Below are 144,179 nucleotides of genomic sequence, written 5' to 3'. Positions count from 1 at the left end.
CTTCCTGGAGTTCGTAAAGAAGAACGAAAACGGCTTTCCGTACCGCAGCATCATGATGGCAGGTTCCAACCAAAACTGCTCTCACCACCTTGAAGTTTCACGACAGCGCAAGACATCATCTTGCAGTAGGGCGAAAAAAAATTATTTCTTATGTAGAAATGTGGCCCCGATCATTGAAAAATTAGAAAAATCGGCTGAAAAAGAAGCAAACGACCAAATAAAAGGTACCCCCGAACAGGGCGAAGGCGTTGACTATACTTCGTCAATTTGCATTTTAGCTATAGTCTTCTTCGGACTACTTATTGTGAGTTTTTTTTATTTGTGTTTACTAGTTTTCGGTTACTTTTCGACAATTTTATTTTTCAATTTAGCTAACAGTTACATGGAACAAAAAAAGACAAACATCTAATTTTGAGAAGTACATAACTGAAAAGAAACTAGGCCAGGTTTTTTGGTATTTTTATCTAACTAACTTATACCCGTAAAGTTATAAAAATACACAATTTGTTGTCACATAAGTTCAGTCAAAATTTCATTTAAAAAACAACCGCAGCTTTAACAGCTTGCATATTATTCAAATCAGATGTCGGCATCGCGGCCCGCCAAGTAACAATTTCTGGCGTGCGACGTGTTTTAACTAAAAAAGCAAACAATGCAAATTTAAAATATTTTTCAAAAAAAAAATTACGTTTAATTTAGTCTTTTGAGTAAACTGTGCTGTCTAACATATGTTTCATTAAATACACGTTTGTTCTTAATTATTATTCAATTATTTTCAAGAAAAGTTTTTTTTTTGAATTACGTGGCTTCCAAAGGATTGTTAAATTTTAACGTGGTCCGCTAAGAACTTATTGTGTAAATATGGCCCTGTTTTATTAAGTACTTTCGATCTCTGATTTGAATAAGCCAAACCATACACTAACAATTAAGTACTTTCTTGTTAACAACTAGCTTTGTAAAACTTTATTTTTGAAATTTGAACACATACTTAAACGTTTAACTAGGTTTACAATTATGTATTTAAGAATTAAGTTTTAAAAATCTTACGTATATACTTTGTTGTACGGAATATTCTTTATAGTTTCTGTCTTTAAAAAACTTGCACATTTTTTATTTAAATATATTTGATTAATTTAATATGAAGTTTGTTTCAGTTTTATATCTGGGCAAACATCACAGCTTAATATAAGTTTTAAGAACAAATTACCATAGCAATATGTATTTTTTAAATTTAGTAATAAACCTTCTAAAAATCAAGTTACTACATTAAAATCTAAACTAGCTTAAAAACAAATTCTAATTAACTAACTAAAACCGTTAAATAACACTGGTTCGAAAGTGGCGCCGTTCATATCTAACACGTGCCTTTCCGCAGGGCCAGTTTGGACTGGTCCTTCTGGTCAAAAACAAGTTCACCGGTAAACAACACGCTGCGAAATTGATACTTCCCAGGCAAGGGTAAGTAAAACTATCTAATGAGTGGAATACTCTATATTCTAGAACAAGAAAAAAACATTAATGAACTTATTTTTAAGAAAAATAAATGATTTTGTACCACTAGCTTCGAGTTTTACACAAAAAAGAAGAAAATTAAAAGCTGATTTGTTTTTAAAATAGTTAGTTTTATATTATTATACAGTTTTTTTGTTTGACTAATAACAAAGAAAAATCGGTGTTTAATTTTTTATTTCTTAGTACCAAAGATATTATTGTAAACTAAACTTCATTCTTTATAATTAAATTAGTGCTTACTGCTTACTATACTTTTTGTAAAACAAGTGTTCATAGAATAGTGAATTTTTTTCAGAAACTACGTTTATATTTTTTTATAATTGAATGTTGTATGTAGAAACTATAGTACTGTATTTGTCGTCTATCATATTAACTATTTAATTATAAGGTTTGTTGATTATGTAGTTGCTACTAGACTATAATTTATGCATAAGTAATTTTCTTTCTGAAGTAAAGTATTGTTGTTAATAAAATATCATATTTTACATTAGATGTTGTTAAATAAACTTACAATAGATAATACTTTTATTTAAATTTAGCTAAAGTTTAAGAAACCTTTTACAGTTTATGTTTTATTTAAAAACAAGAGAAAGTGAATTCATACAAACTTATTGTTAATAATAGTTTAAATTGTCGATTTAGACATTTTTTCCATTTCTTCTTTGGCGTTTTGTAAGCGTCTACGATAGTTAAACGCAAATAACGCAGCAACAACTGTCATGCAAAACATGCCGAACACTGCCCCATACATACTTTTTTCATGTCTAAAGCTTCTTTCTTCAACAAGAGCTTCAGCCGACCAACAACTTGGTTTCTTCGGTTTAAAGCAAATAAAGTTTGCGTAAAGTCCCCGGCAGTTCCAAGAGTAAAGCCAAATGCAAGCTTCAGTTCTATTCTCTGCGTAAAGCATAGCAGAATGACACAAGTCCCAGTCGTTCTCGATATGGTCTCTATAAAAGACACTGTGCTTCTCGTAGTCGTATGCGACCCCATTGGGAAAAATACGACTCGAGTTGTCTCTTGTAATATCGAGAGCTACATGGTAAGCTTTCCAGCGTCTTTCGTCTTCGTGGTCTTGCAGCAAAACGTCCTGTATTGCGTCATAGTCGCTCTTCTCCGTAATCGACGCTAAAACAGCGCCGTAGCTGGCGCATTTGCGAGTCGCGTCACTTTTCGTCATTTCGTCGTTTTCGTTCACGTTAACCAGATATTCTCCAGTAGGCCTTTTTATGCTTATAAGATCATGGGCTACCATCGTGAATTTTATTTGTATCTGTCAAAATTTATGCGTTAAAACCACATAGACATAACTGTGAAAGTTTTAAAATGGATCTCTAGTTAAACTAACACTAAGTTTGTAACTTAGTTTCTCTTTTTAGCATTGAAAGAATAATTAGTCTTTAAAAAAAAAGTAATCAAGTTTTTATTTGAAAAAAAAATTACAGACACACGCTAAAAAGGCAAATTGAAGAGGCGCAAATGCTGATGTCGTTGAGTAATGATTTCATCACCTCGTATTGTGATTGCGACACAGTGAAGCTTAACTACGCGCTGAGGTTTGTTTCAGCAGTAAAGTAAGACTAATTTACGCATTTAACTAAATTTTACGCAGGAGACAAATTAGAGTTTATAATGAGAGCAAATCAATTAACGCTTCGGAAATAGACATGAAGAAAATTGATGACGGTACACGACTTGTCAGCGGTAACTATTTAAATACATTTGAAAACTCTGAGTTCTTATTTTTATTGAAAAGTTTCACAAGTTACTACAATTAACAACACACTAATTAACTAATTTACTAAAGATTCTTTTTCTAAAACGTCTAGTTTACTGAAATAATTAAACAATTTATCAAAATTGATCCAAGGGAATTGTTTTGTATAGTAAGTATTTAGGTTACAATTTTTGTAAATACATGCTTTTTTTTGTGATACATTTTTGTTTAAACAAAAGTAAGGTTTGAATTTTTTTTTCATTAGCAAGTTATCGTTTTTGATAAATATAAAAGTTAGGAACGCTGAAAAACGTAATTTTATTCACCTATTAATTACATTTAGAAAATTAGCTTGAATTTTTGTTGAAGCTAGCAAAATTTTCTTTAGTATGTTGTTTAATTTTATTAAATTTGCATAACATTATTTTTTTTTGATTTGATTAAATACTAAAACATTTAGAGTTAAAATATTTTAGTAAGTAGGTCTAAATAAAATTGCTATATACAGAGATATTCTTTTTCACAATGGAGTATTGTCCTAAAGGGAGTTTGGAAAATTTCTCCAAAAAGTTGTTTCCATATAAACTTAAGCTGACCTTTATGCACCAAGTATGTTTAAAACTTTAGTTTTTTTTTAACAAAGTAATCTGTTTAAAACATCTATTACAATTTTTTTTTTAACACTAACAAATCAGTCATTAGTAGAATACTAAACACAAGTTTGTGCAAAAATTTTCAAAGAACTGATAATTTGCATTTAAACTTTACTATTTTAATACTATTTATTACTTTATTTTACATTAAATTTTGTACAATGATGTTTATCTGACAATAGATTATGCTATTATAGTCCTATTAAAAAAGTTTAACGAGTAAAACTACTTATTTAATTCAAATAAAATATTTAAAAACTAATTATTAACAATATTTAGTTACTGATAAGGGTTTTTAAAACTTTTTTTTCAATAAGCTTCACTTGAAAAACCCTCCAAAAATAAAAAAATATATTAATAAATAAAAAAGCTATTGCCCCTCCAAAAATATTTCTTAAAACACTAACCTTAAATAAGCCTAAGAGCTTTTTATAACTTTTGCTCTTTCTCATCAACTTAATAATATTTAGTAGTGGCGTTAAAATATGACCTAATGGCTCCTAAGGGACCATGTTACTTTAAAACCTTGATGTATATTGTTTCACATCTGACTTTATTTGCTTTACTATATACCAGTGGCGTAGCGTGGTATTTTGGTCAGGGGGTGCGCAAATTTTTTTCTCAAAAAATCCTCTAAATTAAACTTTTGTAATTAGCTCTAAAAAAACTTTTTATAAGTAATATAATTGAAATAAATTTATTAAGTAAAATAAGTTCGTTAACTGTTTTAAAAAATATTTATATAACACAAAATTAAACAATTAAATAAAAGTATAAATTTCATTAGAATTACGTATACTTGCAAAAATGTAAACTTACTAAACAAAAATTGTTTTTATTACTTACAGTAAACTTTATATCTTTAAAAATTAATATATTCCATAAAACGAATGTATCTGTTTTATTTACGAAAAAATATCATCTCTTCAATATACAATACAACAGTGATAACAACACCTCATTGCACATAATTTTAATAAAGTTACACAGAAGTTAAAATAGACCAACTTTATAACTGTTATTACAGTTTATTAAAACTTTGTAAAATAGTTAAAAGTATACTTTTTAAATTTAATTCATTTCATTGTATTTGTTTAAAATAAAAATCACAAAAAAAGTTTATTTCTCATAGGCCGACACGCTTTTTCTTGTATGTTTACAAAAATAAAGTTCAGAAAACTAGCAGTAGTTTTAACAATATAGCATAAAAAAAAATTGTAAAATTGTTTAATTTTTCTTTAAGCGTGACGTATTTTTGTAAACTTTTTTAGAAAAATAATCTGCCATAAGGTTATACTACAGCGGTGCGCTATATTAATTGCGTGCTTTTTGAGTATAAATTCTTATGAAGTTAATGAACTTATAAAATTTTCCCTTATGGAGTTTTTCATCAACATCGGTGCGCATTTGCAATTACGCACCGAATCAGTATATTAAGTAATAACATATACTTTCCTAACTTGTCACTAATTGGTTTTCAAAATTTCGTATAACTTTTTGAATACTGGATAAACATGTTTGAAAAAAGGCAAATTAAGCAGAAAAAATAAACTATAAAGGATAAAGATATTACATTCTTTTTTTTACATTTTTTGGGTGGCACGCATGCGCCAGTGTCCCTACCCACGCTACGCCCCTGCTATATACTACTATTTCGTTAAATGTTTTATCACTATCATTATCTTGATAGTTTTATATATTAAGTTTAGTTATTCTTAATCTTTCATAAATTTGTTCATCACAAAGCTTATGACTAATTTAATTTATTACTGATCACGAGCTTAAAAACTTCATAAAACTTTTTGAAAACTTATAACTTAATAAACACTTACATTTATATACCTAAGGGTGAATTTGATTAACATTTCGTTTCTAAATAATTTAAAACTTTGGTTTAGAAAATTTTGTTATTCAGTATATTGCATAAAACCAATTTATAAACAAAATGAAATAAAAAACAAAACAAAACAAAATTATGTTTTAACAAAACGTTGGCAAAAAAAATCTAAGCACAAAACAAGCCTGACCAAAACTAAATCCAGCAACTTCTAGATGTGTCGAGCCGCGCAGTACCTCGACGAAAATGACGTCATCCACCGTGACGTCAAACCCGCCAACGTCCTGGTCGACGTCGTCAACGGTTTAATGGTTGCCAAACTGGCCGATTTCGGTCTCGCCGTTTCGACCAGGACCGAGGCCAGGTGTCGCGGTGAGGGCGGAAAGAAAGGGCTTGCGTTGAAGGACGCCGAAGCAAACACGAGAACGTTCGGGAAAATCGGCACGCCCCTGTACAGAGCGCCCGAGCTGGTCGGTAAATTTTGCTTAGTTGTTTCATATTTTCAAACTTTTAGGCTTTAAGGTTTTATTTCAGCCAGGGTGCAGGTACTCTACCAAGTCGGACTGGTTCTCGTGCGGCCTCACATTTTTGATAATGTTCGCGTCGAGCGAGCTCGAGTCCGACGAGGAACGGCGCGATTTCGTCATTGACGGGAGAAACGGAAATTTTGAAGAAAATGTCGTACGCCACTATGGCAGCGACGTTTTCGTGAGTCAACTTGATTTTTTTTCCCAAAAGGTAGTTTTTGTTTTAGTTTAAAAATTCGAAACTATTCAGGCCGCCATCACCGAGCTTCTCAGAATAGAACCGGATGATCGCCCGCACCCGAGAATCATTGCTCGAATGCTAGAACAGAAAATAAGGAACACTGGAGAAGGTCTAAATGTACCAGCAGCTCAATTTGCAGCGCAAGTCCAACCTGCAGCTGAAAACCAGCCTGCAGCACAAGTACAACCTATTTTATTCACAATGATGCTTTACATAGGTTATTGTTTTATCAACACTGTTTTGGTAGCTTAGTGAAACAATAAATAATAACTGGAGGCTTAAAAATTATTTAATCAATCAGTGCATTTACATTATTTTTTAATCTAGAATGGTTAAAATTCTTATTGTTCATTTTACATAACTATAATTTCTATTGTACCCAACAGCTACAAAATTTGTTTTAAAGTTTTAATGATTTTAAAGCTCTTTATACCCATAAAAAACAATTTAAAAGTTGTTTGAGTTTATTTATTGTTCTACTTTTGTCTAGAATTAGTTCTATAGTCTATATAAAAGTTACTTTCTTAAATCTTTAAATATAACTTCATTTGTTATGCTTATCTACTTTTAAATAGTTAATAATGAAATATCATTATAATACTTTAATTTTACTATTACTATTTTAACAAAAATCAATTGGTTTGAAAATTGTACTTACTAGTTTTTATATATTTTTCTTTTAATTGCTTATTTTACTGAAAATTTTAATTAAGGTTCAACCAACTTTTATCTAAATTAAAAAAAAAAAGTACTTAAATTATTTTTTAAGAGTTCTTCTTACTTTTGCTTTATTCGTTTGTATTTTTACATATATTATTCACATTGATCAGTTTCTGCTAAATCTATTGCACTTAGTTTTAAATTGTCACACTTTTATTGATAAAAGAGCTTATATAAATGACATTTTTAGCTTGAAAATTCTTTTAGTAAGAAAAAAAAAAGTACTTTTTTAAACATATTTACTAAAAATTTAAGGAAATAAATGTATATATATGGTAAAATGCTAAAGTCTTCATGAGTTTACACAAAAACAATTTCAAAAAGTATAGATTCTGTGTTTAGTAAATATATTTTATTTGCAAAAAACTATAAATTAAAGCTTCATTTGTTTGTTTGTTTGTTAAATAAATATATTTAAGTAAAAAAAATATTTACAGTTTACTTTATTAGCTATACAACAAAGTTAACTTAAGTAGTTAAAATTTCCTAAGTATAAGAGATATTTATTACAATAATTACAGTTATTATAATTAAGTGTTAGGTAAGAGTGTAAATGAATTTTTGTTTTTGTTTGTATCTATATTGTTTATTAAAAGACAAAAACGTTTGGTCAAAGGAGCTGCTGCACGGAAATACTTTTCAGTTATCGAGTCGCACACAACTAAGTAATATACATTTCACATGATGATATCAGCATAAGAAACTATAATCATACTTTTCTGAGATTGCACGAAAAATAGCTTTTCAACCAAACGTATTTTTTATTTTAAAACATAATACTCTCTTAAACCTAATACAACTAAAAATAATTTGTTTTGCAATTCTGACAATAGCAATTATAACTAAATTTTAAGTTCAAGAAATCAGAATTACAGAAACATAAAATTTAGCGCTATTTGTAATAGTTTAAGCAATTCTGTATTTCAGTTGCCTTTGTTTTGAGTTTTAAGTTCATTTGTAATACAATTAATTTTTCACTTAAAAACATTATTACATTAGAGCTGTTTCAAAGTTAAAATTTAAACAGTGTAGTTTGATACATAAGCAAGATACGATATATAAAAAGACTATTAAAAACGCATACGGATTGTCAACAAAACAAGTTTACAAAAATTTTTCAGGCATGCCATTTTTAGTCGACCTCGGATTAACTTCTATTTACATTAAAACCAATTTTAGGCAAAATACTACGTTATTACTTCTAAAATTTCGACTATTTTAATATTTTTCTTATATTGGAGTTATATTTATTCTTTCAAGACTTTATTGTGCAAACTAAATTTTGATCAAAGACCTCGTTAATACTTATATAAAAAATATAAAAAGATATGTAACAATAGGCTTTTTTTTCTTCTGGTTAGTTTTCAAGAAAAACATTGCTTAAATAAAAGTGTAGTTAATAATAGTAAAAGAGCTATAAGTTAAGATACATTTTAAGTAGCTAATTTATATTAAGACGTAAAATACTGCAAATACTTTGTTGGTTTTTGGCTTTGTTAATATTGTGGATTATTTTCCAGTTTATTTCATAATCAATGTTGTTATTTTTTATTTTCTAGTATTTTAATACAGTGCTTCCTCGCTAATCCGGCCAAGTTGGGCAAGATTTTTTTGAAAATACGGCCGGATTTGCCTTTGGCCGGATAAAAACAAAATATCGCTTTTTTTACAAATTATCTACCTTAGTTATATTATGAATGTATATAACAAAACGTACAATAAAATTTTTGTTAATTTAATTATTTTACTTTATTCAAAGAAAAAAGAATTAAAACAGACAAAACTAAACGAAACAAAATTTTATAAGTTTGAAATTAATGGAAAAAAACTACACTGTTAACACTTTAACTAAATTAAGATTTTTTTTGAAAAAAGAAAGAATGGAAGATTGTTTTACAGTGCTTTCTCGTTTCTTAGCAGAAAACTCACGAAATTGGATGAGTTTTGACACATCTTCAGGTGTGGCTCTGGTTGGCAACGATAGTAAACTATTTAATCGTCCATTTTCCGCATGGCTTCAGCATGAGAAAATGGACACTTAGAAGGCTGGGAAACACCAATTTCATCTTCAACAACTTCAACAGCTTCTTTTTCGTTATCCCCAGTAACCAGTTCAACAATTCCTTGCTCGTCCATATGCTCATATCCAGGACCATCGCAACTCATCCATCTTTGAATATCATCTTTTGTAAATGTTATATTTAATCTCGCAAATTGCTGTACAAACTCGTTGTCTTGAGTTTTTCTGAAGGGTCTATGTTTTGCATGGAAGAGCTTTGCTGTAATGGCATTAATTTCTTCCATGAGTTTCTAATGGAAGAAGGCTTTACCATACCCCAAGCAGATGAAACGGTGTCGACAACTTTTGTCATGTCGATTCTTTTAAAAAATCTTCAATTGTGAAAGTTGATTGCGATATAAGATCTCTAAGAATCGACTTTCTATAAATCATTTTTATGGACTCGAGTACACCTTGATCCATTGGTTGTACGAGTGAAGTAACGTTTGGAGGCAGAAACTTTGCAGTGATTTTTCCATCAGCTGATACAAGTTCGTACCACTAGGATGAGCAGAACAATTGTCAAGGAACAAAATTGCCTTCTTTTCTTGCCCAAGTTCACTTAGTCTTTGTTTTTTTTTTCGGGAACAAAACAGTTAAAAAACCAATCGCGAAAAATGTCACGATCGACCCAAGCATTTTTTTGACTACAATAGAAAACTGGCAGCGCTTCCTTGTTGAGGTTACGGAAACAACGCGGGTTTTTAGCCTTTCCAATAAACAATAAAGGTAGCTTTATTGTGCCACTGGCATTAGCACATGCGTTTATTGTTACCCTGTCCTTTGCTTTCTTCGTTCCATCTGTCCGGTCGTTAACTGAAGCTAATGTATGACCAGGCAACATTCTGAAGTATAACCTAGTTTCATCGCAGTTAAAAATTTAGTGTTCAGAATAGCCCTCAGTTGTAACAGAAAACTCATTTATGAATTTATTAGCAGCTGAATTATCTGCACTTAATTTTTTGCTACATATTTTAAGATTACGCAAGCCAAATCTCCTGCAAAACCTCCATTGAAACCCCGTACTTGCTGAAAAGGGCCTTGAGTGTTCACCGTAAATTAAACGATGGAAGTCGGAGGCTTTTTCTAATAGTATTGGGCCAGTTATTGGACAACCCTTTTCACGTTCCTGACGAAACCAAATTTAAAGGGCGCTGTCTAGTTTGTCAAAGACGCCTCCCTCTACTTTTTAGCAGCTCCAATTAGTCCCAGCTCCTCCTTTTCGGCTTTAAACTTTTTGAACTTTTCTTCGCCTCTCAAAATGTCATGTTAAGTTGACTTACCAATGTTAAACTGGTTCATTATAACAGCTTTAGGCACATTATTGTTTGCCATTTCGCAAACTTTTAACTTGTTTTCAATTGTTAGTTGAACGCGTTTTCGTTTCTTTGCTGTCTTATCCATTTTTTAACCAGATATGTTGATTGTAGTATATTAAAGTGTAACTTGCTTAGCAAAGACAGAAAAATTGCAAATGAATAATAAACAAGTTTGTTACAACTGAGCGGGAAAAGTATGAAAAAAAACTTAAGATTATACAAATGATACTTTATAATGACGTAACTATATATCGCTTGCATACTTATAAAACGTAAATTGAATACTTTTTCGAAGTAAAATGAAATTAAACGCTAAAGTAAATTAGTCGACTTCTCGACTAAAACCGGCCGGATTAGCGAGGAACCGGATTAGCGAGGACCGGATTAGCGAGGAAGCACTGTACTTATATACCGTTTTCTTTGTAGTTTTTAAAATTACTGATATGGTTGTTTGAACCATGTTTTTTTTGAAAGTCCCACCCGTTGAACCCTAAATAGTTTTTGTTCTGATTGTTGCTCTATATAGAACATTTTCAACTAAGCATTTGTTATTGAGAGGACACTAAATTTTTTTCGACAGTTGAAAAGTGTTTCGTTTTCTTCTCGTTTTTTGTTTTTAAGCATATCAATCGGCAATGATAACTTGATTGAAACTATACACTCTGATTCAAAAAAGATCATATTTGAAAGCAATACAAAAAAAAAAGAAAAATAAAAAATAAGAAAATACTTAAAATACACTAAGCCGATGCGTTTGTCACCACAAAAGATCACAAACCCGAATTCCCGTTTGAAACTGAATGCATAAAATTAAACCCTGAAAAAAAACAACTTGGACTGCTAAGCAAAGTAATGCCAGAAAGAATTAGACATTAATTCGGACTTAACCCAATAGAAGAACTCATATGAAGTCTTAGAATGGTACAACAATATTGACAATATAAATAATAAATGTTTTGTAAATTTCAATATTATTAATTTTAATCCTAGCATCAGTAATGAACATTTTTATAAAGCTATAGAACTTGCAAAAAACTACACAGAAGTAAAAAAAACGAAGATATTAAGTTAATAGAGCATACATTTAAAACAGTTGTCAGTTATGATAAAAGGACCTCGGTAAAAAAGATAGAAACAAGCAATTTGATGTAACGATAGGTTCGTGCTTCGGCGCGGAACTTTTCGACCTGATAGGTCTGTATGCCTTAAGCAAACTCAGGCACTAATATAGCTATAAAGATATCGGACTTTATAGGTATGACGGCATCGCAGTAGTAAGCAGAAAAGTAAACAAGAGTTAGAATGATCAAAAAAAAAAAAAAAACTTTTAATAAACTCGATATTAAAACAACGATTGATATAGGCGCGACTTAATGTAATTTCAAAAATATATCCCTAGATACCGCTGACAATACATTCAAACCATACGAAAATGAAAACTTCAGCATCAATCAATTATATTAACAATTATTTAAACTATCAATCCATTACTAAAAACAATCTCTCAAAAATGAACGAAAAAAGACTCAACGGACTATCAAAATCCGAAAAAAACTTTCAAAGAAACAATAACCGGATACCAGAATGCTTTAACTAACTTCAATTTCAAACACTAAGTTTGATACTCAAATCTCCTAAGCAATCAAAACAAAAAGAAACCAACATGAACAAGAAAAACAATCTACTTCAACATACCCTACTGCCAGTGAGTAAAAGCCAATATAGGTATAGCCTTTCTGCAACTAATAGATAAACATTTTAAAGAAGATTACAAGTTAAACAAAACGATGAATATAAATAACTGTAAAATTTCATATAGCTGTATGAGCAATGTTAAGCAACTAATTCAAAAAAAAAATCGAAAAAATTTAAAAACGAAAACGATAAAGAAAACTAAACACTTTGCATCTGTCGAACAAAATTAAATGTCTCCTCAATAACAAATGCTTATTTGAAAATTTCATATATAAAGCAAAAATAAGATCAGAAAACGAACAAAAACTATTTGGGATCAACGGGTGGGACTTTCAAAAAAAATGGTACAAACATATCAGTGATTTTAAAAATTACAAAGAAAACGACACAGAAGTAAAAAATATAAAAAATCGAAATACATCTAGAAAATTAAAAATAACAACATTGATTAAAAAATAGACTGGGAAATAATCCACCATATTGGCAAAGCCAAAAACCAACAAAGCATTTGCAGAACTTGCTTACTAGAAAAGGTCGGGATTGCCAAAGCCGACAGAAGGGATAATTTAAATAAACGGTACGAACTCTTCTATACCTGCCCCCACTTCAAAAAGCTACACTCAAAAAGTTAACTCTTAAGTTGTTCGTAAAATTGGTTTAATGCATGGTCATAAAAACTTTTGTGTAGCTACTATTTTCGGGAAACTAAAAGTTTTTATGAAAAGCATTCAATCAAAGTTCAAAATTTTCATAGTTATTACAAGCATGTATTTTTTTTATTTTCGATAGTTACGTCACTTTTAAAATTAGCTACATTTATATGTAACTTAATTTAAAGCTCTTTTACTACTATAAACTACATTTTCATTTAAGCAATGTTTGTTTTGAAAACTCAATAGAAGAAAAAAAGTCTACAATTGCATATTTTTTTAGATTTAAACTCAAAACCTTTAGGTCACTTTTGAAAAAAAAAGATTGATGTTAAAAATATGACGACTTTTTTTCCAAATAGCTAAGGATTTTAGTATTTTTAAGTTTGGTAAGCAAGCTTTATGCTACATTATGCGCTTGTTCAACATGGTTTATAAAACAGAAAATTTTTACAACTGAATTTAAGTCTAGTTCTAAAAATGATTTGAAGCTCAGAATTCAACATTGATTCAGAAGAAAAAGTGTTGACCGAAGTTGAGCGTTGGGTAGGCCATGACTACGAAAAAAGAAAAAAGTACGCCAAAAATATTTTATCATCAGTTCTTCTTACTTTGTTACCAGGTCAGTGCTTAAACAGTATTGTAAGTCAAAGAACATGTTTCAGCAAAAATCAAGAGTTTGTCAACTTGTTGAAGGAAGTTAAACAACAAAGAAAAAATTGTTCACTTAAAGAAACCTAAAGTGGTTGTTTTGGTACAGACACTGCCTTCATAAAATGTTTTATAATGACCGGGGTAGCAAGACGAGCAGGCTTTATTTTTAAGCAAAAGTTATAATAATGTTTATAAATTAATGGTAACAACTTTAAAGAGGAAGAGTTTTAGCCCCGATGAAAATAAATAGACACTTGCACAATACAGTTTACTGTAAAGGTGAAACTTACTCTTTCGCAGGTTAAAACAAAACAAAAAAAAGTTTATTGATTGAGACAAATATTCCGTTGCCCCTAACAAATGAGAAACAATAACCGAGCTTCGCGAAAACTGATACGGGTTTTGTGCTTTTGTAGATCAAATTTACATACTGAGTATTTGTTATTTGTGTTTTAATACAAAAAGTAACAATTGAAATGAAGTATCTAAAGCTAATGTCTTCAGGCAAAATGCAGCCTGTGCTGTTTTTGAAGGGAAACATGTAATTTCAGGCGGCTACGGTCATAGAAAATTTAATTCAGTTGAGACTTATGACAGTGTTTCTGGTAAGTGGTCAGATAAGCTTTACATGATATGAGTGATATGAGTGATCACAGTTTAGTTGCAGTGAAAAAAACGTTTGTGTGTAAAGCTAATATAGTACTTGAAGTTTTACAGCGAAATATTTACTTTTTTAAATCTTAGATATTCAAGGGCATATAATTGTCGTTCCGCAAACTATTTTTTTCTCGATAGGAGCTAAAATTCAGACGTTTTGTGAATACAGCTTTATTTTATGATGTAGAAAAGAATAAATTTTCTTAAAAACCAGTCAAGATAAAAAATAAATACTTTTTTTTCCTGCACGATAGTACCCCAAGTTGAGTTCTTTGACAAAAGTTATAACAGTCATTTTAGGCTTTATTCTAAGTTTGTTTTAAATGCTTATAAAGGAGCTTAAAAATGCTTAATTATTAAAATAAATATTTGTTATACTTTTATTTTAATACTAAACTGTAGACAAATAAAAGTGAAAAAAAAATGTTTAAACGCTGACTTTTTTTGTCGCAGTAAATTTTTTATAGGTATCGTTTTGGTTTTAGCAAGTATGATTAAACTTTTATTGCATTTCCGAATATATATCTTTTAATCAATATTAAAACAAATGTTAGTACTAGTTTTTAGCTTGATTCTAAAACTTAAGGTAGTTAGTATAATTATTAGATAATAAATATTTTCTTAAATAATTTTACTTTTCAAGTTGTACTGTATATTTTAAGTATTAAAACGTTACATCTTAATACTTTTTTTCACTAGAAATTGAAATTTGTTTCAACTGTAGCAGTTTTTAATGCCGTTAGTAAATTTATAACTTTTGAGTAAATGTAGTTTTATTAATGAATTCGAATTTGAGTTTTATTAAATTTTATAAAAGCTATTTTAGTTATAAAACATACACTTTATTTGAAAATTAAATAAATAAATATTCAATAAAACAATTACAAAAGTATTCAATTTTTAAAAAGTGAAATAGAAAGAATAAACAATAGCTAATACTTTACTAACAAACTATTTTTTAACATTAAAAACATATTTTAAGAGTTGTGCAGAAAAATATTGAATTTAAATGGAAGTTTCAAATGCGAAAACTTTATAACCGTGCTATAAAATAAAGTTTAAGCTATTGTTTTTATTAATTTTTTAGTTTAAATGACAGCTAACATTTATAGTAAACTATTGAGTAAGTTAGATTGTGCAAAGTTTGGAGTGGAAAAATATTGAAACGATATTTTTAAAACAATTAGTGTTGCTTAAAAAGTTGAATAACTAAACTAATCAATAATTTTAAAGTGATTCAAAAAACTTTGTTAAAAATGTTAGGTTTATACAATGTTATCATTTTAAAATCAAACGTAGAAAATTGAAAGTAATTATAAATTTTACTGTACGATATACTAGGTAGAATAGTATAGGAAATCGTCCATAACATATAAGCTGATTTTAGTTGTGCTAATTCAGGAGGTTGTTTACAAAAATTAATAGAATAATAAACTGAACAAAATATTTCGTTAACTATTTTAATAAGCGGATTTATAAGAACATTCGTAAAACTTATCAAAGGATTATTTAAGCTGAGATCACTGTGATAAATTTTAAGACAAGTAAAATTTTTTAAGCTTTGCTGTTTAAAAAAATCAAAAAACCTTTAAAAATCTGAAGTTAGAAGAGGATTTTAAAAAATTATATAATTTCTTTACACTAACATTTTTCTAAATGTAAGTTTTAAAACCAAAAATTTTAAATTAAGTTGTTTATTTGAACTGCTTTTTTTTAATTTATAGTTCGTAGTTTTATTTTTAATAAAGGCTGTTTTTGTGGTTTAACAAAATTGTTTTAAAAATCGATGAAGTTTTATCCTTGAAGTAAAATTTAAATTGAATTATTTGTTAATTATTAATGCAATTTATAGGCCCAGTTAAAGTTTTAAACAAATATAAATCATAAAGTTTAAATGATGAAGTCTTTGTAGCTAAAAACAAGAAAAACGCATATGGTCAAACTGTCTGTAAAGTACGTAACTAAAACTTTAATCTAATAAACGTATATTACTTCAAAAGTTTAAATGAAATAATACCATTTTTATAAGTCTAAATCATTGATTTTATGTGTAAAATAACTTTAATTTTCTGTTTAAAGAATAATTTTTTTTAATAAACTTATTTTTATACTTTGAATTTAATTAAAAGAGAGCTGTGAAACTCAGAAGTTACATTATCTTATAACTTTTATATGTAAAAAAATGTTTGTTTGTAGTAATAAATTTAAGACTAATATAGAACGGTTTTACACAAAACTGTTAGATATAAAGTTTAAAGAGTCTAGTTATAGTAAAATATGCAACAACTATTTTATATACTAACATTGAAAACGAAAACTGTTAAAATTTGTACCACAAACGTGTGTTTTAATTGTACTTTGAAAATTATTAACTAGACATTTTATTATGTTGAATTTTTTATTTGGTATTATAGAGAAAAGTAAAATATATAAATTTCGTTATTAAGTGTTAAATAATAAAAATGAGTTTAAAAAAAAAACGAAAACGACTGATAAAACGATTAATAAATAGTTTCTATATTTAATTAGTTATTAAACAATATTAAAACAAATATTAGTACTAGTTTTCAGTTTGATTCTAAAACTTAAGGTAGGTAGTAGAATCATTAGGTAAAAAATATTTTCTTAAAAACTTTTACTTTTCAAGTTGTACCGTATATTTTAAATATTAGAACGTTACATCTTAACAATTTTTTTCACTAGAATTTTAAATTTGTTTTTAACTGTAGCAGTTTTTAATGCCGTTAGTAAATTTATAATTTTGGAGTAAATGTAGTTTTGTTAACGAATTAGAATATAAGTTTTATTTAGTTTTTTTTTTAATAAGTTTAGTGATAAAAAACATACTTTACTTAAATATTCAATAAAACAATTACAAAAGTATTCAATTTTTAAAAAGTGAAATAGAAAGAATAAACAATAGCTAATACTTTACTAACAAACTATTTTTTAACATTAAAAACATATTTTAAGAGTTGTGCAGAAAAATATTGAATTTAAATGGAAGTTTCAAATGCGAAAACTTTATAACCGTGCTATATAATAAAGTTTAAGCTATTGTTTTTATTAATTTTTTAGTTTAAATGACAGCTAACATTTATAGTAAACTATTGAGTAAGCTAGATTGGTGCAAAATTTTGAGTGGAAAAAAATTGAAACGATGTTTTTAAAACAATTAGTATTTATTAAAAAGTTGAAAAGCTTAAATGAATCCATAATTTTAAAGTAATTTAAAAAATTTTTATAAAAATGTTAAGTTTATACAATGTTATCATTTTAAAATCAAACGTAGAAAATTGAAAGTAATTATAAATTTTACTGTACAATAAACTAGGTAGAATAGTATAGGAAATCGTCCATAACATATAAGCTGATTATAGTTGTGCTAATTCAAGAGGTTGTTTACAAAAAGAATAAATTAATAAATTTGCAAAAAACATTTGTCAAAGTGTTTAAAGAAGCGGCTTTATAAAAATATTTGCAAGACAATCAAAGAATTTTTAAACTGAGATCACGGTGATAAACTTTAAAAAAAGTAAATTTATTGAGGCTTTGATTTTTAACAAAAATTAAAAAAAACTTTAAAAATCTGAAGTTAGCAGAGGATTTCAAGAAATTACATCTAATTTTTTACTTTAAAATATTTCTTAAAGTAAGTTTTAAAACCAAAAATCTAAATTAGCTGTTTATTTTAACTGCTTTTTTTAATTAATAGTCCGTGGTTTTATTTTCAATAAAGGCTGTTTTAGTTGTTCATTAAAAATGGTTTTTAAAATCGATGAAGTTTGATCCCTTAAACACAATTGAAAATAAATTATTTGTTAATTATTAATGCAATTTATAAGCCCAGTTAAAGTTTTAAACAAATATAAATCATAAAGTTTAAATGATGAAGTCTTTGTAGCTAAAAACAAGAAAAACGCATATGGTCAAACTGTCTGTAAAGTACGTAAGTAAAACTTTAATCTACTAGAAAAGTATATTACTTCGAATAGTTGAAATGAAATAATATCAGTTTTATAAGTCTAAATCATTGATTTTATGTGTAAATTAAATATATTTTTCTGTTTATTAAATAAACACTTTTAATAAACTTATTTTTAAACTTAAAATTTGATTAAAAGAGAAATGTGAAACTCAAAACTCACATTATCTTATAACTTTTATATAAAAAATCCAAAAAAAAGTTTTTGTTTATAACTATAAATTTAAGACTAAAATACATTAGTTTTACACAAAATTGTAAGTTTAAAGAATTTAGTTATGATAAAACGTGCCACAATAATCTTATAATTTTAATATTGAAAACGAAAACTGTTAAAATGTGTATGTATTATATTAAAAACTTTACGTAGAGGTATACTAATTTTTTTCACAAAATGCGTTTAAATTATATTTTGAAAATTATTAACTAGATATCTTATTATGTTGAATTTTTTTTATTGGTATTATAGAGAAAAGTAAAATATATAAATTTTGTTATTATATGTTTGATAATAAAAATGAGTTAAAAACAAAAAACGGAAGCGACTGATAAAAACGAGTATTAAATAATTTCTATATCTAATTAATTATTGTCCTGGACAAGACGTTAAAAGGTGTCCGTGGTGTACGAATAGATAACAAAAGGTTATTCATATAACAAGTCCAAGTATTTTTAGCGCTTTTTTGTCGTTCAATTAGTATAATAATAATAGTTGTGAAGAATAAATAATGGAGCATGAGTGATCAGTAATTATACAATAAGATATAAAAGACACACAACTTCATTAAAATTAGATGTATTTCGAGCAATTCTCATCAGTAGAGTACAGAGCTAACAAGTAATAAAACTTTACAAACTTGTATAGTAACCAAGTAATCAAATAATCATAAAGTAATCAAGAGATTAATAAAAGACAAAAGCAATTTTATACACAGAAAAATGAGTCGAGAGCCTGATATTTCTGCTAGGCGGACCAGTTGTTACTGTAGCTTACAGACCCCTGCTCTAAACTATGTTTAATGCAAAGACTGCGATAGTGGAACAATGGTATTAGAAGATAAAAACAGAAAAAGCTTTGTTCAAATAAAGTTCTCAAAACGATGTTATTCTAGTCTGAAAAATAAATATATAGTTTCTTTAGTTTTGTTATAAAGTTATTTAATATAAAAAACAAATTTTAACCCGATTTAAGATCTAACTTAAAAAAAACAAATAAAAATTACACTACGTTTTATTACACGGTTATAGTTCTTATTATTATTTAAAAATAAGTTTTTGAAAATAGTATGCATTTTTATTTATTTTAATTTTTTAAATTGTTTTCTAATAAACCTGTTTATCTTATCTGCAGAGCAACAACATAAATAAAAAAGCATTTTACCTTCATAATATTTAAGCAAGAATCTTTATCAAAAAAATTGATATCAGTTTCAAAGTTTTAAGTCTATGCAGCAATATCATATACGTTATCAAAACAGTTTTCAGTGTTTAGAAAAGTTTTTTACGTTATAAAGAGTATTTTTAAAACTTTGTTAGTTAATAATATGTTTGTTAAGAGCAATTAGTAAAACAATTAGCAGTGCTTATATTTATATAATTTATATTGCTAAAATATTTTTTTTTAATTTTGTGAAAGATATCGTAATAGTTGTAGGTGTATAAATATTTTAAATATCTTGTGAATTAAAGTTTCACTAAATACCTCAGTATTCTGAAACAAGCGGCGTGAAAATATTGTACGTATTGACAAAACTGACAAAAGTTTGTAACAACTCATAAGATGCTCGAGTGATTTTCACACTTCCCTAGTATTACCGTCGAAATCGCAACAATACTTCAGTTTTTACCAGGCCAGCTTGAAAATTTGAGCAACAAAAATCATCAGCTTCCCTTCGGCGCGTTCTGTTGATAAGCGAACTCTCGGCGCGAATATCGATTCGAACGCAATGAACACAAACATCATGCTGCACGCGAATCTTTAGCAGCAGAACAGTTGGGTTTGTGCAAAAAATGCATAACATGCCTTGGAGAGAGAATATGAGAGTTTCACAATGTTATTTGATTTCACTCATTTGGAAAGCTGAATAATCTAATCACTTTTTGTTATGCAATCTATAAAACATAAGGAAAAAACAGTTAAAATATAAAAAAGTCTAAATTTTTGAAATTGTGTCTTGTATTTTTTTTGTTTTCTTACCTAAGCGTGGAATATTTCAAAGGACAATTTCAAACTCATAATCGATAAGAGGACAAAATGATCTTTTTGTTTGTCGGTCAGATCTGCTGGCATATGGCAGCACTGACCGAACTGTGCGTAAATTTCATTTGTATTCACGGCGCTCTCCTGCCTCCTTTGTTTATAAGATGAACAGAGGTACATAATCTTTAAATCTTATGCAATAACCTGTTTGTTTTTAAAGGAATTTTCCGTCACAGAGCTTTAAGAGCGTTAAGAATCGCGGTGTTTGAGTTTTAGTAAAAGCTTCGATAGAAGATTATGTGAGTCTTTCAGAAATCTTCTTTTATTTATCTCATTAATAAAAAATATATTTTTTCTGTTTAGTTTTATTATTGTTTTAAAGTCGCTAAACTAATAATAAAACAAAATAGAAAAAAGCTTTACTATGTTTCAAAATAATCCTTTTTTAAGACGTAGTTGCAAATTTAAAGAATGGACTTTCATATAATAAATTGCTTACTAAAAAAAGTTAAGCCATAAGAATAAAAAATATTGAAGATTAAAGTAGTTTAAGTGTATATGTAAACAAAGCAAAAAAACATTTATAATAATAGTTAAATTTAAAACGTAATAGTATTTAAGAAAATATTTAACAATTATGCTTGTTTTAGTTTTGTATGCTTTAATAAAGTTACTTATTAAAAACTAAGCATAAGTTATTTTATGTGACATAAAAAAAAATCAGAATAATATTTAAAAAGATTCATATATTCTAATTTACTTTTGTTCCGTTTAGAAGTGCTTTATAATAATTAACAGAAGAAACGAAATAACTCCACAATTGTCAAAATTATATTTAACTTTGTAAGTTTTAAAAGTAAATTAAATAAATAACAACTCATGTTTACTTTTTACAACTTAAACAAGAAGTTTTACAAGGTAAAAACCAAACAAAATTTCTAACAGTTTCAAGAATTAAGGTTATTGTGGAGAAAAAAAATCTTGAAAGCGTTGAGTACTAACAACTTAAAAATAAAAAAGAAGCTAGAGTTAGCAAATACTTTTTCACAAAATTATATCAAAAGTTATACCTGCACCCGTGCATTAATTACTAAAAAGAAACACTGCGATCACACAGTCTAAAACTTTAATTTCAAACTTTGCATAACAGACCACTAAAGGTTGTTTTATTAAGCGCATTAAGAGTAAGAAGTATTGATTTTGGTTTGGCGGGAGTGGAAAAATTATGTGTTATTTTTACTCGTGATTGAAACTGAAATGAATAATGTTCATTTCACATTTTATCAATTTATTGATTTAAATTCATTATTTAACCCCTTCATTACTTTTTCCAGCTATGTGTGTGATTTGGAAAAAATAAAACTGGATTAATTTAAAAACATGCTAGTACGCAACTTTTATTTGAAATTTCTTGGAATTTGTAGTTATTTGTAGGTTTTAGGCAAGAAACTAACAAATCTTAATTAAAGAATATTTACATCTGATTTTTTTTCAAATAGTAAAATATTTTAACAACAAAAATAGTTTAAGTTGTTTACAACTTTTTGTAAATTCATCGGTTTTAAATTATATTGATAGCCAAAAATAACCTGTCATCAATAGTTACACTTATCATTTAAACCAAAAATGATAGCATTCTATATAACTTGATAAAATATAAATTTTATTAGCTTTAGTTTAATCTTTTATTATTATGAGTTTTAGATAACTTTTCATTCTTTTTATTTTTGGTAAAACTGTGTTACGTGTTTATACTTTAAATTTAAAGTTTGATATTATATCAACTACTAAACTTTAAAGTAGCCTGCAAACTTTTTTTTTTTGCTTTAAAAGAACAAAAGTATGCTCGTTTTGTAGACAATTTGCATACACACTTACAACTGAAGATAATCATCCACTCTCAAATCGATATACAAAAAGTGTTTCATTCAGGATAAAACAAAAATAAAGTAAGCACGATTTTTCAGTCTACTTTCCGTACGATCATTCCTTTTTTTTTTGAGTTTCACAAGAAAACAATCGTCTGTCAAAAACCTTCTGGCGCGAGTGTCTACACTTAAAATATTAGTTTTTCTTCGAATCAATTATTGTGCTTATCAATAAACATTAGTGCTTCAAGCAAGGGCTAATTTGTTCTTAACAGTTGTTTTTTTTTAATATCTTTAATCACCAGTTAACTTTAAACTGAAAAGTAGTTTTTTCAAGGTTGTTTTCAAAATTTAATTATTTTAGTTTGTTTGAATATTCTGTTCTAAATGAACTAACAAAATGACGTATTATTGTAAAGACATATGTTAATTAAAATATGCTTTTATTGTAAACGTTTTAAAGACTTAGAATTCAAAGTAGATTCTCAATGAAAATTAAAATCTTTCAAGTCTCTATTTCTAAAGTTTAAGCGTCCTAAAAATATATTGCAACTATTTATTATTTACATTAAAAAAATACTATATTTTTAAATTATACACTTTGTTAAATTAATAAAAATATAGTGAACATGTAATTAATTTTTTAGTTATACAAACTTTACTAACAATGTAACTCTGTATTCAAAACAGAAAGTAAAACTTCTTATGTAATACATTTTGGTTAGTTTGTAGTAAACTCCTTGTGTTTTCTGTGGTCATGTCAAACCACGCAGTAGAGCAGTGAAGTTTTATTGCGAGGTGACAGCAGAGTTTGTCATCCGAAACTTTGTTTATAAATTTGCACTGGAATTTTTTATGATATTAAAAGTGTCTTTGATATAATATAATTCTTGAAAGTAATGTCCGTGTGTAACACGTATTTCTGAATTTTATAAGAATAATTTTCCTCGTATACTGCAGAAGTTCGCAAAATATTCTGAACTAAATCGGTTTAGAAATAAAATAAATTAGAAAAAAACAATGTTTCGTATTAAAACTTTATCAAGAAACTTGTAAACTTGATTAAGCTGGGTTTGAATCGAAGAGGTGCTTTGAAAAAACTTTTTTTCAGTAAGTTTTGCGACCTCATGCAGCTTATATTGAAAGTTCTCAGCATCAAGTGTAAGTTTGTTTACACTACCCATATCAAAATAAACCTTCAAAAGTTGATTTCGGTGCAACATCAAAACAACCTTCGATCGTTTTCGTTTTATTGAACACAACTTTTCAGAGTACAATTTTTGTTTATTCACAAAATAAAATTACTAAAAGATTTGTATGTTGAAGTAAAGATAACACCTGAATATTTCTAACTTATTTTTCCTTATACTTTAAAAACATTTAAATTAAAACTTCGAGTTAAGTTTTTTGATCAAAAGCATTTACTAGAATGAACCTAGATCTAAAAAAGTAATAATTGACTAAAAATTAAGTTTAAACCTTTAAAAGTACGATTAAAGCTTAAATATAGCATTTTTAGATATTTCGTGTTTTATTTTTATATTTAGAACTCCCTTTAAAATCTTTAAAGTAATTAAATGAGTAGTTTAAAGTAAAAGTTATCTTTAAGTTTAATATACAAAATTTTTGTTTTAAATTCATATCTAAAGTATTAAAAATTAAACTTAATTATACTTAATATAACGACTATGAAGACATATCCTCTATCTACTTTAAAAAGCAGTAAACTCTATAATCCTTTGTTGAACAGTAATCTTACGTTTGTAAATGGGTAATAGTATTTGCTTTAGCTAGTTTTAATAGTTAGTCACCAATATAAGTAATTCTTAATCTTTTATTTTCATGAAATAGTTCAGCCCTTTTTATTTTCTTGTAGAGTTAAGCTAAATTTTACATAAAAACTTGTGACAATAAAAACATAGCAACTTTAGTTTACAAAAAGTATTTTTGAATTACTGTTTGGAAATACAAGCAGAGGTGAACACCTAAAGTTGTCGATATTTATCGCTTTCACTACAACTTTTTGAATAGTATATTTTTTTAAGAAAGTTAATTTTAACTTACTTTACGAATTTTTTAAAATAAAATGAAAAATAATACATTTTTAGATTATGTACACAAACAAAATTTGTTGAAACTCGTTTTATTTTTTGATCAAAAAAGTACATGTATAATTGCTCATTTAAACACTTTAAAGTAAAAAAAAACACATAATCTCAAACACAAAACTTAGCACGTACACATCGAAACTTTACAAAAATGATACACTTTGCTAACGGTTGTACGTGTAAGCATAAAAAAAAAGGTGTAGAATTAATATAAAAAACAACTGGTTATTATACAAAACGCGCTTTTTTAATTTTTTTAATAACATAAAACACTTTAAAGTGAGTTTAAACAAATTAAAAAAGTCAACATATTTCGTAATTACTTTCAAAGGTTAAAGATCCTATAAGTAAAACAACACTATACAAAAAACAATAAACATAGTTATTTACTTATTGTTTTCCATCGCAATTCTAATAACCACCGCCGCTGGGCCTCACCATCATGATGGCGGCCCTCAAAGTTACGGAGTCCAACACGGGGTCCCCCCCGTTCCACCTCACCCCCAGGCAGTCCCTGTCGGGTGCTTCCCCCTCCTTGCACTTCTGCCACTGCTCCCTGCTGAGGTACCTCCCGTTGAGGTTGGCGTCGGCGCACGCGTTGAACCACCACCCGCTCGACATGAGCCGCGAGCAGCTGTCGAAATCTGTTGTTGGTTGGGGGAATTTTTAGACTAGGAGATTTTGTCGAGCTAAGCTGCATATTAATATTTTCTTTTTGTTTTTACATAGTTTTTTTAAATAACGAATACTTAAGCATATAAACAAAACTAAGCCTTTTTGAAAAAAACTTTCTTGAGCATTTTCTTGTTTGTTTTAAATTAACAACCAAGGTCAAAAAACTGTTGCTGTAAAAGTTTGAGCAAGAACTTAAGATTTGCACACAGCTGTCATAAAACTAATAAACAACTTTAAAACAAAATATCGAATACATAATAATCAAATAGAAAAACTGACACTGCTCGTCAAACACGCAAGGCTGGCACCTGTCGTTGTCGTACTCCCTGGCGCTGAACTGAGCGTATATCAGGTTCTTCCCCGGATCTTGGGACGCCACCCCGCGCAACGCGTCACCCGCCGTTCCCCTGTACATTCCGAACCTTTTTGATTTTAAAAACGATTATCCAGTGTTTGTGATTATATTATGATGTTTTAACTGATAACTCTACCAAATAGAGTTACATAATTTAGTTATGTTAATTAAGAAATTTCAAATGATATGGCTTTCTTTTACTTAAATTGACATGCGTCTAGTTAAATACGTGTGCAAATGAAGTGCAGAACGGTATGAAATTTGGTATTGCTAGATTTGAGGAAGCTTCATTCGAACACAAAGTTTAATCGGCCACAAAGTTGGTACAAAAATGGCAACTGTACCAACCTGAATAAATCAAAGAAATCAAAAAACCTCATCATGTACGAGTTCCTGGGAGTGTCCACGAAGAAGTCGTCGTACTCCGCGTACTTCCGGTCGTTGTTCCAGTCCTGCATGGCGACGTGCATGGTGTGGGGTCCCTGGGACAGCAGGTGGTGGAGCTTGTCCAGCCCCAGCCAGTACTCCCCGATGACGTCGCCGAACCCTGTGAAAGTTCAACGTTGAGTTGAAAAACTCCTGTGAAAGTTCAACGTTTTACGCTCGAATTGAAAAACATAACGCGCTTGAAATGTTCGTGTTTCTTCTAAATTTTGGAGTTCGTGTAAGAATGCATTGGAGTAAAACAAGCTTTTTTTACACTTTTGTTTACTTAAACTTAGTTTTTATTGATAATATTTCTAAAAATGTTTTTGCATGTTAAAATTGTTTTATTAAATTTACTGATAATTCAAAAAGCTTCGTATAAACAGTATTTAATCTTCTATATTTTGGAGCCCATAAAAGTATAAACTTGAGTTCAACTCGTGTTTGCCTCATTTTTATCTAAACTTAGCTTAACTAATGGTAATTTTAAAATGTATATTTTCAAATTAAAAGCATGCTGTTAAAGTTCTTCATAATTGAAAAAGGTTTGTGGCTAAAAAGTAAAATAATTTTTTCTTGTTGGTTTAAGTATTTAATGTAAGTATATTTAAAATTTTAAGAAACTCCAAAAACTTGTTAGTTAAGTAAAACATAATGTATTTAAGTTTATGAAATTTAAATCGTCAAGTAAATAGTAAACAATCCTAAAGACCTTTGTACCTTGTAGCTGCAAACTAGAATGCACCAGCTTTTCGCTTTATTAACCTAAAAAAAAGGAAGAACGCATGATTTATTAGCAAGTGCGTCAGCAGTAAATTAGCAGCCAATAATTCAATCAACCCCCGTAAAAAATGTTTTTGTTTGACAAATTTATTTCAATAAAGGTATAAAATGGTAATTAGGCTCGAGCAACAGTTGTTTAAAATTTTATGCGGTTAACAACAAATATTAAAGCTACTTATTTTGAAAAATTACTCCAATTAATAAAAATTACCTTAACGCAACTTGCCAGACAAACTTAAAATACATGAAAAACTCCAAGCCTGAATTTAGAAAAAAAAAACTTTTTTGAAAACAATCGTGAAATTTGAAGCTAAAGTTAAAATAAAAAACACGTATTTCATCTAATAAAAATGTTTTTTTAATATTAACAAAAAAAGAAATATATATAGTTCACCCGTTGCATTCTCATGTGGCTCCTACCCAAACTGATAACTATCGAAAAACATTTCTGAAAAAAAAAAATTATAGTATTAACATTATATTTTTTTAATCCAAAGTCTAAGCCTGAGCCTAACAAATTTTAATCTGAATAAAAAAAATTCTTCAGTTGAAAGAAAATTAAAACACAACAAATATTTCACCGCTGGCGTACTCCTCGTAGCTCCTGTCGAAGCCGACGCTCCCGTCCCTCCTCCTCTGAAACACCGTCCACCCCCCGCCGTTGTACCGCTGCTCGCAGAACACCTCGAAGGGGACGGGCGAGGCGTCCGGCTGGATCTTGTACCTGCCGCTGTCCCGGAAGCCCATGTGGAAGATCTCGAAGCAGTCTGGTGAGAGAAAGTGTTTACGTGTACGTCATGAAAGAAGCTTTTAACAAGTGTAACCTCTGCTTTTAGCTTTCTAATAGTTTGGTTTTTCTTCTGGTTTTAACTAAAAATTTTAAATAAATAAAGAATAATCTTGCTAAAAACTGAAAATAATATAATGTAAATGTAGTAAACTGATGGTGCGCTAGATGAAATTAATTGATAAACCTTTTTTAAATGAGTGACTTATGTTTAAGTTTTTTATTTAAAATGTAATCTTGTTAGACGGTTTTAAACTTTAATATTCTCATTTAAGCTTTATTTTTGTGACAATAATCAAAAGCACAAATGTTTTCGGTTCGCAAGAAAAGTGTTTCAACATTTTGCATTTCATTGCATAAAGCAAACTGAAATCAATTTTCGAACCGCAGTGTGATAATAAGTAGTTGAGGTATTTTTTATAGTCTGTTTAATAATTCATGTTTGCACATGTTTGCTCCAACTAACAAAAGCAAACAAAATTAAAGTTTAGAAAGCAGTGTTCGCTTGGCTTTGCTACATTTAATCATATTTTGTTTAAAATCTTTGAAGCTCTAGCCACACAGTATTAAATAGTTGAGCATTTCAATTAAATTGACTAAAATATTAGCTTAAAAAATAAAACAGCTTACAAAAAAGTTTTTAGTTTTAAACTAGTAATAAGAAAAAACAACTATAGCCTGTCAAACAAAAAGTTACACAATTTGAAAACGTACAAAATTAAGCATTTTACTTTTTGCGAATAATACTTTACAAAATTTGTTTCGACTGGCTAATAGAACACTTCGAAAAAACGCCTACAAATTCAATACTAGTTAATTTATAATACATGGGATAATAATTTAATCTGTATAGTAAAATACATAAAATTAGAGTAAATAAAAAAAATACATAAAATACATATTTAACTTGGTTTAAGAACTAACAATAACAACCATTTCAATTAAGAAAATAGTTTTAATTTACTAAACTCGATGAAAACATTTAAAATTTTACTTTCTTAAAATGTTGTTTTATTTTTGCTTAAAATTATCAAATAACATTCATTTTGTTAAAATACTTAGCTTTATTTTTTATCATTGCAACAATTGTTGCATATTTTAGACACAAGCCATTTAAACGAAATTTTCAATAAATAAATCCAGCTTTACAAAATGTTGGTAATACCTCTTTTTATATACTTGTATGATAATTTTCACCAGTTTTACTTTAAGTATCCCAAAATAATTATATCAAAAGAAGTTTTTGTTTATATCCAAATTAATATTTTTCTCATTAAAACTGTTAATAACTATTTATAGAAAAATTTCAAAAAAGTATCAATAATTAAAAACAGTATTTAGCTTATTATTTTGTTTACAAAAGTTCGAAAACAGTTAAAGATGAAAATTGCTACTTACAACTTCATTGTTGTTCAAAAGGTAAACTAGATATCTACCTCTGTAAAAAATCATATAAAAACTGAATAAAAAACTATAATTCTTACACTTAAATTTTTATATACTTATTTATTGTTTAATTTAAATTACGACACAAAACACATTTAAAAACTGTATATGCTTATAAATTTATACTTATAAACAGTGTACTTATATTTTTTATAGCTTATAATACTGCATTGTTAACAGTAAATGACGGAATAAAATTAGATATAGAGATAAACAATAAACTATCTAAAAAGTTTTATTAACTGTTAAGATTAAAAAAGTGAGCTTCTAATATGGAGCAAACTGCCGTGGAAACATATCAACATTGTTATACATTTTATTTTTCTGACCGTTTCTCTGTGCAGTTGACTGTCTACAAAAAATAAAGTCCGCTTTGGTTTTAGTGGAGTTTTCAAACTTTATCAAACGAAAACACGACACTGGAAAATTTACTTACAGCAAGTCCCCAACTCTGTATCGAACAGTTCAGTTTTAGCGAATTCCCATTTCGAACTGCAGCGTGATTGACAAACGGCGTAAACGTTTTCCAATACGCAACTGACAAGTGCAGTCTAGCCTGTGCCAGAGATTCTACTATTGCGCTTTTGCGTTGATTGAACCAGGCTAATTTGAATTCAAGTTCAATACCAAAAGTTTTTAGATAACCTCAACTTTTACTGCTCGAGCTTCGTTGTTCAGCAATGCAGTTTATTTTTTGGCAGCAGTTTTTTTTCTCTCTCGTCGGCATCGAGGTTGTATTGTTTATAAAAAGATATTTTTTAACACAAAAATATGCTGTTAACAGAAATATATTACATAAAACAGCTGAAATTAGTATTTTTAAACGTAATATTGTTTGTGTAGATGGAAATTCAAATAAAAACATATAGAAAATACAGCATGACTGAATTAATTTACATCAAAACTATCAGTAATGTTTTTTTTTTCTAGTAAAATTCTAGTAAAACAGGAAATTGAGAAGAGTTATCGGAAAAATAAGTACTATTAAGAGCTGTTAGGTTTCATATTTTTTTTTATCATATACAGCTGCAATAATAAATTATATGTAGATTAGAGTAGTAAAAAGACATCTAATAAATACTACATTAAAAAAAAATTATGAATTATAAAATTAAAACAATATGCGTTTTTTAGCTATTGCAAAAAGTACTTATCTGAGCGATGTATCAACGTTAACTTATAATTAATATGAGATTAGAAACAACCCAAGTGAATAAAAGTTTACCAAATACTACTTTAATTAAATGTTTGTTACAGGCATCGTGTTGCTTAAAGTAACCCTAAGCTATAAGTATTCATTAGAAAACAGTGAACATCGATAAATGTCGCAAGAACTTTTGTTTTATCCAAAACTTTCAAGAAACCATCGAAGCAGTAATACTTGAAAAAAAAAAAAACAATTTTAGTATAGCATTTCATTGAGAGTTTATTAATAAGGGCAGAAAATAAAAGTTATCGATTTGAACGCGAAGAAGGTGCAAAAAACATTAGCTAATATGCGACGACTTCAAACAATAGCGCTGCTACATCAGAAAGAAGGAAAAACGCGAAAAGGGAAAAAGAAAACGTTGCTGGGAGTTTTAAGCCCCTCTGATGTTTTGTTTTTCTTCACTTTGTCCGGGTGAAGTCACGTTGGATTTTTAAGATTGCAACCTTTGTTTTAAAGCCATAACTTGTTAAGTGATGCAGCATAGCAATGTAAGGTCAGCAACGTTCGCTGTAAAAGTTAATTTATTCATTTTTTGGTATCACCTTAAGGTAGTGTAGAGTATTTTTTGTCATATTGAGACTGGTAAGAACGTTTTTGTTTAATTCTTTTAATTAATTGTATAAATAACTGTCACGGTATTATAATCACATGTAAAGTACAGTGTACGCTTGGAATTGATAATATATAGTTTACAATTAAAAATTGTTTTTCTTTGAGTAACTTCAGTAAATTGATAACTAGGGATTTAAGATACTTCAAGTAAGTACAATGAAGTTTGCTGAATTTGACGGTTAAGAAAATAACTTTAAAAAGTAAGAAAAATAAACTTATCAAGCTTGTTTGTTTGAATAAAAGATACTGAAGTCTAAGAATACAAAGAAAAATGTTATAAAACATTAAGTTAGCATCTATGCAGAATTAGAAGTTGTATTTAGCTTTTTAGTTTTACTCGTTTAATTGAATTTTGTTAAGTTTATTTAATAACTAGTAAGAAATAAAGCTGATATATATTTTTCTATGTTATATTCTCTAGAATACTTTTAAGTTAGGCTATTCATACTGAACATATACTGCAATACTTTGAGAACCGTAAAATTTTAGATTTTATTACGTTTTAATCAAAGTCAAAAACTAAAGTTACAAAATACAATTAGGCAGCAAAATATTACCAAACTTTTAAGTTTTTCAATCGAAATTTTAACAGCGGCGTTAGGTAGCTTTTTACTAAACTCGAATTTTTGTCGAATAATTTCGATTTGAACTTTGTAAAACCTAAAAGCTTTTACCGATTCGACTTGGCAAGATAATGTACAACAAATTTTCAGCTTTTTACTTTGTAAAAAGTGTGTTTTAAGCTTATTTTTTTATACTATCTTTTTCAACCTAAGGTATATTGCAGACAAATTAATACATTTTCTATACATAGGGTTGTATAACTTTTTGATAGCAATTAATTTCGAGACAAAATGAATTTATATAGCAAAATATATTTGTAAAATTATTATTAAGAGTACTTGAATAATAAAAGTTTCATTTACACTCCTTTTGTTATTTTATTTTGTTAATGCCTTGCAAAACATTCTGTTTGTAAGTTATCAACAAAATTTTCATGTTTATAGATTTTAATCATAAATTAATTTGTTTTTAATTTTCAGATGGTTTTAATGTTAAAAGTAATTATTTTCGGTAAAGTTACTTTACTACTTTGTAAATGCTTTGTTGTCATATAAAACATTTAATAATTAATAAAATCTCTAAATTTTATTCCTATTAAACTTGTTAGTAGTTTCAAGAAATTAAAAAAGTACTTTAGATTATTTACTTTGTTTAAAAAAACAACTTCTTTGTTTAAATTGTGTAAAAGTTTCGTTGGTGTTTCCTACTGATTATTTACAAATTAAAACTTACTGAGAATGATAAAAGTTGGCACATTTTAGCACAAATATACATTAAATGATAATTTATAAATTGTTTTTAATCTTACTTTATTTGAAAAGTAAATTCTTATAAGGCAAAGTTAAAAGATTCTTACGTAACTCTAACTTTTAAAATGTTTTTTAAGTTTTCCTACAAACCTCTTGAAGTAGCGTCAGTTTTATTGAAAATTGGACAAATTCTATAATACTTGTTTGCTTATTTATAACAATATGATCTCCACTGTTAAAATATTCGTCGTCTACAAACAATATTTAGTTTAACTAATATTTTTTCGAATACGCATCATGTCAATATCGAAGTACATCAAGATACCTCGAAAGTCTCTTATGACGTCATAGGCAAAGGGATCTATCAGTTTAATCATGTTACTGTGACAGATGCAAGAAAATTGATTTTAATTTTGTGCGCAGCGAAAATAATTTAATCAGGCGATCATCACTTGCATTTTATAAAAGGAGGCTGAAGAGTAATGTTTTGTTTTTGAGTAAATGTTTTTTGAGATATTTTATAAATTACAAACCTTTTGTAAACTAGTTTTACTTTTAAAAAGGTTTGCAAAACTTAAATTTAAAAACAAAAAGTTTTATTAAACATCAAAATTAAGTTTTTTCTTCATCTTATTTTGGTATACTATACTTTTGATTCAAAAACATTTACAGTGATGACTCATCATAGTACCCGCAATAAAACTAACTTATTTGAGCAAAAATTGTTAAATTATATATGTAGTTTGAATTAAAAATTTTCATTAAAAAATCTAGTAAAAGTTAAAGATTTTTAATTATAAATTTTAGTTAATAAACAAAAATATTCTAAGTAAATGTTTACTTTCTATGAAACTTGCTCAAACTTTTGAAACTGTTATGTAATGTGCACTTTATTTAAGACAAAAAACAAGTTTCAAAAATTTTAGTTATGTTTTTGTTTAACAAATACAGTAATTAATGCTAGGCGTTTGTGAGCTACACCTTATTTTAATACTGATTAAGGTAAAATAAGTTATAAGTTTTACAAAAGTAATTAAGTTTCAAATTATAGTGAATACATTACGATGGCGCGATAGGTGTTCTACGATTCTACGAATTTTCAAAGAAAAAACACATTTATTCATGCTCGGCCGCCAAGCTCACTAAAGTTTTATCCAAACTTCGAGCAACTGGCGCGCAATATGCCTAAACAAATAACAGCAACCGGCACGAATTCATCTTACGTTCGCTTCGCGTATTACGAAAACACACACAAACACGTTTTCCATACACTGCTGTTTTGCATTTGGAACTTTGCGGCGAGCCAAAATCGATTTATTTTCGGCAATCCATTGGCGTTTCGCGTTGAAGTAAATAGGCAAACATACTAAAGTCCCATATTTTGCTGTGTATGTGCTACACTAAGGGAAAGTAGAAATTCGCAGAGTGAGATCGATAGAATATTTACGCGTTATTATGCTTTGTTATTGTGGGTTACGTAGACGACAAAACTTTATTCAATGCGTTCTTTAATACGCCAAAGCATAATCTGAAATCAGTGGTCTTGTTGAAAAGTTCCTTGTTTTTGATTACAGTTGGCATGATTAAATTCAATTTACTTTGTTGCATATTTCAGAGGTTTGATGTAGTGTTTTTAGATTATAAAGAGGTAACTAAAATAACTAAAAATTTTACACAGATACTTTAATAACCATTGCCGAAAATCTTACAGTAAAAATGGACAGCAACCAACTGAACTCGTCAGCAAACGAGACGCTGGTGCCCTTCTGCCCTCCCTTTCTCCTCAACACATCCAACAACGCCACCCTGTGGTTGCAAATTCCCACCAGGTGCCGCTGCAGCCTGCACGTTTTCACCTTGTTCCTGGCCCTCCTCTGCCTGCTCACCACCGCCTCCAACCTCGCCGTCCTCGCCACCAGCCTGTCCAAGTCCACCCGCCGCGCCCGCCGCCGCAACCCCACCATGCTCAACTACTCCAACTACGTCATCTCCATGGCGACGGCCGACCTGCTGACGGGCGTCGTGGTGATTCCCCTGACCGTGACGTCGATGTTCGAGGGGAGGGACATCCGGGTGGTCGGGGTGGCGACACACGTGAGCATTTTCTCCTCCCTGTACACGATTGCCGCCGCCTCCATCGACAGGTTCATCACCTCATCGCACCCTTTCACCAGCGTCACCATTTCCAGGTTGCTTGTTTATTTTGTTTGTAAATTGCATCATCTTATTATCTTTGTATGCTTGTGTTAAATACACCAAGCATTTTTCTTACGCTTGACTTGAAAGTAAACAATCAACTTGTAAATTAGATACTTAAGAGCCTTAATTGGTTTTTCCTTGCTCATAAAATAACTGGGGTGATATTGCCCGTTCTGGTATATCGATAAACTTCTATAACAATAGTTGTTTTTTACCAACATTTTCGCAATATCTGCCTTAAACTTTTTACCACAGCTTTGGCAGCTTGAAACACAAAAAACACTTAGCTTTAATTTTTTAACCGAAAAACCTCCACAGAAGCTCCATCCGTCGATCGGTGTTGGGAGCGTCGTCGCGCCAAACGAGCGCGGACGAGCAGGGCTTCACCAGATCCCTGCTGACCATGTTCGTCATCTGGACGGTGAGCGTCGCCTTCTCCCTCATGCCCTGCTTTTACAGCAGCGTTTTCGAGTATCAGCGCAGGGGTAGCGTTTTCGTGGTGATGGTCGTCAGGGGGAGTCCGAGCATGGAGCTCATGATGTTTGTTTGTTTTTTAAATTTGAAATATTACTATTTTTGTTTTTTATTTTCAACTTAGTGTTGTGATTTCACGCCGCGCTAGTAAAAAAGTGGTGGGGTTTTTTTCATAAAGTCTGAGGCAAAAGCAATTTACTTATAGATGTTGAGTTTGTTTCCGGAATTAAATTGATTTGTGACTCACTTGCGAGCTATTATTAAAAAAATAGAATTAATGTTTTTAGCTAAAGAAATAATTCCGTCGTAAATTATTGTTACAATTGTGAGAAAGCGGGTTTTGTTGCAAATCTATTTTTAATTTTCTTTTTACGGTACAAAAGTTTTCAAAACATGTGCTATTTTTTGATTGAAAATAAAAAACAATTAAATTTGAAACATTTTATGAGACTATCTATAATTATAACAAAACAGCTTCCTCTAGTGTTTATATATCAAAATTAAACATAAAAACTTTCTCTTAAAAATAATAAGAATAATCAATATTTATTTCTATAAAAATACTTTTTACAGTGTGAACAGGGAAATATTAATTCTATCTATTTGTTTAAATATTTATTGTTTAAAAATTTAAAAACATCCTATTAAATAGTTATTTATAAAGTTTATGTTCTATTTTTAACTGTTCAAACTGTTTAAAAACTAAAAAAAAACTGCAATAGTTTTATTTTAACCTTGAAAATGCTTTTAAAAAGTAAGTTTAAACATAAAACAACTTTAACAGATATACAGTATTTCTCTCGCTGCCACTGTTAATCACGTGGACGTTCAGCGTTCTAGTGTGCATCAACTTGCACACTAGACGAGCAAAACTCAACTCCTCGCCCAACTCACTGAAAAGCTCCTTCAACGAGAACCAGTCGTTCAAGAACATCGTGAAAACGCCGAAACTGACGAAAAGCGCGCGAAAATTGAAAGTGCTGCAGAAGAGCGCGGTCAACTTCGAAAACTACCACAACGACAGCTTCAACAACAGCTGCTCCGACACCGTCGAAACGAAACTATCGCCCAAGGAAATTAACGGTTTCCAAAAAGTGAAGAGGGTCGCGGTCGAGATGGGCGAGGTAGGAAATCACCATGGCAACCGGCTCTCGCCCTCCTCGGCCTTCCACATCAAGCTGTGCGATGGTGACTCCGTTGCCAAACAGCTTGTCTACCGCCGCAGCTGGAGCGGCTACCCTTTTGACGACTTGAGCCTGGGCTACTTCGGGAAAAACAGCCTGGAAAAAAGGGGGAATCACCCCCCTTTAAAGCTGAGCCTGTCGTCGCCGGCCACCAGCACCCAGAGGAAGAACAGCTTCAGAAAAAATAGGGTTACAGAAGCAGCCATCCCGAAAAGCTTCACGGAGAACCACGTTAACTCGTTCATGTTCCAGCGGCGGCTGCCCAGCTTCAGGAGGATGCACAGAAACGGTAACCACGGCAACCAGTCAACCATTCGGCGCCGGGTCCTGCGAACCCGCACCATGGAGATGGGGATCGCCAAAACGCTGCTTACCGTGGTCCTGACAGTCACCATGACGACGTGCCCGTTCATAGCGATGACTGTTTATCGGATGAAGGGCGGCGATTGGGGCAACCAGGAGACGACGTGGCTGGTCGTTGCCATGACGATACTGATCAGCAACTCGTGGTGGAACTCGATCATCTACGGGGCGCGGATGCCGTACTTTCGCCAGATGATGAAGAGGACCTGGTGCCGCTACTTCGGCGACGTCCGGTGCTGCGGCAAGATGCTGAGGAGCAGCGTGAGGAGGAAAATTTCGAGCTGCGTCGAAGCGCAGAAGTAATAGGAAACTGAAAAAAAAACTTTTCAAAAGCTTTAAAAGCATAGTACATGACTTTTTTTTTTACTTTTCATGATTAAGTGGGACTGTTAATGGACTTTTGTCCGTTAAATGAACTAATTGGCTCGCACACACTTTTTGAAACATTACAATGCTTTAAACTTTATTTCTAGTTTCGACTGTTTTGAAAGCAAGTATAAATTGCAGGGCTAAGTTCAAATGGCTTGTTTTACATAACAAGAAAAGATAAAATCAATCCCATGTGAATTTGAAATCAGACAAAAATCTTATTATCTTGATTTAACAGTTTTTATATATAAAATCGGTATCTGTTAATTCTTAAATCAATAAATTTTTTGGACAATTCAAGTTTTCTTTTATACACAAACTTAGGTTATTCTTGGATAAGTATGAAAACTAACATACAAGTTTTGTTGCTGTTTTAAATTATAACACGTTTAAAGTTGGCAGTTTATGTCATAATATGCCTTAATGTTTGTAAAATGTATTCTTATATTTTTTAATCAGCTTTATCCATGTTTAAATTTCTACAAATATACTTTAACCATTTACTATCATTTTGTCGTTTTAAACTGTTTATACTGTCAACATACTTTTGATGTTTTATCTTCATTAAACTATGTATTTAAAACAACAGTATATATTTTTTTAAATAGATTAATAAGTTAAACGGTTTCATAACTTCATTTATCAGTGTTTTAATAGTAGTTAATAAAATTTCAAATCAAAATTTTAACTGCTTTCATTAGTATAAAAATAGATATTTCTTGGAATAATATTTTCTCTAAAACTATATTTGGCTGAACAAAACTTAAATTTACTGTAGGTTTTAATTAGCTTACAAATGCACAAAACCAATATAAAATATTTGGAAAATTTATAAGTAACTTATTTATAGAAAAAAAAGTAAACATTGCACGTTATTTAATTAACCGTTAAGATTTTAAGGTGCTAATAGATAACAGTGCCCATATCGGTCCTAAAAGTTATTTCGACAATAAATATTAAGTAAGTCTTGTGAACCTTTAGAATTTTAAAGGAAACACTATAAAACACTATAGAATAAATGTATAAAAGATGTAACAATAAGATGAATTAACTAACTTTATAATAATCAATACTAGATTTTACTTAGGCAAATACTTAAATATTTTTTTTTGCAACTGTTTCAGCAAATGTAAAACTAATCGCTTAAATTAACTGTATAAAAAAAAAGCTTAGCATTCGTAAATTTTACAGATAGAAGGATAAATATTTTTGTACGTGTTGTTACGACAAAGTTTGTTTATCTTTAAGTCAATCAAATTTTTTTCAAAACCTCCTAAGTCGCAGATAAGTAAACTTTAGGCCTTTTTCTATCAAAATATAATCTATATATAATGCGATACTTTTATTGATATTTTTGTTGTTTTGAAAGTATATTTACAGTTTAAATTTAAATATTGCAATCACATAGGTTTATGCTGATAAAATATTTTTGAATTCAAGAATACCAGTTGTAATTTGATTAAAATATTTTTTTTCTTTATTTTTTTTTATTTTATATGTGCTAATTTCTTTATTTCTGGCGTTTCTTTTTTAAAACAATTAATTTAAAACAAAGTGCAAAGTAAAAACGTCCAGTAATGAAGTAAACTTATAATAAGTCACCTAAACTTAGGTGCTAATATATTAAAAAAGCTTTAAAAATTAATGTTTTTAAGCTACCAACAGTGTTATTTAAATTGGTAGTGCGAGTATGTAGTGTTTAATTAATACAAGTACTTTTATCAAGCTTAAAATATTGTAAACTGTGTATAAATTAGTAGTTTAGATATCTTGATTTTTACTATGTACTTAGTTTGTACAAAAGTATCATAACTACATACAAAATACAAAAAAAATACTTTTTAGTATGTAATTTTTTACTACACTTGAGTAAATTAAATGTATATATATATAATAAAGTTAAGCACTTTTTAAAGTTACATCAAATTTGAAATTGTTGTTTTTTTCGATGCAATTTATTGACAGTTTATACAACCGCGGAAAGCGTTTTGTTCAATGATTTTTTTTATCAAACTTTTCATTGCCTTAAATACTTAACTTACTGATATAAAACCTTTTTTTTTCGCTTTTAACAAGCGCTGCATTTTTTAACTTTCTAACTTTCTCAACTGCAGGATTTGAAACTTAATAATTTTAAATTTTTTGCTAAAGTTAAACGCTTTGGGAGCTTTGACGTGATAATTCAAATAATTTACTGAAACAAGCTATTTAAGTAAGAACACCAAAAAAAGTACAAACCACTTAGAGCTTATTTTAGATACAAAACAATTTTTTTGTACCAAACAATTGGCTTTTCGCTTTTGTCAATTGCTGTATTTTCTACTTACTGTAATCTCTTAATTTAATATTTTAATCATAATTAGCAGCTCTTTAATAAATAATAAATAAAACAATAAAGAGCCTCTTGGAGCTTGTTCTAAAGCGTTTCTAGCAACAATTTAATTTATTTTTGAACAATAACTTAAAGTTTAATTATTTTAAAAGTTATACAAACTGCTTTTTAAATAAAACAGCTATTTTTTCGCTTTTGTCAAACGCTACATTTTTACTCTCAATAAATTCTTAACTCAACTTTTTAACCAATTAATTAAAACTAAATAAACAAAACAAAAACGAACCTCTCGGAGCTTGCTCGATGTTTCCCTGCAGCATCGGGTTGACGGGGGGTTCCAACGTGGGAAGCCAGGAAACCGATTCCACGCTGGTCTTCACCCAGTCCTCTATCTTCTCCAGCTTTAAGAAAGATAAAAAATGAACGACCGCGGTCAACAGAAAGAAATTAAAGCTACGGTAAATTAATTGGTGTGCGCTGTCGGTCATCGAGCGTCATACCACGCTTTATGTTAACAATTTTTCAGCAGTTTAATTGAAACAGTACAAAAAGGACATTTTAAAACCAATAAATAAAAAAATATATTTATTTAGTTAACAACCTTCAGCTCCTGCTCCCTCTGGTTCCGCTCCATGGTGGTGATCGACTGGGATCCGAGGATGAGTGGGGGCTCCATGGCAGCCGACAGCAATCCCACCTTTTTCAAAACGTTTAAGTTAGTTTTAATCAAAAAATATCTTTATGACATGAAGAAATACTTTACTATACGTTTTAATTACACACTTCGTTTTTAACTAATTTTTAAAAGTCTTAAAAAACGATCATTAAAGCCTGAAAAAAAAAAATTTTTTGTTTAAATAATTTTTTTTTATTTTTTTTTCCCACCTGAACGTAGTCGCACGTGCAGTTGTCGTTTGCGACGAAGTCCTCGAGCGTGGTCAGCCGGTTTTCCAAGTTGTTGACCTGAGCGTTTCATGAAGAGTTTTGGTTGAGAGAATTGTGTTTTTGAAAATAGATTAAGTTATTGTGATGAAGAAAAAAAGATGTTAAAATTTAAGCCTTTTTTAATAGTTGTTCGAAAAATTAGTAAAGTGCATTTTGCTAAAAGCTTTTATTAGCAGTGCTTTGAAAAGTTTCTAAAGTGATAACATGTGTATAACTTTGCAAACTTAAGTATTATAGAGAAAAAAAAAATTTACTTTCAAACTTTTATTAAAAAAAAAAGTCTTAAAAATGATAAATCATGTACACCATAATAATAAATTATTTAACAATAATATTTTATAAGTGTTGCTTTTATAAGTTATAAAGTAAAGAGAAAAAATATTTGTATTATGATTTGCATAAAAATATTTTAACAACATGGTTTTGTGTTATATTAATTTTTTTAATTTCAAACAAAAACTATAAATCTGTTCGTTTTTATTATTAGTTAAGCAACAGTCTAATTCACATTTGTAAATAAAAATAAGTTTTATCAAAACCCAACCTTTTCATTGTTAGTATCTAGTTTCATTTGTAAATCATTGTTACGAAGTTCAAGCGTTTCACTTTGATTTTTTAGAATTGAATTCATTTTTTGTAACTCCTAAATTTAAAGCTTTAATGTTAGAATATATCTGAATTTTATTATATTTGGTTTTTTTGTTCGTTACTAAAAGCTTTTACTAACTTTTAAGAGCGACCCTAATTTGCATATTTTTTGAACAAATACGTTGCTCTCAATATTTCACCAACAAAAAAGTTATAATAGAAAGTTAAAACTAATCAAATATATTTTAGTTGTAATGTAAACAGAAAAATTGTTTAAAAAGAAAACTTCTAATAAAAACTTTACTTAAATCATAAAACATAATCTGAAATTTGCAGTTTTGTAGATAGCTTTTAACATAAAAAAAAAAGTTGCTTTTTCAGAAAATTGAATTGAAATTTTTGAAATTTTTAATTTAACATCATTTAATAAATTTTTTTATTAATTTCATACCTCAAAATTGTTCAACAAAACAGTGTATTGTGAAGAGAGAACACCCACTAAATTGGCGGTATTTTGTTGAAATTGGTGTATGTTATTGATATCTTCAGTGATGTTATTAAAATTTTCTCGCAAATTTGTAACAGCTTCTTCGGCACAACAAGGTCTCGTTTTCTGTAAATTTTTATTTTGTTTGAATACGCGTAATACTTTGTATGAATTAAGAAAATGAAATTAGTCTTTAATAAACCTTTAAGAGAACGTTTAACAACAACTTTGTGCTCTTAACATAATCAATGCTTGTTTTCTGCTTTAAAAGAATTTATAAATCTAAAGTTTAAAAACTAGCATTAGTCATTAGTTACTAAATTTTTTGACACATCTTTAATCAATTGTATATTTTTTCATGTAAAATACCTTACTAGATCGCTACTCATATGAAAAATAACAAAACCAATTATTTTTAATCAAATGACTTCCTTATTTAATTGTTATGACGTTACCTAAGTTTTAAGTCTACAATTTCCGTACTTTAAATTAAAACTTACTCAACATGTGCAAAAATAATTCATATACGATTAATCGAAAGGTAGATATTAATAAAAAATATCTCATGTTTTTAAACAATATTTTTATTTTTTTTTGTTAAAAAAGTAGCATTTTAGAGAAAGTAAAAACTTCGCTTTACTTAATCTACAAAAAAATAATTTCTAGAATCGTTTAAATCGAATTTTGTCGTTTAAAGTTATGAAAGCTTCTAGTTTATCAAATTATAAACAAGTAACTGCATAAAAGCAAGTTAACGATAGTTTTGATTTTTTTCTACTGATGTGGCTATTTGGTATTTACCTCAGCTTAGTTTAAACGTATTGTAAAGCAGTTGTTTCTAAAGGGCTTGTGTAGTTCTTTTAAGGTTTAATTTTCCCTTACTGATACTTAAATAAACAAATTTAAGATTTTAGTTAATATTTGAACCTACAACTTAATTTTTTTGATTGGTTTTATTTAAATTAAGTTTTTACTTAACGTCAAGAAATTCCACCAAACTGTTAAAATTAGTTCTTATATCATACTACCTTTGAAAATTCTATTTTGTACAAAATTCTAAGTTTTACAAAGTTTTACGTGTAAAACTTTAAATAGGGTTAGTTTAGAGTTCTTAGAATAATAATCAAGTATAAATAATATACAAGTTTCATACAAACATCCTGTTTATACTGGCAAGTAAGAGAAACTATGAACATTTAGCTTTAGAAAATATAATAACAAATAAAATTAAAAGACTCTTAAATACTTAAAGAATTGAGCGAAAAAAAATTCTGTATTTAACGAAATTAGGGAATAAAAATTCCGAAAAAAGACGTTAAACTGATTATTTGTTTGCCAGTGTATGTTACTATCGATTTATAATTTCATCAATAATTCATTTTAGAGTTCATTAATAAATTGAATTACGTGCATAAGAAACCCTTCGCAACTATTTAGGATTTTGTTTGCATTTAAAAAATAAAACATCTTGTGTTTATATTTGTTACTTGTCATCTAAAAAAGTCTTGGTTTTAAAATAGTTTTATTGAACGTGCATATAAAAAAATTTCTGACAAAGTTTAATCTTAGAAATTCTTAAAACTATTAACAGCTCGTACCTTTAACATGGGAAGAAATTTATTTTTATAAAAATATTTCCCATTCCATCTTTTAAAACTTGGTTTACAACAATAATCAACCACAATAAACAATTATAGCGCCTAAAAGTTCTTTTCAATTAAAAACAAAACCTTTAAACGAACAAACGCAAGTAAAAGATTATATTTTTTATGTGCTTTTAGTTTGCTTATTATTTTGTAAACCACTCAGCCTTCACAACTTTAATGTGCTTTTTTTTGCGTATTTATAAATGAACAATTAGTTCGCTTCTTGTTAACCTCTCTGATATCGTTCAGCTTCTGGTTGTCTTCCACGTAGGTGAACATGCCCTCTATCGCGCGCTCCAGCCTCCTGCTCAGGTTGGTCTTGATCACGCCCAGCTCCTGCCACGTCACCAGGTTCTGGTCGTTCTCCCTCGCCTGCACCCTGCGCTGCAGCTTGTGCAGGGACGCTGTGAGAAAATAATCAAACTGTGTGTTGGGATAAGTGAACCTTGTTTGAAAGTTTTAAAGTTACATGAGTAAACTGTAAAATAAAAACAGTTTAAGTTGGCTTTCTTAGTTATAACTTTCAAAAATATTTGTTTTTTGCCGAACTGGTTCAACGATGAATATATTTTTGTTTAATTTAATTTAATTTACATTCTTTTAAAACTTTTACCACGTAAATCAGAATGATTTCAAGTATTGGATTAAACAAAACACAAAAACAAAAACTTTTCTTATTATATTTTGGGTTTAACCTAACAACTTATTTTTTAATAAATACAAGCTTTTTTTAAGTTAAATATATGTAAGTTAGAATTCTCTAACAAGTATTATCATTTACATAAATTTCCACTCCATCTAATAACTTATTTACTAAATCTAATTTTTATGACAACTTACTTATTATCACAGCACCTAGAACGTTGAAACTAGTGTTCTAGGTAAACGATTCAAAGAAAAAAAAATAACATAGAAGTGTTTAATGTACATAAAAAAATATATAAACACAAAAAAAAATATTTGACGTTAAAAATTGCTTTGCTAAAAAAAGTTTATACTCAAGAGTTTCAAAAAGTTATTTTAAAGCTTTATCAGTTGCATGAGTTTTCAGTGCACCCAGTAAAGTATTTAACAAACTCAATTTTCATCGCAACGCACTTACTCTCAAAGCACCTGTTGAACTTAAAGTTTAAAATTTTAAGGTAAACAGTTCAAAAAAGATCGAAATGTTACGTGTACGTATAAAATAAATAGCAAGACCATAGTTATCATTTGACGCTGAAAAATTTACTTTGTTTAAAAGAATTTTTACCTGGAAATTTTAATATCTTAGGTAAAGTATCGTGCAGCATAATTTGTTTTTTATTATCCGTTTTCATACGTTTATCGTAATGACTAAAACATCAGCCGTTTATTGATTAAATATTTTTGGTAAACAAATTTCTTGAAAATAGATTTTTGTTCGAGTTAAAAGGTATTTGCATATTTCATAGCCAAAAACATATGTCTTCCTACGCAGTCAACAAAATTTAAAACTATTAAAACATATAATAACATAAAATATTTAAAGGATTAAATAAAAGTTTTCAAAAAAAATCTTAAAACTTTTGAGCTTATAAAAATTTTAAAAGTACTAAATCCTATACCTATAACTCAATTAAAAAACAGCATAAAAAACAGTTAAAATGTTTAATACTGTTTTGCACTCAAGTTTTACATTAGAAAACTGAACATATACCATTTGTTTATAGTCTGTTTTTATGTTTTGAAATTAAAATCAAGCTATTACCATCTAAAACAACTATGTAGTTATATTAAAGCAGTTAAGATACTTTTGATACAGTACAACTGAAGTAAATCGTTTATTCTTAGGTATTTTAAAGTAGTTTTTAAGTTATACAAGTTTGATAAAAATAATCAAAGTTAAGTCCATTTTACAAGGAAAATTAAATAATTATTTTTTCATTCTATGAATTCATAAGAGTAGTAATATGGTTTTTTTCGTAATATAGTAAAACCTAAAAACTACTAAAATATTAACCAATCAAAATAACTTCTTTTTATGAAATTTATTTTTATAAAATACAATCCTTTAGAATTCTATGATAACTTCTTTCAATTATTATAATAACTAAAGTAACTAAACTTTTCAAACCTTTGTTGAATACGTAAAAGAAAAAAAATAAGGTATGATAGTAGAAAAGATAAGTTTAAATTAAAAGTGTTAAAATCTGCAACCATTTTAAAACTTTTTATTTTGTATTCTATTTAAAACATACAACAGTACACTCTATTAAAAATCTAAATTTTTTCCATATGTTGCTAAATTAGTTTTGAAATTTCAAAATATTTTGTAATTCTTCTTAATTTTTTTTTATTTACATTTTTTTGAATATAAAGTTTGCAAGAATTCTGTTAACCCATCTGACACCTTTTTTTTCGATAAAATATTATTCGAGTATAGTAAATTAATTTCTATTTGAAAAAAAAATATTAATTAATACTCAAGGTCTTTAACAGAGTGACGTGTTGTTTTCTATGAGAAATTAATTAATTTGGAATATTATTTACATCTATCTCTTTTAACCCAGTTATATTAAATCTAGTTGTTACACTTGGAACCAACAGTATTCAACATTTCTTTTGCTCAAATTAACATTCAGTAATAAGTTAGTAGACAGCTAATTTTTTAGACTGCATAACTTCAAACATACACTTTATTCTGATCAAACTAAAATACTACCTCTCATGATGTGCTTCAACAAGTTACAAGTTTTATTTAACCTGAAAATTTTTTGTTGTCATCTTCAATTTTCTTATTCAGCTCGCATTTACTTGGACAAGTAGATGAAGTCTGTATTTGAAATTATAATTTAGAAAAATACATTATGTTATATTCACATTTTAAAACATACCGATTGTTCAGTATCAATAAAGAATGAACACAACCGAAGTCCACAAAATTAAAGTTTGAGCGTAAGCAGTTTTACACACAAAACCGATAACGGATCGAACATTTGTAATAAAAAAAAAAGCTAAGTTTTATATTAAAAGTTACTTAAAAAGGATTGTTTTTTGTTTATAACTTTTTAACTTGTTAATTTATTAACAACAATTAAATCAATATAATACATTTTTCTCTTTTCTCCTCGCTCTTCTCGGATCGCGACTCAAAACACCATCATCTTCCGAAGCAGTGGTCAAGCTGACGAAAATAATCAAAACAAATGCGAAAGCAAGCTTCATGCTATGTGTTGTGAGCGTTGCATGAAAATGCATTGCTGGGATTTTCAACGGCTCTTGTGATCAAACTTGATTAATAACTAACCCGTTGTTTACCGCATACTAACCAGGTAGTAAATGTTTGCGTACTTTTTGTTTTAATACGATTTGTTTGCCCGCCGGGGTCACACATTGTTGGGTTTGATTAGCAAGCTTGTTTGTGGAGCATTTTGTTTATTGTAAATAAAAACGTCGTTTTTTGTTTGTTTAAAAGTTAAAACAAACAGCCACTGCTAGCAAACGTTAATTGAAAAACTAATTAAACTAAAAACTAATGAGGTTTACTACTCATTTTTTGTACAATACTATAACACTTATTTTTATAGTATTTATTTTTAAGTTTTTTTGTTAATATCGTTTAATAAAACTATAAATGCTTGTTAAAACACCAAAATATGCAATTTTGTACGAAATGACTCATACTTAAGTAAGGTATTTTGTAAAACTGTTTGTATCTATTTTAACGGTTATAATAAATTTCATTTATAGCGTTTAATTCCGTGCACTTTTAAGCAAACAAAAAACATTTAGCTTTAATTTTTTTAGCATATATCTGGAAAGCTTAGTGGTGAATTAAACTGAAATACTATAAATAATTCGACAAAAAAATTGTTTTTTCTATGCATTTTTATGCTATACAGGTAAAAAACTTTAGTACAAACAAGTAATGAGCTTTTATAAAAAAAGTTCCAACTTTTTACTTTTATTTAAGTAAATGTTTCTTACATTATTTTTACCTCACTTTGTTAATTTTAATATTTAGTAGATTTTGATATAAATTGATAAACTATCATCAAATATGCATACAAAGAAAGCTAATGAACGTTTTCCAATGAAATATTACTTCTCCCATTCAATAAAACTCAAAGCTATTTATTGCTAATTTTAATATAACTCAGGTAAAAATTAAGTTGAAACTACGTACTTTATGTTAAGTTTCTCTGTATCTATATGTTTTCGTATGTCTAATTATTTTTCATTAAAGCCAGTATTGACAGTTTTAACTACTCATATAAACATGTTTGTACAAAATTAAAAAAAATTAAAGTTTGAATTTTTAAATATTCAAGGCTTGTTTTTTTTGTTATACTTAATATACATTTTTTAACTTCTAAATTTATGGTTAGACTAGTATTAAGAACAATCAGAGTAGTATGTTTTATACTGTATGTAAACTAATTAACCATCTAATTTAATAAATTTTGTACGATAAAATTGATTAAGAGAGCTGTAACTCCATAGCATAAGAATCAATACTAAAATAAAGTTTATAAAGAAGAAAAACAAAATAAATCCTACTTTAGTACATAATAAAAAATTCGTTGTATTTTTATTTTAAAGATTTAAACCATTTCTATTTTATAAAAGCTTACAAACATTTTCAATATTGATGTTTAAAAACATTTATGCACTATTTAAAAGTAATTTAGTAGAAATTGAAGGGTTACGACAAAAAATGTTTTACAGTTTATTTTTCTAAACGTTTTAATAACTATAGTTAGTTAAACTTATTTTACATACAACGTTTAAAAGCTTCTTAATGACAATGATGTAAAATATATAACACATTTTTTATAATTTAAGTTGTGTATTTATTTCTTTATATTATGTTATTTAATGAGGTTCGAGCATGGTAAATTTTAAACAGGTAGTTTACATTTCTTTTAGAAGTACTAAGATCCATCTATGTGACAAAAATACATCTCTTTTAAAAGAAAATTGTAAACTAGTTTTGAAGCATTTAGAATTATAAAAAGCAGGGTTTATCTAAGTTTTTATCACAAAGTTAAATGTACAATTTATCAAACAAGAAATATACAAAAATTTTGACAGATATTTATTTTAATAGTAAATATACCAGCCGTGTACTTTGGTGGCTTTAATGTTTATACTTTTAGATGCTTTTGAGTTTATCTTGACTTAAGTTCTAAATTATGTTTATAATTTTTTTATATATCCTAGATTGCTTACTTACGAAAACTAAATATACACATAAAGGAATAGCATTTCTTCGTTAACTTTTATGTTAGTTCATAGTTATACTTTTTTTTAAATAGAACTTCGATATACTTAAGCAAAAAAAAATCTTAAACAATAAAATAACAAATTTAAGCTAATGAGATCTTCAAAGGTTCAATACTTTTTGAGAAAGTTTTTAAAAATTAATTTTATACCTACTATGTAATGCAAACCTTCGTTGGTGTCACCTTGACCCTCCGCAGTTAAGCTGTGATGTATATTAAAATATTAAAATTACTAAAGAATAAAGCTGACCAGTGAAAAAGTTGGTTGCATGTTCTTCACTAGTGGGTTGGTTAAAACGCAGTTGGTTGTGTGTCTGAAATTTAAACTGAAGCTGAGTTTGAATGTATCCTATTTATTCACAAAATCAATAAACTATCTTCTTTCAACACAGGTATTAGTGAATTGCGGCCCAAAGGTTAAATATGGCTTTCAAAGCAATTGTTTTTAGAAGTCCTTTTTCAGCTAAAAAACCACAAATGTAGTAGAAGCAAGGTCAACGATTTTAAAATAAAAGCTTATAAGGACGTAAAAAGGTATCCGTGGTGTGCAACTCGATAACCAAAAGGTTCTTCGTTCAGCAGGTCCTAGAACCAAATATTCTGAGCCTCTTTTTTTCGTTCAATAAACAATATTTTACAAACATTCTTGTAAGTAACTGTGCTGCTTTTATGTGTTTATTTTACTACATATTTCTTCTTATATTTGTTTTTCTAGTAAAAGTTTTCAAAAGTATTGTGGTGAATGACTTCTATTTTTTATGTGTCCCGCGAAGAGTTAAGTTAATTTAAATCATGTTTAAATAATAAAAAGTTTGATCTTTAAGTACGATATAAAAGTAGTTTGTTTATTACCTTTTTAAGATAAAGTTTTGTTTTAGGTTTGTAAGGTTTGTAAGCCAAAAAATCAGTTTATAAGCCTTTTATAAGACTGCAAATTTTTGTCAATCCTATTTTTTAATTAATTCATTAGCTTTTTTTCTTAAGAATTAAATATTCTACTAATGTTATTCCGTCGCATTATAATTTCAAACTAAGCAAGTGGTTTACGACTTTATGATCGAGAAATCTTTTCGTACACCAGATCCTTAGATCAAATATTTTTAGCAATTTCGTTTTTTAATATACATTTTGAGCATTCTTTAAGTTTGTAATACTTTAGGTTAAGGGTGTGTTTTGACTAGTTTCCTATGCGACCCCTGCGAAAAACTGAAACAATCGTATCAAAAAATCTATTGAGTACGGTTAAATTTTTAAGTAGTATAACAAAATATTATATTCAGCTGTTAATTTTTTGCTATGAAATAAAACTTAGTACATAGATATAATTTTGAAAAAAATAACGTACTTTTGTAAGTTTTTTTGTAAAAAAAAAGTATAAACCATGTTTTTCACTTTTTGAAAATTTAACTTTTAATTAAAAATTAACAAATCAAATTGTTTTAAAAAACTATTTTTGAATGAACTTACAGCTCAAAAAGTTTTCATTTTAGAATGTGAAACTTTCGTAAATATAGATTTTTTATATAATTTATACATTTTTGTTTGACTAAATACTTCGCTTACATATTATTTAACACTTTTTTCTTTTGTTAAGACAAGTTAATTACTAGTTTTAATTAGTACTTTGTTTTTAGTTTTTTATGTACAAGTTTTCGTTATACATACTAGCTTCACATTGTAAGAAAAAAAATTCATATAGTAGATAACAACATGACTTAGGTTTATATTTAAGTTAATCAACTTACAACTTTAGTCCTAGACAGTTTATTAAGATTTTGCATTCTGTTTTACTAGTGTATTCAAACTGATTTAAACACTTGTATCTACTTGAAAAAGTTTCAGGCAGCTGTGTAGTAGACAGTTACAAAGTTTCATAAAATGTGTTATTCAAAGGTACTACACAAAAAATACTATAGTATTTATTAAATAAAAAAATTGTGCTACCCTATTAAATGAAAGTCAAAACACGCCCCTGCTTTAGGTATATTTAATTTTTTAGTTATCAGTGTACTATTTTTATGTTAATTATATCAGATACTATTCTCAATACTTTGGTTACCGACATTTTGATTAATTGTGAACAACTACAAACAAAATCAAACTTAAATTAGTTATAATAACCTACAATGTGATTTTTTTCAAACTTTGAGCTCTGAATATCATTAAAATCAAAAGAAAGAACTTTCAACTTTATTAAGATCACATTTCTATTTTTACACTGAAGATTACAAAAGACAGGATGTATTTTGAGATGATATAGTTATAGAAAAATAGAAAAATACCCAAAAATAAAGCATAGTTAAGTTTTTGAAAAGTTTCACTATTCATTTGGTCGTACTAAAAAGTGTTAAGAGAGTTTATAATTGTTTTCTTTTGGTAAAGTATAAAGAAGTTTTATAAAACTTATAAATATCTTAAATTTAAAAAAGTAATTTAAAATAAATACAAACAAAATTTAAATTTTTTATTTTGGAAGAAAAATAAAAATAAATAACTTTAAGCACTATTTTAAATAAAAGAATACAATTTTTTAGCAAGTTCAAGTTATTATTTCAAGAATTGTTTAGAAAAATTGAATAAAAACTCTTAATACTTTAAGTTGGTACTGATTTTTAAATAGGAGAAGTGTTTTAATGTAAATTTTTTTTACAGTTAAGCTTAGTTGAACAGCCTTTCTTAACATATGTAAGAGATAAAATCGAACCTCATTATAAATATGATCAGTGACAACCTTTAGTACATCAAGCTACACAGCACTCGTTTGTTTTAAGTGTTTTGAGTTAGTATTTATTATTTCTTGTAGGCCTTTATGACTTGAGAAACATTTCTTTTACGAACTGCTTCAGCTAAAAGGCATCCACTGTAAGCTTTGCAACGTGCTTGGTCCTCTTAGACATGAACATGAGCTGCTTTGGGCTGGCTGGCTTGATACTGAAGAGCTTCTTTTTGGTATCTGGATAAACTGGGATGTGTCCGAACTTCTTGCAGTAAAAGGTACACCAAATTACTACCAGGAGTTTTTAAGATCCTGCTGAATTTAGATAAGACGTATTAAACTTATAAGAAAATAAATGTAGTTTTGAAAAAAAAAACGATATACTACTCAATAATAATTTCACATGAAAAAATGAGTGTGCTCAACAACCTGTTTAAAAAAATATACACAGGAATATTTATTTGTCATAAATTCTTTACAATAAAACTTGTTTTGATTTAACGTTAAAAAATTTTAAACTGTATAAATGTATATATATGATGAAGTATTTAATATTTAGCACAACAAGAGCTTCATTGAGCACAAAACATTTGTTTGATAGTTTTTTATTAAATTTAATAAATTTATCTCTAAAAATAGTGTAAAAATTCTTATCCCCATTTAACTTGGAATGGATAATTTTTATGTAAATTAATTTATCATCTTTGTTAATAGGTTTTGGGAACCTCACTTGAAAATTATTTCTTGAGGTAGTAACGTTTGCCAATACTTGTTATATAATTTCTTGACTTTTTAACATGATTGCTAAAAACTTATGCTACTCAGGATAACACAGGCTAGTTTGGATATTTTACCTGATACTCAGGGTAATTTTTTTGACTTTAATTTTTTTCTTAAAAATGTTGTTATGTATTTTGTCAGTCATTTTGTTAATATTTTAGTAATTTTTGGGTTTATAGTCTGATCAAGAGTAATTTAATCAATAATTCAGGCTGACTCAAGCTAGTTTTATATAGTTTGTGCTAATTTTCGTTCACTCAGACTGACTTTTCTTCCTTTAAAGTGGAAAGCATGATTAGATCCTTAAAACAACTATTGATAGAAGGATTTAAAAGTCTAATAAAACAAAAACAATAGCAATTTATGAATTTAATGAGGATATTTTTAGTGAAATATGTTCTTACTTATACAAAGGTAAAACCTAAAAAAAAATATTGAAAAAATGATTTAAAAAAAACTTTAGGTGAAAAATAAGAAATCTTTTCTTTTAAGACTTTTTAAATTACCTTTAAACCATTTTTCAAAACTAAATCTATACAACACTTTATATAACTAATAAATTTACCAAGATACAACAATTAAATAAACCACTTATTTTAGCAAAAAAAAAAGATATATTTATTCCAATGTTTAAAAAATGCTGTATGTTAAAAAAAGCACAATTACTACATTTTCTTCTTTTATTGTAAATATTTTTAAAACTATATGCTTTTGTTAGTTTATTATCAGTATTAAATATAGTTTAGTTATTTACATATATTTTGGTATTTTGATAATCTTAAAAAGCAACAGCAACTCTTTAATACAACTCTTTATTTTCTTAAACTCTTTTTTCTAAATTTAAATTTCAAAAAAATTAACAACTAAGTATTAAGTTTATATAAAAAGCATTAGAAATTTATTTGCTTTCCTAAAAAATTTTTCTTAGTTTTAATATAGTTTTTTATTTATCAAATAAAATGTTGTAAAACAGTTTATTAAGCTATTATAACTTAAAAGGTTTTATTACATGAAAGCTTTTAATAACATAAGCTCAAATAATGGTTTTAATTGTTTAAATTTAAAGATGTACAAACTATTTAATTTTATAAACTGTCTAAAACACAAAAAAAAGTTGTTTGTACTTAAAAGTAATTTAATTTAGCATTTTTTTATTAATCTAAGTTTTACAGTATTCTGTAACTTTGAGTTATAACAAATCGAAGCAGAATTTTTTTTTACGAATACTTTTTAATGAATAATAGTAAGTTTTTTTTTTACTTTGTGCAAGCCTCGTAAAAATGTTGTTCGAAACATGATATTTTTCATCAGAAAGTTAACTAACTTTAACAATTGCAGCTCACTATTTTGCATGTTGAAAAACAAAACAGCTGGATGAAATTTTACATTTTTTATAAAAAACTCCATTCAAACCTAGTTAACAGTTAATAGTATAAAGTTTTCAAGCAAGAAAAAAATATTGGTGTGTTTGCAATAGAAATTAGAACTACTAAAGACAAACCAGTTAGTTTTACATTGCTTAGTAAAGTTTTTAAGGTTTTTTTATTTTCATTCAAGTTTGAACTTTTTCAATTACTATATTTTAGTTAGTGTTTTTACTGCATAATTTGAATGTCATATGATAAAAAACATTTTATTGTAAAAAGTAGAAAATAGAAGCTTTATATTTCTGAATAAAGTTTTAGTTTAAAAATCAGTAAAATAAGATTTTATTTTTAAAGTTCATAAATCTAATACTTTTCTAGTAAGAAAACAATAAGTTCATCATATAAAAGCTTTGACCTTGCTATAAGACTATAATAAACAAAATAGAACGTTTTGAATGATTAAAAACCAGGTGCTCTTATTTTCTTGAGTTTGTAATGTTTAGGCATAGTTAAATACTTAATTTGTTTAAAAAATAATGTTGAAAAACAGTTTTTAAATAAGTAGTAAAATATTGTAGAATACTAGTAAAACTAAATAAATATCTATATTATTAAGCTGTTGACCTATTACTTTTACAAAGTGGTATAAAGTACTCTGCTTTAGTTTTAGTAATAGTTAACATAAAATAACTTTGTACTAAAGAAGGTTGGTTTTCAAATGTACGTAAGTGATATTATGTAATTTTCTTAAGTTACAAAAATGAGACGATGGTTGGTTCTTTAGTTGAATGCTTCACTAACAATAATGCTTAAAATTTAAGTTAGTAATAACTTATTGTAATTATAAGCCAACTAGTTTAATTAATTTCAAAATACTGAATAGCTTTTTAGTTTTAAATTTGTTTTCTTCGGATTTAAAGATAATTCGGAAAAATAGTTAACAAAAATGTATTCACATATTTCTTATTTTTAAAGTTATAATGAAGTGTTAGGAGTCATACTTATAACAATTAAACAATACTATTTCTAATTTCAATTTTTAAACTTACTTTACACATAAACATAATTATTCAAATAAAATTTATTTGTTTTAAAGAAAATTTATTAGAACAAGTGTCAACCGTGTTTTTGTTACCTATCATTTAAATTAAACGATTGCTTTGTATTTTAGTTAGTATAGTTTTTTTTTTGTTAGCTAAATAGATTTTGACAAATTTTTAAGGAAATTCAACTTATATTATATTTTCAAATACAAAATTACGGTACATACAAGGTACTATAACTAGTTAACTTTTGTGAAATTTTCGATTAGTTTAAGTTTTTTACTTGACAAAAACCGACACTAAAACAAACAGCTTTTAAACGTGCGAAATCGATTCGCTACCAAATCAATCAGATTCGGTTCAAATGCACTCAATGGGCCTGCCTAAGTGGAAGGTAAATATAAACTGATAAAAAACTTGAGAGGAAACTTTGTGTATTTCGAGCTATAAACAAGCTTGATCGATCATGGTTACATTAGCTTTCGATTAGTGTAAAATGTACTTTTATAAAACTTAAAGACTTATTTTTTTAATTCAATTGCAAACTACAAAAAAAAGACAGTTTCTATTACGTTCTAAAAACAGACTTTGTTAAAAAAAGAGTAAGATGATTCAATTTAGATTTTATTTTTAGAAGAAATCGTAAAATTTGTGTTTTTGTTAACTTGTTGAAATTACAGTGTATGATAATTCCAAAATAATTTTCTTATAGAAACTAATTTGATTAGCTTGATGAGTATAGAGCTTTATTAAGTTTATAAACATGGGTTTTAAACATACTAGTAAAATATTTATCTATTTTAATGCAAAAGTTTACAAATCTAAGCATTTAATATTTTTTACTAAAATTCAGATTGTTGAGGAGTCTAATAATAATTTGTTCAAACGTTAATTTCTTTTCGTCAATCTACGATACATACAAATCGGCCAACAGTCTACGTTCTACATTAGCTGTTTTTCTTTGAATAAAACAATGAATTTTGCTTTTATGTAAAATTTATCCCACTTAATACCAGACACGCAACCCATTATATTTACGAAAAGCGTAACAATCGCGCTTGTGAATGCTCGAATTCACTTAACAAAAGAAATTTCTGAACTCAGTTTCAACCCTTCATTTAAGCTAGCATGGGAAAAACTTGCCGAGTTATTCGCTGTGAAAGACTCCGAAAAAGAAAGTAGCTTTGAAACGAAATGTCGGTATTCGTTTGCGTTTCATTTGAAGCAGGTTAGAAGGCGCCTATCAAGGGACAAAAAAATTTCATTGTCGGCAAAATTTATTAAAGTTATGACATGTGACCTCTTGTGAGTTAAAATCTGTACTTTGTAGTTTATAACAAGCTTAATACGTAGTCTTTTTTTTTTTTTAAGTTGAGTTTGCTTTTTTAGACAGGCAAAAAAAAATCTTTTAATTTTGCTAAAATTAGTGAACCAGCTCTTAAGCAAAGTTGGCAAAGTTTTTGACTTGAAATTTATTTGAGTTAGGATGTTTGAATATAATTAACAAAAGTAACTTATATGGGAGTATTTTGAAATCTAATTTATAACGGAAACGCATCATGCAAATTATTCCATAAAAATCACAAAACTTTATTGTCTGTTTTGTCTAACAACAAATTTTGAAAAAGCTTTAATGGCTGACTTTAACACTGAAAGTAGACTAGGTGAATGTTTAAACATGACAAATGCTAGCAAAAAAAGTTCTATTTATTAGTTCAAAAATATTCTGCGCTCTAAACAAGACGAATTAATACAACACAGTTTGAAATTGCTTATAGAATTAGTTGTAAGATTAGCTCATTCTGGTCTGAGTCATATACGAAATTATGTTTCGACCGACAAAATGTACAAATTGGCGAATTTTACGTTTCGTGACTCACAGTAATTTTTCTCATTATAAAACGAGAATCTAATTTAATTTAAAACGTTGAAAATTTTAAATACTTTTTTACGTAAATTTTTTTAAATTATAATTCAAACTCTCGTAATCTTGGTATAAAACTCTCACCGGAAGTAAACCATATTTTTTTAATTTTATACCTTTCAAAGCAAAAAAAGAACTGCTCTTTGATACTTTCAACAACTTTCAAGCATCAATTTTAGTTCAAAGCAAAATCTTTTTTAAATTGAAAACTTTTCAAAAAAAAAAATTTGTGCCAATCGAATACATACGCGCAGCTGCGGTCAGTCATGCAAATATGTTGTAATTGACGCGCGCGCGCACGAAGAAAAAAAAAAGTGATAATTTGTTATCTCTGTTTTAAAGCGCGGCTCAGCGGGAACGAAAAAGGAGCCATTAGAGCTCATAGTTAATGGCACGCAATAGAAAAAGACTCGGTTGCGTGTGACAATTCTACATTCAATTTGCCATCAAAACTTTTTTTTTCTTTTGTTCGCTGCTAATGCCAGTGGCTGAGCTCTAAACGACAGTCGAAAGGTACATTAGATTAAAGTCTGAGCATTGTTTTGTTAAACGCCCTGTTTGTTTTTTTTGTTGTTTTGGTTCTTAATGTTTTTTTAGTGAGTTTGAGTGTGAACCAAAAAACAAAAACATGAAAGTTAGCTGTAATAAGTAAACAAAAACTTTTTGTTTTTAGTTTGAATGTTTATGTATTTATTTACAATATTAACTATAAGAGTTGACTAAGTAGTATTGTTATCGTTTTATTATTACTTAATTAGTTCTATTGATAGTTAAGTGCTACTAATAAGTTTATTTACACTACGTAATCAACTATGTATAAGCTTAAGAATGCTGTTTTTAATCTGTTTAAGTATAAAAAAATTAAACAAAAACATGATATGTTAAGCCTAAAACTTTAGTTAGTTGCTAATAACTTTTTTACCATATTTAAACTTTGCAGCAGTATGTTTTTATCTTTTTTAAATTTTAATAGTAATTTGTGTTTACAAAAATAACTTTTTTTGTTTGTTTTACGAAACAAAACTAGTTTGTTTTGTTCAGCGTTTCAGCTGAAACAGATAACATGTGATTTTTTTTTGAAATTGTGAATTTTATGAAATAACACTTTTCATAACAGCACATATTTTCATTTAGTTCACTTTTGCGTAATGCCATCACCAGCGCGTGATAATTATGTAACTTTTGTTTATATTTTCCACGCTTCCACATTAAAAAGAATTGAGAAACTTTTTATTTACATTTTTTTGTTTTTTATTATGATTTTAATATGCTTTGGTTTAACAACACACATAAAATTTTAGTGACAAGCACAATTTTTTTTATTACTTCTAGATAGCTTTTTTATGAGGTGTTTGTTCTCAATTCTACTACACAAAGTTTAAAAATAGCAGCAAGTCGCTTACATAAAAGCGTGCCTTTAATAGCCTTCAAAGTTGCTTTTGATGTTTGCTTTTTTTTTTTCGTTTTGAGTTTAATTGGGCTCAATTGCCTTGAATTGCAACTTTTTCTTTATATTCGATACAACTTTGTTCATTGCACACACTCCCTGCTTAATGTCGAACGTTTAAAAAGCAGTTTACAAGCGTTTTTACTGCGGCATGCAAGTAACAAGAAACTTTTACTGTAAAACAAGCTTTTCTTGATTGTTGCAACATAGAAATACAAAAAACGCGATTCGCAGAAAAAAATTTCGGGTCAGATGTACTTACAAAAATGTATTTGAAAGCGGCACGTTTATATGTGGAGCGCACGTTGTTTTTGCGAACAGCTTTAAAAATTATATTTAGGACGATGACAGTTGTGCGATATGGTCAAATGTTTCCCTAGAGTGGCAACATGCGCACGTTAAGTTAAAGTTTAGCATTTGTGTGCTGGTGTTTCGCAACGCATTCATTTGCTGTTTCAGTTAATAGTAATATTAATGAGTGTTTCAGTTTGTAGCAACTGTTTTAATTTCTGCTTTGTAAGCACACAGTTACTTTTGTGTAATGTGATTAGCTTAAAACGTAATTAACATAATCGTTTCCTTGTTTGTTACAAAAGAAAAAGTAGGCAGATAAAAATGTTCTTTTGTTTTCTATTTTGTCACTAGTTTACTGCTTGATTGAATTACTATACAGTGCATTTGATACTTTTTTATTGTTTTTAATTTAGTTATTGTGATTCAGCATAGATTAAAAAACTATAAAGTGAGCTTTTTATTAAATTTAAGTTTTACAATTTTTATTGCACATTTAAATGAAATAAAACAAACTCCTTACGATAAAGGCTGAAACATTGCAATCTTAAAGTTTTTAATTTTAGCGCTTTATCAGATATAGTATATTTTTAAAACAGTTCGTGATAGTGTATAAAGATGTATTGTTTCAAGTATATTTAGTATCTAATTAGAATTTCATGACAATTTGTAGTTTATAACCAAATAGTTACTTGTTTATAAATATACTTTTTCTACCTAGTTTAATAATTCATATTACATAGTTAAATGTCTTTGTTGAATTGGTGTTTATTTTGTTAGCTTAACTTAACTTTATGAAATTGGATCACTGCCAAACAGTAAAATAGCTGAGTTTTCTTTTAAACTTTGTTTTACAATAAACAACTAAAAGGTTGTTTTACAAAAGAAAAACAGCTAAGGTATATATTGTTTAAAACATAATCAGTTAACCACAAAGCTCATAAAGAAGTATAGTTTATTGCAATGAAAGCAAAAGAAATTGGAATTACTCTAATCAAAAAGAGCTAAAAATATTAAGATTTTGAGTTTTTATTTGGTTTTTACTTCAACTATTTATAATTTATAGTCACTTATGTTTAAGTAACATATGTACTTGAACTAAGTTTTGAGAAATTAAAAAAAAAAAAAACATATGTTTAGTCATAATGATGAGTAAAAATTATGGTATTTTATGCTTTCAGCCATAATGTGTTGTCATGTAACTAATTGCTTAATAATTAAGCAAACTTAAATTAATTACCAAATTAAAACTCAGGTTCAAAAACTTATAAACTCAGCTGCTAAATAAATAAAAGTAAGGTATGGAAAAAGGAGATTCTACTGCAATGACGGCTAATGGAAATGATTGTGTGCAGGACAATTTGGTGCTCAGAGACAAAAGACTCGTTAAATACCATGTGGACCAAAATTACAGAATTGAAAAGATTCAAAATTTTATCAGCTCTATAAACAGGTTTTGATTCAAAATGTTACAGTAAAACTATAGTGAAATAAATAGCTAGTGCATTTACTTTTGAACACTTAAAAAATTAAAATAAACGTTTTTCAAAATTATTGATTTACTTTCTTAGTAAACAAAACTGAATACTTTTAAGCATTTTCTATACAACTCAGTATATTTTTTTTGTTCATCTATATTTGTAGTAAATAGTATTCACAATTTAAACTGTTTTGAAAGTATTGTAGCTCAAGTATAAGGAGACACGTTATTTATAAAAATACTGTATCAAGTGTTTGATCAATTTTTGCAATTTTTTGAAAAAAAAAAAATAGTTTTGCAGTCTAGTTGCTTTTGTTTGACTAACATTCAAATTAAATTGTGTAGCCTTAGCTTAGAATCTACAGAAAAACAAACTCATAATAACTAAAGTTAAGTAATAAGAATGATGTAATGTTTGCACAAATTAGTTGTATTTTACTCAGGAACCTTTTGTCATTTTTACGGGAGTTTTTAAAGGAAACAATCAGTTTTTATTTTGTTGTTCATCTATATTTGTAGTAAATAGTATTCACAATTTAAATCTGTTTTGAAAGTATTGTAGCTTAAGCATAAGGAGACACACTTATTTAAAAAAATACTGTATCAAGTGTTTTATCAATTTTTACTAATTTCTAAATAAAAATAAAATTAGTTTTGAAATGTTGTTTTAGTTTGTAATTTTCAACTTTTGTTTAACCAACAGCCAAACTAAATTGTGTAGCTTTTAGCTTAAAATTTACAGAAAAACAAACTTACAATAACAAAAGTTAAGTAATAAGAATGATCTAATGTTTGAACAAATTAGTTGTATTTTACTCAGGAACCTTTTGTCATTTTTACGGGAGTTTTAAAGGAAACAATTAGTTTTTATTTTATTGAAATCAAGTCTGACATCTTAATAAGTTGTACAGAGGTATATAAGGTTTTAGTTTTTTAACTTTTATCTTACTGATCCATAAAATACATATAAATTTGTACTCAAAATTTAATAAGCACATATATTTCTAGAGGCATTTAAGCCTTACTAAAAATGTTAAGTTGAGAAGTTTTCAAAACTCAAATCAAGTATTATTTTTATTTAAACCTCAGCATTAAAAAAATACAATACTTTAAGTCAGTTTTTTTTAATATATAAATTTAAGTTACATTTTTAACAAACATGTTTTTTAAAACACATTTGACATCTTTGCAAACGTTATTTGGTATGTCATATACTTTTTCAATTAACAACTTACATCCTTAACTTCAAAAATATTTTATTGCCATTGCGCCACTTGTGATCTAGCTTAAAACTTAATACATCGTAAATTTTGTTGAAAATTTAAAACTCTGATTTAATATAGTTCAAAAGCATCTTAAGCTAGAGAATTTTGAATCCAAATGCTTATTGTTCAATTTTTTAAGTGTTTACTTTCTACAACCGCCTTAAAAAGTTTGAATTTATAAAAGTGTCTAATCGATATAACAAATAATTGAAGTTTTTTTTTTTAATTCAGATATAAATATAAACGAATGTTTACCTTAATCATTTGTGTAAAAACTTTTTGATCATAAACTTGTGAAGTTAAATTTTTTGGTGACGTAAATCCTATTTCTAGTTCAATAACAAAGTATATTGCACCACGTGACTTAATATTTCATAAAAGTTATGGCAATTTTATTTATTTCACAACAGCTGCTTTTTAAAAATGGGGTCGTAACCTTCATAAGGTTGCCATCATATATTTTCAAATTCATTGCTTTTCAGTTATTGCTTAAAAATCAATAGCTAATTGAAATATAATATGTTATTATCAAAAATTGCAAAAATATAATGCTGTTTCTGCACACAAAATTATTGTTCCAAATAAAATTCATAGATTTTTTTTCTGGTTTAGCCTTGTCAAAAAGTTTTGGTTGACAAAGTTATAAAAAAATAATTTTAATTATTAGCTGTTAACTTACATTTTTTTTTGTCGAGGTTGATTGAGAAGAATTTTTGTTTGTGTTTACTTTTCTCCGACGTATGAAAAGTCATTAGTTATACATAAATAAACTTTCTCAACCGAAAATCAACCAATAATTGCAAACCGTTTTATTCTTCACAGATTTGTATGTACTACTTAGTTTTCGACATTTTTATTCCAATTAACAAAATAAATATCATTTTTAAGTAAACTTAATAAACAACCAAAAACAAACTCCACAATGATGAAATATTAACAATAATAAATTATATTTTTTCGCAGGTCAAATAACAAAGTAGACACCAGCTATAAATAAACTTTCTTAATTACAAAATAAAGTAAAACATAAACTGACATATCGAAAGAAAAAATAATACAACATAACTAAGTGCAGCTTACTGTTTTCAAGAGTAAATTCAAGCAATAAATAAATTATTAATATTTCCACAGGTCCATGCCGACGATGAACAGCGCGGAGGACGAGAAGCGCACCGTCCAATCAGCGTCCGACTTCGAATCGATAACGTTTCTCTTCACCGACAGCAAAAGCGTGTACGACTCCCATTGGTCGACGCTCAAGCGCGCCTACGACAAGTGCTTCCAAGAGCTGCGTCTCCGCATGATAGCGCAGTTCGACAAGCAGGAGAAGAGGAAGTCCTCCTTCTCCACCTTCTCCAGGTTCAGGAAGCGGCAGAAGGCGGCGAGCGGCGACATGGCCCTCATGCAGCGCCTGTTTCCGGGATTCCCCCATCTGATGGACGTCTTCCGGCGGGTGATCGTCGTGCGGCAGCTGTGCCTGCTGGCTCAGGCGGCGGAAGACTTCACGCTGCAGGAGCAAGCGGGGTACGAGAACGTTCAAAAAAGCAGCTTGTTCCAAGGAGCGTTCGAGGAGGTGAGCGGGGGCTTGACGGAGCACAGCAAGTCCATCGGCTCCGTGGCGCAGATGATGCCGGCCCGGAGCCACGACGACATTCTAGCCGAGATCGACTCGTTGGACCGCACCAGGAGCGAGACGCTGGAACGAGCGTCGAGGGGCGAGACGATGAGGACGATGACCATAAAGAGCCAGGGGTCGGCCGGCACGTCCTCGCTGACCGAGCTGACTTCCAGCGAGAGCTTCACGAACCTGTCCAAGCTCGAGCAGCTGCGGAGATTGAACGAGAAGGTGAACGGGGCGGTGGAGCGGGTGTTCAGCTGCAGGAGCAGGAGCAGGGACAAGAATATCGAGAACGTGCGCAAGATCTGCATCGAGGTCACGAGCAGAGTGCACGACTATTTCACGGAAAACAAACAGAACCGCTGTTACTAAACATGAAATTTGCAAGTTGTTTGCTTTTGTTTTTGCTAGGGAATTTTTAAGACGGTTTTGTTTTTTTTTGATTGTTTGTTGGTAAGCTGCTTTTTTCCAAACGCTTTTTTTTATAAGTTTTAAGCGACTTTTAAGCGTAAGTTTTTTATGCCAATCTGATCCGAGTTACTTGTTTGTTCCGATTTTAGAGTTGTTTTGTACTGTAAATTGTGTATAAGTAAATTAAACTAATGAAGTTAACTTTTATAAGCTTGATAAAATTTCAATTGAAAAGGATTTATTGAGTAAATTTCATGCTAACTAAAAAATATAATTTACTAAAAATTGTTTTTTTTTTCTTCTGACGACTTATCGTTTTTTTTATCACTGCAATTTTTTGTATTTATAAAAAACTTGAAATAAATATTTGAAAAACATCTTAAACTTGTGCTTAACTTATTTTTGAGTAGTATTTAAATTGTTTAAAATTTCTCTACTTTAACCTGTCATAATTATCTTGAAACAAAAGCGCTGAGTAAACTTCTTATTAATGCAAAAACTGAAAAAATAAAATAAAAAGTACACCGTGAGAACTTAAATTAAAAAAAATGTTTTTTTACGTGATAACGATAAAAAATATCAAAATTTAAACTGAATACTTGGATAAAAGGTTACTGTGCCGTGTAATGGCTCATAAAAGTTGGCAATTTACAGTGAGAAATTTTATAGTTGTTATGATAAGCAACATAGAAGATGCAATAAAAACTATTAGTGTATTTAACGAACGTTTTTAAATACTTATGTAGCTATTTCTTCATATTAAGAACCTTATCATATTACTTGGAAATCTAATAGACGTTTATTTTAAAATTATTGTAATGAAACGAGCAATTAAATTACATAACAGTAATACAGTGACGTTTTTGTAGTTTGGCAGTTCAATTGAAAAAAAATTGTGCTTTTTCAGTTGGTAAATCCAAGCATTCACGATTTACATACAACATTAAAAAAGTTTGCTAAATTTTTGTCTCTGCAAACCTTTCATAGCTTGCCAAAAATTGAATATTAAACACAGTGTAAATGTTGTGTTTTTAAAACTTAGAAGTTTTCAACTTATTTTTACAACTGTTTTACAACCACAAATTTTCAAAAAGCTTAAGTTAAAAAAATACCATTTATTGTACAAACAAAAAGTTTGTTTTGGATCACGTTTAGAGCTACAACATGCTGACATAATTAATTACATTTTAAATTAATAAACTTTCGAAAACAGTTTTGTCGTAAGTAAATTGGAAGTTTTAATTTTAAGGACAAAATAGTTTTTGAAGTTTATTACTTCGTAGTAAAATTATTTAGAGAAACATACTTTTTAATGGAAATAGATACACTGCTAAACTTTAAATGTTAATGCCTAGTTAATTTCCGTTTTTATTAATTATTTTTATATGTTATAACTATTTTTTAAAAGATTTGTAAATTTAAACGTTTAAGTTTTCTTTTTTTATATCAATTTTTCTCTTTTCTATAGGGTTAGGCTGTTTAAACTATTTATACATGTAGTTATTTATTTAAACTTACAATCAATATTTAATAAAGTTTTATGTTATTATTTATTTTGTATTTAGTATTATTTTGGTATTATCCGTTATTGCTTAACTCATTTTAATGTATATAATCTCCTGAATTTTTTGTTTCTAAGGTAAGAAGCAAATAGTTACTTTTATGCATTTTTAAAAAATTTTAAACTAAAACCACAGTTGGTTAAGCCTCAAAAGTAAGTGAGTTTTATTCGGTAATATCATTAAAGAGGTATTTTTTGTAAAACTTTCCTTGATCAATTTTTTTAATGCCAGCTGTATTGATTTTTAGTCACTAAGGAATAATTTTCTGTTTTACTATAAGTAATGCTAAAGCAATAATATTTCAAAGGTTTTCAATTTAAAACTTTTTCTAAAGTATTTTTTAAATAAAGTTAAGTATGATATTGTAGTTTGTTTTGAATTAAATAGTTCTTATGCAGATATACGGAGACGAATTAGAACTTATTTTTACAGATTATAAATTTATTTATTGATTTTGTTTTGTTTTACTTATTTTCATTTACAATACGTTTCACTTATTTGTTCAAAAACTTTTTTCAGAACTTCTAACAACTGTAGATCTCTCATAGTTTACTATAAGACAGAAAAGTTGCATTGTATCTAATAATCTGCAAAAATAAAATCTAAAATTTAGTATTACAAAAAATTATTAAGTATCTAATAGTTTTTAAAATAAAACAGTTTTTTAGGAGCAAAATTTCGTTAAATCTGAAAATTACTTACAAATAAGACATGTTGAAAAATACTTATGAACTTGATTTTGTTCCAAAAACTAGATTTCTCTTTTCTTTCTTAAAAAGAATATTGCTCAGAATACTAAGTTATCAAATCAACTAGTGTTTTTCACATTAATGATGATTATAACTTCACAAATTTCATATAAATAAATAACGTATTTTTTGTAAACTCTAGTTTTTTTGTACCAATCGATACCTATTTAATACTACCTTTTATCTAATTTTTTTGAGCATAAAGTTTTTAAATAAAATAAAGTTTAATAGCTTACTTTGACATAAGAACTTTGGTATTGACAGCTAAACTACAGACCATATTCTAATTTTATCAATAACTAGTATAATTAAAATTTAGTAACATATATGTTTTTTTGTAATAAACAATTAAAATAACTAGTAACTTTAAACAAATGTTAGATTTAAATAGTATAAGTACTAATCTTTACAAACTATTGAATAAGAATTGTTGGTAAGTTTTTAGTTTTGCTTACAATATTTATGAACCAATGTTTTTATAATAGTGAAAATTTACTTTGTAAAATAAAGTTAAAAACGACAGTTATTTAGGTTGTTTATTGAAAATCATACATTAAAGATATAAATAAAATGTATAAAAGTTACTTTAGTTTTCGATAAATAGAAAATTAAAAAAATATTTAAAAATTTTATGTTCCTAAAATATAAAAAATGTTTATAAAAAACGCTTTTAAATAAAACTTAAAGTATTGAAACTACTTTAGTTTACTTTAAATTTTAATTGAAGTAAACTACTTTGGCTCGTTATGCCAAAGTATTGTACTTAGTCTATTTATTAACCGTGCACAAAAGATAGATCACCAATAAAATAAACTCTTATACTAGATAACAAGCAACTTATTGTATTTTTTTAACAAAACTTTGAACTAAAATTTATATTTAAACAAAAATATTTTCAATTGTTAAGAAATAAAATAAATGCTTATTTTTACATACCATACAACAATAGTTAACTTTAAAATAGTTTTACTATTCAAGAAAACATCTATAAAAAAGTTCGTAAACGTTACTATGTTTAGATACACATACACTTTGAGAAATACTGTGTTAAACTACAATTTAATAAATCAATAGTAGGTTTATATAAAGTGTCATCGAAAAAGTACGAATTAAACTTATTAAAATCTAAACATCTGTTTTTTTTGTTTTTTTTTTTAATTTTTAAATAAATATAAATCATAGCTTTTGCTTTTAAATAGTCTTAAAAACATTCTGTTCTATGTACAATTAACATTTTAATGTTAAAAGTTTTATATTCACAACTTCATTAAAAAGCGTATACAGTAACCTCTCACTTTTTTACGCACCTTGTGTCCACAGAAAATTGCGTAAAGATACGAGAGATCGTAAAAATCCGAGAGGTACTAAATATACTTACTATAATGGCTATGTTTTGATATTGCTTCTAGTTAAAAGCAGACTGGGGACTTTCCAACTTATAACAATTTGTTTACCTTATTTATGAATATGAAAACAAAAGATAAAACTATACATATATTAAAAAAAAAAGATTTAAATTTATATAAAATAATAACACTTGTAGAAAAATTTTACTTTTTTAATAATAGGTAGGTTTTATCTTTATCTCTATGTGACTTACTTGATACTTAACTTTTCTATTCAATTCTTCTAACTAGTTATATGTTTACTAAAAAAAACAATTAAGATTTGTGTTAAGTGTAAGCTCTATACTTATTATGTATCACTGCTACTTTTTGCTAGGAAGTTTCATTAGATTTCTTTTTTATATGTTTATTCAAAAATTCTGTATTATTTATTTTTGTTTTAAACTCTTATTATTTTATTATACTTTCATTATTTAACACAGTCATATTTCTTTCAGAATTTTAATTTAATCTATTATTTTAACAAAACTTTTGATATACTGAGGTATAACTAAATGTTTATCAATTAGTCTAAATATATAAAGAGGTGAGTTCGCATTTAAAAACATATTTTAAATTAAAAATATACAATAAACCTAATTTGTGCAATATCAAAAAAAATAAAAATTCTATTTTTTGAATTTTTTAGAATTCTAAACTGCGTAACTAAACGAGAGTGCGTAACGTCACGAGTGCGTAAAGATATGAGAGGTTACTGTAAATATATTAATGTTTCTATAACAATTAACAGTTTACTAACTATTTCGTTTGTAATATACAAACTAAAAAAATTATCAATTTTTGAAAGTACTTCTAATAGCTGAAGCATTTAAATAAAATACCGTAAAAAATATTTATGTTGATGTCATTTGGATAGCAGCTTAACTGATAATTTATGAGAAAAATGTTTGACCTTGTTTTGCTAGTTCAGCTGTTTTAAGCATCTTACAATTGTGAAAAATGACACTTTTTTATTCCATTTGCAGAGCAGCATCTTTTATCTTATGTAAACGTCCATTTAAAGTCCGAGAAAAATTTCATAACCATTTTTACTCTTTCATGGGCGGTTTACGTTTTTGATAACTATTTATAACGAGTTTTTATTTGTTAAGAATCGCTTTGATAATGCATGTACGGACTTTGCACACACTTCAAAACCCATAACGTAAGAAAACGTATAACTTGTTTCATCTAAAGTAAGTACAGGCTAGAGGTAGTAAACAAGCTTATATATTAAAAATACAACTTTATTAACAATACAAAAAAGATAAAGTCAGAATAGGCATCTGCACTTATGCCTCGGGATGAACGGAAAACCCGATAACTTATCATCAAGGTGAAATTGAACTCTTAAAAAATGATATTCTTCAGTAATAAATAGAATTAAGTTTTTGGTAAGTGTGCTGCTTAAAAAAAATATTCTTAAAGAACTACCTGAAAAAACTGCTTTAAATAACTAGTATGAATAATATTTTAAAAAAATACGATGTTGATTAACATTAATATTGCCGTTCTAAACTAAACATAACTAAATTTAAAAAAAAAATACAAGTTCATATGTATGATTAGTTTCAGTTTTCACGAAGTCTTTGGTTTAAGAGGTTCAGCATTAATTAAACGTTGAAAAATTATTTGAAAAAGCATCAAACTAAAAGTCTTACTCAGGTTTTTTAGGTACTTTAACAAACAAAAATTACATTTAAAATATTTTATACATTAAATGTACCTAAAAATGAATAAAGTGATACTTTTAAACCTTTATTTTATCATAAATACCTTTATCAACAATAAAATTGTATTTTTTGAAAAAAAAAATAATTATTAGTTAAAAAGAGAAAGTTTTTCTTTACATATTGATCTAAACTTTAGAACATCTAGAATTTTTAATTCTATTTGATATTTTTAACTTTTAAAGTCTAAAGACTTCTGGTTCTATTCTTAAAAAATTTAATGTCATTGCTACTTAAATTGATAATAAGATAAATTTACGATAACCGAAAGGTATTTAGACCAAAAAATTTGAGCGCTTTTTATTGTCTTCAATAAACAATTATGAGCAGTGTACTATTTAATTATTGTTAAAAATTTTCTTATTTGAAAACCGTTTTAGTTTTTCTCTAAAATTTATCAAAATATGCTAAACTTAAATTTAAAATTTAGTATATATTTAACTCGTTTTCAAAGGTATGTGGAAAATGAGATTGTGTACAGTTCATGTCTATTTAGTAACATTTATTGTTTTTAAGTCATTTAGTTACATAATCAAAAATAGTTCTAATCTAAGACACATTTAACACCTCAAGTTACTTTAAGAAATATTTTTACTTTAGTTAGTTTTTTTATTGTTTATTGAATAAAAAAGAAAACGCTCAAAGTATTTAGTTCTAGGACCTGGTGCAAGGAAAGCCTAACAGTTATCCAGTCGCACTCTACAGATACCTTTTAATCTCTTGTCCAGAACAGGTAACTGAAAGTTAGCAAACTAAAGCCAAATACTAGTATGTAGTGTATACAAATAAAATCATAAATAAATTTATTAGATTAAGAAAAATTTTACAGTAACTTGGGCAGTCAAACTTTTCTCCAATAAAAATAATACAAGCATGTTTACAAGACAACGAATGTCAACAAAATAGAATATGGAGGCTGTCACTAAGAACATCTTTGTAGTTACCAAGACACACAGATAATTCTTTTTTTTTTGAAAGCTTTTACAACTTTGCTATTTTTGTCAATGATAACTTTTATTATTACTTAGATTGAGAAACTTAATTTTTCCTTGTTCTGGAGTAGAAGTATTGTTGCTAAAAGTTTCCGAACTTGGCAAAATGTCCCAAACGTAGTAATAAAAAAAAGCGAATGGACATGTGTATAAGCTTAAAATTATGGCAACTATAAGTAGAAGAATCTTTAATCAACTCAAAAATCAAAATTTACAACTGACGTGAGGTGAGGTTCTCTTGGTTGTGTAACTGTTCCTAAAATTTCACCTCCAGCACGATTTTCATGAAGTTCATGAATATTCTCAACGACTTCTGGTACCATATGTTCTAGATCTAGACTACAATTAATAAACAGTCTGATAGAAAACGATCCTTATATTCCTTTGAAGTTGAATTAACACAAGAGAATTGTTTTCAATAATTCTTTTGTCTCTACATAAAAACAATCTAAGAAATTTTTTTTTACATTTTACCTTTGAATTCCAGTTTTTGTATAAATATTTTTTTCAGTTTACAAAGTTCTAAAAAGTTTTCAATATGTTAGAAATTTTAGTATCAAAGAAGTAAAATTAGTTTATGTATTTAATTAACTTGATTATTTTTTATTAGCAGTATACTAAAACGCAAGAAAATTGTAAAAATTGTAATAAAAATCTTATAAAAAAGTTTATCGTTTATTTTCGGTTTGAAAGTATATTTTTTACTAAGTAAAAAAAAACTTTATCTATTAATAATGTGAAACTTGCATATTAATTTCCATGAGATCTTACTACTGTTTAAGTCTTTGCATGTTTTTAGAATTAAAGTTTTAAATCAAAGTTAAGTTAAATCAAACATCTTTTAAAAAACAGTATTATTAAATATTAAAGAAAATTGAGCTGATTTGTTTTGAATGCTGAACAAATTAATACTACTGTTTACTACTGTTAAGTTGTTTCATCCAATTCAAGAAGCAACTTTGCATGCTGCTTCGAAATAATTTCAATATTGGATATATAAGTATTGCAGTGAAACAGTTTCAATGAAATAAATCAGAAATTAATGGTGAGTTTTTGTTACTTTTTGTTTTAGCTTCTTAAATAGAATAGTTTTGAATGCTGGTTATTGTTAAACATTATTTATACAAATTTGTTTATGAGTTGAACTACTACTAATAATAATAATTATTGTTATAATAAAACTATATATATTTAAATGACTGTTTTGAAAACTCTCTGACTTGAACTCTGCAAGATAAAAACCCTTGGCCAACTCATATACAAAAAATATGTTAAATATCATTGAAAAAATCGTTAAAAACTTGTCCAATACAAAACATAATTTAATTTGCACTGTATGGTTTTAAGTTTGTTAGTAAACTTTGTTTCTTTTCATATTTTTAATTTTTACAATATTTTTCATTTAAAAAAACATATTTTAGTTTGATTACTTTTATTACTTTTATCAAAAAGTAGTCTTAAAAATTCAAACAAAAATTGTTTGGACTTTTCTACAAGTTATATGAAACAAAATAAGAGAAGTATTTAAAATTATAAACAACACATTATTTTTTAGCTATTTCCTATTACTTAAATGACTTTGTACTTTGAACTCATGTTAAGATAAAATGATTTTGATCATACTTCAACCAAATGATCAATTTTTTCTTTTTTATGATAGATAGTTGCTGTAATGTTATTTAAAAATTAAGAAACTAAATTTTGCAATCAGAGTTAGTTTGTATAAACTTAAAAAAAAAAGAGTTGAAGTTTAAAGAAGTATGTATGTACTGAATAATGATTAGAATCATAGTTCTAATTAAATTTGTAGTTATGCTTGTTATTAGAAATAAAAAAGTGCATTAGATTTATTTTTTATTCAGGGTTGCCACCTTACCTGGAAACCTGTTAAAACCTGAAATTTGACAATTTAGGCTAAAATAACCTGGAAAAACCTGCAATTTGAGAAATTTTGAAAAAAACCTGGAATTTTGATAAAAAAACTGGAAAAACCTGGAATTTTTAATAATTTTAACATTTTCAGTTGTAAAGTTTTGATTTGACACAAAAAATCTATCATATAATTAAGATTTTTGGTCATCATGAAAAACTTTTTTTTTTTTAAACACATTTAAAGTAACTTTACAGTATCTTTTCAACATTTTTATACTATTTAACACAGTTTCTTAAACAGAAATTTACTTGAAACTAAAAATAGACCTAAAAATGTGTAGTTTTAAAAATCGGAAGAAATTTGGAAAACCTGGAAAAAAAAATTAAAAAACAAATGGCAACCCTGTTTATTCTATCTTTGAAAAGGTTGATAAGTATAAGAATAATGGTTATAAGTTTTTCCAAAAATTTAATAGTACGCAAGTTTAAAATCAAATTACATGAGTGATTTTGAAATAAAATAAAAATAAGCTAAAATAAAATAAGTCCAAACTCAATGATCAACAAATGTACAAAAAGTTAAAATTGTTTTAGATTAACCAAAATAATTCATTTAGCCGTAGTAAATAAACTTTTTTTTAGTTAGGTAGGTTTGCAGCACCTACCAAAGTTTTTATTTGTGTAAGCCTCAACCACTGGGTTTTGATCTTGTAATGTTCAACTCAAAAAGTTTCACTGTTGTTATTTAGATCCCTACACCATCAGGTCTCAAGTATATTTTGAATTGTGAAATAATTACAATTGTACTCTGAATGTGATATTATATTGTTGTATGAAATTGTATGAAATATCACCATATATCAATTATACAGCTTTTCACTGAGGCTACTTAAATATATTTTGAAAAACTTGATCAAGTTTTTTTTAAACTGGATATAATTCATTTTGATTTAGCTTTCAATATTTGTTGTTTATTAAAAAAGGCCATTGTCAGGGGTGTTCAACTACATTTTTATTTTTGGACTTTATTTAAAAGTTTGAAGCATATGCTATAAGAAAACTTGTATGCATAAAAATATTTTTACTTTTGAGATATAGCCATTTGTAAAAAAGTTTGTGATATTGAGAAAATTTTTTTTATAACCAACTTTTTGAAACGAAAAAATAACTTTATAAAAACTTATTTTCTACTTTTCTAATACTACCACATCAAATTTTCTGAATGTTACAATATTTAGAAAAATTGTTAGAAGCAAATTTTTGAAAGAAAATTAATTTAAAAAAAAGTTTGAAATCTTTACTATACTTTTAATAATAAGTTAAAACTAGTTTATTTATAAGTTTTTTTATTATTTTTTATTTTTATCATGTTCTTGGCAAGACGTTAAAATGTGGAGTGCAACTCAATAACCAAAAGGTTCTTTGTGCACCAAGTCCTACGACCAAATATTTTGAGTTTTTTTTATTCTTTCAATAAACTAATAATACTATTTAACATAAGACTGTTAATTAAAAAGATGTTCAAAAATTTTAGAAAAATTAATGTTTAGTTAACTAGTTTTTTGCTTTTAGTTGTTGCCTTCCATAGAGTACATTGCAAATTCTTTAAATTTAAATATACTTTTATCTCAAATGTTACCTTTAGTTTTTAAAATGGTGAAAAAACTAGTAGCTTTTGTAAAATATAAGACCAACGTTTAATAACAGTGTTTTATATTCCTCATTTCCTCAAATTATTATCTACAATTTATCTTTGTTAGTTTCATAATACTGTTGAGTTCATTTAAAGTTACAATTGTTTGCCTTGCAACTGTGATTGTAACTTAGTTTATAAATTTTTTGCTAAAGTATTATTAAGGAAATAGAAGTATATTTATTAATAAAAAAAAACTAAAATGATAATTTTTCTATGAGTTAGATTTTATATATACTTATTATTTTTTTTTAATCAGTGGCTTTAGTTGATTAAATAAAACTTTTGATACTAAGTATTTGTTGTATAAAAATAAAGATATAACATCTATATTCTCTAGTTTGCATTTTTATAAAACAATTTAAAAGTATTTAATCATAATGTTTAATATTATATAAGTTAAAGGACTTTTATAAAAAACATGTTTTAGTGTTTTGTAAACAAAGAATGTTCTAGCATATTATATTTACATTAACACTCTTAATTTTTTTAGATTTAAATATAATGTAATAGTTGGATAAAACTTTTTTTCTTTTGGATTTTTGGTTAACTCAAAATTTACTTAAGTTGCAATTCTGTTTTTGTTTTATATATAAAATTTAGTTAGAAAATAGCTGAAAAAACTTACAATGCATAAAAAACAAAATGTGAAATAAAACACTAGTATACTTTTAATGAATTATTTTTTTTTCAAACTAGTAATATCTGTATTTAAATATATAACAACAATTGCAGGGTTGGCACATACACACAGGATGCTCAGGACACTTTGATAACTCAGGATATTTTGAATTCTATGAAAATAACTTAGTACAAATCAGGATATAATGAATATTAAAAAGTTTCTTTTTTATAAAAACTCAGAATAGTTTTTTGATTTTTTGAAAATGTCAGTTCGGTTTTTTTTCTGGATTCTTAAATTAAATTTTTCTTGTTACAGTTTCAATATTTCATAATTTAAATCAACTTCGTTCTGAAACTTGATTTTTATTGACTTTGAAAAGTTTAAGTATTTAAAAATAGTTGAAAATAAATCAGGATGACTTAGGACAGTTTTAGGTAACTCTGGCTAGTTTTTTTGACTCTAAGAGTGGCAAACCTGATCTTTTCAAAAAATATGAACTCCATCCTTTTTTATAGTTAAAGTTTTCATTTCCAATCCTTGTTTAACTCCAACTTAAATATTTACCATTTATCAACACCTATCCAAAGTTAAGCAGTTATTTATTCGCCATCAGATTAAAATTTTGACAGTTCAATTCAATCCAAATCATATTTTTTGAAATTGGAATTGGTTTTAATGGAAAATAAACAAATGACTATAAATTTTGTTGGAAATGGTTTAGGTTGAAAATATTTTACATGGAAAAATAATTTAGAATTTAAAACAGTTTATTTAAGATTTAGTATCTTTATTTTACATCAAACATTTCTTAGTTTTTAGGATGTTTTTTTTCTAAATTTTTACTTAATTTTTTTATCATTATTTTTTGTACTTGAGTAGTACTGTAGTTGAAATATTAAAGTTAGCAGTATTTAATTTTTTAGAACTCTTTAGCAATAAATTTCAATAAGAGAGCTGCTTCATACCATAAGCTCATTCTAAAAAGTTTGTATACAACTCATCAATCTGAACTTCTAACTTCCGTAAACAATATGCACAAAACAGCTGGACTGCTTATTATAGGTGAGCAAAATTATTGTTTGTAAAATAAAAGTTTAAATTTATAAAACACAAATACTTCACATTATTAACTTTTTAAGAAAATTTTTTTAAAGCAGTAAGTATTTTTAATTGTAACACGATTCGTCTGTTAAATTTTAGATACTACTAATAACCAGGATTCCACTTTACTAAACCTATGTTTTGTAAAAAATAAACTTACTATTTTTGCAGCTTAGTTTTATTTAGTTTTTAAATAATTTCAAATTGTTTGACTGTTAAGACCATGGGGGTAAAGGAATTATTTAGAAAAAAAGACATTTATATGTATTTTACTATAAGCAATTTTTCATAGAATATTATATAAAAATTAAAATTAACAATTTGGATATAGTCTTGTAAAAAGTTTTAAATAAAGTGTACTTTTTCAATGTCTTTTTTTTTATTGCTATGTCCTTAAGTATTTAGTTTAAAAGCTTTTACCGGTTGGAATTCAAAAGTAATAGAAATTAAAATTTTAGATAATATTTAAGTACAGAAAGTGGTAGTCTTTAAGTAAGTTTTTTATTTTTTGGTGAATAATTTAACTATAGTGATAAACTAACAGTAAAATTTAAAAGAAGAGAATTCAAAATTACATGAATAATTTTTTCAGTAAAATAGTCATATTTTGCCCTTTTAGTTTTCACCTTTAATAAAAAAAACTTTGGCACTTGCCAATTTTGATCCCTTATATCGAAAAATATTTAAAAGGTAAATTAAACAGTAAAAATTGTTTATTAGCTAAAATAAATTTCCTAATTGACCAACCTGTAAAAAATAAGTTCTTCTCCCATGGCTTTAGGTGTAATTAACTAAATATTTTTTTTAACTACTTTTGTACTAAACAAGGTAAGTTATAAAGAAGATATAAAACATTTTTCTTATGCAATTTAATTTATTCTTTTTAGGAGATGAAATTTTAAAAGGACAGACTCAAGACACGAACAGTTATTACATGTGCAAGACACTGAGAAGCATTGGTATAAAAGTTGAACAGATCGGTGTCATTGGAGATGATGTTGGTGTAATAGCATCTGAGGTAGATAGTTATTTTCCTACGTGATGATTAAAAATTGATAATTGTTCAATAGTAAATTTTAGTAAAAAATTATATTTATTCACTTTTATAACTAAGGGGTTTTTAAAAAAAATATTTAATTTAAATTCTATAAACTTTTATGGTTTTAAGATTAAAATTTTCCTTTTTATTGGAAAAATTAACCTATCAACTACAGAAAAGGACTTTAAAACTAAATGGTTTTGTAAGTTTTCATAATCTTTTACTGTGTGTTTTCGGCTTCATCAGTTTTAAGAAAATAACTTGTTTTTTTTTAATAATCTGTCTTTAAAACCAATTGTTACCAACCATGTGTACCTAAGAAAGCACTGCACCTTTCACTAATGATGAATAATACACACTTAGTCACTGTATTTAGTATAATTTATATTTTTTTCTTTTCTGATGATGATTTTTTTTCTTTTCTTATACTGGTTAAGTCTATAGGGGGTTAATCTTTTTTTTTTAATTTGTAGAGTTTTAACTAAGCTACAGGTTGCTTTATACAGATTTTTAATAGTCGAAATATTTTTTAAGATATAGCTGGTTAAAGTTAGACAGTACAATAGGTTCCTTATGGGAGAAAACTAAAATGAATTATAAGAAACAAGTGATTGCTAAGTTGTTGTATTAACTTAGTTTTTACTCTGTAAGTGATGTTTTTATTACTTTATTTCAGCAGTGAAACATAGTTTAAATATTATTTGACAAAAATTTTATCTATCAATTAAATAAGTATGCGTATAAAATTGTTTAATAATAACTCTTATAAGTTTTACTAACATTGATTAAATTTTAGAATCTTTCAAATGCAACTTAAAAATTTTTTGGATGTTCATAACATCTAATTATTTTTTGCACTTACATGCAAAGCTTATAAAAACAATTATTGAAAAATAACTAAAATAATATTCAATAGTTTATTAAAATGATAACTGGTAGATGAAAAATGAAATTCAGTGGTTGAAGTCAATACCTTAAGTACTTGAACAGTGTTTTTGTTATACAGAGAGAGTTATAACAATATAATCACCAAGAACAACGTAATTTAATATTTTTTAATCACAACATTTCAGTTTCTTGTCCTTCAGGTGCAGAAGTACGCAAGCATGTACGACTACGTTCTGACCTCAGGCGGAATCGGACCGACCCACGATGACATGACGTACGAGGCTGTTGCACAAGCCTTCGACCAGCAGCTGCACATGGACCCCACTCTGACTGAGATGTGTAAAAAGTTAGTTTTAAATGTTTATTTACACTTATGCGTTATTTTTACTGGTTTTTGGTAACAATGTTGTGCGGTATTTTTATAGAAATTGATAAAACTTTTCTGATTTTTTTGATAAAAATTGATACACAATTTTTTAGTTGTTTTTAACAGTTAACTAGCATTAATAGTTAAATAGCAAAATAGCACTTTAATTATTGTCTACAAGAGTAGAATAAAAAAATAAAGTTTAAACTGTTTTAAATTAGTTTATCTATCATTTTAATCAGTGTATAACAGCTGTATTTCCCATTAAGATACTTTGGAAACAAGCCTGTCGACTCACCTGAAATGAAGCTGGCTCTGGTTCCAACTACAAGTCAGCTGTACTTTGGAATAGACCCCAACACAAACCTGCCAATGAAGTTTCCGCTTGTTTTCATCAAAAACGTCTACATTTTCCCTGGTTTGTTTCATAACTTTCACAAAAAAAAAACAATTTTTAGAAATGATGCAGCAATAAATTTAAATTAAAAAGCTTGAATTAGTTGTTATTTTTGTTTTGTTCTATTTTGGAAGTTGGATGATTCAATTAAAATATAAACACAGGATAAAGTTGATTAATGTTAAATTTAATCAAAGACATAATCAAGTCAATAGGCTAGTTTATTTTTAAAGAAATGAAAATTTTGATTGTTGTTAAGTTTAGGAATATAAATACTAAGAGTTTTTTGATCACATACAGTTGTAAGATGTATTACTTTGAAAGCTTAAAGTTTAAAAGAGCACTATTTTTTTTTGTATACAAATGTAATATCATATTTTTCAAAATTTTCATATCTTTTTAAAAAATTGGAAATGTATAAGTTTGTTTGAGTTTATAATTTAATGTTAAACGTGATTTTCTAACATTTTTTTTTGTTATATCCGCTAGGCTGCATGATAAAAACAACTTTTTTTTTGTTTGCATTCAAGTTAATTTGTGTTTGTCTTGAAGTTGATTATACATTATAGTGCCGCGTTATTCCAACTTCAACCAACCGTGATTTATTCAGCAATTTTTTTTGGTTGAGCATTTAATTTTTTGTTTACTTATCATATAATAATAGATTATGCTTGATAGTATATTTTTGATATTAAATTTCAAACTTAGAGGTTATTCATTAGCAAATTAAGTTTTCTTATAGAGGATTTGTTTTTAAATAAAAAAAAAATCTTTAAGTTAAACAACATGTTTGGTGTTTTAACTTAATTTAAAATTTTGCGTTTTTTTCTATAAAATTCAGGCATTTTTTATTGTATATATGTTTAGTTGAAAGTATGTAAATTAAAAGCATTATTGTTTTAGTTTCATACTGAATACTGTTTATTTGAATTAAATTTTTGTGTTTAATATAATCAATAGTTTTCTAATTATTTAGTTACTCAACTGATAATATCATAAATTATGCTTTGTGATAAATTAACTAAGAAGAAAATATATAGTATTATTTTCAAGAGTTTTTTTTTTCACTCAAAAGTTATCTAATTCTATTCTATTTTAAGTTTTGTGTTATTACAATAGTTAATCAATTTTAGTAATTTTAAATAAAATTGTATAAAGTATATAAAACCTTCTTAAATTTTTTTTTGTGGTTTATGTTTGATTACTTGTATGTTATGATTATTTATTATATAACAACATTCAATCTTCTTCGCTTAATCACTTTTTATTAGCTGTTCAGTACTTAAACGATGTTTAAATAACTAATAAAGAACAACTATTGAGTAGTTATTATTAGAATCTTGAAAGGCTCTTATTAAGTTGCAAATTTCAACTCAGTGGTTAAATAAACGTTGTTCAACAAAATCTTTACAATACTTAGAAAATTTTATCTTTAAACTCTTTGTATTTAAAAACAGCTTTAGAGTTTTAAAGTATTAAACACTCTTTATATAAGTAAAACTAGTACAAGCTTTTTTTTCAACAAATAATTTTGTAGGTATACCCGTGTTACTAGAAAGACAAATGGACCAAGTCAAAAACGTGTTTGCCAAAGACGGATGTTAGTTACATGTTTTTTTAACTTGTTTTTTTCTTATATGTTAATTTGAAATGTGAAGTTAGCTGTTTATTTGATATGACTCAATATTTTTGCAGGCAGCGCGTTCAACACCCACGAAATTCTTGTGAATGACGTGGAAACAAATATTGCATCCGTGCTCACTGAATGCACTAAAAAGTTTGTTTTCGACTGTGCATATTTGTTTGTGCAGATTTTTGTTAAAGCGTACAATTTGAGTAACTAATGTAGTTTTTTGATGTGCTTTGATTATTTTTAAACTGCTTCTTAAACAAATTGAATAAATGTTTTGAATATTTTTAATATATTAAATAAACAATTTCAAATTGAAAGTTTTCATTCTAAACATTGTTGCATGCGTAATGCAATAATGATCACGAACTAAAATCTCTAGTTAGAGTTTTTAGTTCGTGATCATTGCATTATTTATGAAAAACTGTGTAGAATAAAAACTCTCAGTTTGAAATATTGTATAACTAATGTAATTTGCTACTTTTCAGTTGAGATCTTTATTGTGGAATCATAGCTTACCATAAAATTATTAAAATTATTTTAAGTATATTATAACTGCCTTTGAATCAAAAGTTTTATGCTAACAATGGTTAATTTGATTTTTACTTGATTATAAAATGTTAAATTTTATAAATATTATTTCTAAATAGTTTAAAAGATAAGCTTTACAAATGAGATATAAAAACTATATATTTGTAGTTTGCAGGATATATGAAGTTCATCTAATAGACTTTTACAACTTTTTAAAAATTTAACCTTTAAAAACTCCTACTGCATCATATCTGACATATAATTACCTTTGAATTATTAAAAACGATTATTTACTACTTTAAGAAACGTTATGAACATACAGTGAAAATTAAATGTGAATTCAACAAAATGTTGTAACAATTTAGGTACAAGGACTCGGGTCTGACGATAGGATCCTACCCCGACTGGTTCAACAACTACTACAAAGTGAAATTGATAGTCGAATGTTCAGATGAGAGTGTGCTGAAAGAAGCTGTTGAGTATCTCAACACAAATCTACCTACATCTACTGTTCTTCAAAGTAATAAGTTGTTTGTTTTTTTTTTACTTTATAAAGTTTCAGATGATGCTGCTATGTTTAGTTTACACATATTTGTATATCAGTAATTAAAACAAGATTAGTAGTTTTATTTTATTATATTTGTCAGTTGCAAATTCTTGAAAAAATAACCATCAACCGTTATAATCAATAAAAAATGAGTTGTGTAAAACAGCTATTATAAATTAAATATATTAACTATCAAATTACCAGATTACAAGCCGTTCAATTTAAAAGAAGACGCATTGTCCATATTCGAGCCCGGCTACTTTGATAAATATTCTCCAACGCTGGGTGAAAAATTCAACAAGTCTGTTAGTAAATTGTATATAATTTTTATTTATATAGTTGTTTTCTCTGTTTTTATGATGTCTTAATGTATTTAAGTGTGGTCTAAAACTAAGTTTTTAAGTAAATCTCCGTTTTATTTTTATCGTGGGTTTGTTTTATTAATTAATATTTTTACCTTCAGCTAACCTGTGTTCAACTGATAATTGTTTTTATAATCTGAAATGGTTGCATGTCTACCCTAATTATGACAATTGAAATAAAAACTTAAAAAAATTAACATCAGTTAGCATATTAATACTTTAATTAAAATAATGTGTTTAGGTGGAAATAATAGAAGAAGCACTGAAGAGGTACAAACCAGAAGAAATTTGTATCGGTTTCAACGGCGGTAAGGATTGCACTGCGCTGCTCCATCTATACTACTGCGTTGCTTACAAGTTGGATTCGTTTAAGTTTGTTAGAATAAAATAAGTATTTGTAGATGTTACAAGCTTAGTAACCCCTTTATAAAACAGATTTAATTTTTTAATTAAAATTACAAAAAAATTATTCTGTTTCGTTTTACAGAAGTATTTCCACAACGTTTAGAAATGTTGCATTGATTTTTTTTTGTAATTTTTCTCAGGTTGGACAAGGCGCGTGCTAAAAATTTGTTGAGTCTGTTCATCAAGACCGACGAACCTTTTGAAGAAATTTCCCGTTTCATGAAAGATACTTGCAAACAGTGAGTTGAAATATAGTTTACTCATTAATTAAATTTATTTTACATGGTTTTATTAAATGATCAGTTTGTACAGATTTTAATTTCCAAGATTTTTTGTGTGTTTATTTAATTGTATTTTATGATAAAATTCAAAGAAAAATATTAAGATAAAAAAATAGTTTATTTTTTAATTCAATTATCCGCACAGGTACGGATTATCGAAACTGACGTACCAGGGCAGCATGAAGAGCCAGCTGACATTGATGAGTAGGGAAAAACCCCAAATAAAGAGCGTTATCATGGGCACCAGGGCCACCGACCCCAGATGCCACAACTTGAAGCCCTTCGCCCCAACAGACGGCGACTGGCCCCCGTATGTCAGGGTCAACCCAATACTGGTCAGATTTTTTTTAAGAAATGTTAAATATGTTTTTGTAAATTGTGTTTTAAATTACTCTGAATGATTTAAATGATTAATTTTATTGATTTTTCATTAATTTAGTACTTGACTAAAAGTCTTTACGGCATTTGTTGTTTGTTGTATTTTTTTTGTTTAGTTAATATTACGTTGGTAAACTTAGACAAGTATATCACGATTTAACTCGATAGTTTACTTAATTATTTAAAAGTGCTCTTTAATTTAATATAATTTTGATAAAATCTAGGTGAGTTTTTTGAAAGGTTAGTACAAGCTATGTTTTATTTTATAAGGTACTGGAATTTTACTACAGTATTACTTTTACTAAATAGCTAATAATTACTCTAACCTTAAAATGCTGAAATTTAAGTGTATAATTAATTGTTTAAGTTTTAAAATTGTTAAAATACACGCAATAAGTTTACTAATACCTGTTTAAGAATATATTGTTTTTAAAAAAATTTGCAAGTAATTGGTTTAAAAGCAACACTTAATATGCAGAACTGGACCTACCACGATATTTGGACTTACCTTAGAAGTCTTCAATTGCCGTATTGCGTTCTCTACGATAGAGGGTATGTTGCTAGATTGTTATAAATTATAAAGATTAAAACAATTGTTTTATGTACTCTGGTTAAAAAAATGTCAGGTTTAACACACGTTTAAATGAATGCTAGTTAAAAGCCTATTTTAGCCGTACAAACTAAAAAAGCTTAGTAGTATGTCAGGAAAGCATATTGAAACGGAAAGAGTAAAATTAAACAACAAACTTTCATCTAACAACGCAGGTACACGAGCCTGGGAGCGAAGGACAAGACGCTGAGAAACTCTCAATTGAAATACGTGACTGGGGACGGTATTGAAAAGTACAGGCCGGCCTACACCTTGCAACAAGGCGACATGGAAAGAAGCGGGAGGTGCTCTTCGCTGTGATGGGTCACAAGAAAGATGTTAAAAGACGTATCAGTTTATGGACGTGTTAACTAACAACATCATAACAATTGTTGTTATTGTCAATATTGAATAAACTAGTTGTCGTGTGAACTTGTTTTGCGCTCTTTACGCGTTGACTAGCTTTTTAGGAAATTCAATAACATGACCTAGGCTTTTTTTTCTAAAGTTCAGTCTGTTTATTATTTAATTTTAAAACAACTTTATCTATGTAAACTAGTGTTTTTTATGTCTAAGAGTTTTAATTTAAAATAATCTGAAATTTATGCTATTCAGAATGTGTGCTGCCTTCAAAATACTTATATTCACGAGTTTTATTGTTATGTTTATTTATATGCTTTTAACAAAATTAATACTATAATTTTTTTATATTTATAATGGTACTTAATTTGAATTACACACGTTTTAAGAAAAATTCTTAAGGTTTTAATTTTCAATTGTTTAATTTATTTCAAAGTTTTATAAGGCTAACTGTGTATAAAATTGTTCTATTCGTATTTTCTGCAAAAGAAAAGACATATTGGGTTCTTGTGTTTAAATAAATATAAATAAAAATGTTTAGTTTTTAATTTTAAAAACCATATCTATAAAAGATGTAAATAATAATAAAACCTTTTTAACAAGCTTTGATTTTTTTTAGCATAAATTTTTTTATCAAACTAGTATGCAGATGTTTATCTAGTTTTTTGATGCTTTTTTAATGCATATCCTAGAATTTTAAAACATAAATTTTATTCTTGATATTTTTATGTTTTATTTTACCACATATCATTATTAACTGTCTGTATTTTTGCTGAGTGGTCAAAAATGTTTATTATGAAGTTTTGTATGAAAGTGATTGAAGGATTGTTTATTGTGATATGGTCAAATTCGTTAAAATATTGTTTTTTAGTAGTTAGTATTTAATTTTTAAATTATATTTTTCTTAAAAACTAAATTTATTATGGAGTTTTATTTTATATTTTTGAAAAAACACACTTCTGTTCACAACTTTGACAGTTTTAATAATTATTTACAGCTTTTTTTTAACTAATACTCTGTTGGAGAGTGATGCCAACAGTTGAAGAGAACCGAACCTCGACGAGACAGCAGGAATCTGGCCACAGGAGGGTGCTGGACAGCGCCACGAGAGACAGAAGGTTGAAGAAGAGATTGGAGGCGTTAGAAGCCGACAACCATCAGGTTGTTGGAAAATGTATTTTGAGAGCTTTTTTAAAAATGTATCAGTTACGTTTTACCTCGATGGTTTCAAGGCAAACATTTTGTTTCAAATTTTGAAATGCGGGTTTTTTATATTACTATGCCCAAATATTTTGATGTTTTCAATTCATATCACACTGTTTTTGTTAGTATATTCACTTATCATTGAAAAGTCATATCATAATTAATATTTTCTACATTTCCTAAGTTCTACTCAAAGTTTTGAATGAAATTTTGTACTAAGGTAACTTTAATTTTGATAAGCATTACTGTATAATTTAATTCAACTTTTTAGAAAGAGTTTGTGGAAAAAGACGAGCCTGTTGTGAAAAAGAAGCAGAGATTATTTGTAACTGAAGATTTGCCCGAAAAAACCAGGAAGTCCAGTGAAGAAAAGGAAGAAAAGAAATCTGTATGTTTTTGAAAATATTTCATTTTAAAAGTTTTTTCACTGTTTGCAGTACCATTGTAAACAAATATAGTACATATATTTATTTTTTACTCTTACAAGATTTCTTCTCATACTTAACATTGTTTCAAGTAATACTTACAATAAATTTTAATACACTTATTCTAGAATTTTAAATAATAAGTTTGGTGTTAATAAGTCAACATTTATTTAGACTTTTAATTGCCGACTTGAATTATTAACAGAAGCTTTATAATTTTTTTAATCAAATAAACGAACAAAAAGTTTTCAGTACGATTTATAACAAAATATGTTTCCAGTAATAAAAATCATTCATACAAGAAAGTCGTGCTATCATAAGATAAAGCTACACAAACTTTAATACAATATTTATACAAAACTTTTATATGTTTAGGCTTCAGTAATATAACAAATCGTTTTGTAGATACTGTGCTGTTAAAACAATTTAAACCTTTTACGTGAGTGTTTACATGTTGAAAACATTGAAAGTGTGTAAAATGAACTTGAATGAAATTTTGATTAAAAAAGTAGTCTACATCAAAATGGTTAAAAATTTGTTTTATCATTCTGTTCAATGCTCATCGAGAGTGAATTGAAATTTTAAATTTTTAAGTGGGATGTTTCAATTAAATATAAATTGTTTTCTACATCTTACTCTTCTAATATATCTAAGAAAAAATCACCTCGTTTTAAACGTTTCTTTTGTTTGACAAAAATTTCATAAACGGATATATCTTTGATCTATTAAAATAAAATGATTACCTTTAATATTTCTACAATAATATTTTAAAATACTTGAATTGTTAAATAAAAATACATATAATATAGGCGCCTAAGAAGAAGCGCAAATCGACGGTGCTGCAGCGCAGGAAGCTGAAAACCTTCAACCAGCTGCTTGACGACGAGAAGCACCGCTTAGCAACCGACCCCGACAACCACCAGGCGTCCTACTTCACCATAGCGGCCGCCCCGTCCTTCTACCCCGCCAGGAGGTTCTGCGAGGTTTGCGGGAACTTTTCAAAGTACATCTGCATCGTCTGCGGCGCCTTCTACTGCCAAGTCAAATGTCTAAACACTCACAAGGTTTGAAATTTTTTGTAGTTCTTGATGCACACTTGGACTTCAAAACTAAGAAAGATCTGTTGTCTCTTGAGTTGTTTAAAAAATTGCTTAGTAAAGTTACTGTTCTTTGTTCAAAATTGAACGTATGTATACTCAAAAATTTTCGAATTTTTTTAAGAAACTTTAAAGCTTATAAGTTGTAGGTGTTGTTTAAATTTTTTTACTGTTTAAGTTTTTACGAATACTTGCAAAAATAAAATATTTTTAGATGTATTATAATTTAGTTTAGGTTGTCAACAGCTTATGTATTTATAAAAGGTTTTTTATAATAGCTGAAAATCAATAAAAACATATGGTAATAATGATTCACAGCCAAATTTATACCAAAATTCATTAAAAGATACAATAAACAATCTTCGCAGGAAACAAGGTGCCTCAAATGGACCGCGTAAACTCCCTCCACCAGCGCCGTCGCCCCGCCGCCAAACCAGCCACCAAAAAACCCCCCGAACCGAAACGAGACCCCGACCGGTCGGAGATCGAGTCGCTGAAGCAGATGCTGCACCACCTGTCGCGAGAGCAGGAGAGCTACGACCAGAGGAGGTCGTTCGCGATGAAGTCGCAGATCTTCCAGCTGGAGAGGCAGTGCGCGCTCATGCAAGGATCGCTGCAGAGGCGGGCCGCTTCGGTGGACGACGCCGAGCTGGAGATCAACAGGCTGGCCGACTACTTCCGCCGCCTCCTCGACCAATCGGAAGGCTCCAACGTGGTGGCGGCGCCGCGCAAGGAGATCGCGCAGAAGATGCGGGCGCTGGAAAAGGTGGGGAATTCACTGAGGAAGCAGAGGGATCTGAGCCACGGGGGAAGCGCGCTGGACATGCCCCTGCTGCCCATGAACAAGTTCGCCATGTCCGAGGTCACGTGCTTGGACGTGTTGTCTTCCAAGCGGCCGATCAACCTGCAGAGCGTCGGCAGGCTGGAAGAGGAGCTGAACGCGTTGAGGGTGAAGATCGTCAAGTTGGAAGCCGCCCTCGAGTCGTGCGACGTTTCGGGAAATCCCTCAAGCGAAGAGTACTTGATGAGCGACAATTTCAAGCGGATCAGGGCCTTGGGGTCGGAGTGCTGCGAGCAGATCGAGGACTGTTGCCGGGACCTGCTGACCCTCTCGATGCTGCACCCCAACGCCCCGTGGAAGGTTGCCAGGGACCCGCAAAAGTTCGGCGCCTTCGACCCGGACAAAATTTTGGCGGGAGTTTTCAGCGGGAAGGGGCAGGTGGCGAAAGCGAAGGACGCCGTCAAGCGGATGTCGCTGGCGCACGCTTACTTGATGCGGGTGGCGAGGGACGAGATATATGCGCTGAGGGGGGAGGTGGAGGAGCAGAAGTCGCTCAACCGGAACCACGTTCACTATTCCAACTCGCTGCTTTTCACGCTGCAGGAAGCGCACGAGAGTAATTTGGAGAAATTTGCCGAGCTGATGGAGCCTTTGAGGGAAATCGGCGAGTGCTGGAAACTGGTGAAACACAAGCAGTCCGAGCAGAACATGAAGAACTTTCTCGACGCCTTCGCCACAAACGACCAATATTTCGACCGGTTTCTCGCGAGCGATGATGCGGGTGTAAGCGAGAACTTTCACCGGTTTTCCGAACATTTCAGGGAGTCGGTTAACCGGGCGCAAGCGGAAGCTTCCAAGAGGAGGGCGGGGAACGCCCTGAAAATGAACAGTTTGCGGGAAAGCGAATCGGCGCTGGTGGACGCCATAAAAATGTTGACTTTTTGATATTTTTTAGGTAAATTTTTGTTTGTTGCACATTTTTTTAGTTGTTGATGAAAATTTTGTATTACTTTTCGCAAGATTTCATTACTTTAAAATTACTAGAGTTTTAGTGTTTTTGCTTAAAGACCTACTGATTTACTTTGTAGGAAAATTAAGAATAGAAGTCCCATACTTAGTTTTTCTGTTTAAAAGCAATTTAATTTACTAAAATAGCTTCTTAAATTTCAAAAAAACAATGTTTATATGTAGTTTTATAAAATCTTACTTTTGTAAAATATTTTCTAAAATAGGTTGATTTCAGTGTTGAAAGCTAAGTAGTTTTAATTGTCTTCTACCAGTAATTTTAACTAGAAGTAGTAAAAATAATTTAGCTTTTGTTTTCTTAATAAAACCTTGGTGTAGTGCCTTTGTTTAAGCTATTGTTTAATTGGCATGTTTAGAAAAATTTAAATTTATTGATTCCAAGGCTATTAATTACTTTTTTTTAATTTTGAACAAAAAGACTTAGTTATCTATGTCTAAATAAGTATTTTTGAATTTTTACATTAAAGTGTTTTATATTATAAGTATATAATAAGTTTTTGTTTTATAATGTTTGCGTAGTTAACTGCAATTTTTGTAAGAACAAGGTGTAAAGTCTTACATATTCCTAAATTATAGTCCATTTTGAGATAGTAGCTAAGAAAAAACTATGTTGTTAAATATACAAATATAATGTACAACTGTATAGTGAGAACATTCTAAACAATATTTTTGCCATAAATATAAACTCTTATTTGAATAAAAACATTAATTAGCTGTAAAACTATGTTTTCTAAACTATCTTAAAATACTTTCTTATGTAAAAAAGAAAAACAAGTATGCCACCTTAATAAAAATAAGAATTTAAACGTATTGAAGAAAACTTGATAAATGTATTTTAAATATTTTTCTAAATTAATATTTTACATTAAAATGATACACTCAAAATGAAATGAAAAAATTTACGAAGTTTTGTGAGTATAAATAAGAGTAAATAATAATAAATATGCGAATTAGCTATTTAATTTATTACCAGGTTTCAGTGGGAAAAATTCCAACTTTAATACATTTGATTAAGTCGAAATTTATGTTTACACAAATGTTTATCAATTTAGTTCACCAGTTTGTGGCTTTTTTTTCAATTTTGTGGTTATCTGGGGTAATCAATAACTCTGTTCTTAAAACAAATTAAAGTAGCTCTTCGAATACTAATTTTTTATTTACTTTTATATCTACTTTAATACCACAGTCTTGGGCTCGAGCAGGGCTGCGACAAGGTCAGGAAATCAGGAGAAACTAAAAAAATACTAAAGTCAGGAAAAAATGGTGTTTTTGAAAAAAGTCAAGAAATGACAAAATTTAAAAAAAGTCAGATATTGTCAGTTTAAATTAAAAAAATTCATTATTTTCCAAAGCCTTCAAATGGTAAAAAGTTAATTAAAAACTCTTTAAAGTCAGAAATAAATTGCAAAATTTCCTAGAAATTTATAAAAGTATTTAATTTCCGATGCTTTCATCTTGTATAAATTAGTAAAATATCCTTGATAAAGGCAAATTTTTCTATTACAGGGTTGCCACACACTCAGGGAATCTTAAAGTTATAGAAAATCTCAGGGAATTTTGATAATTTTTTTTAAGCTCAGAGTAGTTTTGATTTTTCTAAAATTTTCATGGAAATTTTAAGATTTTTAAAAAAATCTCAAAGAAATTTTTGTTTAGATCAAGAATGAGATTTAGTTAATCAAGCTTCAAAATTTTTTTCTAAACAGTTGATTTTATTTTTTAGTGCTTGTTTAGAAATTTTAAAGCTAGTTTTTCAATATTCTTAGAATTAACATTGTAATTTTTAATAATTAACAAAATTTTAAGGGTTTGAAAAAAAATCAGGGAAGTTTAAGGTTACTCAGGTAAGTTTTTAGTCACTCAGGGAAGATTTTTTGACCCAAAGAGTGGCAACCCTGCTATTAACATATTGAACAAGTACCCTACTTCAACAAGCAGTTTTTGTAAGCTTTTTAGTATTGATGATCTGTAGCTAGGACACTTCCATAGTGAAACTGTGATATATACACAAAAGTTTATCTAGCATAATTTTAGAATCAAAGCGTTTTTTGTTTAAGTTATTAACTAAGTTCTTTATAATTAAGCAGTTAGTTTAGTGTTATATGTAACAAGTTGATGTGTATACTTTACCTCTTTATAACTTTTCCAAAGTCGTTTAAACAAGTTTTAAGAGAGGTTATATGCCATGATTAAGTTTATTTATTGTAATTTTTGTAGAATAACTTAATTCTTTTAAATAAATGAGAGTAGATTTATATGTTATAAATTTTATACTAAATGATAAGAGGAGATATTTTAAACAGAATTATTCTATTTTGTATTTTAGATTTTTTATTTAATTGTAAAAGTTCGTTAAGGTTTTAGATGTGAAAGTTCGTTATCAAATTAAGGTTTTAATGGTAAAAGTTCCTTATATGTTGTTTCATTTATTTAGATACATTTATGTTAGGAAATACTAAACAATTGTGTCTTTTTTCAGACAAGCTGTGTTTGTAAGGTAATAATACAAGTATTTTGCTGATAGAGCTGTTTATTGCAAATACATCAATCATACACAGATGGTTCAAGTGATGTAGTGGAAGTTTGATTATTGAATTCAGCAAAAGAACTGTTGTTTTAACCTGTATTAAAATTATATTGAAAACTTTATATAGTTTCAAGTGTTAGATTGTGTATTTTAGAAAAAGTTTAAATTAAAAGTTTGATCTAGAAAAGTCAAGAAAATTTTAGTAAAAAGTCAGGATATTTTTCTCAGCTTGATCTGTGGCAACCTTGCTCGAGGATTTCATGGAATTTTGTACTATAGATTTTAAAATAAACAATGAATATTTGTTTGAATTCTCTAGTTAGTTAGTCATTTGAACTAAAACCAAAAGCAATCAACAATGATTGAGTTTTTTTTTGCAAGTTTTGAATTTGTAAGCGAATAAAATAAATGATATGCTAAAGCATATTTCAATTCCACAAGTTGTAATAAGTTTATGGTGCAACATATGTTATTTAAAAATGTAGTGATAGTAAGTAATTTAGTTTACTTGAATTTCGTTAAACACAACTAGTTATTTATAACGGTTACTGTTTTAGCAACTATAAACTATTCTCTACGTTAAATCACCACCGATACCAAAAACTAATTAAAGTTAAAATTAAGTTTATTTCCCTGATCATTAAACTTAAAAAGCTACAATTTTTATAAAAATACTTTTTTGCTCTGAAAATTGAGATAAGTGTTTTTAATTAAGTCTGTATAATTGGTAGTATGCACTATAGATTTTTTTACCACTTAAGTAACAAAGGCCTTTAATACGACAAAAAGAATTTTTTTTAGATATTGTTTGAGGCATAATAAAATCTAATAGCCGAAATCGGATATTGGCAAAAAAAAGTAGTCATGGTAAAATACAAAACATTAATAAATGTACAAAAAGTGATTCAAAAAATGACAAAAAACTTCAAATAAAATAACAAATTATTATTCATTATGGTTTCTTCGTGTATTTGGTATTTTTGAAGTTTTGCTCTTTTTTTTTCTCTTAGTCGTTTTTGAGATAGAAGATCGCCATTTATCGCGGTCAATAACAAACTCCTACTCATCAGTATTAACTTTCAAGCTCTTAGGTCGTGCTTGCCTCCTTAAAAAGTTGGACGACCACGATAGTCAAATACCAACTTGCTGTATAACAGGCACCTTAGGGTCCATTACTCGCCCATCTTTAGAATATGATCAAGACTGCGCTGGGGGATTGCGGTAAAGTAACTAGTTTTGAATTACTTGTTCGTTGATGAACTTTTGTTGCCATCCGATTTCAAGGGTACAGTGGACGCATTGTATGCGGAAGGTGTTGATTTTCTCCAGCACACTCGACAAACTAACACCATATTGAGTCATTTCAGATTATGTTTATTGCTAAAATAATTATTACTTTTCGTTAAAGTTTGACTCGTCATCCAAGTTTGTTTTGTTAGTAAGCTTTAAATTTGATTTTTATAAATACTTAAAACTTTTATTTTCTTTTAAGAAGTTAGGTCATTTGTTTTTTTAACAATTTAAAATGTGGCTCGCTTTAGAAAAAAAAATGTTTAAGTTGTCAAATAGTTTCTTGTAATAAAATTCAAAAATAAAGTTTTACTTTTTAAACTTCAAAATGCTTAAATTTTTTTCTTTTACATGCTGAATTGTTTTTCTAAATTTTTAACAGTAAACTTTATAGAATTTTTAAGATTTTAATAAAAAAAAAATTATTGATAAAATCATACTTCCATAGATAAAAAATTAATATTACATCAAAATAAAAAGTTTTTAATCTTTTTTAAGTTGAAACATGAAACTGTAAGCCTTTTTACAAATCTTGTAGTAATCTGAAAGCTTTTTGTAGCTTTTAACACAAAAATAAAAACTTTTCCCAAAACAACTAGTACAACCATGTAAAACCTTTTTAGTATGTTTTTAGTTTAGTGTAAGCTTTTACAAATAAAATTTTTTTTAAGATTTTGAATTTTTTTTTGTAGTAATTAATAATAATCTCCTGGGTGGTTTTATTCTATTTCAACAAAATATTATACATTTAATTTTGATATGTTTTTTCAAATTAAATTTCAAAATGCACACAAGTTGACAATGAGTTAACATAAGAATTGAATAAATGTATTTTTTTAGGCTTTAGGATATACAGTGCCTAATTTATCCGGTCAATTTTAGTTAAGAAGTAGAGTTATTTAATTCAGCTAAAATCAATGCTATACTATAAATACATGTCTAATTTTATTTCAATAAGTAAGCAAGCAGTTTATAGTAACGTAATAATTTGTAAAAAAATTAAGCTTGATCTTGCAACTTATATTTTATGCCCTGTACAAATATAACAACATCAAACCGAGGGCTACACCGAACATGCAATATTAAAGTGCGATGAAACAGGGTTGTATTTAATAATGTTGCCAGAACATACCTTAGCAATAGCATACAACCGGCCAGATGAAACAAGAAACCACATCAGAAAGTGATTCACAACTTTTGTCGAACAAACCTCTACTCTTTCCTTTTTCAGAAAGAGCTCCGATAGTAGTTAAACTGTTCATCATGTAACTTGTTTTCGTTAGGTTAATTTTGATATTTTACAATGTTTTGTTTATTCTTTGTATATTCTAATTCTTTGGTTCGTTGAATAAAGTTGAAATAAATGAAATTAACAGATAGTTAAAAGTGCGTTTTATTACATGCCTTACACAATATTAATGAGGTAGAATTAAAAAAAAAAACGATATTTTGTTTTTATCCGGCTAAAGGCTAATCTGGCCTTATTTTAAAAATGCTTGCCAACATGGCCGAATAAGTGAGGAAGCACTGTATGCTATACAAGTTTATTAAATTACAACTCAGAAAAATAATTTCAATTGATATGCGTAAATAGTAAATTTACAAAATAAACTTAATATTTAAGATTTCATTAAAAAGTTTTGCTTTGCTATTTTCAAAACAAATTTTAAACTTTAAGTGACTGAAAAAATTTTGTACGTTTCGAAATTTAATTCTACTTAATTAAAATTTTACAAAATCATACACATTTAATAGATCATCAAGATAACTTTTGTTGAGACTTTATGGTTTATGATCTATATATATATATATATTTATTATTTTATTTGTAATTTATACTTGTTCATAAAAAACATTTGATTTTCAATGTTCGACTTTATAAAAACGTTAATTAAATTACAAGTATTAGTTAATTTAATAGCTTTAAAAGTCTTATAAAAAAGTATAAAATACTAAGAGACTTAATCTTTGAAAACACTTATGTAAAACGATAGGAATTCAGTATTTGTTAAACTTGCATAAAAGAAAAAAAAGTTTTGCGTCTAGAGATAAAATATATAAAGTAATAAAGTTTGTGATTTACTATAACCTGCAATAATACAAACAAAAACAAACCTTATTTTAACTAAGAAAAAATAAAGGAAGTTGTAATTATGTTTTCAACTAATGTATAAAAACTTTTACATTTATTAAGACTTAAAGTAATAAAAAACTATTAAAAATATCGATGTAGATTTTTTTTAAACTATGCGTCCTAAGTCCTAAGAGTTCTGAGATCAGCTCAAACTCTTAACAACTTGCAAAATACTTTATACTGCATTCTCGTTTTACGTTTTTCATACATACTTTCCAAAACAATTACAAATTATTAGCATTCACTTTAGAACTTTTAGCATTTAATTTATCTTTTATTATTGTTGTCTTCGAGAAGACATTAAAAGTTATCCAAGTGGTGTGAGACTCTATAACTAAAAAGTTTTTCGTGCATCAGGTCCTAGGATCAAATATTTTGAGCGCTTTTGTTTTCGTTCAACAAACAATATTAGGTTATTTGATTAGGATCCTTAAAATTATTGATTATATCACTTGAAATGCTCAAAAATTAAATGCCATCTATGTTATATCTGAAAACGAAAAAAATAGTTGTAGAATAAAGTAATAAAAATTATCTATCTTAAAGTTGTTTAATTTTATGCGTTTTGCCTAAAATAAACATACGGAAAGTTATTAGTTTTTAAGTTTTTAATCTTAATTTTTAAGTAGAAACAAGATTTAGTCATTAAAAGCAATTGAAATTTTAACCGCTGTGTAGCGCTTTTGCAGCTAATTAGTTTTACAATTTCGCTTCCTTTTCCTTATCAACAGAAGTAAAATATTAAAACTTTCACTTTGTCTTGAGTTATGGTAAAGCAACATTTATAGTTAAAAACAAGGTTTTGTGTAAGTTTGTCACTTAAACTGAGTATTATCAATAAGTATATGTATTTGTTGTTTAAATTGAAAGGATAAAGATAAATGTTCAACTGCTAATCCATAAATAAATAAAACATTGTAAACTTCATCTATTCATCTTATAGATCAGAAGATAACAAAATATGAACGATTTTTAGTTATAAAATGTATTTTAAGTATGTAACATACAATAAGAAAATATGTGTTTAATTAAGTTAAAGTAGTTTGAGAAAATATTAGTATTTTTACATAAAAAAATACAAAGGAATTTTTTTTAAAGCACTTCTACGTAAAATTAGTATCTAATTATAAAATTTTAAATAAAAAAATAAGGCATGAGCAATATTGAGCTAGATCAACTGTCAGAAAAAGAAGACAGTTTTTTAAAAGAACAAAACTCTTTAAAAAAACAAAACCCTTCAAATGAAGAAAACTCAGCAAATGTTGAAAAGATAACTTCTACAAGCGTGTCATCGACCAACGACAATACTCTAGACGATTCACCAGTCAAAAGTGAAGAACAAAAAAATAACAAAACCGAAAAAGTAGTTGATTCTTGTTACGTATATTTTTAATAGACAAATTTTTTTAAAGAGTTGATAGATTTTTTACTAATTTTTAAATAATATTAGAAGCTTTTTACAGAAAAATTGCTTAAATCTAATTTTGAGTTTTTAAGAGGCTAGCTTGCTCCAAAAAAGGTTTATATTTGTGCATACATATATATTTAAAAACTTAAAAGTATGTAATGATTTGCTTTGTGCTACATCATTTAATCTACAAAAACGGCGTACTACCTTTAAAAATGTATACGTTAATAAAATTTAATCAATTAAAAGCAAAACCGTTTTAATGTTTATTTTAGGGCGACATAAGTAGTTTCCTAAAACTTAATACTTAATTTTCAGTAAATCATACACCAGTTTTTGTCAGCTTAGTGTCCTAAAGTTTTAAGTTTGACTTTTATAACTTTTTATCTTTTAAATTAAATATATATATTTTTTAAATCAGCTGATCCTAAAACTTCCAAATTGAAATTTTTTAATAAAAAGCTGAGCTGTCAAATCAGAAAATTTTAAGTTTTTCAATGAATAGCAAAACCTGCCAATTTAAAATTTGATTGTTTAGAACAGAAAGCTGAATTTACAAATTTTACTAACTGTACTGTACACTTCGTAAACAAGCTTTGCTAATTTTTTTTTAACATTGTGCTTAAACTTTTTAATGGAAAAAGATAAAGTTAAAATTTCACTTTTATAAACTTTCATTTTGTGTAGTTTAAAAGTGTTTGTTATTTTTTAAACAAAATATCGAACAAGAAAACTAAAAGAGTTGCTTTTGTCAAAGTAAGTTTAACAAAAAACAATGTGTTATAATTCATAAAACTACTAGCAAATGACAAAATAGTCGTTATGCACTTTGCAGCGATAAAATATTATATCATAAAAAAAAAAACTAGTTATATTGTTTAAAAAACGTATTTGTTTGTAGAACACATTTGGTAAGGAGATGCAAGAAAACTTAGATAAAGAAAACGAATTGGAAGGTGAAATAAAAGAAAGCGAAAAAGAAGAGTTCAAAATAAGTGTTAAAAGAAATAATTCGGGTAGATTAGAACTATTTTGACCATAAAAAAAGAAGCTGCTTTAACTTTGATAAATTTTACGATTAGTTTATGAATTTAAGAAAATAAGTTATAAAAAAGCGTTTAAAAATAAATTTAAACTGAAAATAAATTAATTGTAAACAGGTATGTTGGACGTAGAAGTTGGAAAAAGTAATTTTATTTAATTGATTCTAAAAAAAAGCTTAACTATTTTATACGTAAAATTTAATTGTTTTGTATTCTTATTTAAGACTTTTAGAAGCTTAAATCAAAATAAATTAGATTATAATTGAGTAAAAGAAAAGTGAGTTTAAAAAATTAATATTATGAAGAAAAATAAAAGTTCACAAAAAAAACTACGTAAACTAAAATTTAAGTTAAAATTAGAGTGTAAGTAAAAAATTGAGATATATTCAAATTAATTGCTATGTTTAAGATTTTGTTTTTCACTTTATATATTAAAATCAAACACTTTCAGTTATTAGACCCGATAGACGAGCAAGTAAGCCTTCTTCTGGGTGTTTATCTGCGATGAAAAAGAACAAAACTGTAACAATATTGACCACTTTGATTGTTCTACTCACCATATTTCTAGCTGTAATAATTCCCTTGACTGTCATCGAAATAGGTCGGTTTTTAATTAGTTTTATTAGTTCGTTGTAAAAGGCCAACTATGTGAACCTTTAACGATATCTTTAAGTTTTTGTTATTAAAAGCTAAAAAATTCGAAATGTTTTAGTGATATAAAAGTAAAGTTACTAAAAAGTTAACTTAAAAAAGTTGTAACAATACAAGGAAATTAAAAATTGTTAAACAAAATATTGTTATTGTTAAATACTTGTTAAATTGCCATCAAAGCAAATTAATCACAGTTATCGAATAGAAAATATAGTTTTATTATTATTCGTTTTAAGTTTCTAGTCCTCGAACAAGAGCAAGATTGTAACATTTATTTAAATAATAACTTTAATTTGTTTGTATTAAGCTAATATGTCAGAAATTTATAAATGGTATTGTTTTGTAAAAATGTTTACTTACACTTTTTTGTTTTATGTAATGTAGGTTAATTTAAAAAAAAACGCTTTATGTAAAATAAATCGTCTTCCATTAATTTTTTTTAACATACTTAGTAATAGTTTATCAATAAATATTAAAACATGTAAAAAATTGTGTTAATTTTATTTGAAATTAACTAAAATCATCAATTAAGATATGTAAAAACTCATGGTACAATAAACTCCAGTTTTTAGTAGTGAAAACTAACAATTTTTATACAAACATGAAAAAAAAAAACAAGGATGAACTCACAGTGACATTTTTTCCCAAACTTTTCAGATCTATTTTAAATAATCAAAAAATTTACAATGTTGATTTAGATTTGTCAGAAAGCATGCTTTTCCCATGCCAACCTTTGTTGTTTTAAACACTTACGTGAATATGGTTAGAAAAATTCCCTATCTTAATTAGCTTTTTTGCAATAAAAACAAAACTAAAACGATGTGAAGTAACTTTAACCTCATTAAGTTAAATGTACAACCAAATGTTTCATTTGTAATGAGGTCAAAGACTTTAAAGTTAATTAGAAATAATACTTTTAGAATAGATTTAAAATTTAAGTTTAAAAATTTTTACGAATGGGTTTGTTTATTTAGTTTAAATACTTTACAAACAACTAAAGTCTGGCTCTTTATTTCTGTCTAGACTTACAGCGCTCTTTTTGCTTTTTAAAACCAACTTTTTTACTGAAATAAACCAAATTAGTCGTATTTTGCGCATGTTTAAAAACTTAGTTAACTAAAGTAATTGTTTAACAAGAAAATTTTAAGCAGTAGAAGTTTAAGCAGCAAAAGAAAGTATGTGTTTTACAGTAGTTATAATAAAGTATAATTATTTCGGAAACTAGTGCTAAAAGATTTTTTTTTGTAAACATCATTTATCTCTTATATACCTTAGTAATTTGGCAAACACGCAAAAATATTAAGGTACAGCATAAAATAGTTGATAAAATTTTAAAATACTGACATTGTTAAAAGAATAAGACTTGTTGTGCTTAGAAAAAGATTATTAATTAAAAAAGGTCCTTAAACATCTAACAAACGTTAAAAAATTAACTAAAATGATGTTAATTGAATTAGTAACAACCTAAAATTAAGTTAGTATTAAAAACCTTGACCCACTTTAAACTTTAAGTAAACAAGAATGTTTTAAATGATAAAGTTGTTTTGTTTTTTATAATATATTATTGTACCTGCAACAGCTTAAATTTGCGTAGATTGAAAAAATTATACTAAAATCTTGTATACAAGTTGTAAAGCATGACTTTTATTATTTTTTTTTGTATTTTCTTGATAAAATTGTTGTGTTTACAGCCAACTTAAATTTTTTATTAAAAAAAATATTTGTAGTGTTTAGAAAAGAAAAAAAAGTCTGCAATAAACACTTCAACGCTACCTAAAAAATATATATTAACAATATTTTAACACTATTTTTATAGTTAGCTAAGTTTATCTTATTGTTTGTGAAACTTTAGTTTCCTTTTTAAAACTACACATAATAATTTCTAATCAAATTTAACTATTGAAAAATCAAAACTTTATCAAAAGATACATTGCAGAAACAAATCAATCAAAATCAGAATCGACGACTATTTCTCCTATGACGTTACAATCAAGTAAGTCAGTACAAACAACAACTGAAAATCCAGTTGCTATGACAACAAACAGCGAAGCTGATGACATCACTACAACAACTGGTGACCTGACTACTTCGACTTCATTAGCGACAAGCATAACTTCCGTGGTTACTGAAAGAGTCCTGACAACAGGTAACCAGGAAACAACTGTTTCCATGGTAACCACTTCAAACGTTTTTACGTCGCTAAACAATAACACTACCGTGGAAACCATGACGACTGACATTATTGAAAATGGGTCAGGAATGAATTAAACTTTCTATTAAGTATTTTATAGAATAGTGAAGTATTTCAAAAAATAAACTGAGATTGATTATCAATGTATTAAACACCAACTTATAGTTTAAAATTTGTATTTTTTATTGCTTAAATATTTTTTCCTCTACATTTGTTCATCAAACTATCAGTTTTTAATGTAATAACGAGGTCACCAACATTTTTTGGTTGCACTGATAATCATGACATGAACATTTTTACTAAATATACATATTTTGTATAATTTTTTTTTTAATTTCTATAAAGTTTTCAATTTAATTTTCTATCAATATTTCATAAGTGTAAACTGTACCGACAAGTTGTTAAATAAACAATCATTCAAAAGTTTTTTAAGCAATAAAGAAAAAAATTATATTACCTAACGTTCAAACATAGTTTCTATATTAAGTATTTTAACGTTTTCTTTTAGTATTTTTAACATTGCAAAAACTAATTTTGGAATATGTTTTTCGATTTTATTTTTGACCAGTGTAACAATTGATATCTTCAATTTTAATCCTTATTGCACAGATGACTGAGTTTTGTTGGTGTACACACACCGCAGGCTAATTAGCGATCTTGTTGATTCAAATGTAAACTTTGTGTACATTTTGTCGTTGAAACGAATAAAAACAAATTATGCAAGTTTTTTAAATAACTGACGAACAATAAATTTAAGATGAACTTAATGTTTTTTAGTTCAAATTTTTTTCCATCTGTTTTAATATACAATGATAATAAAGTAATAAAACTAAACAAACTAAAAAAACCTTTATTTTATTCAAATATAATTAGTTTTATGGTGAGGTCATTCTTACGTGTAGGAAATGTTGAAACGTTGAAACTTTTGGGGAGAATTGTTTTAAATGAAAATAATTTATAGAACCTTGTTATAAAGTTTATATATATCTGTTTATTTTAAAATTTTTGATTTAAAGTTTCTAAATAACTACAAATAAACAAAGTTTTGTAAAATTTTTATAGAACTTTAAGTATAAAAATCAGTAAAATAAGTAAAAATCTTACTATTATATTTACAAATTAACAAATTTTTTTTTTAACTTAAATTAGTTTATTGTTGTTTAATCATTTCTTTAACTATAAAAAGGTGAATCAAATATGTTTAGTCAAGTGTAATGTTCTACAAAGAACTATAAATTAAGATATACCTATGTAATATTAATAATAAAATAATAATAACATTAAATGATAATATTTGAGGTTTTGATAAAGTAACAACATAAAAAAAATAAAAAAGTATGATTTACTCTACAGTTCAAAAATAGTTTCAAAAGAAAAGAAAACTTAAGTATTTCAGAAAACAGATGAACTAAACCTTCTATGCACTATGTTAACAATAAACGATATTTGAACTAAAACGCTAAAATTGGTTAGAGTACTTTATATAGTTGCTTTTAAAGTACTTTTCACGAGTTTTTAATATTTTAGTAAAACATTTGAGTTAATAAGTCTATATACAATCAAAAAATGTTTTTAAATAAATAATACTTTAAAATAAAACACTAGTTCAATTATAATTTCGATAAATCAAAAATACTAAAATCAAGCAGAGTAGAACAGTACAGAATAAATTTTAACGTCTTGATAAAACAGTCTACATCTATAAAATATAAAGTAGTCTATATTTTCTTGGGTTTTTTATGTTTTGATCGAAATTTTATTAAAATATTTTTATATAAAATATATATATCAAATCGAACTATTTCCTAATAAAAATCCTGAAGAAACAAATTTTAATAATGACTTTTTAAATTATGTAAACAATTTATTACTTTTTCTACGAGGTTTATAACGTAAAGAGTATCGGTAGACAATGGTAAAAAATTCCAATGCGTTTTATGTTTTTTCATTAACTTCGTTGTGTATCAATAAAAACTGAACTCATAATATACAGTTGGTTATAAACTTTTTTTTGTTAAAATACTTATTTATATAAATACGTTACAGGTAAAGCTTACTTTAGATTCAACTTAAATCATGACATTTGAAGTTTAAGTTTTATTTTTATTTCAAATTATAGATAAACTATTTTTTGCTACAACCTTTTAAACTAACGTGAACTCAAGCAAAAGAACTTTAAATTCTTGATGAGTTTTAAAACTTTTTTTAGTTAAGCTTTAGCTAATTTTATAGATCTAACAGAGCTTATAGATTTAGTATTTTTATTTCTAAAAAATATTCTTAAATATTAACAATTTTAATATTAAAATAATATCTTTAATCGAAACTACTGAAGAAATCAATAACTGCTAAAGTAACATTATTATAAATATCTATAATAATTTTAGTGCGATGTTTTTAAACTTACAGTTTTCAATTGCTTTAATATTCTCTATGCTTCTAATTGTAAAGTTTAGTTACGTTTAATCTTGTAAGTTGTGTAAAAAGGTAATTTTCTTAAAGCTGCTTGTATTGAATCGTTATGCTAAAAATATTAAATTTTAAAACTAATCTTTATATGTTTAAACGTCCTTGTTTTGTATAAAACGTATGTTTAATTTTCATTTTTATATAATTAATGTTTGTATTAAGATATAATTCACTTTAAGCTAAAGCGATTGTATCCTATTATTATTTTATTAGTTATTTTGTGCACAAAAAAATTGTATAATTTAAGAAACACATTATCATTTTATTTTGTTTTAGTGTTTTTTCTACTTAACTTTTATAAATTTTTATAGTTAGTTTTTATTTCAATCTTAATTTTTGGTTTTAACTTAGTACAAGTTTTTTATGCTAAACAATTTTCCTAATTGTTTCAAACTGTTACAGTAACTTAGTAATGTATTTGAGTACTAGAGTATAAATATGTTTTAAATTACACAAAAGTTCAAATTTTCTTAAACCAAAGTGAGTTTAATATATGTATTTCTGTTTTAGCGGTAATAGTTGTAAAAGTTGAATTATTTTTTTCTAAAAAATAGAATGAAAAAGAATAGTGATACCTAATATTAAATACTTAAAAGAATTTATGAATTTAACTAGAAAAATATTTTTGATTTTCACTAGATTAGTTGTTTAAATTGTTAAGAAATAATGCATATAATTGTTATGTACAGTAACCTCTCGGATTTTTACGCACTCGTGACGTTACGCACTCTCGTTTAGTTACGCATTTTATAATTATAAAAAATTCAAAAAATTAAAATCTTAATTTTTTTTAATATTGCACAAGTTAGGTTTGTTTTATATTTTTGACTTAAAAAATGTTTTTAAATGCTAACTCACCTCTCTATATCTTTAGACTTTGTAAACTTATGTTCCTTGACTAATTAATAAACATTTAGTTATACCTCAGTATATCAGAAATGCAAGACAAATTTGTCCTTATGTGGGCAAAGATCAAATTAAAAAAGTTGTAGTAATATAAACATTTTTTATTCGAAACTTTTTTTATATGTTATTCAATTTTGTTCAAAAGAAGAAATTCATTAAAGCACCAAATGCATGTTTTTGTAAAATTCTGTAGAAACAAATTTCAATCAGTAGAATATAAATGCTAAGTTTCAAATAAGTCACATATAAATAAAGATATAGATAAAATCTACTTATTATTAAAATTAGTAAAAATTTCTTCAAGTATTTTTATTTTGTATAAGTTAAAATCCTTTTTTTTAATATATGTATAGTATTCTCTTTTGTTTTCATATTTATAGATAAAGTAAACAAATGCTAAAAGTGGATAAGTCTTAAGTCTGCTCTTAACTAGAAGCAATATCAAAAACAACCATTATAGTTAGTATATTTGGTACCTCTCGTATCTTTACGATCTCTCATATCTATACGCATTTTTTCTGTGGACACAATGTACGTAAATAAGCGAGAGGTTACTGTACTTAATTTAAAAGATACTGTACAGTTGTTTTTATGATATTCTGTGAAAAAGTCTTTAAAGGTTTAAAATTCAAAATAGTTGAAAAATATTAACGAACTAAAACGTATTTTGTCAGTTGAAAATCCAAATCAGAAAGTATTTAAATAAGTACAAGGTAAGTTAATGATTTAAATCACAAGATAACTGTTTTTCAAGTTTTTAGCTTTGTGTATTTAGTATATTATACAAAAAAAAACAGCACAGTAAATATTAAGTTTTGAATAGATTATGCACAAACATTCTATTTATAAAAATACACTATTTTTTAAAACTATTCAGAAAGTATACAATTTAACAATAGAAATAATTGTACACAATCAAAAAAAAGAATAAACATTTCAAGCTTATTTACATATTTGTCACAAATAGTGCTTAGTAGTAAGTTAATAAGTACCCTTACGCAATACTTTTACTAATATACATTAAGCGGATCAAAAAAAAATACAGTGAAACTTAAATATTATTTAAATATTATGTTTTATAACGTTTTAAATTGAGGAACCGTTTTATTAACACAAATTTTAACACTGGTTTATTAAATGATTGTTTTGTATTCCAACAATTAAAATTTCAACCTTTTTTCGAAGTTAAAACTTTATGTCAAAAACATTTAGTACATGATTTCAATTGAGCTTTTTTTACTTTACAATTAGTAAAACTGTGTTTAATAAGTTTATCAGACATGATAATCGAGGTATAAAGTGTTTAAATGCTATTTATGTTCGAAAAAAACTAAATTTTCACTATGGTACCGTTTTTGTTAGCAATTCAGTTTTGCTATTCGTCAAACCAACAGAAAAAACACATTTCATTTTAAAATATACAGGACTAGCTTACCCCCTTAATCCTATGGTAAATTTTGGTCAGGGGACAGATTTCGGCACGAACAGCAGTCAGCAAGTAAGCTAAAGTATTAAATATGGTTTTGATTCACTTGCTAGCAAGCTTTGTGTTATTCTTATACTTTTTTTCGTAGTTGAAAAGTTAAAAAACAAACAAAAAGTTGTTTTTAGTAAAAGTATACAAAAATATTTCGCGAAAGTTTACATCTACAAACCAAAAGACTTAATTTTTTACATCTAGCCAGGCAGCTAGAGAAGTTGACCAAAAGCTATCTAAAAACTAGAAAAAAAATCTTCAAACACTGCCGTAATCAATATCAAGTTATTCATTCCAACGAGCATAATTTTCCAAATACGCTCTCAGTTCGCTGCTGCCGTAAAATTCCAAAGATTCGTTCCTGCGAAACTCCCCAAAACGTTTTTGCGGCACCAAAGAGCACTGATGTTCGATGTAGTTAAACAAGGAGTCAAAGTCGGTCATGAAGAACAAAGAGAAGGTGAAGTTTCCTGGTGTTTTGTTTTTAGAAACCAATCCTACGAACCTCTGGTCTGCAAAGAAGAGTCCCTGTACGCTAGTGATGGTCATTTTTGTTAATGGAAACACTTCAGACCTGATCATGATGTCGGATCCGGTCGTTGTCATTTCTACGTCGATGGTACCCAGCACTTCAGGTTCAGATATCATGGTCATGAGCGAACTTAGTGAGTGTATAAGTATTTACCTAATTTTAACTACGTTTTGTATTAAAGACTTTATCATTCTTGTAATTAGTTTGTGAATAAATTCAACCAAGAAAGATATATTTATTTATGACAAAGTCTGTAATACAATAAATTCAACCAAGAAAGATATATTTATTTATGACAAAGTCTGTAATACAATAAGTTCAACCAAGAAAGATATATTTATTTAGTGAGGTGCAGCACCCGGCGTAATTTAAGCTGGTCATTTTCAAGTCAGGTTCGTTACGAACATGACTTTTTGAAAAAACTTTTCTAAAAAGATATGTAACATGGTTTAAGCATACTATTACTCTAAATTTTATGTTTGGCGAAGTTTGTAGTGTAATTAAAACCTGTTCTGTCTATAAAATGATCACTGATTTGGTTTAAGGATGTAAAACGGTTTAAAAAAGTAACAATAACCTTTTACAAATTATGCCCTTAATAAATCTTAAAATAAAAGTTTAAACTCATAGCATATAAACAAAGTTAGATCTGTAAAACAAAACGTTATTTATACAGCAAAATATTTTGCTTAAAAATATTTATGTAATAACTTGTTTTTATATTTTTTGATTCACAAAACTTTTTAAAACTTAAAAAAAAAGCTTAGGGTTTCATACCTTAAACCTTATAATAAAAATCAAGTAAACTTTTACTATAAAATAGAAAATTATTCTAGCTTTTATTTTAAACGTAAATGTTTAATAGCTGTTATAAGCAAAAAAGGAATAAAAATCGAAAAATATGGATAAAATGTTCTAGTAAAATTACTTTAATGATATAGTAATTTTCCATTTTACGTTTAAATATAAACCATAACACCAAATTAAAGGTATTTTTTAGATACTACTAGTTTTTTTAAAAAGACATGAATTAAAATTAATTAATTGTAAAAAAAAATAACTTCGTTATGTTATATTTAAAAACAAAATCTTCAAAAGCTACTAACTTCAAATATATGTTAAAACTAAACATAATAAAACAATAGTTGTTAATTTTATAACATAAATCTGCTTTATAAGCTTCTATAATCTATAGGCCTAATGTAATGATTAAAAAATGAGTAATTTTAAATAAAATGTAATAACAATAGTTATGAGTAAAGATTCTTTTTTATTCTTCTAAATATCAGATAAAAGATTTATAAGATACTAAATGCTATATGAAAGTTTTTCTAAATAATTTAAAATTAGCATGTTTGTTAGAAAGTAATTAATATATAGCAATTTTTATACAAAAGTCAAAATCAAGTTAAGTTCTTGAAAGTTTTTTTTTAATTTTTTTTAAAGAATGATGAAATTTGAGAAAACTATTTGAACTTATTTTGTTCTTTCAGTAGTTGTGTAGCTGTTTCTATGAATCCTAAGTTTGAATGTTAACAGTTTTGTTACTTTTTAAACCCAATAACTTAAGACGCTTACTAAGTCTTTAATAAAAAATAAATTAGTGAGATTAGTTAGAGTACTATTAGTTTTATATTGTAAAAACCTTTTAATTTATTAACAGTAGTTTAAGTACTAACTATAAAAGAATTAGTATAGCAATATATTAAAAAAAAAACATTATTCAAAAACTTAACTAGTTATTTTTGGGAAAAAAGCTTTGATGTATTTTATAGGTTGTATTATAGAAAAACTGTAATTTATACTGATAAAACAGAACATTAATTGTTGGCTACAATGAACAGTATTTACTTTAAAGAGATGTATAACTTATGATATCACTTAAACTGTAGTAAAACATGCAACAAAACTTTAAAAACACTTTAATTAAAACAATCGCTAACTACGAACTGTTTACTTGTATTTTTTAAATTCAAGCAACTTTTGAGTTTTTTTAGATTTTCTTAATGTTTAGAATATTCTTTTTATCTTGAAAAACAACAGATGATGTGCATTAGAAAAAGAAAGTATGTAACAGCATAAGTCCGATTTAATTTAAAGCTGCATTTGATTAATAATTAAAATGATGAGTTAAACTACAATGAAAAATAACAGCAATATTGATGCATAAAAGCTAGTAGTTTAAAGAAGTGTACATGTATTTTAAATGATTTAAAAATAAAGTGTAAAGGCAGTGTTTAACATAAGTTTGAAATATATTTAATGTTTGCATTTCATGAAATTTTTAACGTATCAAAACAAATTAATATGGCATTGGCTAATTTTTAATAAAACATTTAATTTATAAAAAAAAAGTAAATGTTGACATGTGTAAGTTGTTTAATTCTTCCGCAATTTTATTATCTTCAACTTCAAGTCCACTCATTTTTATTTCCAAATTAATCACGTTTTGGCAGAAGGTCTTCAATTTTGTCGCAAAAGCTCTGCCACTGTTTGTCTTCGGAGTCATCCGTGCTGTCAGGTACGATTTCTTTCTGGCAACTGACTGTTGTGATGTCCTTCAAAATTGTCTCGACGTTTCCGTTGAAATTTTTCGAGTTTTCGACGTTCTGTGAAATAAAAAGTTCGAGTAAGTCTTCTAATAACACAATTTTTAGTAAACGATTGATAAACATGAAACAAAATAAAACATTTCAACCAACGTTGAGGAGAATGGGAACGAGGGGCTTCCCTCTTTTGTGCATGGTTGTCAGGGCAACCTGCACCTCGTACCTGCACCAGGGGGAGGCTTCGAAGTCGGTGGAAATGACCAGTACGACCACCGATGAGTCCCGGATGCTGTTTATTATGTTGGTCGTTATGTTCTCGCCCGCCGGGAAGTCCCGCTCGTGAAAACAAATCTTCCTTCTTCTTACGGATTCCATTTCCTGTTTGTAAAAATTTTCAAAATTTTCATAAGAAGGTCAATAAGTTTTAATATACGTAGTTTGTAATTTTAAATGTGGTAAACTTTAAATTTATTGACTATTTTAGAAGTTATTTGCAGACAGTAATAGTTTAAACTTCTTTTTAAAATAATATTTCAATATTCTATACTTGCAAAAATGAAAGCTTATAATATCTGTGATATAAAGAATGATAATTGCTTAAAACTTTAACTCTTTTTTTTTCATTTAATTAATATGTTATTTAGCCTAATGTTTGTAAAAACGGTTTTGTTTTGACTTAGATATGGTTTTTTAGCATTTCTTGCCTTGTAACATACTAAAACATTTTTTAGCTGTAAGAATAGTAATTTTACATTTAAAAAAAATAGTAATTAAATTTTATTTGTATTTTCTTGTATGCTTAATTTTTTTAATGATGAACAAATAAGAATTTAAACTTTAGTCTTATTTTAAATTTTATTTTAATTGTGAATGAAAATTTAAAGTTAATTTAAAGTTTTTTATATAGCAGTCATAAAATAGTATTTTATGTTAACAAAAAGCATAACATAACAAAATTAAAGTTAGATTTAAAAAACTTAGTTTGTAACTTAGATAAATTTTTTGAATTTTTTTTAAGTTTTTGTTAAACAACAACACCTTTGAAAAATATATTTAGATGTTTTAAAAATTTTACAAGATTGCCAATTTATTATTTACTAAGTTTTTGGGATTTAATTATTTCATACTATAATGAACTTTAGATTTTTCAATTATTTTATGCTTTCTTAGTACTAAATTCAAAATAATAAACGACTCGAAGGAAAATTTTACACAAGATTTATTTCCACAACAAGCTGCCTTTGAAAATGTTTAGTAATGATTATTTCCTGAAGCTAAAATTAGTTTAAACTTAATACATATTTTTTTATATATCAGTCATAAATTTATGTTAACACAAGCATATCATAAGAAAATTAAAGTTTGGTTTAAAAAAAAAACTTAATCTGTAACTTTGATATTTTTTTTGAAAACCTTTTAAACTTTTTCTAAATAACAACAGCTTCGAAAAAATAAACTTTTTAGTTGTTTTAAGTTTTATACAAGTTTACTCATTTATTATTTACTTAGTTTTTGGGATTTACTCATTTTATATGTACTATAGTGAACTTTAGATTTTTTAATTGTTTTATGCTTTCTTAGTACTAAATTCAAAATAATAAACGACTCGAAGAAAAATTTTACCCAAGATTTATTTCCACAACAAGCTGCCTTTGAAAATGTTTAGTAATGATTATTTCCTGAAGCTAAAATTAGTTTCGTTTGCACAATGACTTTAAACCAATATTTACTTTTTATCAGTTTCGTGGTTTGTCAAACGCTCAAAGCTTGGAATTTTATAACTTTATACCACACTCTTAATTTTATATTATGGTTTTATAAAAGCAGTTTTATTTTTAGCGTAACAGCTTCGACAAACCTAATTGTTGAGGCGTAAAACCTTAAAAAATATCATTTTACTAAAAAAACAAGTTTTGTTGTAAATATTAAACTAACAATTGTTGACCTAAAAAAATTACTTACAAAAAAACATACATATTCTATATTTTGTTCTGTTTAAAATTAATCCCATAATTTTTTTGTTATACAGCTTTTTATAAATTTAAATCGCGCTCGTCGTTTCTTAGCTAAGTCAGTTGTTTAAAAAGTTTAAATAATGTAATTAGAACAATGTTTTAAAAAGTTTGATATTTAAGATACAATTGCAAGCATATCTGTTCTGTTAAACTTAAATGTAATTAAATCAACAACTAAATGTCAATAGAATGCTTGTTTTTATGTTTTTTGCTATTGTAAACACGAATAGTCCTAAAAACCTACTTAAATTGATAAGACTTATTTTTATCTACATTTTTGACTCACTTCAACAAAAGCATACACGAATTTCTTGTCCTGATTGGCGTACGAAATGAAAGCGTCGTATTTGTACTTGCCCTCACTTCCTATCAAAGTTTCCACTTCTTCCTTTTCCACGAGGCTTTTGAACGCTTTTGCGATGTTTGAAAAGTTCTTCTTTTTACGTTGCTAAAGGTAAAATTTAGTTAAAAAGTTAAATGCAAACCTAAAACTATCAAATAAAAGTTTATCTTTTTTATATAAATCATAGTCGGAATATAGATTTGTTTTATTCTGCTCATTAGTATGGTTTCTTTTCATTATAAAACAGAAAAGTAAAGAAAAAACCAAAAACTTAAATCAAAGTTTTAACTGAACATAGTAATAAAATCATCCACAACAAACACTGTTGGCATTAACAAAAACTGGCTTTTCATACAAAATTGCAGCTCACTTTAGTGATGTAAACATTGAGCAGCACTGAAACTACAAGCACCGCAAACACCACTGAAGCAGCGATTATGAGCAGTAGGGAGGTCGAGCTCTTGTAGGGAAGCGGGCAGTTTTCACTGAATCTGCCACTGGCTCGTGTTAGTAGCAAGCTTCCTTTCAACTTTTCAGGCGTGCTGCATTTCATTGTCTGTCAATAAATAATATAAAGCGTTAGTTTTTTAGGAAAAAAATAATAAACTACATTTTAAATATTAATTTATTTTGGATTCACATACTGTTTGTTATGCGATATAGCTGAACAATTTTTAAATTAGTGAATAGTAATTAATCATGCTTTAAATCTCCACTGCATAATATTTTAACCTCTAATCCGTAGCCGAACTTTCTGTTCTCATTATCAAGTTTGTTCCTGTTCGCTTCAATCCAAATCATCATGGACTGCTGGTCGCAATCGCAAGAAAGGGGATTGCCTTCGAGTGAAACTGTTTGCACCATGCTGAAAACAGCTACTTCAGCAGGTCCAAACAACCTAAACAAATTTTTATATATGAATTTATTATCAACCTACAGTATTTATTGATTAACTTAAAATTCAGCAACTACTTATGTTACGTATTTTGTATATACAAAACGTACTTTATTAAATTGTTGTTTAAGTTTATAGTATTCAGCTGTGTAAATTCCTTTAGTAATTCAGCTTTCGGCAACGCTTCTATTTGGTTGTTGGACAAGTCGACTGTTTCGGTGTGTTTGCTGATTAAGTTTATCGGAAACTCAGTAAGGTTGTTTCCTGTAAAATTTACAGATAACTTTTCATTGAAATTGTCAAAGTTAAAACTTATTATTAATAAATACTTACTTTACAACATTTTGGTAATTGTTTTAAAAATTCACTTATTTTCAAACTGCTGTAAAAAATAAAAGAAATCTATATCACATAATTATGTAGTTATGTGGTAGTTAAGCAACGTCAATTCTTACTATTAACTATTTTGAATTTAAAATAGTCTAACAAATTAAAATAAAACCTTAGAACAGTCAGTAAACATACAACAAGTAAAATTTAGAAATTTCAGATACAAAAACTAGTTATAAGACTTCACTCAACGCAGTTAAAGCAAATTTTAATAGCAAACCTGAAAAATTGACGTGCGACAAACGCAACTGCCCCAGAAGTTTGACGTCTGCAGATCCCCAGCCGGAGTTGGTTATTTCCAACTTCTTGCTGTCCAGGGTCCTGGCCAGTGCGGGGGTTATCTCCCTGACGACGGTCGTTATGTTGTACGGGAACCAGGAGTATTCCACTCGGCTGCACACGAGCGAATCGAAAGTGACGTCACACATGGTAAAACATTCGTATCTGAAGACAACTGAAGTTAGTATCTAGTCAAAGACAACTTGAAAACTAGTAAGTAAAGTATTTTGTTAGCAAAAATGTATCTTTATTTTGTTTTTAACATCCAAACAACTGTAAGTTCTTATAACAATTTATGTAGATGATATCAATCGAGTTACAGTATTTATATAACTATTTTTAGAAAACTGAAAATTACAGTAAAAAAATATCGTTGATAAAACAAGTATGGCTGTGATAAAGTTTTAACATAACTTAAAGCATATTTTTATTGTTTCTTTATAGCAAACAGCAAACCTGAAAAAACCTTCTCCCAACGTGCTGATCCTCCTCCCGACGTTTCTTTCAGGAGACTCGCAAACAGGATTTTCGGTGAGAACTGACAACGGATCGTGAATGAACTTTTTGTTGAACCAGGATACAAAAAAATAATTCGAACAGCTGCAGTCCTGAACAAAGTTGTTTGATAGGTTTATTTTGTTGATAGAGTTGATCAAAGTTGCTTGTAAATGTTTGTATACATAAATGGTTTATAAACGGGAACGGGTCAAAAATGCACGAAGAGAAAATTGCACGAGTGCACAAAATTGCATGAAGATAAGTTTGCACGAGTGCACAAAATTGTACGAGGGAAAAAAATGCACGAAGACAGTTTTACAACAAGGGTCAATTTTGCACGAGAGTAAAAAAAACAGAAAATATATTAAAATAATTAAAACAAAAAAGTATAAAAAAAAAGATAAATTAATAAAAAACAAAAAGAAAAAAATTTATTGACCAAGGGTAAGGGTTAGGGGTAACAGCGATAGTAAAAATAAAAATAAGGTAATAAAAAAAAAAATATATTTAGGGGTAACAGTGATAGTAAAAAATAAAAAAACAAATTAAAAAAAAAAGTTAAAATTAAAAAAAAAAAATAATAATTTAAAGAAATTAAATCCGTGCAAAAATGTCTCCGTGCAAAATTGTCAAATTGTCTGCTCGTGCAAAAGTGTCTTCGTGCAGTTTTGTGCATTCGCGAAATTTTGTCCCCTCGTACAATTGTGTACGCTCGTGCAAACTTGACAGCTATACTTATAAACAGTGTTTAGTTTAGTCATAGAACTTGCTAATTATGCAAAACAATTTGCAATTAGAACAAGTATATATTATTTTTATAAATAGAATTATATCACAATTTTTTTTTTATGTAAATAGTCAACAAGTATGTTATAATCTTAAGCTAATCTTTGCTTTCATCAACTAATCTTTAAAAAATAAAAATCAGAAGTCATAATTAACTCTTACCATTTTGTTTCCTGGTAAAATCAAGTACTTTAAACTTTCCATCCTATGAAAAAAATACGGATCGACGAAAACTATACGGTTGTTTTTCAAGTTCAAGAAAGTCAGCTTTTCCATTTTCACCAGGTCAAACATGTTTCTCTTGGTCAGCGTCGTAACTTTGTTACCAAGAAGGTTTATCAGCTCTATGTGCTGGTAGGGAAGACCGTAGGGAATTCGCTTCAACTTGTTGTTTGTAATTTTAAACCTGTTTAAATTGTGACAACAACATAAAACTTGTTGAAAAACTTTTTTAAAACCTATTTTTTTGAAAGGTCTACAGACAATTTTATTTTATTTTCTTCTTGCACTACTTAGAATCGAAAATACTACTAAGAACAAAGTTACGCACTGATAACTGTACGTTGACCAAACTATAAATAACGCATCAAATATTAAAAAAAAGAAAAACTCAGCTTGTTTTTATTACAACTGCCTAACTTACTTCCTTATCTGTCGCTGACTTATGTAGTAGTTGTCAGGCACTTGGGCAATGTCTCCTTCCTTTATGTAGACTTGCTTCAGCGAAAAATGAACGGGTAACGCCGGCAATTCCGAAATTCCCTTGCATTCGACGTCCAATAAGTTGTAATCGCAATTCTTTTCCCTCTCAAATCTCAACAGGTCTTCGTACCTTTGCTTTATCTGTCCCTTTGCAAGCTCTGTTGTTCATTAAACAGTTAAAAAAAAATGTTTGCAATTTTTTTTAAATTATTTAGTATCGTTTATAAGTGGTTATGCATAAAACTTTGAGCTAACTAAATTTTATTCTAAACTAGGGCGATAGTAGTAGGCGATATTGCTTCCTTCGCGAATTTCGTCTATCATTGGAAAATAACCAGTATGCTATTTAAGCTTGTTTTAAAAAGGATAATTTATAAAATAAACAATCACCCGTCAGAAAGGGTCTGCAGAAGCCGTTCATAAGGACCTCGACTTTCTTATCGAGCATATCTACAATGAAGTTGAACAAGTTTACGTCACAGCTTAGCGGGTTCAAGTTAATGTAGAGAAGTATCAGGTTTTCGGCGTTCTCGTACATCGAGTCCACGTTTTCTATCTGGTTTCTGTCCAAGTTCATGGTCACCAGTGATTTCGGAATGGCATCGGGAAAGTTTAGCAACCTGTGTTTGTTGATTGTGTTAATTTTTGTACTTATAATCTCTGTGTCGTAAAAAATAATGGACTAATTTTAATATGTTTTAGATGGTGATATATACTAAATTGAAATAGCAATAATGATAAATGGTCTGAAAACATACTGAAGTGAGAAATAGTTATGTTTTAGCTATAGTTTAACTTGTTTTAAAAAGTTACATTGATCTTCAGTTTATTTACAGAAAAATTTTGTATAAGAAATTTTGGTAAAGAAAAAGCACAAAGACAATTATTACAATATTTTGTGTGACTTATTAAAAAAAAAAGAGTTTAACTGCACAGTTTAAAGCTTAATAGTACTGAAAGATATTTCTTATTCGAAACTTCTCAAGTTAGTTCAAACAAACCTGTTATCTCTTATGTTGAACTCTCTCAAAACCTTGAACCTCTCCAACGCCCCGCCCGGTATAAACTCGATTTCGTTGTGGCCCAGGTCCAAGTTTTCCAAGTTTGCGGGAAGGTGGTCCGGCCACAGCGCCAGCCTGTTGTGGGCCAGGTTGAGGTTGGTCAGGTTGGTCAGGTGCGCCAGCTCGCGGTGGACCAGCCTGATCCGGTTGTACTCCAGGTCGAGCCTCTGCAAGCTCTCTGGCACATCGTGTGGCACGTGCCTGTAAATGATATTCATGTGCTTAATTACTTCATCATGTCAACTAGCTACTTTGTCCACGTCAAAATGTAAGTAGTGTACTTTACTTAGTTCGAATGATCCTGGGTGAGCTCTCTATTGATATTGTTATACTTGATTACGTTTATTATGTCAAATTGCCATTGTACTTTTTTGTTGTAGTATGATAAAACTTGAAATTTTTGTAATCATTGTTCAAAGGTTTCGTCAGTTTGATTTTTTTTTAGAGTTTCAGAAGTTTATTTAATAACTGATTGATGACGTGTTGCTTACAACAATTTTTTAAGAACTATTATCCATTTATACGTGGTTTAAATTTTATTCAACTGCAGTTTAAACAACAAACTTTTTCGTAGGCTGAGAAAGAAATGTGTTACTGCATTTTTAAAAAGCAAACTCACTCTATCTCATTCAACTTCAGCAGCAGCAGTCTCAAGCCCTTGAACCTGCCGGTTTCCACTCTGGAAGAAAAGCTGCAGTTCTCCACCTTCAAACCCTGCAAGGTGTCGGGGTAGATTTCAAACTGCGGCTCGAGACCGTTCCTGCAGTCTTTCAGCCACAGCCTGGTGAAGCTTGCGCGCGCTTTTTGAAAAAAATTGGCGGGAAACCGTCGAAAGCCGAAGTTGTCGACGTAGAGAAATTTGAACGTCGTCGGCCAGTCGTAAGTCTCGTTGAAGTTTGTAAACGTTTTGTTCGGGAGAGAGTTCTCTGAAATATTTAACAAAACTATAAATCTAATAAGAATTTATCGAATTATTTTTCAGTTAATAGAAAAAAAATCAAATGCATTTTTAAGTGTTTAATTTATCTATTATAAAAGCTTTATAATTTTGTCAGTAACGAAAAAAGTTGTACCAAACCAACCTGGCTCGAAATAATTGTAAGGCTTCAAAACGAGCGTCTTCAAGTTTTGCGGCAAACATTTTGGAAATTCGTTCATTACATGCTGCTGAATCCACAACATTCTCACGTTCAATTTGCTCCAACCTTCGCAACTTTCGTCTGATAAAAGCAAAGCTGGTCCGTTGTTTCTGATGTTTAAGATTTCCACTTTTTCTGATTTAAAGTTTTACTCTTTGGTTTGAACTATGTTGAAAAGCAATTCAATTTCTTTGTTATTTAAAATTTACAATTAATACAGTTTTTTTCTAAAAAAATAAATATGTGTTTAATTTATGCCGATGCGCTTAAACTTGATTTTAATAAAAGAACTTCAGTGTATCAAACAAATGTATTTTTCGATTAGTTGTTAAACTTCAGATAATCTATAATTGTAAGGCAAAGTCGAATATAAAAGCATTTAATCTTTAGGAAACCATATTCTACAAAAAAGTTTCTACTAATGTAAAACTTTAAAAAGTTGAAGCTGTGTAATTTGTTCTTTTTCAATGTATAATGTATATTTTTTTTAATTAAAAACATACTCTACCCTAGAAAATTTAGTACTAGAAACTTTAGTAACAAACTCGTTAGAAACATACCTGGTACATGTGACCAGTTAAAACTGTTTAATTCTTTGTATTTGTCCAGTTTTAATTCTTTTAACTTGGGAAAGTTATTCAGAAAGAGAAAGTTGTCGCTGTTTTTTTGATCATAGTTGTCTGTGCAGAAAAGTACTGTATAATTTGTTTAATTAGACTAAATGTATTCTGCTTTAAAATTATAAATATATGTAGTAAAATACATAAGCAGTAGCTAAGTTCTTTGTCAAAGACTTAACTCAATAAAGAAAAAATGTTTTAAGTTTAAAATAAGATTATTTTATAAAACTTAAGTTAAATTACTTTGCAGTAATTTTCCTATTTTATTTAAATAAAAATCAAAGAATTTAGACAAAAAAAAATTTTTATAAAGAAATGCATAAAATACGTTCTAAGTATATGTAACAAAATCTATTAATTAACTATTGAAACCAAAATAAATATTTAAAGAAATTTATTAAATATATATAATAACTAAAAAGCAATGTTTCTACAATATCTGCTTTTAATTGTTTATAAATATTATTTTTTAAACCCACCAGTTAGTAATACTTTTGTAATGTTTGACAAGATATTAATATTTGTTAAAACAGGAGCTTCTTTGGAAGAGATGTATCTACTTAGTAAATGTGTTTCATTAACTTGCTCAAACACTTCTATGGACCTGAAAATAGAAAAATAAAAAAACTGTCAGCATATTACGACTGTTTAGTTTAAGTTGATACAAAGATACTTTTATCCTATAAAGTATTATTTTCCGTTCATTTTTAACTTTCGAGGATGTTATCTACTTAATATTTTAAAATAGCTCTTACAAATTTTTATACAGAATCTAAACTAAGACACACACCTGCAATTTATAATCTTGTCAACTTGTTTTACTGAATAGCTTAAATTTTTCACGTTCCATGAACCCAAAAAACATATCAAAAAAATCCAAATTGAAACTTTATTCATTTTTGTATGGCTATAAAATGTATAAATTAAAAATACACATAAATTTTAACTATCACTTTTTAACTACGGTTTAAATTTTGATTCAATTGTTTTACTTCTAACTTTTTTAGTTTTTATCAAATCAATTACCTTAAGCTCAACATAAAAATAAACAAAACTTGACTGTCTTAACCAATACAAATTTTAACAACATTTTAAGCTTAAAAAAGAAGTATTCTAACTCAAACCAATCTAACTTTACAACATTATTTTTGATAACGCCTAAAATTATAAACGTAAATAAAAACCAAATAGCTTTATTTTCCTAAAATTAAATACATAAAAACATAAAATTAGTCTTGATAAACATGGAACTAAACGAAGCGTAAAGCAAATATAAATTTAATTTAAATGTAATCTAAATTGTTTGCTCGCTACAAGCTTGTGTCAAAATTTCTTTCTCCAAACTTTCAAAACTTTTTTGTGAACACAAATAGTTTGCTTTTTTCTTATTTATTTCTACAAGTTCTCGAACGAAAAATGCGGTTTATGCTAGATAAATTTTGTATGCTGAATTTTGTTATAGTGCTTTTAAACATTTCATTCATGTGTAGTAATAAATGTTTTAAATACTTTTGAAAAGCTAAGTAGTACTCTAATTTTTAAATTTATTGAAAATGGTTGTTGTACAAAAACAATGTTCAAAAAACTTTTCAATTGTAGTTTTTAGAACTAGAAAAATAAAAAATTTCAATACATAAGGAAGGAAAAAAAAAATTAGAAAATTATATTTTTGTAAAGTAATCGTGACATTAACTGAGGAAAACGTGATACTAATAAGTTATAAAATAATTGCAATAAAAGTTTCAACAAAGTAGACACTTATTTACAAAAATAAGGTACTAAAAAATAAAGTAAATTTTAAGGTAATAACTATTCTAACTTTGCTTTGAACAATACTTTAAGCATGAATTTAAGTTTTTGTAGGGAATAAGATTTTGAACAATTCATCATCGTTATTTTTTAGATATATTTTTGTTTGTATTAGGTTTACCAGCAGACTTCAATGTTTGTTTCGCATATAAAACTTTTGTTTGCATTATTTTGAAATTATATTTATCTACCGCATAATCTGATATACGTTCAATCTTGTACAACGAAAAACCTTTATAGTTTTTTTTTACTTTGAACAATGTCTGTTTTTCTAGTTTTTATGTTTTATAAAATAAAATAAAATAAGTGCGTTACTATTTAAACACAGATCGTTTCAGAATAAATATAGTAAAAATATTTTCAATGTTTAACAAAACAATAAAAAAAAACTTAGAATACTTTGTAATATTTTCCTAAAAAGGGTGTTACTTGGTGTAAAAACATGATTTTTTTAACAAGCACTAAAACAACTCTTTTGAAGTACAAGATTTAATAGGACAAATAAGTTTTATTAGATATGATTTAAAAAAAAAAACGGTTTCGTTCGTTGTAAGCTTAACCTTTTTGATTAATTTTTTCTTAAAGTTTCAAAAGGCTTTTTAGACATTCTTAAACTCAATATTTGGGCTGAGTAGTAATAAAAGTTAATGGACTATTTTTGTATAAAGTATAGTGGAACTTGTGCATATATGACTTGTTTTAGATTATATACAGAAGAATAGCGGTATATTTTTAACAACTACTTAGTAATAATTTAGAAATACATTTTTCTGAGCCTACTCTTAGCATTTACATCTCTACAAAACTTTTGTATCTTCAACAGAACTAAAGTTTTAAAATTTTTTGTAACTGTGTTTGCTAAAATTAAAAAACATACAAAATTTTAAATTGTTCTTTAAGCAACAACTTTCAAAAGTCTATAAAAGAAAACAAACTTAGGTAAAATTGAGCTTGAATGCACAGGAACAAAGGTAAAAAAACGTGTTTTCAGGCTTCAATAAGTGTGTACTGGACGTGAATATAAATAAAAACTAAAAGAAAATTATGAGAAACATATAGCGGAACTAAGTAAAATCAAAATACAAGGAACTTATAATCGTTTTAAGTTTTTAACATAACTTAATATAGCTTGTTTTCTTAAAATCATTTTGTAGTTTACTTGTTATTGGTAAGTAGTACACAAGTGTTTATAAATTTCAACAAAATATAATTCCAAAGTGCATCTATACATCCAATATCAACAGCTTGCTACTCCATTTTTCGTCATTTCAGAATTTTTACTTATATTATACGTTATAAGAAAAAAATTTGTTATTACAAGTCTCGTTCTTATGTTCTTTTCCTGAACTCTTTAACTCAAACCTATAAACGGGTTATAGTTTCTTTTGTATTAAAATACTACATTGTTTTGTATAATGAAGATACTTTACTTGATTAAATTTAAAAACAACACACATCAAAAGAATTCATTCTAATTGGTAAATGCAAATACAAGTAAAACACGGTTTTATAAACTAAAAGGTATATGACTTTTAAAAGTAAGTTAAAAAACTAAGTTTAAACTTTTTAAAGGTTTTTAAACATGTGTTTGTTTTATAGAAATACTTAAAGTAAGTTTATTAAGACTTTTAAGTATCTGTTCGAAATTGTTTATGAGCATTGATTGAGTATTGAGTCGTATATAACAAGTTGATAACAGAACAGTTGCCATTGCTGCATTAACCTTATTGCCCGTAATTACTTGAGCAAGACATTTAAAGTGAATAAAAGTTATTTAAATATTGAGTATTCAATTTTTTTATTTCTGGTAACTTTGCTTTATAGAATCTATTTTAAATTAAATGAGTAAATAAGGTAATGAGCATAACTTATGCACTGATCGTTTAAACTGTATCTAACTAAATGTATTGTAGAATTGTAGATACGTTTTAAGTAAGGTATAATAACAAGTTTGAATATTAAGCCAATATTAAGTTTTCGATTAATATTTTCGCGTTTTTTTTATAAACTTATTTAAAATATCATAAAATAAGGTAATTTAGATCAGTTGTCGGCACGGTGCACACTGGTGCACACTAGTGTACATGAAATTTCTTTTAGGGTACACGAGAATTTTGGGGTGCATGAAACTTATTTTGGGATACATGATTTTTTTTTCTCGCGCAGAACTAAATTAAAGTTTCTTAAAACCTTTCTACATTAAAGACATATTCAACCTTGATATCTAATTGACCCTTTTGTTGTTAATAAAACGACCATTTTTGTACTCCCCTAGTTCTATTCTGTTACATTATGTAAAAATTCTTCAACCCTTAGCTACCCAAAGAAAAACTGAACTGAGCAAATCTCATAGATTCTTATAGATTTGATTATTTGGACGTGGCAATACTTTTATTGAACACAGATATTAATCGCTTAATATAAATTATTAAGTTAACTTAACTAAATATTTAAATTTACCATTAAATAAAAAGTACCAAGACTACTGATTGTTATTTGGGGTAGTGGCAATGTACCAAATTAATCTAGTTAGTATTTTAGACCTGAGTGATACAAGTAAAATATTGTTGTAAAAATTCGATCATCGACATTAAAAGTATATTGAAATAGATAGGGTAAACTGGTAAATTTAAAATTAGCATGTAAAAATTAACTGGGTGTTACCGAATTACTGGTAAAAAAAAACGATTAAAAGTGTTTACATATTCTTAAACACTAGCGGCGCTAAAGAATGTAAATAAGGGTGCATAGAATTTTAATATTGTGAATTAGGGTCCACGGATTCGAAGAAGCGTGCCGAACACTGATTTAAATAAATGCAAACTAGCTTTTTTTTTAAGTAGTAAGTACACAGGATTTTAAAGCAAAAACATTGTTTTGTTCAAAATAAATCAAAAAACCGTTAAAATAAAAAAAAACTGTTTACTAAGTAACAACTTAAATAGTGTTTTCATATTACGATAAAGACTGTGACTAAATTTTAAGTTAGTTTTTAGCAAAAAAATGTTTAATATTAATCTTTAATATAAAAGCGCTATAGAATTTACACAAAAAGTTTAAAAATTCAGAAATTAAACCTCTCATATTGACTAAAATTTGGTAAAATTTTAGAGAGTTAAATATCAAAAAAAAACTTTGTTTAAAATAAAACAAACTTAATCACTTAAAATGGGTTTTATACTATTAATTTGTATTTATTGTTTCATTTTGATTTTGGTATCATCAGAAATTTTCGGACATAAAAACTTATCAAATGTTTATAAATAAGGTGCAAACTATGTTTCATAAGAGTAACATAAGTTATTTTTATATTGAATAGCTTGAAATATTTTTAGTTGTAAAACCTAAAAGTACTAAAGAATGTTACCTATTTAAAATACTTGGTTTAGAAACGTATTAAAATTACGTTTTTGTGAAGTAAAGTTATAAAACATGTTATTATGTAATTTTAACAAATATAATATTATAAAATTAAATTTCAAACACAGTATCTTTGATAAATTTAAAAAAATCAACCAAATTTAAGTTTGTAAAATTCAGCAACTACGCAACAGCTGTTTTGTATGGCAGAAACTTACAGACATTAATTCTTTAAACTTATAAGAAGAACACCATATTTATATTTTCAACTCCATGTATCATTATTATAACTTTACGCTTTTACATTATCAAAGTTTATCATACAACTTTTTTTTAACTAAATGGATTAGTATCAATGGCTGACAAAATTTAAGTAAGATGTTAGTTTAGTAATTCTAAATACTAAAGATAGTAAAAACTTGATCAACAGACGACTAGTCTTTAATGACAAAACACGGTCAAAAAAGTAGAATTCAATGAGGTAGATTTAACAATTGCTTCCTTTATATTAGCTTTGCTATAGAAAATAAGTTAGAAAATAGATCGAGAAGGAAATATAAACGTTTATCTTGGAAAGCATGATTAATATTATGTTTCGTTAAAAACAAAATTTATTTTTTATCATACATAAAGAAAATAAAAACAAATATAAAGTTGGGAAATTTTAGTTAAGTTCGAAAAATAGTTCTACTTCTTTCTATAAGTAAATTAGTTGGGTAGGAGTCTAACATGCACGAAGGGTCAAATATGCACGAATACACTTTTGCACGGGTTAAGATTTTTTCAACTATTCTGTTTTCATTACTCTTTATCAATTATTATTATTTTTTACTACCACTTTTCCCCTAACTCTTACCCTGGATCGGTATTTTTGGTTTTTTGTAATTTATTTTTGTAATTTGTTATTCTTTTTTGTTAGAAATTTTTTTTTGTCTATCGCTGTTACCTTCAGCCCTTACCCTCTTTCATTTATTTTTTAATTACTTAATATATATTTTAATTTTTTTCAGTTTTTATTATCACTGTTACCCCTAACCATCTTTAGTTGTTTTTTTTTTGTATTAACTTATATTTGTATTGTTTTTATTCTTAATATTTTATATATTTTTTTACTCTCGTGCAAAAATGTCTCTTCATGCAAAATTTTCCCTTCGTGCAAAAATGTCTTCGAACATATTTGACCGTTCCCAATTTAGTTAGTCCTATTTTTTATTTTATGATAACATTACTTATCTTATTTCTTTTTTTTTAAAACGTAATATCTTTTCAATTCTTTGTAGCTAATAATTTTTTTTTTCAGTTTTGAAAAAAACTATAAAGCGAAATTTTATTATTTCAGAATTAAAGAGTTTTGGTTCAGAAGACTTGTTACACCTTAATATAAGTTTTAATTTCATTTGTCATGCTCGAGTAATCGTGTGGCGATTTTCTCATTGAAGTATGGCAACTATGCTCTAACTAAATCCACAAACATTTTCTTTATGACAATACTATGTATATAAACTAATATACTTCAAAAAATCGACGAATGTTTTGTTTTATACTCATTGTATTCTTTGTAGCACTTTCAAATTCTTCCTCAGCAAAAAAGTTAAATATAAACTGGTTGATAATACTGAAGGTTTACTTTACTCACTCAACCATACTATCGTATTTGCTATAATGGTATATTATATTTTACATCCAAAATAACATTTCTTTGTAATATCTCAATTAAATTCATACAATTCATAATTTAAGCAAAATAGTTTCATACAATTATCTACAAAGTTAATATTCTATAAATGTAGTGACTTATTTTTGTTATAATTTTTTATTGAAAAATACTACAAATAAAGGGTTTAAAAAATTGTGTTTAGATATTTGAAAATTATTATAAAAATGCTACCTTCACTCACCCACAACAAGCAACTTGAAAACTTCAACGAAATGATGACCACTGTCTTCCTGTGGGCGTTAGTTTCCATTATGTTTGTGCAACTCACAGCTGCAGGGTATTCATTTTACTCTTGGAAGCAGCACATAGTTGGCAGATGGTACTTTCTGTTGATACTGATCATTGGTATTGGCAGCAGTGTCACCTCAGCAGCTGTCACCAGTGCAGCTTTTTCTGGGGTGTTTGTGTCAGTCGGATGGACAATGAGTTGGTGGGTGGCCCTGATGCTTGGTGTGGGACAGACCATGGGCGGACTGTTTGTTTCATTGACAAGATTCCCTGCTACGTTATGATCGTGCTTAAAGACCATTTGTGCTTTCTGAAAACTTCACTTGTAGTACAAAGTATTGAAGATGACAAAAAAAATATTTGTAAATATTTAAAGTTTTTGTTTTTTTATTTAAGTTTAAACAAATTTAGTTATAGTTTTAAGTTATTAGCATAGCATATTGTGATAATGTTCAGTTCTAGAGTGGATTTTTGTTTTCTAAAAAATTATTTGTAGAACAAATGGTTGAACTCATATATATTTGATCTTTTTTAATTTAAATTTTTTATTTAGTTAAATTTTATTTTATCAAACACTAAATTCTCACATTAAAAAAAAAATTAACTAAAATTTTGCAGCAAAAAAATAATTTTTTGTTATGATAAAGCAGAATCTTGCACATTTATCAGATTAATGTATATATTTTAATTTTGGGTTTTTATATGTTTAAACATAACTAAATTCTGATTGATGACATTTACTTTGAACATGTCATTTCAACTGTTCACCTTTTATTGACCACACCATTACTGTTGTTAGATTAAAATGTAAACTTAGTAAATAAATTTAAAATTATTAAAAAACTCAAAATATTCATGCCTGAATTTTGAATATATTCAAATAATAAAACTATATCACTTTTATTTCATACACTTAAAATAAAATTGTTAAAACAAAACTTATTAAATAAAACTGTTAAAACCAGGTTATGTTGAAAACAAATATTAAGGTAAAGTTTAAATAAGAAGTTTAAACATTGCCATACTTACATTTTAGTAAAAAAAAGTTTTATTGGGTTGAAATCTGAATATGATCACAGTCCTTACTCTTCTGAACAGTAAATGCATGTTATTCAAGATTGAGAAAATTAATAATGTGTACTTCCACTTTCCCCCTCATAAGGTTAATCAATAATTATAAAAAATAAACAATTATAAAAGTAATTTTTTTTAAATGAACAGCTTTTGGTGGTACATACACTCAAAAGGTTGAACTTCTACATTCAAAACCAGAAAATTTATAAAAGCAAAAATTTATTCAAAAGCAATTCTTTACGTACTTATACACTAATAATCCTGATGTATAATTACTTATTACCCTAAATTAAAACTCAAATAACAGTCCACACAAAATACTAAGGGGTAAACCATGGTATAGAAAACAAACTATTACATAAAAGATTCCACTATATTTTTGCTAACATAAGCAATAATAAAAAGTTTCTTAGGGAAATAGAAAATATTAAAATAGAAAACAAAAAACTGACACTTGTGTGGGAATTCACTTTAGTAGATTCAAGTTTTAGAAATTGTTAATTTGCATGAAAATTTTTTAAACTAAATTATCTGAAATAGTGGCCAAAATGTAATCACAATTTTGATAAAGCATAAGTATTGTTTAAGAAATTTCTTATGTGATCAATTCTAATTGGAAAAATATTGTCTATTGTTCTGTTTTTTTATAAAGAACACAATCATAAAATGTAACATTAGTGTTTTTAAATGTTTTATAGTGACTCTATTGTTATGTTTCTTAACTTGTTTAAAATTTTTATAATAAAAAACTTCAATAAAAATGCTTGATACATGATAAAAAAAGTTTTCATTTTTAATAATTTAAAAGTTTTATTTATTTTATATTCTTTTTTTTAATTTTATTTGTAGCAAACTCAATCATAAAATACAGTTTCAGTAGTTTTCATATCTACTATGTTATGTTTTTCAAATTATATAAATATTTTACACCTAAAAACTAATTGTTTACTTCCAATTGTTACTTGTAGTTTTTGAAACTAATGTTTGCAAACTTCCAGGCTTGCTAACTAAAAAGTCACACAATGGTAGTCTACTCCCTCCACATATTCGACAAGCAGGGCCGGTGCCTTCACAACAGGGAGTACCTGCGTAACAACCCTTTGACCATGCCCCCGCAGGAGGAAGAGAAGCTCCTCTTTGGCATGGTGCACTCCCTCAACTCCTTCTGCGACAAGATGTCGCCTCTGGACGGCAAGCAGGGCAACTTGAGCGGCAGCTACTCCACCTCGAAATACAAGTTGCACTTCCACGAGACTTGCACCGGGCTGCTGTTCATCATGACAACCGACTTGCAGGTGGACTGCATCACAAAGACCTTGATGAACGTTTACAAGGACGTTTATGTGAAGTATGCTGTTAGGAATCCGTTGGTGAAGTTTCAGCAGAGGATTGACAGTGACCTGTTTAATTCTAAGCTTGACAAACTTGTTTTTGGACTTCCTTTTTACCAGGGTTAACTCATGCTTTTGAATTATGGAATGTTAACAAGCTTGTAGTAGTTAATTAAGTTAAAATGTATTTCATGTTTCTGTGAATTTAAAAGTATAAGTAACTTGTGTATGTTATTAAGTAGTATTACTATATAAAAGTGTGTTTACTTGAATTTAGTTTGAATTTCATCTAGCATCTTACTATTTTAAATTGAAATTATAATACTTGCAAAAAAAAATCTCCTGAGAAAACAGATATAATGTACATAGCCAGACATATAAGTTTTTGTTCATCTTGAAGAAAGCTATTTTTTAATAATTTAAGCTCATTTTTAATAGTGATTTTTCTTTAGTGATAGATAAAGCATTTATTTAAATTTTTATAGCTTAAAACTAACATATAAGGGGCATATTTTTTGTATAAGGTATAAAATAATTAATTTATTTAAAACAACAAATTTTTTGTATTGCTATTTTATTCCGTTTCTAAACTATTAAGTGATAAATAAAAGTTTACTTCAATAAAGTTCAGTATTATGTTTTCACCATGACTAGCAAAGCTGCAGAGAATAATGCAGTTATAATTCTTGCAAAGCTAACAAGTAGTACTGTAATTTTATTCATAAATTCAAACTGATTTCTATTAAGTAAAAGTTATGTAAAATGTATAAGGCTGACAAGATCTAGTTAAAAAGTTGTCTTATACACAATGATATATATTTAGTTATTGTTAGTTTTGTCTGGTCAGGGTTGCCTTAAAACCTGGAATCCTTTGAAACCTGAATTTGACAATTTAGGCTAAAAAACCTAGAATTTTAGAAATTTTGTAAATACCTGGTAAAACTTTGAATTTTGAACAATTTTTACATGTTAAGTTCAGAAAGCCTGGAAGAATTTTCTCAGAAACAAGTGGCAACCCTGGTCTGATTACACTCAACTAATAATTACTAGTTATAAAAAAAAACTATATAAATATTTTTTTTTTCATAACACTTGTTGTGTAGTATTTAAAGTATTCAAACTTATTTTTAATGTTTTTCATTTTCATAAAACTTTGTTAAGGAAAACAATATAAGTTTTAAATATAATATTTGTTTCTAGTTTATTATTTTTATTATTTTTATATTTTTTATAAGCTTATTTTTTTAAAGTTTTTTAGTTGTAAAACAATAACAAGTATTGATATACAGTAGTTTAAAAATTTATAATCTTAGAATTTTAAAGCAAAAATAGTTTTTTTTGTTGTAAACATGTATTATGTAAATTGTTATAACTTCAAGAACTTTTGTTTAAAAAATTATTTTTTGTTAGCCTAAAAACTGGTTATGTTTAGTAAGTGCAATAGTTGTTTATTTTTTATTTTGATGGTTGTGAAATGTACAGCAAGTATTTGACTAAGTTAATTACATACATTGAATGTGCATGAGTTATAGGCTAAAATTTTTGAAACGTACTTGACTAACTTTTACTAAAAAATTAAAAAAAAAGTCTTTTAAACTAGTTTCTGAATTCTAGTCTAATTTTTTTGAACATAAACAGAAACAGTTTACACAAATTTTCAAAAGGTTGATTAATTTAACTCTGGTTTTGTAGCTCCTAATACATATAGTTTGTTGTTATTTTACATGTGATTTGTTATATAAATTATTTATCATTTTCCTTTATCGTTTGGCATTATATATAATTTAAAGTAAGATTTCAAATTTTGTAATTCCACTTAGCAATTTTTTTTTTCATATAGTGACTTTAAAGGCAATATTTTCTTACAAAAACTTCTTAAACTTAAAATTATAATGAAAGTAAAAGTTTAATCTAAATAAAAATTAGATACTTATTATTCTTTATTGAGATAGAACTATACTACTTCTGCTTTCAATAACAACAAAATTTTATTGAAACAATTTCAACTGTAAACAAAGTTATTAAAACTTTATTTGTTTAATTTTTGCTTCAAAGTAGTAAAATTCAGCTACAGCTAAGCTTTTAAGTTTAAAACAATAAGAAATTAAAAAAATATCTGACAAAAAATATTTTGTTATTTCAGTATTTTTTATAAAATAATATCAAAATGAAAAAATCAACAAAGACAATGAGATGGACTCTGATAAGAAACATATGCTGGAATACTCTGACAAAGACCTGACCTAAACTTTGTTGTAGGCCTAAAGTTTTATCAATCAGATCCATGGTATAGCAAATTATAATAAAACATTTATAAAATGGTCTGACATTTACAGTAGGGAGGATGCAAGTAAGTTGTCAGGTGTTCATTTTATAAAAATCAGAAATTTATCTGAGGAGCCGAGCAAAGATTAATAAGAGGTTGGTAGGCAAGTCTGGCCAGACTTTATTAAGAACATAAGACATTTTTTACTTTACAGGGTCACCACACAATCAGGGAAGTTCAGGATATTTTGAAAACCTAGAAAATCTCAGGGTAACCCAGGATAACTCAGGATTTTTAGACTTTTTTTAAACTCTGAATCACTCAGGCAGGGTTGCCACTCGGTCAGGAAATCAGAAAAAGTCAGGAAAAATTAAAACAAATTAAAAAAGTCAGGAAAAGTCAGGAAAAAATGGGGGGTTTTGAAAAAAAGTCAGGAAAAGTCAGGAAATTTGATAAAATTTAAAAATAAGTCAGATTTTTTCAGTTTAAATTTACAAAATTCCTTGTTTTCCAAAAAGGTAAAAATTAATTAAAAGTCCTTTAAAGTTAGAAAAAATTCCAAAATTTTCCTAGAAATTTACAAAAATATTTAATTTTATTTCCAATGCCTAAATTAGTAAAATATCCTTTATTAAACTGCAAAAATTTTCTATTAACATATTGAACAAGTACCCTACTTGAACAAGCAGATTTTGTAAGCTTTTTAGTATTGATGATCTGTAGCAAGGACACTTCAATAGTGAAACTGTGATATATACACAAAAGTTTATCTAGCATAATTTTAGAATCAAAGTGTTTTTTGTTAAAATAATTGAGTTCTTTATAACTAAGCAGTTAGTTTAGTATTTTATGTAACAAGCTAATGTGTATACTTTACCTCTTTATAATTATTTCAAAGTTGTTTAAATTTATAAATTAAGTTATAAGAGAGATATATGCCAAGATTAAGTTTACTTATTATTTGTATTTTTTGTAGAGTAACTTAAGTTTTTAATGTAAATAAGAGTATATCTATTTGTTACAAATTTTATACTAAATGATAAGAGAAAATATTTTATACAACAGATATATAGTTTTCTTTTTTATGTATTTTTTTACAGTTACTTAAGTATATTCTTTTTTAATTTAAGGATTTTATATTAAATAGTTCGGGTAGTATTTTATTAAACTAAGTGAACAATTTAAAGAAGTAAAACTGATATAGAAAAGTCAGGAAAAAGTCAGGAAATTTTTCTCATCTTGATCAGTGGCAACCATGCTCAGGGTAGTTTTGATTTTTTTATAAAAGTCCAAAATTGTTTTATGATTTTTTTAAAATCTCATGGCAAATTTTTTCTAGATCTAGAATGAGATTTTGTTGATCCAGTTTCAATGTTTTGTTTATTTACATACTTAATTTTGTTCAAGAACATGATTTTTATAGATTTTAAAATGTACATTTTCTTTTTTTAACCTTGAGGCTAGCTCTTTACTACTTTTAGAAATGACATTCTAGTTTTTGTGTTATATATGAAATTCAAGTTTATCATGATTTGAGTTTATATAAAAAGAAATTAAGAGGTACAAAAGTTTACCTATGCATTAAAATGTTTTACAATGTTTATAAGTTTAGTTACTTGTATAGTTTAATAAAATTATATTGTTATGTATGTTCTTAATTCATAGATAAAGTTGTTTTTATAAATACTTTTGTTTTCAGTCAAAAACCCAAAAATGAGTATAGACTAGTGTTGTCTAATCTTCAAATGCAGTATTTATCTAAAGTTTAGTGTACATCTAATGCAGAAGCATTCTCAAACAACCTACCTTTTAATTACTAAGAAAGAAAATAAGCTCGAGGTATAACTAGTTTGCGCCAAATGCAAACATTTTTTAAGAATCTGAAAAACTGGATGACTCAGAGCAGTATAAGGTCACTCAGGGCAGTTTTTTTTGACTCAGAGAGTGGCAATCCTGTTTTTTATAATGTATTTTGGTTAAAAATGATCAGTTTTAATCTTATTTTCATATATAGTTGATAAAAGACAACAAACTTCCATGGCTACCTTTTATAACTTTTGGTTTCTTTGCAAATCCTGCTAGATTTAAGATAAGTCATACATTAAAAATTATTAGTTTTCATCAATCAATTATAGTTATTTCTTTCACTGAACAAATACATTTATTTGATAAGTATATTTTAATACATTTTAAAGTTTAAGGTGTCTTGTGCAAACCCAGCTAGTTTCAATGATATTCTAAGGTAGAATAAGTATTAGCTTTTATTACTGTGTTTTTTTATAGGATTTCAAATACTTTAAAATTTTTACAAAAAAGTTTCTTAGTTTGATCTATTTTAAGGTGTCTTGTTTCAAGTTTGGCTAATTTTTAATAAGTATAAGAAATGTATTATTAAATATAAGTCCTTTGAGTTACACTTTAACACTTTAGTTTTTGTTATGTTATTTTTTATTTAAGATAATTCTTTTTTTTTTCTTGCCTAAACAAGAATACTTAATAAGTTCATTTCTAGTTGAAGTTAAAGTTTAAGTGTGAATAGAAATGATTTTACAGTGAATAGAAACTTTAGTGTCAATATTTTTTCATAAACCAACTTTATTTATTAGAAAAAATTAACTGTATCATAAACTAAGGCTAAAAGGTGGTAAATCAATATTATTTTTTTGTAGATTTTTAACTAAGCTGCAAGTTGCTTTTTATAGAAACAACAAACAGATATAACTCACTATAAACCTATGTTCTCCTACATTTTATGATATGTACATCAAGTTTTCTGTAAATGTTCCTTGTATTATATAGAACAATTCTGTTGTAAGGAAATGAAAAAATTTAAAAAAAAGATGTGATCAAAGAATTAAAAATTAGTTAGTGAAATGCTACCAATTTCTTTTGAGAGATTTTTCTAAATATTACAAGGAACATTTCCTCAAAATTTCGAGAATTTTATCTCAACAAGCGCAGGAGGTGAAATTTTCAGTTGCTTTTATTTATTCACTAACTTACTTATCTTCTCCAATGAGTAACCTACCATTCTCACTGACTTTAACCTGCTACATCTCAATAAATATTTTTATCATTAAAAATCTGTTGAAATCAACTTGTAGCCTAGTTTAAACTCTACAAAACATGATCAAGTTTAAAAAAAAGAGATTTACCTCCCTATGGCCTTAATAGTTCTTAACAAGTCATTTATAATTAAAACAATCAAATCAAAAAAAACATCTGATTCCGCATGATCATATATACTAATTTTATGTTCTTTCAATTTAACATAAAACTAAATCATTCATTAGTACTTACTAAAGGAATGGTTATATAAAAAAAAACTGATTATGTTTTGTTTTCTAAGTATTTTCTTTTTCACTTGTTTAAAATCTGAGCTTATAAACATTTTCGTAGTATTTACAAAATTTATAGCAAATTAAGCCTTAATATTTTTGAGTTTATTGATGATCCAAAGGTTATAGTTGATAATACTACCTGAAGTAATATTTTGTTTTACAATTTTTTTAAAATAAATACTTTTAAATAAGTTTAAAAAATAAAAATAGAAATTATACTCACTAAGTGGAAAAAAGCAGTTTATATTTATTTTTCTATATAAAATTCAGTTTCAATTTAAAGAATGCAGCATACTAAAGTAATATAATATATATACTTTTTCTTTTATTTGCTGTCTAATGATAAATATGTACATTTTAATTTAAACTTAGATAGTTTTTAGCAACCTTTTTTTTTAGAATGAACAACATGTTTTAAAAGAATTCAGAGTTTATAAAGTTTAGTAAAAGTTTATCTTTTTTACGAGACACACTCAGTTCCAACCCGCGCACAAATCCCAACCGATCAAATATAAGAACTACTTACCGACCAAGGATAAGAGTTATGGATATTAGTGATAGTAAAAAATTAAATAAAATAAAAAAAAAAAAATTGGTTGGAAAGTCGCGGAATTGAGTAAACCCATTTTGACAGAAACGTATACTGCCAATTACTTATTTCACAACAACCTTTTTTGCTATTAAAGAAAAAAACATTAGTTTTAACCCATGTACACATAAAACTAAATCATAATTATACAAAAGTTATGGATCTTTCTTTTGATTTTGTGAAAAAAACAAAAACTATAATAATACATAAATATTCACTTAATTAACAGTATAAATTACCACATATGGTTGTACATCATTTAAAACCGTATCAAGTAAATTACCGTGTATTTGTTACATTCCAGTAAATTTATACACAAATAAAATGGGCAAGAGAAGCAGGAAGGACGACGACAACGAGGAGCAAAGTTGGGAGAAGAAGCCCAGAACCTTGCCGGAGGACGAGAACTCGCACAAGAAGTCCTTGTTGCCCATCAAGCTGGAGGACGGTACGTTCGTGCCGCAGTTTCTCGAGCTGCAGGACAACGAGGAGGCGGGCATGTCGGGGGAGGAGAGCGAGGAAGAGGTGGTGGCGGAGGAGGAGAGCAAGAGGAAGAAGATTGACTTTCCCAAGAGCAAGAGGGAAATTGCATTCAGGAGGAAAAGGGTTGGTTTTGTTCGAATGATATAAAAAAATAGCTATATAGGTTTTTCTTAGTAAGTCTTCATTTTCTGGGTTTTTGTTTTTATTAAAATATAAAATAGGAAGACAAATATTTGTTTGGTAAATAAAAGTAAAAATGTGTTGATAAAGTTAGCTATTGCTTTTTTTTTTAAAAGTACATATTGTTTTTGTTTTAAGTGTGTTATTATGTTATAAGTTGTAATAAGAAGGAGAACTAAAGTAATCTAATGTTATTTAAGTGGTTTTTGTTTTAAATATTTTCAAACCGATTTAGAAATTTACGAATGAGTAAAGTAGTTTTTGTAATTAAAATAAATATTTTTAATTATTTTATAAAGATTGAAAAATTTAAAATTTCAAGTTAATTCTTTGCTATTAAAGATCCTAGCGAAGTCACTGGAATATATAATAAAAAACATATCACAGTACTATTTCTTTATTAAACTAATGTTCCTGTTTGTTAATAATTTAACGATAATTTTAATTAATTAATTTAAATATCACTTCAATCGCGCTCGGTAAAAAATTAAATATTGTTAGAAAAGATAAGAAGCTAAACACGGTGTTTTTGTGTTTTTAATAAAGATCATATAAGCATAATTACTGTAGATTAATAGTTTAGAATAGATAGAATGTCCTATCTATTATTAAGTAACATATGATTGAACATTCTCTTTATTAATCTTTTTTAGGTTAATTTAGCTTCTATTCTTTTCTTACAGTATTAATATTTTTAAAGAGTTCCGTTGAAGAACCATATGTTAAGTCCATAGGGAGGGTCCAACATTTTTTTTACAAAAATTAACTTTGGCTTTTATATGAAAGCTTCAAGTACAAACTACAAGCCAGTTTTTATAGAGTTCAAAAACGTCATTTAACTTTTGAGATATTTAATTTTTTGAAAAAATTTCCAATATAAACGTATGGACCGCAAATTTTTCGGGATCAATTTTCTTGGAAGTTTTAAAATTCACTAAAAATCTATCTCCTCCTTCATTTTTCAAGCAATCTTCTTCAAATTTTTAGGAAACGTTCCTTGTAATAAAAGGAAAAAAACTTTACTTTAGAATTTTAGTAATTTTAAGAAATAAAAATTTTATAACAAAAATTAAAAAAAAAGTGTTTAAAAAAAAAAGTTTACAAAATTTTTTTTTTAATTCCAAAGTAACGTTTTTTTGTTATTGTATAAGGATTAGACTGTGAAGGTTTGAAAAAGATTGCTTGAAAAATGTAGGAGGAGATAGATTTTAAATGAAATAGTCTTTTTTCGCTGTTTTAGTTTTCCCTTCCCATAGTAAAACTATTATTCGGCCCGACTTTGACTGGTCATGTCTCAAAAAATAATTCAAATTTTTTAAAACGATAAAAATCATCTTGAAGCTTAGAAAAAACGCTATAAAATCAGATCAACTTGTAAAAAACATGGTTAACCCCCCTCCCCCTATGGCCTTAATTTAACAATGAAAGAGTACTTTAAAAAATTGTTAAAAAATTCATTAGCTGTACTTGAAGTAGTTGTTTAAAATTTAACAAAGCACTTCTGTAAAACTTGTTATTATAAAAATAAATAAAACAATGCTACTTTCTTTGAACTCAAGCCAATACAACTAAACTATTAACAAACAAATAATCTTCAACTCCAGATAATAGCTGAAAAGAAAAAGGAGATGGCGGAGCTGGCGTCTGCGATCACGCAGGATCCCGAGGACGACATGAAGAAGATCAAGAACTTGAAGGAGCTGAGGATGATGATGGAGGACCACGAGTCGCCCGAGTGCCAGGCCACCGTGAGGAAGCTGGCGCTCGCGAGCACCACCAAAGTGCTGGTTGACATTTTGCCAGGTGTGTGAGTTGCATTGAGTTTTGTTGAGTGTAATTTCTTTTTATAAACTTTTACTTTTACTATGAATCAGTATTTTTCGGTTTATACTACAATGTTTTTAAAACTGAGTCAAAAATAAGTAGTTGGTATAAGTTGCAGGTGTGTTAGTTATTCGAACAATTATATTTGTTAAAAAGTACACTAGATTTTTAGTGTATGTTTACCACAAGCTTTTAAAACTTTTTTAATGTGAGATAGAACCAACAAAAACTAGTTTAAATTATATCCTGTAAATTAGAAGAGTTTTGATCAAATTAGTACTAATTTCTGAAAACATTATTTTATTCGTTTTATTAGTTTATTTTTTGCTACAAATATTTAATTAACTTTTTTTTTTCGAATATTGAATCCTTTATATATTTTTATTCAGAGGTTTATTTTTAAGATAACTTCTTTTTTTATACAACCTTTGTTTATAAGTTACCACAATCTGTTAACTTAAAAACTAAAATTACTTTTTATTTCAATCTAACATGTAATAGAAATTATAGTTGTTAACAAAATTAATAAAACAACAACTTTTCAGGTTGGAGGATCCGTGAAAGAACGGAGGAAGAGAAAGACGTGAGGCTGGCGAAAGAAACTAAAAAGCAGCTTGATTACGAAGAAGGCTTGTTGAAAAACTACCAGGCATACTTGAAAACAGTGGAGAAAATGATCAAACATCGCAACAATCCAAGTAGTTTACAGTTTCATATACTGCTAGAATTATTTTTGAAAAAGTTGAGCTAATTTCAAAATGCTTGTCAATCTCTCTCTGAGCAGTTATTCAAATCAGGTGACTTGCTAGTAAAACTATCAAAAAAGCATAGTTTTAATCGATTATGATTGTGATTCGACATCAAGAAAATATTTTTATGTCATTTTTAAAGCTCTATAAAACTTTTATAAATCCCAAGTTGAAAGCATAATCTCCTACTCTAACCAAAAACACCATTTCGCACTAGCTAGTTTGATAAACAACAAGAGAGTTCCATAAAGTAATCCAAACTAAGTTGAATAAAAAAAATTAAGTGCTACCAAACGAAAATCCAAATTTATCCAAACGAAAATCTGTTTAATTGTCATTAAAAAAGGTTGAATTAAAACAACTAAGTCATACCAATTCAATACTAGCTAGTTTGATAAGCAACAAGAGAGTTCCATAAAGTAATCCAAACTAAGTTGAATTAAAAAAATTAAGTGCTAACAAACGAAAATCCAAATTTATCCAAACGAAAATCTGTTTAATTGTCATTAAAACAGTTGAATTAACTTCTAAGTTCATACCAGTTCAATACTAGCTAGTTTGATAAACAACAAGAGAGTTCCATAAAGTAATCCAAACTAAGTTGAATAAAAAAAATTAAGTGCTACCAAACGAAAATCCAAATTTATCCAAATGAAAATCTGTTTAATTGTCATTAAAAAAGGTTGAATTAAAACAACTAAGTCATACCAATTCAATACTGGCTAGTTTGATAAGCAACAAGAGAGCTCTATAAAGTAATCCAAGCTAAGTTGAATAAAAAATCAACTCGCAGGCGAAACGCGGTTGATGTCGATGGAGGCGCAGAGGAGCGTGGGAAAGCTGGCGATAAAGTGCCTGTGCGACTTGTACACGTCCACCACCTACTTCAACTTCCACAACAACGTCACCGCGCTGCTGGTCACCTGCGCCCACGGCGACAGGGACGAGGGCGTCAGGGAGGAGTGCTGCCAGGCCGTCAGGACCGTCTTCAGGAGCGACAAGAAAGGTTTGATTGTAAAAAAAAAAGTCAAAATTTTTGTTTAATTTTAAAAAGTATCAATTACTTAAACCAGTGCTTCTGAACCTTTTTCTAGTGGCGGAACCCTTATCCAAAGTTCAAATTTTCCGCGGAACCCCTAATTTTAGTTTAACATAAAATGTTAAATTAAATAATTTTTTTTTTAATTTCGAAAGGATTCGCGGAACCCCTGAGAGGCGTCGCGGAACCCTAGGACTTAAATTTTAAACGTTCATTTCAGAAGCACTGACTTAAACTTTTGCAGCATATTTAGTGCTGTTAAGTGTTTGGCCAACAGTTGATTAACATTTTCAGTCCATATTCTTGTTTTGAAGTATTTTTTTTTACAAAGTGTTTATATGTAAATACTTATCAAGGTTACGCCACCCTGGAAACGGTGAAGAACATTTGGAAGATGGTGAAAGACAGCCCTGCTTACAAAACCAAACCAGAAATATTAAATGTGCTGCTCAGCTTGAGGTACGCTTCGTTTTCAAATACATTATATTTAAATTATTTTTCACTATATTTGTAGAAAACATAAATTTGTAGAATTTGTAGAAAACAACAGAAAACATTAATAATTTTCATAACTTGTAAGCATGTGCAGTGAACTATAACAAAAACACAAAATTATCTTTTATTTGACTCTGCGATATCATGATAAAAATTATGCTATGCAACAGGCTATGTTCAAACTTGAATGTTTACGAGCAATTGCCAGCAAAACATATCTAAAAAGACAGTGTAAATCAATCAATTTTGCCTTTGCACACTATTTTGGAAACATTGATATCTTGAAATGAGGACAAAATAACTGTTACTAGCTAAACAAGCAGCCGTTTTGCTCAAGCACTCAATCTTCTTTCAATCAAAATTCGAGTAGTTCAAGCACCAAACTTGCAAAAACTTTGTTTCGCACAGGATAATGAAGGTGGACTACTCGATGATGACGAACGCGCGGAACAAGCACAAGAAGAAGCAGGAGCGGGAGGAGAAGAGGAATATGAGCAGGAGGGAGAGGAAGCGGGCGAAGAAGGAGGAGCAGCTGAAGAACGAGCTGAAGGAGGCGAGCGCCGTGGAGGACCGGGAGGAAAGGACAAAGTGAGGGGGATTGTTAATTTATCCTTATAAATATATTTTATATTAAGTTATATATATAATAAATATTAATTTTTTTAAATTAATTCAAATAATTTATGAATGGAACAGAGTTAAGTTGATAGAATAAATTTAAATTCTTATCTGATAATATTTTTTTATATTTTATTTTTGTGTGTTTTAATATGTGATAAAATCGGTGGAGGATCGGGAGGAGAGGACGGAGTGAGGGGGATTGAAATTTTTTGTGTTAAACATATGTAGGAGGTGGTAAAATTATTTAATTTTTTAAAATCAAGCCAGCATAAAGTTTTTTTTTAATTTTTATCCATACACAGGGTAATGTAATAATGTTAAAATGTTATATTATAACTTTTATAAGTTTTGTTTATAGATATTTTTTTATGGTACTAAATGCAATTATTAAAATTGATTTGATTTTTCATTTACATAGTACTTTTTAACTATCATACATGTATATCAGACTACCAGGTTTATATGGTTGTAAAATTTTATATGTATATAAAATGTGAACTTTTAATTGTTTGATTGTTATTGCAGTTAAACTAAGAGTTCACTAGAGTTGTATTACCACGATAAAAGTTGAATGTATCAGTTGTATTTAAGATACTTTTTATATTAAATAATTTAAAAATTTTTAGAAACTGTCATTAATAAAGTTATATCGTATTTAGTCGGTCACATTGTAAATTTTTAATGAATAAACAGTTAAAAACTTTGTATGAATTATTTATTTTCTCCAGGTTTCACACGGAGACAATACACCACGTTTTCGGAACATATTTCAGAATATTAAAAATGAAAGTTTGTTGTTTTATTGATTGTACTAGTATACCTGCATATTTTATAAAAATCATTTTATTATTTTCAAAATGCTAGTGTTTCCTTGCATACAAACTAATCATATTTAAAAGTTTCTTCCATGTGATACAATTTTAAGACTTAAGTTTAAAGTCTATCTTTTTTATTTTTAGTGAAAAAATAAATATCTAGGTTCAAGCAACTTTAAAGTCAAATTAAAGCTAAATAGTAATTTAAAAAAAATCTAGTTAGTTGTTTTGAGTTTGTCTATTCTTAAATTATTTTTTTTGATGATTAAAAATTTTTTGAACCAAAAAACTGAATTATTACAAATTTAAAACCGTAATGTGTAAAGTAATCAGTTCGTTGATAGTTTTCAATTTGCGAAATTCTTCAATCCTAACAAACTCAACTTTAGTTGCAAGCAAATTTTAATGCTACAAAAAGCCATTCAAACTCTTACGTTTATAAAAACTTAATCTGCTTTTTTTTTTCTTCTATTTGCAACAGTTTCCAATCAAAGCAAAACCGACACGTGTTTATGCAACAAAATTCACCAAAATATTTTTACACAGAAAGGGCAGTTCAAGAACCTACTGCCGTCCGTGTTGAAGGGAGTGAGCGAGTTCGCCCATTTGATCAGCGTCGAGTTCTTCTCCGATCTTCTGAACGCGCTCAGGAACGTAGTTGAAACCGCCAACCTTTCCACGGGGGAGTCCCTTCACTGCATATCCGCCGCTTTCAAGGTTGGTATTTCAATTCGATATATGGCGCTTTTCCGGGTTTTCTGTAGTTGTTAAGTTGTTCAATGTGACTTTAGATAAGTGGTTCTTAAACTTTTTTTCATAGTTTACCCATTTTTAGTAAGTTATAACCCATTTTTGAAAATAATTATCAAATTACCCCCAATATTCAAAATAATGTTTTATTTTGAGGAAAAAAGCTAGTTTTTTTTTTTGAACTTTAAGCTTATTTAAATATAAAAAATGTCAAGTTTAGAGAGTTTATTTATCTGAAAATACAACAGTAACTTATAAGTTAAAAAGTATATTAATAAAAAGTAATTTAAATAGTTTGTAATAAAGACAACTTGCCCCATAAAACAAGGGAACTTACACCCAGGGGTAAATTTACCCCAGGTTAAGAATCGCTGGTTTAAATAGTTATGAAGGTGATAGTAATTAATAAATTGAGAATGAGCTACAAATAAATAATTTATAAATTATGTTCAAATAAAGCACACCGTAGCTTTGGTTGCATATTGACCAATATATTAAATAGTTACTGTGCTGTTTTCTCAGGCCTATTTAGAATTTGTTGTTAGCATTGTTGAAAAACAAATTCACATATTGAAAACTAAAGTAAATTAAAAAATATTTTATTGTTAGTTGCATTGCTTTATTTAAGTTAACTTAACAATTTTATTAATGCAGCAAAAATATTTAAAATTACGTTCTTTACACTTATCTCCATTGTTCCCATGTTCTGTTGTGTTTTACAGCCTGTATTGTTTAATTTCTTAGATCTATTTAATTTAATTTACTAATCCGTTGTTTAATAGAAATGCTTTTTCAAATCGACTCATTCCTATTACAGCCACAGGTCAGACCTTTATTCTTAAGCGTAGTCAGTATAATAGTTTCTGAAATTTTATGCTGCTTGATTGCATCTATTCAACCATGGTGTTCCTCTCATATTTGTTCTAAAAGAATATTTTAATTATTTTTGATTGAAAAAAATCAGGTGCTGTCGGGCCAGGGCGAGGTGCTGAACATCGACCCGATAAAGTTCTACAACCTCACCTACAAGCTGCTCTATGACGTCACAAGCGAAACGAAGCCGCACAAGGTGGAGGAAGACGTGAGGGTTCTGGTGGAGTGCCTGGAGGTGATGATGAACAAAAGGAGGAAGCAGGTTTGATTTTTGTTAATATTAGTTGTTTGTTTTTGAAAACGAAACGTGTTCGGTATTTAGTATTTAATGCTGCAAAATCATTTGTCAACTCTTTAATGGAGTTTTGTTTTAAGTTTAATACAGTTAGAGAGAGAAGGTATTGTAAACCAAGTCTGAGAAAAGTTTTATATTTATAATTATGTTCTGAACAATTAAAAAGGTCTTTCAAAAGTTTCCCAAGTTGAATCAAATAGATAAAAATTATTTGTTTTTAAAAATATAACTGAAATCTTCAAGCCAAATACATGCTAGCAAATTAAATAACAATATCAATGACAGACAGGCACAGTTGTCTATTAAAGTTTTTATACACTGTTAAAACCGATCTTACTTTATAAATAATCAAACCAGATAACGCTGGAGTGCTTGTGCGCGTTCGTCAAGCGCCTCACTTCGTCGTCGATGCAGGTGGGAAGCGTGAACGCTGCGAGGATACTGCTCGGTCAGGCCAAAAAGCTGATGCAGACCAACAGCAAGACCAACCTTCTGTACCACACCGACTCCCAGGATATCGGTAACTTGTTCTGTTGTTTTAATAATGAATTTAGTTTGAATTGTACAAGTTTTAATCAGTTTGTAAACTGCCGGCTTCGTAAGTACTGGCTTGGTTCAGAGTTTTAGTTTTAAAGACTGTGAAATTAGTACAATTTTATTAAAATAAAACTTAGTGAGGAATAAAGATAACTTTAGACAGTATAAGCAAAGTAATATTAGTTGACGAAATGGTTAGTATGACTGATATCTTTCTGGTAACTTAAACTTTTGATAACTAATATCCAATTCAAGTTACCAGAAAGATATTAGTCATACTAACGACTTAGTTAACTGAAATTACTTTGCTTATACTGTCTAAACTAATATCTAATTCAAGTTCACAAACTTATAATTAAGTCCTGATAATGAGTTATTAGTTTATAGATAGTGATGTCAGTTAAACGAATTTTACTCTAAAGTTAAAATTTCTAACAATGTTGAGTCCGTTGAAGAAGTTTTACAGAGACAATTAAGCTCATTTTATATAAGATTTTCGAGTGTCTTATATTTAAAATGAACCTATTTTTTCAACTTGCTCTTTAATCTTTATGCAAAAACATGTAGGTATCGCAGCAAAAAAAGTTTTAACTAGTCCTCATTTATTTTGTAACAACTCTGAAGTACACACAATCTGTACTTCTTCTCAATCAAATTTTACTCAAAAATATAGATTATTTTTTAACCAACTTCCACCACCACAGGCATATACAAGGGGTACGAGGAGGACCCGGAGCACTGCGGGGCGCGGTCGTCGTGCTTGTGGGAGGTGCACCTGATGAACAGGTCGGTCACGCCGCAGGTTCAGGTGCAAGCCACTTCCATGCTGCAGGAGGCCGTGAGCAGGAACTTGTAGGAGTTTTATGTTACTAGGTGTTAGTGTTTCAGCAATAAGCGGTTTCATCCTAATAGAAAGTTTTGGCTTGAATCTTGAAGCTTTTAAATTTTTATCGGTTTATTTTTGCTATCTTTGTTGTGTTTTACACCTGCATCACAAAACTATTTTGAATTTGTAATTAAGGTAATTTTTACCACATTCTTATAGACATTTTTTATAGTTAATATTTTAGGAAAACGTTGTTATTTGATATAGAATAAATGTATTTACTTAACTCAAACTGAAAACTTATCATGTGTATAGGTATAAGTATATAAATATCTTATACATTTACTTGTTTTTATTCGTTTTGAAAATGTTTAATTTACTTAAATAACTAACATTTTTTTGCATTTTGTTGATAAAACTATCTTAAGATAATATATGTATAAAATTAAAAAATAAATGCATTTTAAAGATTTCTAAAGTTAAACAAAAAAGAGCACTAGAGTAAGTTAACTTATATATATAGAATTAAGCTATTTAACTTGATAAATCGAATCTTTCACACTTAGCCCACCTTAAGGGCTTTATTAATAAAAAGGTTTATTTCGAGATGTAAAACTTAAAGGACTCGAGTTTCGTGCTTATGCACTCATCAGTTTCAAAACAAGTTTAAAATAAAGCACAAAACAAAACACACAAATTAAAGTTAAAAAATTTAGCATAAATATATTATGACTGTTTATTGTCGATTGGTGAATTAATTTTTTCACAAGCCGTTTTGCATGATTTTTGATAGTTTTAAAATTACGTCATAATCTATTTATGCTAAATTTTTAACTTTCATTTGTGTGTTTTGTTTTGTGCTTTATTTTAAACTCGTTTTGAAACTGATGAGTGCATAAGCACGAAACTCGAGTCCTTTAAGTTTTACATCTTGAAATTATCCTTTTTATATGTTATGTACCTATATATATACATATGTTATATGTTGTATACATATATATATATTTTGTTTATTGAACGACTATAATAAAAGCGCTCCAAATATTTAGTCTTACGACCTGGTGCACGAAAAAACCGTTTGGTTATCGAGTCGCACCTCATTCGGATACCTAATAACGTCTTGTCGGAGAGTAACAAAAATTTTATTTTTTACTAACAGTTTAAAACTATAACTAACAATTATAACATTTTTATAACTCTTTAACAATTTGGTTAACCCAATGGAACTTGCCTGTTTTTTTAAGACTAAAACTTATTTTCTTTGATGTTAGTAGCTTTGTTTTAAAATGACACTAAATATAAGTATTGTTTGGGTTTCCAGGGAATCCTTAGTAATTTGAAATATTGTTGTCACCTTTTTCACAATTTAGTCTCATTTTATTGAGTTGTAACTAAGCTATGAGTTGCTTTTGCAGATTTTTAAGCTCAAAATATTTTTGAGATAAAGCTGGTTGAAGTCGGAGACTATAATAGTACTAATCAAGACCCCCCCCCCCCCCCTAATACCTAAATTGACTTCTAAATTTCCTTACTTTTAAAAAATGTCAGGCTAAATGATAGTAATTCGCGCACGAACCCTGTTCAATCTTTAAGAAAAACATTATAACAATTATATAAGGCCACAGGAGGGGTTAATCACTTTTTTCACAACTTGATCTTATTTTGTAGAGTTACAACTAAGCTACAAGTTGCTTTTTAAATATTCATAAAGTTTAAATACTTTTTAAGATATAGCCGGTAAAAATAGGAGAGTACAATAGGTTCCTTATGGGAGGAGAAAACTAAAACGGCGAAAAAAAGGAATTACTAAAAATCTGTCTCCTACTTTTTTTGAGGGATATACCTCAAATTTTTAGAAAATATTCCTTGCAATATTTAAAAAAAAAAGTTGTAAAAAGAAAAGACAAAAAATCGATGTTAATATTAGTAGCAAATTTTATTCCCTACAACGTTTCGGTAGGAAAAAATTCCGAAATTGTCAAGCACAACAGTTAATTGCACTTAACAATTTTGCTTATCTAAAATGTAATCTTTACATTACAGTCAATTGAGCATTTTTTTTTTTCAAGACAAATAACTATATGACAAAAAAAAAAACTATTTAAACTTGTTACGAGAGGTTTATCTAAATTTTGCAAGGAACATTTCCTAAAAATTTGAGTTATTTATCTCCAAAAACGTAGCAGGGGATAGATTTTTGATGACTTCTATTTGTTTTCGTTTTATTTTTCTCCTCCCATAAGGAACCTATTGTACTCTCCTATTTTACCGGCTGCATCTCACAGAATATTAAAAAAGTAGCTTAATTGAAACTCTACACAATAAGACCAACTTCTTCTGATTTACTCCCAATGGCCTTAATTATTTTAAATCATTTGATATAATAAAGATAGAAAACTAGTATAATTATATTGTTTATTTTAAATCTTAGAAGTTTTGATTATTTTATCTCTTTGTTTATAATCAACGTTTATGATTTGTTTCATCAAATTACACCCAAGTAAATAATATAATACATAAAACATTAAAAACATATTTTTTAAATGTTTACTTTACTGGTTGAAGAAATCACAGTTTACAGAGTCCTCAAGAATTAATTTAAAGCTTAGACTAAACATAAAAATCATTATCACGTGTTATTCCACCTACCCTATCTTTAAATTTATCAAGAAAAAGTTTACATTTAAATAAAAAATAAAACTAAATTTGTCTATAAACTGAAAAATTTTGATTAACCGAAATAAAAACTAATTCTAACGCTTTATTGAAAAAACTTCATTGAAGTAAGATTGCTTACAACCTCTAAATTTTTCCCACCAATTTTAAAGTAGCTTACATTGTTTGGTATGAACGTCGTTGGTGGATTTAGTCTTGATCCGCTACTCAGTATTATATCGAATTCATTTTGATACCGTACCTACCAATACTTGAAACAATCGAACCATTTTGGCGGGAGTTTTTCTTGTCTCGTAAAACTCCTGTTAGTATTGCGACACATTAATCATTTTTGTTAAAAAAAAATTTTTATTTGATAGACTTTTTTGAGCAGCTTCAGTGAAAAATTTATACGAGCCTTTGACAAAAGTATTATAATATTCTTTTTCAATTTCTTCAAAAATTGTAGCCAATCCAACTACCAGCTGCATTAAATTAATTCCACTTCATTATCATTACCTAACTCAGAATTAGGTATAACTTTCGCAACTAAGGAAAAATCTAGCTTTAAAAAGTTTTTAATTTTACAAAATAATGTGAAACAGCGTTCCATGTTGCACAATGATAGCTTTGCAAGCTTAATAGACTTGAAATAAACAACTTAGTAATACGTGGCAACATTTTGAAAGTTTACTTTGTTTCTGACTCGGTTCAAGTCTTTGTTTTTTAAATAGTCGAGTAAAAAAATACTTCCAGATTTCAAAAACTTTATAAAGCTGTATTTAACTAATTAAAATATAAATTCAAGCGTTCGATAACGAAAGATCACTGGGTCACTGGAATGAATAATAACAACAAATTATACAACATCCTACTTTTATTACACTGAAACATCTTTCTGTGTGTTAACGGATTAACACACTTCAACGGTGCTCTGTAAAAAAATAGATACTGTAAGGAAGGAATAGAAGCTAAAGTAGGTATATAAGTGTGTCTACTTATATAAAAGGATAATTGCTATAGATTTTTATAGGTTAATGGTTAATAATAGATAAAATACTTAAGGTTAAATCCGACTGTTATAAAACTGTGTAATATTTGTAATTATTAAGTCTAAAATAAACAAATTAATGAAAGAATATAAATTAAAAAAACAAATCATAAAATTTTATGTTATTTAATATAGAAAATTTGTTTTTGTTGATAAGTAAAGCTGAATTTATCTAAATTTTGTTAACTAAGTAGTTTTTGCTTATATTTTTCTAAAAACTTTGTGTTTATATTTAAAATTTATTTGTGTTTTTAACAGCCATTTATTTTATCACATTGAAAATGTCTAATAAATAGATCAAAGCTTTGTAAATAATAGTTTGGTTTGTATTTCACTTGACAGATTGTTTATGAGCTATATTATTTTGATTTGATACTTAAAACTGTACAATTGTCTGAAATATTAGTGAATTGTATTTTGTTCTGACTCCGGATACATCTTACTTTATTTCGAAATCATAATATAAACTACTTACATGAAAACGAAGGAAGTACTTATTTTTTTTCAATGATTAGTAACCTGTAAATATTTAGAATTAGTACTTTCTTCATTTTCATGTAAATAGTTTATATCATGATTTGTTATACTGTTATGTATTTTTACTTTAATTTGTTTAATTAAGACTTGATAATTACAAATATTATATAGTGTTTTTCAATGATTAGTAACCTGTAAATATTTAGAATTAGTACTTCCTTCATTTTCATGTAAGTAGTTTATATTATGGTTTGTTATTTTATTTTGTATTTTTACTTTAATTTATTTAATTTGGAATTAATAATCACATACACTATATAGTTTTATAACAGTCGGATTTAACATTAAATATTTTATCTATTATTAAGCAATGGCCTATAAATATCTATAGCAATTATTTTTTTGATTGCCTCATGTATATACCTACTTTAGCTAATATTCTTTCCTTACAGTATTTTTTTACAGAGGTCCGTTAAAGTGTGTTAATCCGTTAACACAAAGACCATGTGTTAGTATAATAAAAGAAGAACACTGTATAGTTTTTTGTTATTAAAGCTGTTTTTATCTATTTCCTTATTTCTTGTAAAAAAAATTACTATTGTGAATTGCACAATAAAAAAAGCGCTCAAAAATTTTAGTCTAAGAAACTGGTGTTAAATAAATAATGACAATTAATAACTTTCGTTTTGT

General features: G+C 27.5%; 10 protein-coding genes across 12 annotated transcripts; 8 read left to right on the top strand and 2 right to left on the bottom strand.

Annotated features, from left to right (window-relative positions):
- The first annotated feature begins 2,991 nt into the window (after positions 1-2,991).
- Positions 2,992-6,891, top strand: LOC145839571 (serine/threonine-protein kinase 35-like). The gene is made up of 7 exons (XM_082947187.1): positions 2,992-3,068; positions 3,125-3,216; positions 3,738-3,838; positions 5,935-6,189; positions 6,254-6,427; positions 6,497-6,667; positions 6,874-6,891. The coding sequence occupies exons 1-7, from the start codon at positions 2,992-2,994 to the stop codon at positions 6,889-6,891; spliced, it is 888 nt and encodes a 295-aa protein (XP_082803313.1).
- Positions 6,892-24,813: 17,922 nt separating this feature from the next.
- Positions 24,814-32,386, bottom strand: LOC145839555 (fibrinogen-like protein 1). Its single transcript, XM_082947162.1, has 5 exons — positions 32,302-32,386; positions 27,223-27,408; positions 25,781-25,979; positions 25,357-25,499; positions 24,814-25,046 (listed from the first exon to the last, which is right to left on the bottom strand). Exons 1-5 carry the CDS (start codon positions 32,384-32,386, stop codon positions 24,814-24,816), a joined length of 846 nt encoding a protein of 281 aa, XP_082803288.1.
- A 26,289-nt stretch (positions 32,387-58,675) lies between these two features.
- LOC145845383 (uncharacterized) lies at positions 58,676-62,551 on the top strand. The gene is made up of 2 exons (XM_082952699.1): positions 58,676-58,863; positions 61,287-62,551. The coding sequence occupies exons 1-2, from the start codon at positions 58,712-58,714 to the stop codon at positions 62,143-62,145; spliced, it is 1,011 nt and encodes a 336-aa protein (XP_082808825.1). The 5' UTR covers positions 58,676-58,711; the 3' UTR covers positions 62,146-62,551.
- A 6,979-nt stretch (positions 62,552-69,530) lies between these two features.
- Positions 69,531-82,577, top strand: LOC145844952 (bifunctional FAD diphosphatase/FAD synthase-like). 2 transcript variants are annotated; one of them, XM_082952381.1, is made up of 14 exons: positions 69,531-69,647; positions 73,716-73,854; positions 74,781-74,911; positions 76,021-76,166; positions 76,457-76,605; positions 78,122-78,184; positions 78,280-78,361; positions 79,111-79,265; positions 79,497-79,597; positions 79,896-80,011; positions 80,200-80,298; positions 80,486-80,675; positions 81,197-81,270; positions 81,484-82,577. In XM_082952381.1, exons 1-14 carry the CDS (start codon positions 69,645-69,647, stop codon positions 81,626-81,628), a joined length of 1,593 nt encoding a protein of 530 aa, XP_082808507.1. In that variant the 5' UTR covers positions 69,531-69,644; the 3' UTR covers positions 81,629-82,577. The 2 variants fall into 2 exon arrangements, with proteins under 2 accessions (XP_082808507.1, XP_082808499.1); XM_082952373.1 differs by having other exon boundaries at positions 79,896-80,026.
- Positions 82,578-84,205: 1,628 nt separating this feature from the next.
- Positions 84,206-86,625, top strand: LOC145844970 (uncharacterized). The gene is made up of 2 exons (XM_082952392.1): positions 84,206-84,359; positions 84,761-86,625. The coding sequence occupies exons 1-2, from the start codon at positions 84,341-84,343 to the stop codon at positions 86,116-86,118; spliced, it is 1,377 nt and encodes a 458-aa protein (XP_082808518.1). The 5' UTR covers positions 84,206-84,340; the 3' UTR covers positions 86,119-86,625.
- Positions 86,626-93,016: 6,391 nt separating this feature from the next.
- Positions 93,017-98,094, top strand: LOC145833735 (uncharacterized). Of its 2 annotated transcripts, XM_082940896.1 has the most exons (5): positions 93,030-93,513; positions 94,460-94,574; positions 94,719-94,745; positions 95,053-95,202; positions 97,189-98,094. In XM_082940896.1, the coding sequence occupies exons 1-5, from the start codon at positions 93,304-93,306 to the stop codon at positions 97,518-97,520; spliced, it is 834 nt and encodes a 277-aa protein (XP_082797022.1). In that variant the 5' UTR covers positions 93,030-93,303; the 3' UTR covers positions 97,521-98,094. The 2 variants fall into 2 exon arrangements, with proteins under 2 accessions (XP_082797031.1, XP_082797022.1); XM_082940905.1 differs by lacking the exon at positions 95,053-95,202 and having other exon boundaries at positions 93,017-93,513.
- Positions 98,095-104,637: 6,543 nt separating this feature from the next.
- LOC145830645 (uncharacterized) lies at positions 104,638-115,007 on the bottom strand. Its single transcript, XM_082938281.1, has 17 exons — positions 114,895-115,007; positions 114,584-114,708; positions 114,045-114,164; positions 113,428-113,619; positions 112,965-113,271; positions 112,286-112,546; positions 111,675-111,904; positions 111,226-111,442; positions 110,745-110,988; positions 109,755-109,906; positions 109,240-109,463; positions 108,740-108,893; positions 108,467-108,632; positions 108,105-108,290; positions 107,678-107,839; positions 105,530-105,754; positions 104,638-105,436 (listed from the first exon to the last, which is right to left on the bottom strand). Exons 1-17 carry the CDS (start codon positions 114,999-115,001, stop codon positions 105,266-105,268), a joined length of 3,243 nt encoding a protein of 1,080 aa, XP_082794407.1. The 5' UTR covers positions 115,002-115,007; the 3' UTR covers positions 104,638-105,265.
- Positions 115,008-121,141: 6,134 nt separating this feature from the next.
- LOC145832877 (transmembrane protein 170B-like) lies at positions 121,142-122,941 on the top strand. Its single transcript, XM_082940105.1, has one exon. The coding sequence runs from the start codon at positions 121,155-121,157 to the stop codon at positions 121,500-121,502; it is 348 nt and encodes a 115-aa protein (XP_082796231.1). The 5' UTR covers positions 121,142-121,154; the 3' UTR covers positions 121,503-122,941.
- Positions 122,942-123,295: 354 nt separating this feature from the next.
- Positions 123,296-125,389, top strand: LOC145831427 (trafficking protein particle complex subunit 1-like). The gene has a single exon (XM_082938686.1). It carries the CDS (start codon positions 123,315-123,317, stop codon positions 123,747-123,749), a length of 435 nt encoding a protein of 144 aa, XP_082794812.1. The 5' UTR covers positions 123,296-123,314; the 3' UTR covers positions 123,750-125,389.
- A 4,744-nt stretch (positions 125,390-130,133) lies between these two features.
- Positions 130,134-139,592, top strand: LOC145831819 (nucleolar complex protein 3 homolog). The gene is made up of 11 exons (XM_082939163.1): positions 130,134-130,425; positions 132,087-132,285; positions 132,852-133,004; positions 133,849-134,061; positions 134,451-134,553; positions 134,998-135,177; positions 135,939-135,999; positions 136,572-136,742; positions 137,740-137,910; positions 138,301-138,463; positions 139,185-139,592. The coding sequence occupies exons 1-11, from the start codon at positions 130,144-130,146 to the stop codon at positions 139,334-139,336; spliced, it is 1,848 nt and encodes a 615-aa protein (XP_082795289.1). The 5' UTR covers positions 130,134-130,143; the 3' UTR covers positions 139,337-139,592.
- The last annotated feature ends 4,587 nt before the right edge of the window (positions 139,593-144,179 follow it).

This window comes from Thalia democratica, chromosome 1, assembly GCF_965202585.1.
Source record: "Thalia democratica chromosome 1, ktThaDemo2.hap1.1, whole genome shotgun sequence".
Taxonomy (NCBI): Eukaryota; Metazoa; Chordata; class Thaliacea; order Salpida; family Salpidae; genus Thalia; species Thalia democratica.
Note: the sequence above shows the minus strand (reverse complement) of the source record. Positions and strands in the feature narration are given on the sequence as shown.

Coding starts and splice junctions, on each gene's coding strand:
- LOC145830645 (XM_082938281.1), bottom strand. CDS start 115,001: ATGAATAAAGTTTCAATTTGGATTTTTTTGATATGTTTTTTGGGTTCA. Junction 109,907..110,744: donor TTTTACCAGGAAACAAAATG/GTAAGAGTTAAT, acceptor AACTTTGTTCAG/GACTGCAGCTGTTCGAATTA. Junction 105,437..105,529: donor TCGTTCCCATTCTCCTCAAC/GTTGGTTGAAAT, acceptor TTTATTTCACAG/AACGTCGAAAACTCGAAAAA.
- LOC145831819 (XM_082939163.1), top strand. CDS start 130,144: ATGGGCAAGAGAAGCAGGAAGGACGACGACAACGAGGAGCAAAGTTGG. Junction 136,000..136,571: donor TCAGAATATTAAAAATGAAA/GTTTGTTGTTTT, acceptor ATTTTTACACAG/AAAGGGCAGTTCAAGAACCT. Junction 138,464..139,184: donor CACCGACTCCCAGGATATCG/GTAACTTGTTCT, acceptor CCACCACCACAG/GCATATACAAGGGGTACGAG.
- LOC145839571 (XM_082947187.1), top strand. CDS start 2,992: ATGCTGATGTCGTTGAGTAATGATTTCATCACCTCGTATTGTGATTGC. Junction 3,069..3,124: donor AAGCTTAACTACGCGCTGAG/GTTTGTTTCAGC, acceptor AATTTTACGCAG/GAGACAAATTAGAGTTTATA. Junction 6,190..6,253: donor TGTACAGAGCGCCCGAGCTG/GTCGGTAAATTT, acceptor GTTTTATTTCAG/CCAGGGTGCAGGTACTCTAC.
- LOC145844952 (XM_082952373.1), top strand. Junction 76,167..76,456: donor CTGACTGAGATGTGTAAAAA/GTTAGTTTTAAA, acceptor TTTCCCATTAAG/ATACTTTGGAAACAAGCCTG. Junction 78,362..79,110: donor CTCACTGAATGCACTAAAAA/GTTTGTTTTCGA, acceptor GTAACAATTTAG/GTACAAGGACTCGGGTCTGA.
- LOC145833735 (XM_082940896.1), top strand. CDS start 93,304: ATGAGCAATATTGAGCTAGATCAACTGTCAGAAAAAGAAGACAGTTTT. Junction 94,575..94,718: donor TGTTAAAAGAAATAATTCGG/GTAGATTAGAAC, acceptor AATTGTAAACAG/GTATGTTGGACGTAGAAGTT. Junction 94,746..95,052: donor GGACGTAGAAGTTGGAAAAA/GTAATTTTATTT, acceptor AAACACTTTCAG/TTATTAGACCCGATAGACGA.
- LOC145845383 (XM_082952699.1), top strand. CDS start 58,712: ATGGAAAAAGGAGATTCTACTGCAATGACGGCTAATGGAAATGATTGT. Junction 58,864..61,286: donor TTTATCAGCTCTATAAACAG/GTTTTGATTCAA, acceptor ATATTTCCACAG/GTCCATGCCGACGATGAACA.
- LOC145831427 (XM_082938686.1), top strand. CDS start 123,315: ATGGTAGTCTACTCCCTCCACATATTCGACAAGCAGGGCCGGTGCCTT.
- LOC145839555 (XM_082947162.1), bottom strand. CDS start 32,386: ATGATTAAACTGATAGATCCCTTTGCCTATGACGTCATAAGAGACTTT. Junction 25,500..25,780: donor GATTTCTTTGATTTATTCAG/GTTGGTACAGTT, acceptor AAAATCAAAAAG/GTTCGGAATGTACAGGGGAA. Junction 25,047..25,356: donor TTGCGTGTTTGACGAGCAGT/GTCAGTTTTTCT, acceptor AACCAACAACAG/ATTTCGACAGCTGCTCGCGG.
- LOC145832877 (XM_082940105.1), top strand. CDS start 121,155: ATGCTACCTTCACTCACCCACAACAAGCAACTTGAAAACTTCAACGAA.